This window comes from Xenopus tropicalis, chromosome 3 (assembly GCF_000004195.4).
Source record: "Xenopus tropicalis strain Nigerian chromosome 3, UCB_Xtro_10.0, whole genome shotgun sequence".
NCBI classification, from domain to species: domain Eukaryota; kingdom Metazoa; phylum Chordata; class Amphibia; order Anura; family Pipidae; genus Xenopus; species Xenopus tropicalis.
Window position 1 is genome coordinate 89,014,958 of NC_030679.2, and position 129,976 is coordinate 89,144,933.

A 129,976-nucleotide genomic window follows, 5' to 3' on the forward strand; every position below is an offset into this window, starting at 1 on the left:
GACTGAAAAACTTGTTTTGCAGATTTCAAGTTTCTTGCAATCCAAAGATGATAAATGTCTACAGCATTTAGAACAAAGATAGTGTTTTTATTGAGGTCTCTGGACTGCTTGAAATTCCCATATACCAAACTGGGCATAGCACTGACCTTTCAGGTGGGGCAACTTTAAATCCTTTGCCAGTTCCCCCCAGATTTTCCTACTAAAGGGGCACTCATAGAGAAAGTGGCTCATTGTCTCCAGCTCCCCTGGGCACTCATCTCTGGGGCAGTTCCTTTCATTTATGCCTTTAAATTTTACATTTGGCCTGACATACAGCTTTCCATGGAAACAGAGCCAAATGACATCCCTCATCTTACCCGGGACCCTGGGGCAGTTTATATTCCTGAGAGCATTGGGTACCATAGGGGAAGGGCAGTCCCTTAAAGCCAACTCAGCAATATATAATATTTATATGAGAGAATTATACAGTTTCTTCCAATCAGACTGCAGTAATTCCTCATACAATGTCTGCCACTTAATCAGTATATGGATGCACTGCTGAGCATACCCCGCACACTGCTTATATTTACCCACCATCCTCTTGATTTTATCTCCAATTACCTAAACTGTAAAGAATTTATTGATCTGCTTTTTGAACAGAACCCCCATAAGCATTCCTCTTTTTGTAGAAAACAGAGGTTTTTTAAAAAAAAGAAAAAGATTAAAAAACAATTTGAGACACAACATTCCCGGCCCCCAGCTTTCCTAGGGAGATACGCACACACACACAGGGGAGGATGTTGAGTATGTGGTGGGGGCCCCTGGGGCGGCAGCCCCGGTAAGCCCTGTACCCCCAGTCTGACCCTGAACATAATGTTGTTTTACTTAGAATCATGTTTAAAGGAACAGTAACATGAAAATGAAGGTGTATCAAAGTAACTTTTAAATATTAAGTACTGTTGCCCAGTGCTGGGAAAAGTTGTGTGTTTGCCTGAGAAACCCTACAATAGTAGATATAAATAAGCTGCTGTGTAGCAATTGGGAGCAGCCATTCAAGGTTAAATAGGGCTAAATTGCACAGGTTATGTAGCATATAAAGAAAAAGCACCGCAGAAACCATTGTATTCTATAGAACTTATCTGCTATGAAACCTATGCCTTTTCTCCTTTTTCATCTTAAATTGGTTTCCCCACAGCTACACAACAGCTTCTTTCTATTAACTTTAGTAGTGTTGCTGAAGAAAACACACTACTTTTCAGGGCCGGAACTAGGGGTAGGCAGAAGAGGCAGCTGCCTAGGGCGCAACGATTGAGGGGGCGCCAGGCAGCTCCTGCCTACCCCTAGTGCTACTTTGTCATTGCCTCCGCCGCTTGTCATTAGCGGCGGAGGCAATGACCGATCTAATCGCCCCGCCGAGTCGGCCGACCGTGTTGCCTAGGGCAACCTAGTACAATATATTTTATTTACTTATACTTTCATTTTTTGATGTTCCTGTTCCTTTAATACCAAACTGAATATAACAATATAACTACTAACGCACACTTTTATTTGAGAGCAGGAATGCTAAAAGAAGATTGCTGTCTTCAGATGGACAGTCACATGAAAATAGGGGTTCTGAATTGTTTTGAGCAGAGGGTAAAGATTTAGCAATAGCAAATCTACAGCTGAAGCCACATTGTTCCACTAGCCAGGCCTACTGCATGAAACATGCTTTTCAATAGTGTTTTAACTCAGTAACATTTATGGTAAATCTAAATTTGCTTGGAACTTGTTACAACTTGCTTGGAACATTCAATTGCTCCAATGGGATATGTTTACCTTTGAATCTATTAATCTCTTCCATTACATGTTATATGCTACACAGTCATTTCTGATACTGCACCTGATGCTGTAATTTACCATCTTTGCATGTGTAAGAGCTTATATATAAATACAGAAGCATTAATACTGACATAGTGAATTCTTATTTTTAGCAAAGCATTGCAACAATGAGCACTTTCCCAGCAACAGAATGTCTTTAGAAAAGCCAAATATGCATATCAGCTGTGCCTGTTTTTAAATATTGTACACAAGTTAAGCAACAAGCACTATACAGCAAACATCAGCAGAAGTTGCGAGGCCTGGGTCCTGTGATAAAGGTACCCAAAGGAGGCAGGACACTCTCTGGTCCCCTGTGCAACTCTCACAATCTGTCCTCTGGGTGGAGACAGCTCCTGGAGACAGATGCACGCAGGGAGAAAGGGGGCAGGGAATCTGCAAGTGTGCAAATTCCCTAGCTATCTGGATGTTAAATACTCAGATCCTCTTTGACAGATAGAGAAACTGTACAGCTCAGAGATCCAAGCTAACTCTCTGCTGTGAATGAGTTCAGCACTGTGGGAAACCTGTTTTGCAACTTGGTAACAGCACTTTGCAAGGCGTTTGCAAGATTGATTTATTGAAAGCGTCTTAGGATGTGCAAGTGACTCCCAGTAACCTCTTCTACAGCAATTCTCATCAGTGATTGTGTTTTTGTCACTGGGTATGGATGGGTACAGGTATGAGGGAGATGCCCAGCAAGGACACTATGACTACCGCCTTATAGTAGGTGATGTGAAGGAACCCCCAATTTCACCATCTCACAATTCACATAGGCGCTCAATGATCAACGGCTGCTCCCCTATACACAGCGGCCATCTCCATGGGCATGAGACCGCAGCGCAGAGGTACAGCGCCACCCGGCTGCAGGCAGGGTATGAACCTGAGAGGTAAGAGGCAAAATTAAGTTTAACAAAGTCACAGCTCCTTCCCTGGCAGTGTCCAGTTACTGATTATATGTACTCACATGCACACACATTTCTATGACTTTTTAAGAGATTGCAATATTGTTGTGTATGGACTGCAAAACTGTCCAAAGGCTGTGACACCTGGAGCTAAGGCACTCTGGGAACTTGGTGGTTTGGATATGTCATAGTTATTGCATTAAAGTAACATGTTTAATATAGTAGACTAGTTGTATTTACATTTTTGGCAATGCACTGTGGTTTTACAGGTTACTCTTGTCAAATACTTCCTGTAGTAATAATAATAAATGCATAATAGTCAGTATGCATCTTTAATTAAAGGAATACTGATTGAAAGGGATGTTGAAAATTATATCTATGTCATCCCCAGGGTTAAAGCTTTCTCCCACGACACTTTTTTTTTTTTTACACTACTTCCAGTGGTACAGGCACCCAAAGGTCTTGGTCTTGCTCAGTATGGAGGGCTAAGGAAGTTGGGTTGCTGAGCATTTCCTTAGAGGAGACCAGGTAGCAAGTCAACTTCAAGTGCTAGCTAGTGAGTTAAATCTGGAAGAATTGGGCAACTGACCCTCTGAAAATAGATATATTTGAAAAATGAACTGCCACCCCAAATTTGGTTTCTGGACATATGGAGAATTTTTCAAAATGTCACACAATCCATTCAACAGGAGTCCAAGTAGGAAATTACACATTGCTGTTATAATATAAGTAAGTTACATTAAGCCATACACTGTCTAGCCTCACAAACACATTCATGGCTAAGGCTGCCCAATATGTATAGAGAAGGGGATCATTTAGTCCACCATTTTTTGGCTTAGCCATGTTTCTGTGTGTGTGTGTGTGTGTGTGTGTGTATATATATATATATATACACCATAAGAGAGGGAGGGCACACTCTGAAAAACAAAAAATGCCTGGGTGCTGGGTACAGAATTGTACAGTACAGAATAACCAAAAAGGCTCAGTACTGCACAGGACTTGATAAAGAATTCTTTATTGTGCAAAATCAGTGTTTCAGTCACATATTAGGACCTTTCTCTAGATGCCTCATAGTGTCCAAACCCCCAATAAATAGCCTGCGAATGCTTTTGGCGCAAAGTTACATCACTGTGATGTCACCTTCCCCCACACTTAAAGTGCAAAACAAATAATAAACTTACAGAAATGTAGAAATGTCAAAGAACAAAAAAGTAGAAGCTAAAATATAAAATAAAGGCATGGAGAAAGTCAAATGGAAAACATGTTACCAATCACAACAAAGTAGCGATTGCCAGTGTAAGAATAGTAGTTAAAAATGAAACCAATAAAGTATAAAGAGAAGGGAACAGTAGCTGTAAAGGACTGGCCATAAATACTTACAAAGGGAGAGACTTCAGTAGGAGCTATCCAGGAGGCACGCGCTCCTACCAGCCATGTCCGAATGGCAAACACAGGAGAAGGAGTGAAGCTCATTGCCATGGTAACATGTCCCTGAAAAAGCACAAATAATTTATTTCCAATACATAAGAGTTTGCCACTCTCTGATGACATCCTCCTGATTAACAGTCCTCCCAGATATAACAGACTAATATCTATATTCTTTACATACTATTACAGCAAACATTAACTGGAGCACATCAAGGGCAGATCAAGCTACTATTTCCATGGGCAGGGGGGTCATGCTCTTTCAGATAGCAGGTTCCTAGACTGAAAAAAACATATAGATAAAATATTGATTATTAAAAGTAATATGGATAATTTACTTTGCATTTGCCTCATATGTACAACACATACTGCCTCTTAGGCATAGCTGCACTCCACTTCAAGGTGCAGAGTGCAGTACTGTCGGATGTAAGGTAGCTCTGTCACCTCCGAATGACAGGAATCCTAAATTGCAGTCATTTGGAGCGTGGGGGTCTAGGGTGAGAGAGGGGGTGCCTATTTGCCCCTTCACCACCCTTACATCATGAAAACAGTTGTATTCATGGGGGATGTGCTGGGTCTAATTGCTGGGCAGGGTGGTTAAAGTGTGAAAAATATGGTACTTCTTGCACTTTTTGTCAATGACCCTTATGCTAAAATATAAGCTTTTCAGCGATCATTAGTTGTCATTTACTATGATCCTGGACACATTCTAAAAGTAATTGTGTCTTGGGTCTCGCTGCACCTATTGCTGGATTGGAAATTTAAACTTATGTGTACAGTGCAGCACCTTCAGCCCTGTCCTTACCTCTTGCCATAGGCCATTAGTACATTGCAGTCCATTGCAGTCTGCACATAGCAGTGCCCCCTGAATTGTGTATCTAAATATAGGTGACCATACATGAAAAGATCTGCTTTTTTATCAAGGTTGCCAAAAGAGCAGAATTCATATTTCACTGATATGCCTACCATGAGGTGGACAATATCCGGTTGATCTGATCTCCAAAATATGGCCACCTTAACAAGCAGGTTAGGAGAGGGGTAGGGGGATATCTACATGCTTCCCTCTGCCTGCTCCTAATAAATATAGTGCTTATTCTTGGGAATAAGTGAAGGACTCTGTACTCCAGTTAAAGTGGGCACAAATCTGCTGGAATTAAGAGAGGTGCTGGACAGGGTGCAAAGCATGTATATATTTGTTTTATTTATATACCTGTATTGCTACTTATGTATGTAGTGCTGTACAGCAGAACAATACATTAATAGAACAAATGGGTTAAAGTACAGTTAAATACATATAAGAAGCACAAGTAGATCTTACAATCTAAGTAACAAAAAACTCAATTCAATTGGCAAAACTGAACTTTTTGAAGTACTTTGCACCCCTCCATGCACTTAATAAATGATCCATAGTTCTGTAGTAATGTACCTTTATACAGTTACATAACTTTTATGATATATATCTGTTGTTGCCATATGCGTTTCTACATATTCTCAGATTTTTTGGGGGGGAGGGGTATATTATTTGTACTTTGTATTAATACAAAAGCTTTGCAATGTCACATAGCAAAAGTTAAACATTAATAATTAATTCTAACTACTGTGAGGACATCACTAAGCACCATTTAAGATATGGTATATACTGTATTTATAGAGCTATATATCAATCTCAAATTAATTATTATTTTTGTCCTTACCATACATGTGAAATGTCATTATTTATTCATTTTGCGCCAACAGTTTTGCCTCATTTAATTTGGTCAGAAGGAGATACTTTAGTCATAGTCAAAGTGAGCTATAGTGCAGGTGGTCATATTACACTATATACTGTAACTATTGAGCCAAACAAATTTGGTTGAATCTTACATATGACAGATGATTATTAGTGATGACCAAACTGTCCTGCTGCTTTGGCAAAATTCACAAAACACATTGAAGTCAATGGGTCTTGTTTTGTGGTGACTTTTTTTTATGCAATTTTTTTCTCATATTTTGCTAGAGATCCTGAAGCAAAATAACTTGTTACACTTCCCACCCTCCACAAACACCATTAATTCAGACATTTCAGTGTTAATTTAACCATAGTTATTATATGACATTGCCGGTTTGTTTATGTGGCATTGGGCACAACATTTTAGTTGTGCAGTCTGCTCCCACCCAAGGTCACAAGAAGCTTTCATGGGAATCCAACCCACACAGCATTTGACACCAGAAGTACTCTGTATCTTTTGTGCTAAGTGAGAAGACACACTGAGCAACTAGTAGCAGCTACTTGTCACTGCTACAAAAATAGACAATGCTGATCATTTACTGATAATTGCCTCTGTGTGTTATAGTAGAGAAAATTATTAGTATTGTCTATGGCAATTGTATGGTATTTTCTGACAAGTAACAGATACTAAGTAGCTCTGTGTGTCTTCAACCTAACACAACTATAAACTTGCATCTATTTCAAACTCACTGACAAATACTTAAGCTGCAAGATAATAAGTAGTGCTGTGGAGTGGAACAGCGATACCTATACAGGCATGTGATCGATTATCCAGAAACCTGTTATCCAGAAAGCTGTGATTTATGGGATGGCTATCTCCCATAGACTCAATATTAATCAAATAATCCAAAATTTTAAAACATGTTTTCTTTTTCTCTGTAATATTAAAACAGTACCTTCTACTTGATCCCAACTAATATATAAATAATCTTTATTGTAGGCAAAACAATCCCATTGGGTTTATTTAATGTTTAAATGGTTTTTAACAGACCTAAAGTATGGAGATCTGAATTATGAAATGATCCCTTATCCAGAAATCCCCAGGTCCTGAGCATTCTGGATAACCGGTCCCATACCTGTATTTGCAGAGCAAGAGCCCAACTCAAAAGCTTACAATCAAAGAGGAGAGAGAAGCACATAGTACAGTTATACAGAAGCAGTAGGGAGCATAGAGATTAGCAGAGTAGGGCAAAGTATAAATAATATTCTATATTCCTTTAATCATGATGAACTGGCAATATGATGTCTAACTAGTGAGTGTTTTGGCTGCAGTGATTTCTCTGATCACAACTATTTGCATTGTACTGGAAAATATTATGATAAGTAGATGTGTAGAGAGGGAGGGACAATTAAAACAAGTAATAACTTGCAAAGCAAATAGAATATGTCAGGATTGCTAGATTTCAGCAGAATATTTTTATGTACTATATTCAGCTGGTTGCAAGGCCATCCCATACCACCTGTGCCTGTTTTTGCTCCCTAGCTTGTGCATTTGACTGAAGTGCAAAATGCAAAATATGGGGCATGTTTACTAAGATTGGAGATAAATATCACCGGTGATGTTGCAACTCCGATGATATTTATCTCCAGTCTTTGGGGTATATTTATTTCATGCTGTGTAAAAAGTGGAGGGAAATATTACTGGTGATGTTGCCCAGGGCAACCAATCAGCAATTGGATTTCAACAGTTAGAAAACCAGGAAAAAAAACAAGGAAAGCATCTACAGTAATTGGCTGCTTGGAACAACATCACTGGTAATGTTTTACTACACTTTTTACACCGCATGATAAATATACCCCTAAGTAAATGTTACATAGGGTTGAAAAATGACCAGAGTCCATCAAGTTCAAAAATTAAAAATTGTAGGTGAACTTTGTATAAAATAATAATAATAATAAATAAAGCTTTAGCTCCTAGTTGTTGCTCTGTGCTGCAACCAAATACAATTGTAGAAATCCAAAAATAGGAAAAGAGCTTCAGCAGGTTTGCTGCAAAGCATTTATTATGGGTAGTGGTAGTGTTACCACTACCCATAAAAAATGTTTAGCAGCAAACCTGCTGAAGCTTTTTTCCTATTTTTGGATTTCCATCAGGTTCAACCCTTCCAAGTAAATCCATCACACACAACCTATACTTACCAATCTATACTATCACATACATAAACTATATATACAACCATTAATACTAACTGTAGATAAAGGCATTAATAGAATCTGCCATCACAACATCACTAGGAAGGGCATTCCACAACCTCACTGCCCTCGCCGTGAAAAACCACCTACGCTGCTTCAAATGGAAGCTCCATTCCTCTAATCTAAAGGGGTGGCCTCTGGTTGATCGGTTTTATGAGAAAAAATAATACCCCCCTATCTGTCTATAATCCCCTCTAATGTATTTGTACAGAATAATCATATCCCCTCGCCAGCGCCTCTTTTCCAGAGAAAACAACCACAACCTCCACAGTCTAGCATAAATATTCCAATATTACCAGTTTAGTTACACGTCTCTGCACTCTCTCCAGCTCATTAATATCCTTCTTAAGGACTGGAGCCCAAAACTGCACCACATACTCAAGGTAAGGCCTTACAGCACTTTATTTGCTTTAGTAGCCACAGAATGACACCGCCTGTGTCCTAGGGGACTCAAATATATAACAACCCCCCCCCCCCCCCCACCAGTGATTTTTATCAGTAAGCCTACATTATGGCAGACAAAGGATGTACCTATGGATCTAAGTGGAAGGCAGGGTGCAAAGTACAAACAACTTGGCCGGCGGTGGCACCTTGGGGGGTGCAGGGCCCCTGGGGTGGTAGCTCCGGTGGGCCCTGCACCTCCCAGTCCAACCCTGTTAAAGATCTTTTATAAACCATAAAATATGCTGTATCTGTATTAAGGTATTGCCATCATATAGCACAAAAGTATTGCCAATTATAAGACCCCCATGCCTGCTCTTCTGTAGTTCACAATTAACAACTTTTAGTATGTTATAAAATGCCCTACTCTTGGCAAATTTCCAATTATCTTCATTTTTCTGCTGCATCAAATGTATATTTCAATTGGTTTTACCAAATATTTACAGTAATGCTTTCTTTAAAATGTGAAGGCAAACTACCATTCCTCCAATTTATAACTAATACATAGAATAAATAGGATTGGGTTTAGTTTGTGTATATATACAAAATATGCTTTGTCGGTTACATAGATCTGAATTAGACTATGTCTATAGATTATGGGTATATGGTACCTCAAAGGCGTCCTCATATCAAAATCTGCAAAATTATCACAAGAGCCCATGGGCTATTGTTATGTAAATGGATTTAGAAAACATTTAACCCAAAGAACAGGGAGCAAAATGCAAAAACATGGCTACTTGGCCTGCCCTACCTAGCCATATGCAAGCATGTCCTTCCTTTCAACATGAGTTTCTAAAAAACATATATGTATAAATATTCATATAATAATTTATATCTTTACTTATTTTAAACACTATGCAAAACACACAACTAACAAGTGCTCCAAGCAGCATATGATGTGTTTATTGGTGAAGGGTTACAATAAATGCATATTTTTGGGCCCCCACCTTTATTTATCCCCGGAATACAGAGAAACATCCTCCTAATATATAAATATTTGTTAAAACACGGTACATAAATCAATATTTGGGTTGCAAAGCTAAGCTTAAGAATGTTTCTAAGTATTGCTGTGCTCCAAGGAAGATGCAAAACACAGCTTTACTTGTAAACAAGTACTGCCTTGTGATTACCAAGAGTATGTTTTACTAAAGGTAAGGCTACATAAAGGAACTGTCATAACAGAAAGGATTGTTTCTTTATTAATATATATGCATTAATCTTTTAATATCCATAATGGTTACAGACCATTTCTGTAGCACTTAAATGTGCCCGCTATATGCATTAAGAGATTATTGTACAGTCTCAACAATACCCCCTCTAGTAGCAAAATACAGCAATGTCCAAGGCCCAGAACAGTGTAGCACCAACTAGCCTGCTTGTACAGTGTGAATGCAGAGAAGAAAAACATCTAGAAGTTTTTGGGTTCTGTCAGTGTCAGGAATAGGGTTACCATCTCACTCCATTTAAAAAGGACACTTATTGAATCCTTGATCTATGCATCCAACTTGCATCATGTGGGTTTAATAGGTGTCCTCAAACCTTAAAGGTAATGCTAACCCTAGTCAGGGATAAATATATACTGTGCAATGGAGATGCAGTGCACCCTGTGTTTTTATTTATTTAGCCACAAACAAGTGTCCTTGTCCATGTATGCCAGAAGGAATGTTAATTTATCAGTAGTAATGCATTACCCGCTGCAGCACAAAGTCTGATGGTAAAGATAGGGCTCTTGTGGCTCCCCAAATGTACCCATTAACCTACCAGCAGAAAATCCTTCTTACTTCTCAGCACTCCATTTGGAAATTAAAAATAAAATACTGAAATATTTTGTGTTGACTAATATATTTGTGTAGTTACTACATCAAAACGCGCAACATTTTTAACCATTTCTAGTTCTCCATCTACCAGCAATGTATGTTTCACTGAGTGCCCCCTGAGTGAATCGTTGGCTAAAATTAGCCTGAACACAACAAGCTTGGATTAATAGATGTCATGTCCCTATCTGTCCTAAGTTAAGCAAAAAGTAATCCCTGTCACTGCACTGTATGAGCTTCAGCCAGAAGCCGATTTAGACAAACAGGGAGGTGGTTTAACCCTTGCGTATCAGTGTGCAAAAAGCCCTGAGAATTCAATAATGGAAGAATTTGTAAATTCCATTTTACAGTTGTGTGTGATAAAAATGCCTCTGCAAAAAGGGCACATAAGGTCAAGTCCTTTGACGTACTAAACTTCTCTATCAGTCATTTGCATCTGGCTTGTTGTTAATTTGCCTCTATCTCAAGGGTCTTGTCTTTGCTAATTAGGAACATCTTATCACAAAAGCTAACAAATTGTCTGGGAGATAGGAATAAATAATGCATAATCACTTGAACCTACAGTAATATACCTAAAACATTTTGTGAGAGGCTTTGTACCCATGTAGAACACACCTTGGATGCACTCAACATTGTGTTAAAACACTTGCGTGATTTGCTATATTTGCTATATTTGCATGAATTGTTTTCTTTATTCTGTGAACATGGAGTCTCCTCATTTACTGCTTAGCAACCTAGCCTGTCTCACTTCTGCAGCTTACTAACTAAGAGCTTTAACTTCAGCCCTATAACCTTTATAGTTACATATATGTAAGCCAACTGTCAGGTTTGGGATGGGAAGCATTGCAGAAGCTGAGTCTGACCCAAGTGCCAAGTTTTGGAGGGTTGTGCTTTAGAATGCATGAAATAAAGCAGAACTATGAACACTAAAATATTTGTAAGTTGGGCACAACACAAAATATTATATATGTATATATGTTAAAGGAATACTGTATTTTCTATAGTGAATTTACTGCCCCAGCCTCAAATTTCAGAATCTCTATAACAGTAATGAATCAGGCCTTTAGAGTTGTGTTCAGGGGATCACCACCTTGGATTTTGTTAAAAGTGTCAGTGACACTCACGTGCACAGTATGGTCTGGGCAGCTGTCAAGAAGCTAAACTTAGGGGCTGTCAGAAGCTTGTCAGAAAATGTCACAGATGCTGATGCTACAGGGATGAATTAAATTAAATTCTAATGTAAATTACACTGGTTAATGAATATGTATAAATTACTAATCAGCCTTGTATTGTGAGATTTATATTCTAAATATTCAGGATATTGTGAGTCAGTCCCTAAACTTAGGTAACTGAAAGCAGCACAGAGCATGTGCAGTAAAATCTGCAGAAAACAAGATGGAGAGCTTTGGAGGAAAAGATCTTTACTGCTAAAGGGCTATGGTTGCTTTGGGCTGGTACAGAATCTTAAAACATGATATACAGCATTTCTAGCCCATCTTTTTCTTAAGTTACAGTTCTCCTTTAAACGGAAGGTGAATTATGATAAAAAAAAAATTACAGCCAGTATGTATACATGGATTTGCTGTGCAAAGCAAGTATGTTGTTGGTCTTGAGCTTAAGGAGAAATTAAAGTTCAATGACAAAACAATGTACAAAATGATACAGCTGAAACTCCCCCAAGACTGCTGACAACAGCATATGCTGAATCATTTATCTGAATGTACCAATCAACTTATGCACATTTTACATCCAATGTACACGTGCACATGCCTCACGTTGCATATATAAGATCTATATAAGATCACTCCTCAGTCCTTTATAAAGAAACTTGTAGTTTACTGCTGGCTTCCTTATTAACTACTCATTAAAGAGAAACAAGTCATTTCCCCCTCCATTCTTTAAGGCTTTATGCTACATAAGAAAGACAGTGGAATATAATTTTCTAGCTAGAACTTCTATATGTGTTTCTCAGAATGCAAAATGCTTCTTCCTGCATATATAGGGTGTTAAAGTGAGTAAATGCCATAAATATGAATGAATCCATTCCAGTGCATCTGGTACATTAGTTAGTCTGAGGTAAGAGAATGTTTTCCTCGTTTTGGAATATTGCAGTAGGTACATTATAGTTAAAAGATATATATATTAAGATAACTATCTGGTGATAAAATTGAAAGCAAAAAAGTAAACTTGACCTGAACTTAATGTGCGCAGGCGTTAAGTAGAGAGTTCCTCTATGCCTGACAGTGAACGCTCTACACCTAGCAGCAGATTCTTAACCTAGGACAATGGTAAATAATCCTCTCTTGTGAGAGGTCAAATTTATAGAGGTATATTCATTTGTTAAACAGTGAAGGTGATGACTTCTAATGGAGAAATTTTCAGAATACAGGTATAGGACCTGTTATCCACAATGCTCGGGACCAAGGGTATTCCGGATAAGGGGTCTTTCCGTAATTTGGATCTCCATACCTTAAGTCTACTAAAAAATAAATAAAACATTAATTAAACCCAATAGGATTGTTTTGCATCCAAGGATTAATTATATCTTAGTTGGGATCAATTACAAGGTACTGTTTTATTAGTACAGAGAAAAAGGAAATCAGTTTTAAAATTCTGAATTATTTGATTAAAATGGAGTCTATGGGAGGCGGGCTTTCTGTAATTCGGAGCTTTCTGGATAACAGGTTTCCGGATAAGGGATCCCTTTCCTGTATTACATTTACATTTAAGACATGTTGGGCCCGATTCACTAAAGGGCGCTTTTAACGCTTTTTCGCGTTAAAAAACGCAAAATAACTTGCGCGCGATTCACCATAGTATTATCGCGTGCGAAAAATCGCCATTTTCGCATGGGATATTTCTCGCACTAGTCTTACCATTTTGCGTTAATTTCCGCGCTGAAAAGAATACGATCGCATGATTCACTATAACTTTTGCGCGCTAAATATCGCATTCGGCTATACGAAAATTAACACCTACTACAGGCAGGCGAAAAATTATACAAAAGTACAGTAAATGATTTTTTGCAATAAAATATGGACTTACAGTGTTATTTATTCAAGGCATGGATTCGCAGCGAATTTTTGGACGTGCGTTGAATTTTTTCGCAGCGGATTTTTTCATGCGTTTCGCAAACCAATCCGCCAATGGCAAAACGCATGAAAAAATTCGCCACGCAAAAATTCACCGCACATCCAAAAATTGATACAAGTGTCAAAAAATAATAGTCACGGGCAACAATTTTTTTGCCCGCACAACATTTTTGCCGTTTCGGGGATCTTTCGAAAGATTTGCTAATTTTTCACTAAAGAAACCAGAACACATTTGCTCATCACTAGTGGCTACTATTTATAAGCATCTACTATTTATATGTGGCTAATATTTATATACACCATTTATATGCTTTGACAATTTTTATACACTATTTCTATGCTACCATTCATATTCGGCGATTATTTGCATAATTTAGCACATGTACCGGCAAATACCGCATTGAAATAGTCTTTCGCGAGTTAAATAACGCATGCAATATCGCACGTAAAAAAGCGCGAATATGCTTATAGTGAATCGTGCGAAAAATCGCCAAAATTAAGCGGCGGTAAAAATTTTAGCGCACAATAAGAATAGCGCACGTTTTATCGCCCTTTAGTGAATCAGGCCCCTTGTCTAAATATATTTTCAATCTTCAGTCTTAATGAAACTGTTGGTGGGAAAAAAACAAAAGTAAAATTACAAAAAAATATAATGTTTTGCAACAGTGGAGCATTACTAGCTTTTGTTGAACCATCAGCTAAATAATGGGCATTCTTGATTTATTTATGCCTGGTTTAGATGGGCTGTCCTGCTCAAAGCATAAAACATTTTGAAGTAGGCAGTTAAATTAAATAGGGGGTGACAAATGTATTGCATGCATGGTCTTCCCTGAAGATGGCACTAGAGCACAAAACAAAGGCTCTTTTATGTTTATTTTATAATAGAATTACTAATATTTTTCACATAATATTTTCTGGTGGAAAATTAAATTTTTCCTTCAAATATCTCAAGCACCCATTCATATTTTAATGGTTCTCTCACAAGTTCTTATTTGGTTATTAGCTTATTTTCAGTTTTAGAAAGTCTCTTTCTCTCCTCCCTCAATACTCCTACTCTAAAAAAGATTAAAACATTGAATTACCCAGAATTACTGAATCCAAGTAACCCTGTAACATAACTATTCTCATATCATTCTAGCCTCCAGTGGTGATGGCAGCTAGAATGAGAATGGTGATGGAAGTGTCATTAAGCTGTCCTAAGTGATTAAAAATTCTATCTTATAAGTAGGATTTCTTTTCCCCTCCAGTTTTATAACTATTAACTGCCATTTGCAGCCAGGGAAAATTTAGATTGAGAAATTTACAGATTTATTACACACTACTACAGATTGAGATTTATTATTGTAGTTGTAACATCTTCCCTATAAATACTGTAATTTACTAATGTGTTAAAAAAGACCATGTTAAGTTCAATATATCTGAAAATGTGCTTTCTAAGTATTTTTCTACTAGGCTCACTTGAAACTGTTGAGGTTTGGGGCTCTGGGTAAATCACACATTTTTGTAATCATACATGTATGTGTTACAAGTAATTTGTATACAGTTTGGAAAAGAAAGGTGGCATGCTGAAGCCCATAAGTGTACTAGAGCATTGTAAATAGAATATTAAGGTTCTGCATTACACCACATGCTCATAGAGAATGATCATATTGCTGCACTTAAAGGCACAGTACACCTTATATTTTGCTTTTAGTTTAAACTATATTTCCATAAATTTGTCTTAATTTTTGTTATTTTTAAAGTATTTTTTAACTCTTGACCTTATAGTTAGATTTGTATTGTTATTAATCATATGAAGCACTAATTTTTCTGCACACATATGCCCATATTCATCACCTTGTCTATAGTACCCTAGAAACCAGATCATAGTTTAAGGCTAGTGCCACACTGGCAAATTCTTAACCTGTGGATAGGACCTCTTTCCCTATTATTATATTTTTGAATAGTTATTTCAGAATGTTCTTTTGGATGCAGTTCAACATGTATGGGTGGCGTTATATTAAAATTTCCAAACACATGCCACTATTGAAAGACCTGAGATGACACTATGCCTGGTTGTTTTTACATGCTAAGGACTGATAAGTTATCACCAAAGAATGCTTCAGAAACTTAAAAATACACCAATATCAAAATATAATATCATGCATAATTCTCTGACAGCATCTGTCAGCATTTATGGCTAATATATTCCAGAATCGGATCCAACCCACAGCAAAGAAAAAGTATTTATAAGGGGTGTTGGAAGGTTGGTAAAAACAATAGACTCCACTTTTCCAGCATCTACTGAGTGAACTACAAGAGCTATTGATAAAACATTTAAACTTAAACTTTAAATATAAGCTGGCATTTATTTTAACAATAGGCATGGAATAGTATACTAGCATGGATTAGTATTCCTGCCCTGCTGTAGTGGTATGGTTTTGGATTTAGCATCTATATCATCTGTGATATGAAGCACCTGGAAGAGTGACATTTTCTCATTTATCCTGCTTCTGTTTCCTCCCACTCTTTCCAACCTGATCCCTTTTCTATTGTACTACAAATGAAAGTTCAATCAAAAGTTTAAGTTGGGGACATTACTACAAACACATTACTTAAATAGAACATCCAGATCTGGGTGCTCATGCCTTTAAGCAAAGAGGAGGTTATAGACACTAGTCTTCAGAAACAATGTGTTTTGTGCCTTGTGGGGGCACTTAAGAGTAGGTTATGTTTTGCCCCACAAGGCAATAAATGTGTAAGTCTTTTGGAATATTTTTTATTTACATAAATTTACTTTTGAATTGCATCAGTTCTAACGCGATGGCCCAGTTCTTGTGCCAGCCTTTGTTGAAGCGTAGATTATGACAAGCATCTAAAAGCGTGGATTGTGTTATTTACAGGCCAGTTTTAAGCCATTTTATTTTTCTGCTTTAATAGCAGGAGCTTGAAAGAGCCTAAGAATATCTCCTCTATTAAGCCATCCAGAATGAAACCCTGTAGGGCAATTTTATCAGATAGATTAATTCCTATTTGCTACAATTCTGATCAATCAGCTACAAAAATGAGTCCATGCTAATTTGCAAACAGTATCTATTAATATTGATATTGATCAGATTAACTTTTAGTATGTTATAGAATTGCCAGTTCTTAGCAATTTTTCAACTGGTCTTTATTTTTTATAGTTTTTGAATTATTTGCCTTTTTCTTTTGACTCTTTCTAGCTTTTAAATAGGTGTCACATATCCTGGCAGCCAAACAACTATTGCACTATAGTACTATCATTTAAATGTTACTGTTACTTTTTATTACTTCTTATTTGGACCCTAGCAACCACATAGCTGCTAAAATGCCAAACTAGAGAGCTGCCAAACAAAATAACACAAAAATCACAAATAATAAAAAATGAAGATAAATTGTAATCAGAATATCTCCCTCTACAACATACAAACAGTTATTTAAAGGTGAACAACCCCTTTAACTGGGAAAAACAATGCCTATAGACTTCAGACCACTTATTATTTTGGAGATCTGAGATAACAAATCCCTGATGTTTTAGACATTTATAAAAGAAAAGAAAGTTTTGTTTGTTCAAAAATTTGCGGTGTTACTTTTAGCAATCTTTCTCACTCATCTTTTAATTAATAAGCAAACTATTCCCCCCCCAAGCTAGGTATACCTGATTTTTGGCCAAATATTCCTTGTTAACTGTTAACATTAATTAATGCCAGGTTGGACTATCCAATCCATTTTTTGACTCATAAAGCCCCTGTGCTCTACATAAAGCTCCTGTGCTCTACAGTTGTTAATGAACTTGGCAGTTTCCAAGGGTATTGCTCAGTTTAGCTGCTAGATTGTTTTGCTCTGCTTCATGTGTAATACACCAATAATTGTTCCCCTAGTGAAACTCATTCAGAACATCCTTACAGCTCAACCTTATTCAGCAACTCACTTTTTAGGTCAGGCCACACATTTCACCTTAAAATAAACTTCTCAGCCAGCAATCTATTATAGATTATGTGCTAAGCTTTAACTGGTTGAAAAGCTGATCTATATATAGCAGCATAATCAATATGCATTAAAGCAGAAGCTAAAACCTTCCTCTCTTTAATCTGATGAAAGTAATATGGATGGAAAGCAGATTTCAACCAGCCAACTGTACCATCCTGCTGCATGGAATATGTTAGTATTTTATAAAAATAATTATTTAAATTACCATTGTTTACACTTATATGTATTAAACATGGGTCTGCTTTCCCTCAGTTGCTCCACTATATCATGGTGTCATGGTTAGAATAAGGTGAGTGGACCATATTATGAATTCTGAACACAGGATTTGGTTTGAGAATCCAAAGAATCCTAGCACTTTTTTACGATTTGGATTCAGCCAAACATTTGGAGCCATTTATGAATAATGTTACACTAAAATGAAATGTTGCATTTATTAATGCCATTCATTAGCAGTACTATCACTCAAACATTCTTCCTTCATTTCTATATAGTTATGCTAAGCTCCTTTGCATCCCTTATGCCTCTTCTCCTGAACTGTGGACAAGTGCATCAACTGACACTGAGGGACCCAGGAGCTACTGCTAGGACCACACTGAGATTTAAAGTAGGCCCTGATATTACAAATACACAGAGGCCCAAACAGTCTCACACCAGCTCACGAAATAGTGACTACTGTCTATGGCATCTTACAGCAGCCCTCTGGCATTTGCCAGAATCCACAGTTTGCCATTCAGAATTTGGTGGTAGTTTCCGGGTTCCCATAGCAGGTTGCATAAATAGGTGCAGCAGACCTGCACCACAACAATCACATGCTAATGCTATTTTAACACCAGACGTACGAGACTCTGAAAATGTTAGCCACAATATGCATCCAAATACCAACACATGTAAACTATATACAAAATGTATACTATAATTCTGTGAAAAAAATAAATGACCCTTTTTGTGTTGTGACAATCCAATAGCCACTATAAACCTTTGGACAATTTTTTGTATAAAGATTGTGGTCTTTTTTTAAGGTTTTGAAATATAGAGCACACAAATGCAATCCTGTTGCTACAGTGATGCAAAATATACAATAAGAACCCTACTTCATACAAGTTGGAATATGAGAGGGAGGGTCTGATTAATCACTGCTGCACCTACATACAAATAATACTTCTTACATCCAATCTTAATGTGAACTCCTTAGGGTTCTTAACCCATAAGGGGGTAATATACTAACTGCAAATGCAGTTGTGGTTGCTCAAAGTTTGCCGCAGTCACATGAAAACTTCCATACATTACATATACTTGCGCGACTAATCTCCCCGTTTGTCACGGCCCTTATTCATGAGAATCTGGGCTATTGGAAGAAAAGGGGCAAAGTGGGGCTCATTTGCGAACACAAAGAAACTTTGTATTAGGGTGGTTTCACCTACCAAGTAACCATTTACAGGTATGGGACCTGTTATCCAGAATGCTCGGGCCCTGGGTCTTTCTGGATAAGGGATCTTTCTGTAATTTGGATCTCCAACTAAAAAGAATTTAAACTTAATTTAAGCCCAATAGGATTATTTTGCCTCCAATAAGGATTAATTATAGCTTAGTTGTGATCTAGTACAAGTTACTGTTTTATTATTACAGAGAAAAAGGAAATCATCTTTCAAAAAATTATGTTCTTATAAAGGAGTCTATGGGAGATGGTCTTTCCATAATTTGGAACTTTCTGGATAATGGGTTTCTGGATAATGGGTCCCATACCTGTACTAGTTATGATTATTTAGTGAAAGCAAAGCTCTGGCTTTGTGTTACTGCCCCAGGGCTAATATTACCAGTGTTAAAAGAAAAGCACCAGTTAGTGACCTTGCCTTGAGTATAAATTGAGCCATCCATGTACTGAGCTGACAGCTTACAGTGGCACCTAGAGAATAGCAATAATTATGACTGTTGACTTTGTTGCTCATAGAATGTAAGCTGCAGTGAGTCAGCAAGTTGCTGTAATAAGATGCAAATCAGTAAATATTCCCATGTGAATATCATGTGTTTTCTTTAGTGCTACTTTTACTGTTATGCATTTCTGTCTTGGACATTTAAAAAAAAGTTATATAATAAATATGGAACATGTTAAATAATGGTCCTTTAGTATTATTTAATTTTATATTAGAAAAAGTGTGTTTTTTTAAAGTGTTTTTAACACCCTGTTAGCTTAAGTTTGGTTGGTAGGGTAATCAACCTCTAGTAACCAGTGTAAATTTCAAGACAGTCACAGAAAAACTGTAAATATTTTAAAAAGATAATTTTACTGCATTTAAAGACTAATACAGTGCTAAAGATACCTTTGTAACCAGCCTACTGACACTTTATTATGTCTGTACTGACAGCACCTATAGATTACCAACACATACAGTGGCTTGCGAAAGTATTCGGCCCCCTTGAACTTTTCCACATTTTGTCACATTACAGCCACAAACATGAATCAATTTTATTGGAATTCCACGTGAAAGACCAATACAAAGTGGTGTACACGTGAGAAGTGGAATGAAAATCATACATGATTCCAAACATTTTTTACAAATAAATAACTGCAAAGTGGGGTGTGCGTAATTATTCAGCCCCCTGAGTCAATACTTTGTAGAACCACCTTTTGCTGCAATTCCAGCTGCCAGTCTTTTAGGGTATGTCTCTACCAGCTTTGCACATCTAGAGACTGAAATCCTTGCCCATTCTTCTTTGCAAAACAGCTCCAGCTCAGTCAGATTAGATGGATAGCGTTTGTGAACAGCAGTTTTCAGATCTTGCCACATATTCTCCATTGGATTTAGATCTGGACTTTGACTGGGCCATTCTAACACATGGATATGTTTTGTTTTAAACCATTCCATTGTTGCCCTGGCTTTATGTTTAGGGTCGTTGTCCTGCTGGAAGGTGAACCTCCGCCCCAGTCTCAAGTCTTTTGCAGACTCCAAGAGGTTTTCTTCCAAGATTGCCCTGTATTTGGCTCCATCCATCTTCCCATCAACTCTGACCAGCTTCCCTGTCCCTGCTGAAGAGAAGCACCCCCAGAGCATGATGCTGCCACCACCACTACCATATTTGACAGTGGGGATGGTGTGTTCAGAGTGATGTGCAGTGTTAGTTTTCCGCCACACATAGCGTTTTGCATTTTTGGAAATCTTTTTGTAGCCTAAGCCTGCTTTAAATTTCTCAATAACTTTATCCCTGACCTGTCTGGTGTGTTCTTTGGACTTCATGGTGTTGTTGCTCCCAATATTCTCTTAGACAACCTCTGAGGCCATCACAGAGCAGCTGTATTTGTACTGACATTAGATTACACACAGGTGCACTCTATTTAGTCATTAGCACTCATCAGGCAATGTCTATGGGCAACTGACTGCACTCAGACCAAAGGGGGCTGAATAATTACGCACACCCCAATTTGCAGTTATTTATTAGTAAAAAATGTTTGGAATTATGTATGATTTTCGTTCCACTTCTCACGTGTACACCACTTTGTATTGGTCTTTCACGTGGAATTCCAATAAAATTGATTCATGTTTGTGGCTGTAATGTGACAAAATGTGGAAAAGTTCAAGGGGGCCGAATACTTTTGTAAGTCACTGTATAAATACTGATGCAGTAATAACATATTTACACACCTCTATCAGCCTAGAATAGATGTCTTTTTAGGGCTGTAAATCATGTAGTAAAAAGTTGAATGCTCTGCTGCAAGACAGATAGCTAGTATCTCAACCATTAGGCATGGTCTGCTGCATTTTAAAAATATTTTTTTTTCCTAATCTGTCCTTCTTTGCTAAACACTACATATGTTGGGCACAAATACAAACTTTATTTTCTATTGACAATGTCAATTTACATGCCTTGCTTTATACTGGAGTCCCTGGGTATGTAGTGGCTTTTCCTACTATATAATATACTGTATAGTTTACCCTTGTCATGTAGCCCCTCTATGTTCAGATGTGGCCTGAAAACTTGGGGAACCACCAGATAAGCTATTTTTTATGATACGCATTGTGAAGACATGATATGCACATATCTGGTTTCATTGTCCGTGTTGAACCAATCAGCAATTTATAGGACCAACATCTGCAATATGCACATTTGCATACTGCTTCTAAAAAGAACATTTTTGTGCACAAACCTATTAGGGAATGTCAGAGTGTCAGCAATGTTGCCCCATTATGGCCTCAATCCACCCTGCCCAGTGCATAAATATCAGTGTCTCCCAAAGACATATCTGGATTACAGTCTAGGATTGTGTGACTTTGACATAGGGAATAACAGTTGTATTTAAAAACAGCTGGGCATCCTTGTTTAAATCAGTAAAATTTATAGATGAGGGATGAAAGCAGGGAGCAAACAAGTAATAGGTAGTTTTTAAATATTAGTTACAGCGGCCACAGACCCCAGTTTCACTTTTTGTCCAGTTACAAGTACTTGGGCTTTCTTGAATGCTTCCCTCCCTCGCATCAAAACTAAAAGCTTACCACTTAAGCCAGGTGTGGTATGCCCAAATGTTTCAAAGGTTTCATAGAGCAATGCTGTAATTGTGCATGCCTGGTGCACTGAAGTTGTATTTTCTTTTTTTTATTTGTGTTGATTACAACTACAAGAGGATGGTTTCCCTAGGCATGAGATCTGGTTGCCTAACTGGTAATGCAACACTACATAAAACTAGTAAAGTCGTTTTGCAGTCTACTGTTGGCTACTACTTTCTGGGTGCATTGCTGAGATAAATACTTATTTGTTCACTGCAGAGATTGTATATTGTGATTGTCATTTGATTTAACAAAAACAGCATATCATAGTTTCCTAATTTCATTAAAGTTTAAAAAGCAACTAAAGCTAATCCTGGAGCACGAGGTGGATAGCACTGAACACATGTTCATCCTGTCATGTGCAGGCAGTCATTTAATCTTTAATTTACAGGCTGCTCAGAACCATAAATTAAATTAATTTAGCTTGTTGTTGACTTAAAAAGACATTTATGGCTAGAAATGCCATATTTTATACTGACTAAACTGACTGCACTAGCTTAAAGGAGAAGGAAAGGCTAATAAAGAGTTAATCTCTAGCTACAGGAATACCGTCAGTTCTCTCAACAGTGCCCTTAAGTCTCCCCATATTTCTGCCATTCAGATGATCAGAAGCCTTATAGGAAAAAAATGCTGAGCTCTGTAAAGAAAGTTCCCATAATGCCCTGCTCCTGCACCAAGACCAAGACCGGTGTACATGCTCAGTATGACAAGACTATGAGGAAGCTTCTTGCTGATTGGCTCAGATCACACATTCCTAAGGGGGGGAGGGAGTTCTTTGCATTCTTGAGGGAGGGGGGAGCAGGAGAGAGCTGTTTGTCTCTGGCACAGGAAAACAAAGAGACAACAAATTCTTTTTTACAGTGTTTATGTAAGTGCTTATGGCTGTATTTACATAGAATTTTCTGATAAAGCTTACTTAGTTTTTACCTTTCCTTCTCTTTTAAAGTTTCAGCATCTCTATGGTAGTAATAATATAGGTCTTTACAGTTGTCACAGGTGGGATTCTGTTAGAACTGTTCAGGACAGTGCACATGCTCAGTACAATCTGAGCAGCTGTTGAAAAGCTAAGCTTAGGAAATTATCAAATTATCAAGCAGAAAATGAGGCTGGCTTGTCATATAAACTGATGCTACAAGGCTAATTAGGACATTCTGATGTTAATTGCACTGCTTTCTGAGCTGCCATTTAATTTGAATCTGAATGAATTAATTAATGATACCGTAACATTTATATTTCTATATATACAGTATGTTGTGTGTCTGTCCCTACGCTCAGTAAGTTACAGCAGCACAGAGCATGTTCAGTGAATCAGCAGAGAAGAAGATGGGGAGCTACTGGGGGCATATTTGGAGGCATAGATCTTCTCTGCTAATGGTTTGTGGTTGCCTTGGGCTGGTACAGAAGATTTAGTTCTCCTTTAAAAACTAAGGGCCACCCTCTAGGATCATACAATTCACCATGCACAAAAACAAATCAAGGGCACACATATATGTTAAGTCACATCAGCCAAAAAGTTCTCTGTTTTACTCCCACACTACTTCCTGCTACAGTTAGAGCTGCATTATTTCCTGTCAGGGAGCACACAGACCATCACAAAATGGTGGTTTAAGGGAAAAGATATAAAAGGGCAGTATTTACGGATATATAGATTCCACTTTGGTAGGATTCTTTAATAGGCCACTTATATGTTGGTTAAGTATTAATTTTGGGGGTATAGGAACTTTTATCTATTTCCTTATCTCCTTAACAAGGAACTTTTCGCCTCGCAATACCTCTGAAAATAGTTAAAGCATTGGCGTATGAGGGAATATAATAAGAAATGTAAAATTTACTCCTTTTTAGTAAAAAGCAGCCAGTCAGCAGGTAGTATATACTGGTTCATTTTTAAAAAAAAAAACAACTTTTTAATGGTTGGGGAAGATTCCTAGACCAGGAGCATATATGGGGCCTGTTATTACAATAACCTAACCACATTTGTAATAAAAGGTACTAATGGGGTTATGTAATATAAAGCAATACATGTGGCCAGAAGCAGTAAAGCATAGTAACCAATCAGTAGGTCAGAATTTCTGGTCACATGTTGAAAACACCTTGTTGGTTGCTATGGATTGCTACACCTGGACAAACTTAGTGTCTTTTATTACCAATTGGAGGGTGCAGTAATCTGTAAAAACCAATAAGATGCTTGCTTTTTACAGGTTATCAGTAAATGCTACCTGCTGTTTGGTTGCGATGGGTTACTGTATCTGGGCACTCAATGTTTTATTATGTTTTATTATCCCCAATTATTTATTACCGTGCTGAAAAATTAGGAGGCAACACAGACTGTGGCCAAATTAATTTAACATTAATAAAGTTCTGCTCATAAAGTCAGTTATTATATTCTGAATATTATTATATATTTATTTTCTAAAATTGTTGTAGATACAAACTTGTTCACACAATTAGCTTCAGTCCGTACAGTACTTAACAGTTACAACAGTTCATAACAGTTAAAAGGCATTGTAAAAATGTCAAGGTCTGTCTGGACTAAATGGATCATCCTATATAGAAACAAACGGCTAGATGCAGCATGTTAAGATAAAGGGCAAGGACAAGTTAAGGAGGAGAAAGATAATAAAGAAGATGAGCAATGTGAAGAGAGCACTAAAGATGTTATGAGAGTTTCATTAGCTAACTGAAAACATAGCTACAGATGTACTGTTCCAGTCATAACAAGTGTGTTCACAGATGCACAAGTTAAACATGCCAGGAACTTACTCCTTGAAAATGATAAAAATATTAGGCTAGTGAGGTCAGACTGAAAAAAAAAATATATAAGGAAAAGATTACTGTTACTGTTTTCTGCTGCATTTACATTTTTTTTCATATTAAACTCATTTGGGGTCAGGAAATTACTAAATTTTTTGGACTGGAAAAGGTTGAAAACTTGATACATATACTGTTTAGGACAATGTGGTGATGCAAAAATAACTTGGCTGGAAAACGGACGAGTAAATAGTAATTTGATTAGCTTTCAGTCATGGCATAAGAACAAATGAGTAAAAGGTTTGTATAAGAACAATTTTATCAAGAATTCTAATCAAGCAAAAAAGGGGTGGGTGAGTGTGCATTGTTTAAACTAAAATGAGAATAGTTTTTGCCATGTCATGCCTTGTCATGTAATGGTATATATTAGCTTCATTTTCCAGTGACCTGACTTAAACTGATACTATGACTTTATAAACTGATAAAGTGGGACTGTGGCAATGGACAGAAACAATGTCTTTATATTCATAAATATCAGCTGTACAATTTAAATTCACTTTTAACAGGCAGCAGCCTTTATCGCCCAGAGCATTCCTAGAATTGACATAATGCAAGCAAGGATAGTCACTGACAGCAGTCTGAAGATACTTGCTCTGAAGATACAGGTCTTTGCTCTAGAATGCTGTTCATCGCGGATTCTGCAGGGCAAGGTAGGGTGGGTCCCAAGGATGCCGGATGCGATGCAGAGGAGGGCGTGGCCTGCGCTCGGCAGATAGAAGACATGTTCTAAGGTTTAGAACACATCTTCTATCTGCTGAGCGTAGGGGCAAGGTAGGGTGGGTCCCAAGGATGCCGGGTGCGATGAAGAGAAGGCTTCTATCCGCCGAGCGCAGGCCACGCCCCCCGTTATTTATTTTATTAAAGATTTAGCAGCAAGCCAGATGCAGCCATCAATAGAGCCACATCTGGCTCGTGAGCCATAGGTTCCCTACCCCTGATCTACACTGTATCATTTTCAGCACAGAAAACTATTGGCAATTGACATGGCTGATGAGTGTCTGTTTGCATCAAAGTTGTTGGGACTATCTCTGGTGTGTTCACAAGCTAGCTAATTGGCAGAAAAGAAAATATAAGCATATATTATAGTAATATATTGGTCTGTATATTTAAGGGTCCACAGTTCTGTCAAGGGATTCTGTGTATACAGTGTACAGAATATACAGAGTGTGCTGTATATGCATATTATATGCCAGCAAATTCTATAAACTACCAAGACATCATACAAATGACTAGTGCAAATTATTGTTTTGTTTTTAAAAGGCTATAGTTCTCCCCTACTGAGTGTGGCATGAAAACATAATAGCCACACTAATAGAATGTATGCTCTATTTCTTTACAAATAAGTGCAATCAGTTTTAGTAGGTTCCCCTGAAAGGAGTCTTTTTTTTTAATGGCTGTATCATGCCATTATGTCCTCTGTGTCCATGATTTATAGTATAAATTGATATAAGGGGATTCTACAGTACTGGCTCAAAGATAATCCAGCGCTTACAACGTTTTGGTTAAAAAACATTGAAAATACACATTGTGATTATATCATTAGAATATCACTTTATTATGAATGTGCTACATATGATTCAATAATATTTTATCTATTAAGACTTGTTGGTACTTGAATCTATCCACCCCTATAATAATAGCACAGTGGGTCTAGGAAATTAAATTAATAAGTATATATAGAGGATAGAGCATGCCTTGAAATGGTAAAATGGTTTCATCAGCAACTACTCGCTCCATGGGTTCTTTCCCTAAAGACTAATTTGTCAAGCTGCCAACAATCACAGAAGTAAAAACAGAAACACACGGAGATCATAAAAACTGTGGATTAGTTAAATGCTTTTTGAAACACTGAACACAATGTGCAGAGAACACAAGAGTACAGGAAAATTGCCTAACTATAATCAGCTGATTGTCTACAAATAAGGTATTTCCTGTAGCGAAAAATTTAATTAGACTTTGGTCTTGTGATATTCATCCTTTAAATTGATCTCATTGGTACTGGTCTCCCTACGAAATTCAAGACATGCACAGCAGGATGCAAACTGCAAAAAAACAGGGCAATGCCATTTTTTTTTTTTGAACTTTGTGTTCAACACTGTATGAACTTTTGCAGGTCTCTGAACTCTGTTTTGGAGGGCAGAAACCTACAGCCACTCCCATTAACACAGTGCTGGATCCTTTGGACACACAAACTTGGGTCCAGTGATAGATAAAGGCCAGAAATGAAAACCAGTGGCAGATTTACAAATTGTGTGCTCCTCTGCCAGCCACTTCTCCAAACCCTCAAGGCCCCCCACCGGAATGTGCATGCGCACACATTATGGGTTCCTGTTGTGCGTAAATGAGGCTCAGTTCCTACAGGCACCCACAGGGCACAGGAGATTCAAATATCCAATGCTCCAGGTGTCTGTAGGGACGAATGCTGGCATGCTGCCCTAGGCCCGGTCTTTGTGGCCTTCTCACAAATCCAGGCCTGGGGGACCTTGCCTGCTGATGTTGTGCGCTGGTGTTGTGCGCTGCAATATGCAGAGTGCAATTAGACCCTGGGTATTGGCTGTCATAAAAGGGCTGATTCACTAAAGTGCGTTCAAACAAGCGCTATTTATAGCATGTGTTAAAAATTTTATAGTTACATAGGGTTGAAAAAAGACCAGTGTCCATCAAGTTCAACCCATCCAAGTAATCCCAGCACACCTAACCCACACCTACCAATCTATACACTCACATACATAAACTATAAATACAACCACTAGTACTAACTGTAGATATTAGTATCACAATAGCCTTGGATATTCTGATTGTTCAAGAACTCATCCAGGCCCCTCTTAAAGGCATTAACAGAATCTGCCATTACCACATCTCTAGGAAGGGCATTCCACAACCTCACTGCCCTCACCGTGAAAAACCACCTACGCTGCTTCAAATGGAAGCTCCGTTCTTCTAATCTAAAGGGGTGACCTCTGGTGCGTTGATTGTTTTTATGGGAAAAAAGAACATCCCCCATCTGCCTATAATCCCTCCTAATGTACTTGTACAGAGTAATCATGTCCCTTCGCAAGCGCCTCTTTTCCAGAGAAAACAACCTCGACAGTCTCACCTCATAGTTTAAATCTTCCATCCCCTTAACCAGTTTAGTTGCTCATTAATACCCCTCTTAAGGACTGGAGCCCAAAACTGCACTGCATACTCAAGGTGAGGCCTTACCAGGGACCTATAAAGGGGCAAAATTATGTTCTCATCCCTTGAGTCAATGCTCTTTTTTATACAAGACAGCACTTTATTTGCTTTAGTAGCCACAGAATGACACTGCCTGGAATTAGACAACTTGTTATCAACAAAAACCCCTAGATCCTTCTCCATTAAGGATACCCCCAACACACTATCATTCAGTAGATAGTTGGCGTTTATATTATTTCTACCAAAGTGCATAACTTTGCACTTATCAACATTGAACCTCATTTTCCAGTGTGCTGCCCAGTTTTCTAATTTTGTCAAATCGCTCTGCAAAGCGGCAGCATCCTGCATGGAACTTAAAGTTTTGCACAATTTTGTGTCATCAGCAAAAATAGAAACAGTACTCTCTATGCCCAGCTCCAGGTCATTAATAAACAAGTTAAAAAGCAAAGGACCAAGGACTGACCCCTGCGGTACTCCACTAACCACACTGGTCCAATTAGAAAATTTTCACTCTTTGTACTTTATCCTTCAGCCAGTTCTCTATCCAATTACAAATATTATGTTCTAGGCCAATATTCCTTAATTTGATCATTAACCTTCTGTGAGGTACTGTATCAAACGCTTTAGCAAAGTCCAAGTAGATGACATCAACTGCCATTCCAGCATCGAGGTTCCTACTCACCTCCTCATAAAAGGCTAAATTAGTCTGGCAAGATCTGTTACGCATAAAACCATGCTGGCACAAACTAATAGTATTGTTATCTCGTCTAATTTTTTGCGTCTTAACGCACGATTCACTAAAAGGATACTTGCGTTAATTTAGACGCGATGCTGTTTGCGTTATTTAAGTCGCAAAGACTTTGTGTGGTATTTGACGCAACGCGCTAATTAATGCAGCGCGCACAAATTGTCACCTCATGCGAAAAAATGCACGCCATATTAGCCATACACACCATTTCTTTCGTAAAACTACTTTTCTGTAAATTACCATTTCCCTGCAAACTGGAGGATGCATCACTCTACAGCCAACACATACTTGAATAAATCACACTGTAAAGTCCATATTGTGTTGCCAAAACTCATGAACTGTACTTTTCTATAATTACCGCCTGCCCCAAGTAGGTGTTAATTTTTGCATACACTAATGCGATATTTAGCGCGTCTAAGTGTTTGTGAATCATGCGTTAGTATTATTTCTGCGCGCTAATTAAAATTAACGTATTTGGTTGCGCGCTATTTAATGCATGCGATATGCGACTTAACGCATGCAATAATACCTTAGCAAATTGCGCGTTTTTTCCACGTCAATTTTAACGCAAAAAAAAAATGCGATATCGCTTATTGACCTTTAGTGAATCAAACCTAAAGAATAAATTCTGGGTGTGCAGATTCACCCACAGGCCCTCCTGACCACATATTTGGCAAAAAGCAGCTCCTTCTTTTCTCTGCTATGAACAGATATTTCTATGCTCGAACACTGGTAATGTTTATGCTCATACATTTCTTATGACGTATGCTACTATGTCACAAAGTCTATATAAACTCTGTGCTATTTTTGTTCTGTCTCTTGGCCCTGTTCAGAACCCACGTACGTGTTAAATAAATCTTACCTATTTAACTTTCAGTGTCTGAAATTTCCATAACAGTTGCATGTGCCTGCACCTGGGCAGGTACAATACACCCCGTCTGCCCTTGCCCTAAGTGTCGCTTCTTCTTTCCCAAGTCACTTTAACTTGCAAGTTGCAAGGCAACTTCTGGTGACTTTGGAAAGCCGAAGCGACACATATGTTTTCCTACTGGCGATTTTTATTCTCACTGGTACAAAAGCATTCAGAGGAGATTAGTCGCCACTGCCAGAGGAGATTAATCACAGGCAGCTAATCTCTCATGGTCATCGGCCTTAATGACTACTGACAATGTTTGTCTCTGCTTTGGATTTAAAAACAGTGTAATTTTTCAGGACTAAATGCACTGTGCTGCTTAGAAACCACTGACACTGACTACTTGTAATGCCAAGTTTCAATAAATAATATTGATAGCATACTCAAAGTTAATGAAAATATATATCACCTCTTTACTTTAACAAAAACCAAGCCAACCAATGCTTTCTGATTTAATTGAATAGACTAATTGATAAATTAACTAGTATTTTATATTTCTGGGTCATGTTCTACATGATAATGTATATTTTTACAATATTTTCCAGATGAAGGAAGGAATTATTTTGATAATACAGTGAATTATATTTTGTCTAGGTTAAATTTTAAGAATGGAAACAAACATCCAAGATAATATAGAAGTTAGATATTAAAGACGTGACAAAAATAAAAACAAGTAATATATGATGATATGTTTTGAGCCCTTGTAGGTTTTTCTCATAGCAATGCTCTATAAATCTTTTAGATGAAGGGATTCGGTTAACCAAAATGTTATTTTATTGCAGGTTAAATATATATTTAAAATAAGGCCATCTTCAACTGGCCTTTCTCATAGAAAATAATTAAAATTACTACTTAGATTTCAAAGGCTATTAACACTTTAATCATGTGTCAATATAAGAGAACCTGGAAATGTAGAATCCACTTCTAGCACTCTGTGACTTTAGTGTCAGATTCCATGTTGCTGACAGCTAACTGGTTAAATTTTAATTATGAGGCCAATCGTAACATGAAAGGCCAGAGTATAACAAAGGAAGGAAAATACAAAGATTTCCGCTCCTCTGTATATCTATGGAAACAGTGTTGTTTCTATCTCATGCCCTTAGCTTCAGAAGGTAAGCTAGAAAAAAAAATACAGAAATGTGCCATATTAAAAGCATCCGATCAAAGAGCCCAGTAAAAATAAAACATTGTTTCTGAGTGAAAGCCTTGGAAAAATGTAAATAAAGGAAAAAATACACATGGTTAAACATGGTTTGCACTATGCATAAAGGAAATTATATTGAGTGTGCTTTCATGTAGGAACTTATGCAGATACACAATCTTTCTGTCAAAATAACTACTAGCCTTGTTTTATGGCAGGGATTTGACAAGCCTACATTTAATAGGCCAAAAACATAGGTTTACAGAGCTGTCAACTCTAAAGTGCAGGGCATCGGGGGGGAATGCAATTTGAATCGAAAATATTTTCGATATGCGGAAGTGGTAATGTACGATTCCGGAAGTGACATTGCACAGATGCGCCAAATCGCAGCTGAAGCCGAAAAATTATACCCGCACATGAGCAAATGAAGTTCCTAAACGCTTAGTGGGGACGGGAGACTGGGGGAGAGGCCCCAAAATCAGGTAACTCCCAAAGAAATGGGGGTTGACATATCTGCTTTTATCTACTGATCCTTCAGAGAAATCAGTTGAATAATATCCAGGGATTAGTGTAAAACAGCATTCTCTGGTAGACAAAGTATAATGCAAATTAACAAGATATTACATGTGACTGAAGTACCTGTCTGAGCAAAAGGCCTATAGAGTTAAACAAATTTCAGAATGTTAATGTTCTGTATAATGCCCCTGGCAGGTTTAATTGGGATCCATATTCTTAAGCTTGGCATAAATGCATGGGCATATTTATGTCTGGTGATGCCCTAGGCACCAGACCTATACACTCCCCTACATTGTGTGTGACTTTACGTGCAGCGCCATTGCAGAAGTGACATCACATGCAGCATGCCCAAGATGTCACTTCCACAAAGGCCAAAGGCCCACCACCCCCTATCCCCCTCACCCTCCAGCTCTGTCACTGGATTTCCTATGGAGATCTGCGCCAGAGGCTGGGGGCATTTTTTTTAAATAGAAAAAGGAAATATATTAAGATATAATAGTATTATCTTTACTTAGAAACCAAACCAACTCAGTGCAAACCACTTTGTAATATAAATTGAATATAATTGTCTCTATCAGCTAGTAGAAAATAAGTAGGTATCATAATGCTGTCAATTTGATTAGTATGCAGAACAGTAAGGAATAAATGAGACTTGAGACCAATGCTGCCCCAGCTCCACCTGATGCTCTCCATCAGGGTAACAATCATTAAAAAAAAAGCAAATTCATAGTTCTATATATAAATATTAAATATATATATATATATATATATATATATATATATATATATACACACTTTAGGCTGGGTTGATATTTGCTTATCCATATAAACATCAGTTCAACCCTCCACTTGTTCCTTGTTACTCCAATGTTTACACTTTCATTGCAGCCACATAACTCTGTTCTGAGATCCCAGACCTGAAGTTGTACCAAGGTCTCTCCTTTAAATTACAAGAGTGTACACACCAAAGCTACACAATTATTATATTACAGGCTGTAACTATCAGCCTGACGCAAATGAATGATGTATAATGAGTAGCCTAACACAATTGAATGCTGTAAAATGAATAACATACCAATAATCTATACCACTTAGCTATTGTGAGGCTGCATTGGCCTTTGTAGTCCAAAATTTTACAACACAGGTACAGGATTTATTATCCAGAATGTTTGGGACCTGGGTTTTTGGACCACCATACCTTGAAGGAAACTTGAGACATTATAAAATAATTCCACATTCTTTTCTACTGTGTTAGGTGGAGTTAACGTTACCTTTACTATATAAATTATATAAATCTGGTTTCCTACAGTCTTGGAATTCACAATCACACCAAGCAGACGGGAACTATTTTGTGTTTTGCATCATCCCAAAATCTTATTTATGCGCCAGAATGGGGATCTGATGCCCAAAACCAGGCTACATAATTATAAGCTGTGTGAATGAAGGGGTTCTATTTAAAAGAAATGTAAAGACGTCAATATACCAATACCACTCACAATTTTTTTGCATGCAAGAACAAAGACTCAACTTTATTAAACAGATGTCAATAAATTGGCAAAACATTGCATAATTTTCCAGTTTGGCAAAGCTTTTTAGATTTCAAAATCAGACTATTGAAATGGTTAGTAAGTTTCAACAGTCTCAGTTCATTTTTTACTGTATCTTGATGGCAATATAATACTAAGCATGACTCAATACCAATGAACAACAAAGGCCAAACATGCAAATTGTTACAGCAGTGTTTTAACTAAACAATTACTTGTCATTTTATATACATACATAATAGAGTATGAGCCTTTTTGGTTTGAGGGTCAGAATTATTTAAAACTACAATCTTTAAAAATGAGACCAACTGAATATTCTCCAATAGGTCAATTTACAACATATTACAAGCTATTTTAGGCCAGTATATAACCTGTGTCGGTTTGGCTGCTGATATATTTTAGCATAATTTGTCTACTAATATACAGGGTTTATTATTCCCTGTAATCCTGAGGGTTTATTATCAACATATTGCTAGCAGAGATTTCAGATGCATACTGTTCTCCTGATATCTGTCTGCAATCATGTTGTTTGCAACTTTGCCGTCTGTCTGAGAAATATTTGCATTTAATAGCCCGATCACTGTTATTTCAAGAACATCTTCCTGTCGTGCAGCGCTGGAAAAAATCCGTGGGCTAGTGGGTAATGGTAGGTGGAGCTAGAAATGCATGTAGTTGGAGGAAATGCATAGCTTGCCATCAGAAGCGAGAAGTGTTGGCGCAGGTAGGTTAATGGGGGGAGATGACAGACTGTATCACAATGAGCAAGCATTTGGCTGAGACACGTGTAGCAAAAATGCCGCCGCTGTCACATTGGCGCTACATTGTGCAACTATGACAAATATTTACCTAGCGGAAAGTACAGGAAACGGGCGCGCGTTAAAAGTCTTATTTTTTGAGTCGGTTTTCGATCCTTTTGCGATTTGCCTTTTCGGGTAAAAAATGTCGAAAAGGCATCGGCGATTCGGGAGGAAGGCGCGACTGTAGCATTACAAATCGCTGTAGCGGCGGCTATGGCTTGAAATGATTTGCTTAGGGCTTTTCAAGCATCTCCTACCAGGCGCTGGGATAGACGTTCTAAATAACGTTAAAATAATGTCAGTTGGTGCCGCTGGGAGCGGCTGTATGTGTCCCTAAGCGGTGCGGCCCTTCAGCTGCTGCAGTGTTTGCATACCCACGTGTTCCTACTGTTTGCTTCCGCTTCCCACGTGGCTCCGGCAATGGGACGCGTCACTGCGCATGTGCCGAGCTATAGTCAGCGGGGCGGGAGTTTTCATTGGGTTCTGCTTTGAACCGCTTATATCATTTAGGGTCCCTTTCTTTTCTTTCAAAATAAAACGAACTCATCTTTTATCTGCATGGCTACTCAGTTTAGCGTGAACTTGAAGTGTTTCGAAGGCTTTTAATAAGCGGTTGTACTTGTAGGTTCCAGACCCTGCCCGCTGTTGAGTAGTAGGTGTTGTGGTTTATTTCCGTCTGCAATGTTAAAGTACCCGCTGTGGAAATTTCTAATAGAAACGACATCCATCCTCCCACACTCCGGGTCTGGTGCGTGTATGTCAAGGGCGGGGCGCTGCTGGCTCCTCCCAGACTCGGCCCTTGCTACGTTGTTTGGTATAGCAGGCGGTGCTCTGTGCTATTTGTCAATTTATCAGAAACACCAGTCCGGACACCGATACGGCGCAAGATTTCTCCCTTTGAGGGAGAAGGGCAGTGGCTTCCGGTAGAAAATGTGCAACCACCTGCATGTTTTAGTCTCATCTACTGAGTGTCTGTAGGGTGGTAAGGCCGGGTAGCAACGATAGTCTGTGATACAGCAGGGGATTGGAACCTGCTTCTCTCCGGCTGCAGGACTAGAACTCCCAGGCTGCTCAGCAGACATTAAAATTGCGGTGGGATTATGGGAGCTGTAGTTTATTTTATTTAATATACCTTGAAGTTGCGGCGCTGTAGATTTAATTGCGTTTGGCATGTATCACTCAGTTGCCTGTGCACTACAGATGGTGGGGTCTTAAGGCGCAGCTGGCCCCCTGAGTACATACACATCCATTATTTTACTCCTTATTTTATACGCCTCTTTGTAGTTTGGCTGTAACAGCCTATCCAGAGCGCTACTCTCGATGTGTCCTTTTGCGCTTGCCGTACTCCTGTGCTCGTTGTGTATTTGCATGCCATAGTCTCTAACCCATCATGTCTGCCCTATCTTCTTTGGGAAATAACCTGACCTCATCTTAAACCAAATAGCATTTTTGTCTTGGACTCCACTGACATGTATATAGTAATAATTGTAACTGTTTTTAAACTAAACCCCTAGGCACAACATGACAGGAAAACACAACTGGCTTAAGTCTTCTGTTTATATATTTTATTATTTAAGCTTACATTTAGTAGAATTCGATCAGTGTCAGATTTAGTATGAAAGCCAGCAGTATATTCCTGGTTTGTTGCATTCGCATGGCAAAGTAGAAATAAGCTGTAGTTCAGTTAATATATTAATATCAAGATTTTCAAGAGGAAACTGCTTGTGTGCACAGAGTATTGACTTTCTCTAAACTAGTAGATTGCCATGTTGCTTTGCTCATGCACGCGCCATATAAAACAATATAAAAATAATGGTTCATATTCAGGTTTCCATTTAGTTAAGAGAGATACTTCTGCTGAGGCGAGTAATTGGAGATAATAATATGTATGCTTAGCTCTCACTAAATACTTTGCAGACTAGGCAGTATTGGGTGATTTGCCAATTTGATTCTGCTGCTCTGATTTTATTGGGCCTGACTATATCTTTAAACTTGTTTTTAAGCCAAATTTTAGGCAGTTGTCTACCCAGTCTTTAACACAAGCTGTTGTAGTGATGGTTTTTGGTTGAACAGTAAGATTTTGAACTTGATTTACAGCCTTATGAGAAAACCAGGTGTGCAGTTTTTATTCTTTCACAACAATAGCAGTCTGATTTGATTAAAGTAAACATATTGTGTAAAGAAATATATATATACTCTTTTAAATGCAGAAGAAATGTGCTGAGAAAACCCTGCTAGTCTGTTCAGTTTCCTGCTGCCTCCTTTTCCAGGCTGGGCAGGGGAGCTGGGAGCATGTAGAACACTGCATGGTAGGAGAGGAACCAATCAGTAGCTAGGCTGACCTGATGTGGAACTAAAACCTGTCTTTGCTTGTGTGACTGCAGAACTGTGATTGGCTATTCCCCTCCAAGAACACGCCCATCCCTCATGGTCATAAATGAAACCAGCACCATATAATATTCATTTATGCCTACAAAATTAGAGGAATTCTCACTTATGTTATGTGTCTTCTTAAAAGCCATAGGTATTTATTCCTGTGCTGGACCAAAAATGCGTAGAGAACTAGACCTAAATACAGACATGCATATAATGAATATGCTGTGCATGCAGTAACCTATACTAGCTGTTCATTGAAGGCACTGCTAAGTTGCACAGATTTAAAACATTCTGTATTTATCTCATGCCTAGTTTAATCAGTTATTGAAGGTTTTAGACTGTGAATGGGTTAAACAGTTAAATGCTAGAATATAAACTCTTTGCATGTATATGTAACCCTTATGTTAATTGTCCACAGAGGAAATGTGAAGTCTATTATTACTGCACAGGGAACTAGTCCACAAAAAAAATCACTCCAATTTACATATACAGGTTTCATGTATAGACTGACACGCAAAAAAATATTTTTTTATGATAAAAACAAACACCAAAGAGTATAATAGCAAAAGAATATGTGATAGTGTATAAACACATGTTAACAATCTACTCCATGAGGCACAAACCAATTGCTCTATCTCTAAAATATTAACACAATTGATGCTATTAACTTATTATACACACTTATTCCTTTCGTGTTGAATTGCCCTTCAGGTGGGTTATTATATTTGACTCTCATGTGTATATTTTGATTCTAAGTTCAACATTGCTTCTCTTATTTCAGCATGGCAGACTATCTTATAAGTGGGGGCACTGGCTATGTTCCTGAGGATGGACTCACTGCCCAGCACCTGTTTGCTAACTCAGATGGTCTCACCTACAAGTAAGAGTTTATAGTATTGCCTATTATGTGTGTTTTATCATTTTTAGATTTCTAACTCTGTATTCCAGGTTGAATTGTGGGATGGGAATTAATTTAATGAAATCTGTAGTTCAGTTCTTAGGGTGGAGACAGACAGAGCGATTAGTTGCTGCAATTGTTAAAATACTAATCAGCCACTGAAAAATGTCTTGGGTTTTAAAATATTGTGGCGACTAATCACCCCGTTTGTCTTTGCCCTTAAACCTTAAACTCGTGTCCTACTAGCAGTGGTAACTTGTGTCGTTTTTTCAGGGTAGCAGATAAAGATTAATAAGAAAGAATTGCCGTTCAGCAGAAGTATGTTGCTAATGAACAAGGATGAAACAGGGTTAGACTGTATAATGTATAAATAGTTGTTTTGTTTTATATTTGATTTAGGAAGTCATCTTAAGACTGATGTCCCATATATAGATTAGTTGGCCGCAATAGAACCCTGCTAGTACAGGCAATTAATCTCTGCCAAATACCTTTGCAACGCCAGCAGGGAAAGGAATCGCCGGTAAAAAGGCCTACACATTGCTTTGGTTTTCAGAAGTCGCTTGTAGCTTTCCCCTGCAGGAGATCTAATCTCTTTGTGGGACATCAGCTTAAGAAGCGCCTTTCTTAATATAAAGCTACTTAGTCCTAGGAAAGCCTCACTAGCCACTGTATAGCCACTGTAGTTATAATTCACAAACTGTAATGGTCATTACTTCCTTTGCTTACTGTGTTTGTTTTTGAGGCTGTGACTAGTTAAATCTAGATGTATTTCTGCAGTCGCTCTGAAACATGTTACTGGATTTTTTTATTTAGTTTAGCTCATCTGTATTATCTTCCTATAAAGACCTCTATGCAAGTGATATTGGTAAACGATTCAAAGTATTGACAAAACAAGCTTCGGTATTGTTATACACTGCAGTGAAATCTATTTCATATATTTTACGCTGCAGAAAATATGAAGATTAGTTAGGGAGTGGCATTGTCATTGTGGTGGGAAAGACCCAATACTTGAGGAAGTTTCTAATGGCACATAACTGTCTAATGAGGACATTGTTTTATGTTGCAATGTTCAGACAAATTGATTGGCCCTAAGTCCATTTTTGAGGCCTCTGAACCATTATTTGGCCATGCATATTAAATAGTCCAAAACTAGTCGTTATGCAGCTAGCTTTATATGCAGTAGAGCAAGGGTCCCCAACTTTTAACTTGTGGGCCACAAGCAGATGTAAAAAGACTTGGAGAACAACACAAGCATCTTAGAAGTTCATGGAGGTGCCAAATAAGAGCCAAGACTGGTTATTAGGAGGCTTTATTTGGTAGTAAATCTTGTTTTTACTCAACCAAAACTTGCCACCAAGTCAGGAATTCAAAAATAACTACCAGGTTAGTGGGCACTGAGAGCAACATCCAAAGGGTTGATGAGCAACATGTTGTAACCACTGCTTGTTCAGAGATTTTAGTTTAGGGAGTGTTGGACTTAAATAAACAGGTAATGGTACAAAGTAAATTATTGCTGCCTGACAGCTGTGTGGTCTTGGCTGTGAGTCTAGCCAGCATAATTTCTATGTATGTTTTCCCATTTGTGGGGGTTTCTTCTTCCCTCATCTCCCAATAATTAAAATGCATGTTATAGAGAAACTAGTTATTAAAGGAGAACTATAGCCTATCTAAAGAACTAGGGCAGAAATATTGTACATTACATTATTCTGTACCAGCCCAAGACAATCACAGCACTTTATCAGGGAAGATCTGTGCCTCCAAAGATGCCCCCAGTAGCTCCCCATCATCTTTTCTGCTGATTCACTGCACATGCTCCGGGCTGCTGTCGGTTACTGAGCTTAGGGACCAATGCGCACAGTATACTGTATGTAAAGAATATATATGTCACAATATAAATAATACAAATTATTACTACATGGCAGCTTAGCATCAGCTAACAATCAGCCCTGTAGCATCAGTTGATTTGACAGGCCAGCCTCATTTTCTGCTTAATAATTTGTGACAGTCCCTAAGCTTAGCTTCTCAGCAGCTGCTCAGAGCACACTGAGCATATGAATGTTGCAGACACTTTTTAAGATGGATAGCATTGCTGCTATTGAGATGCTGAAACGGCAGTGCAGAAGTACAGTATATAAAATATGGCATTTTTAGCCATACTTGTTTTTAGGGTTTAGTTCACCTTTAAGTACTTTATGCAGGGGGTATTTATATTTGAGTCTGTGTTCTGCCTTTGTAACCTGTTTGTATCGTGGCATCCCTATGAGATTTGTGCCCCAAATAAAAATATTTTAGCATACCCTCCACTTGTGAGGATGCTCTATTCAACATACACATATGAAAAATAAAATGTGCTTACAGCTGAGAAATCGTATATGAGGGCTAGCATTTTTGCATTTGGCTGCTGCAATTTAGTCCTTGAAAAATTACTTTTTGTACTTATGTAAGTATATGTAAAAACAGCTGTCACATGCATTGTCACATGTCCAGGTGATAGTTGCCTGACAAGTTTGCTAGTTTTTTCAGCTGATACAGGCGCCAAAGGCTTCTTGTAACATTGACTTAACTCAATGGTAAATAAACCATTTATAGCTATCTTTTAGTATGATTTAGAGAGCACTACTCTAAGACAATTTGCAGCTGGTCTTCATTTTTTATGTTTTGTTTCTTTTCTTTTTTTTCCAATTACTTTTTGCTCAACCGCTTTCCAGTTTGGAATTTTGGCAGTTATCTGGTGGCTAGGGTTTAAACTACCTTAGCAACCAGGGAGTGCTTTGAATGAGAGCCCAGTATACCAATTGGAGAGGGCCTGAATAGAAAAATTAATAAAATAAAGTAAATTTGTAGCTATTGTTGCTCATGGAGCTTATGGCTAACTGGGGTCAGTGCCCCCCATTTGTAAGGCAAATAATTAAAATAAATAAAAGATGACCAGTTGAAAAGTTGTTTAGAACTGGCCATTCTATAGCTTACTAAAAGCTAACTTAAAGGTCAAACCACCCCTTTCATTGTATATAGACCTAGAAAAGTAACATCAGAATAGTTAACTAACTACTAAGTATCACAAAATGACCCTAAGATGGCTTTTTCTGGCAGTTACGTAATTTAAGTGTTTTGCCTCCTGTGATCTACATTACCTACTATGATAAGTAATTTTGGGGCATTTTTTACCACAACAAATCACTCTGCATGACATTGCCCTTTAAGCTACAGGAACTTTTAGATAATATAGTTTGCCCTTTCACATTGACTTTTTCTAAAGTCTCAGACTGATTTCTAGAGATGGTTCTTTTGCTACTGTTTTGCAAGACAAATTATATAGAATGTCATATAAAGCAGGGCACTCACAGGCCTTAAAAGTATGGTGAAAAGGAAATAAAGTTTTTGTTATTCTGGCCAAAGGTCTCAAGGAAGAGTGGAACATTGGAATAACAAATTAACTGTATTTCTTTTTCACCATACTTTTTTTTTATTTTTTATATTTTTATATATATAATGGGATCCCTTATCCGCAAACCTGGTATCCAGGAAGTTCCGAATTAGGGAAAGGCTGTCTTCCATAGACTCCATTATAAGCAAATAATTCTAAGTTTTAAAAATGATTTCCTTTTTCTCTGAAAATATAAAACAGTACCTTATACTTGATCCAAACTAAAATATAATTAATCCTTATTGGAGGCAAAAAAAGCCTTTTGGGTTTAATATTTAAATGATTTTTAGCAGACTTACGTTATGGAGATCCAAAATACGGAAAGATCCCTTATCTGGAAGACCCCAGGTCCCAAGCATTCTGGATAACCGGTCCCACACATATATGTATAATAGAGAAACACATTATCTGATATATATAATGGACACATACACATTATCTGTGGACTCGACATAATGGTTGGTAGGATTTCACCTGGAAGGAATTAGTACCTAAAAGAGCAGGATATGTTGGTCATATATATTTTCTAAAAAATGCTTCATGATCAGTATGGAGACTTGCAAATTGATTTTTGCTGCCTAAAAGCATCATAAAATAAATCTATAGATTGCTGTAATTCGTATTGTATTTTTTTCTTTGATTTTCTTAAATTAAATTTGAAAGCTTTACTCCATTACTGTTCCATCCACGGTCTCTACAAATCTAGCTGGAGACTGTTAATATGTTTTGTTTTGTTTTTTAAAAAAAAGTCTCTATATATAGGGGCAGATTTATCAAAATGTGAGTTTAGACCTTTAAAAACTCCTTCACCTTCTATTAATTCCTATGGGATTTTTAGAAGTGTATTTATCAAATGGTGAGTTCTAACTTTCACCCATTGATAAATACACTTCTAAAAATCCCATAGGAATGAATAGAACTTGGGTGAGTTTTTATGTCTTAAGCTCTAAACTCACATTTTGATAAATCTGCCCCATAGTGTTATTACACATATTCTGTATTCTATTTTATAAAGTTATATAAGAATATCCAAGAAGCAATATCTATAAAGAAAATTTAAAAGGGGTTGTTTTCTATTCAAATACATTTTTTATTGAGTTTTGCAACGGGTGGGCGATATATGGTAACATGTAGGCGTTTTCAGTGCCCCAGGGCCAAACGATCGAATTCTAACGGCGGCAATGGGGCAGTTGGTTCGGGGATCGCATCAACGAGCCGATGCGGTCCCCAATCCGACTGAATTTTCTAACCTGGCTGAAATTGGCCAGATATCGGTCGGCCAGGCCCCTCGTTTCTGCCCCTACACGGGCCGATAAGCTGCCGAATAGGCAGCTACAATCGGCCCGTGTATGGGGAACTTATGTCTGGTCACTAACTAAACTTTAAACTACAATTTGATACATTAGTTGCAGGATTTACAAAGTATCCTATGAGGTTCAGTAACTATATATCAAAGAGTAACCGTTGCTTTACAATGTACTTCGTTCACACTTCAATTTGTGAACTATGCTCAGTAGAACTTTAAACTTCTGACTAATGCAACTAATGTATAAAATTGTGACTTATCATTATTACATTTATATGATAAAATAATAGTGTTGCCTAATGTAGAAGGTATACTGCAGATATTTAGAATTACTTTAACACATTTTTAATGTTATTTTGTTTTACTTTTGCTATTAAAAGAAGTATCTGTCCCTGTCTGTTCATTTGTCCTCCTAAGCTAAATTTGTCAAAACCAGGAGCAGTAGAAACGCTTACGCCATTCCCGACTGTATGCTTTTCTGCCCGTGTAGCCTTTGATCTCCTTCAGCTCTGTTTCTCACAATGCATTGCATATCCTGTAATTAATAGACATGATGGAGAATCATGTGTACAACGCATTGTGGGTATTGGAGTTTTTGCTGAAAGAGCAGCAGAAAGCCCCACTTAGTGAAAGCAAATAATTGTTTAAATCAAGGCATTTATCATGCCATCTTGCCCCCCCCTTTTTTTTTTTTCCATGAACTCCTGTGCAAAGCTCTTTTTACTATATCTGCAACCAAGAGAGTGTGCCTACGGGGCTTATAAAACTTCCACAGCCCACCACTGCACACTTTTTGCTAAATATGGCACTCACCAGTGGAGCTGAGAAAAGGTTAGCTGTCTCTTCCGCAGTTGGCACATACATGGTCTGTACTACCTAGGGTAGCACAGGATCCAAGTACGTATATGCCCCTGCAATTGACTCACTGACTTATTAATAGTGAGGTTTTTGCAACTTGCTGAAGCATAAAATTAACTGTCATGTCTTTAATTGCTCAAACACACATAATTGAATATTAAAGGACACCTATTGCCCTAAAATTGCTTCCCCCACCAGAGGTGCAGACTACTAGAGCCCACACTCTGATTGGGGAAAAAATAGCCTTTTTTTAAGGGTGAAGAGACACGGAGCTACTAGTAGCAGCTACTTGTCGTAATTACTAAAAAAAGACAATGCTGATCATTTACTGATAATTGTGTGTTTTAACAGAGGCAATTCTCCGTATTATCTGTGGCAGGGTATTTTCTGGCATTTAGTAACCTTGAAAAAGTAGTTGATACTAGTAGCACAGTGTGTCTTCACCCTGAAAAATAAAAACTAGCCCCCTACAGGTGTGGACAGCCTAGTGCCAGTGAGGACTTTAAGGACTTAAAAAAACAAAAAACTGTTGTCCCCCCAATAACATTATTTTAGAAGCATTTATTTAAAACTTACCGGCAGAATACTTTGCTTTTATTGTTTGTGGAGATCTCCCATATCGGCAGATAACGAATCTGTACCTTTAGTGAATACAGATTACAATTAGGGCAGTGACACACAGGGTGATTTTACACATGAAAACACAAGTTTGGGTGATTTTTACATGATTTTCACCTGAAAAAGAACTTGCATGTGTATGGTTTTTAACTACATTTCTGGTTTTTAACTGCATTTCTGAAGGGAGCCATAGAGTTTTCTGGAAGTTTTTTCACTGAATTTTTAGCAAGGATAAACAGTGCAACAGACACAACAACCAAATTCACTGTTGCTATTGTCCTTTGGGTGAAGGACATGTTTATACATGTTATGTTTATTAATCAGGAAGAATATATGGTAATAGTGATACTTCTCCTCCCATATTCCAGATACAAATAAATAAGTATAACTTTGGGTTGCCTGCATGTTGTGACGATTATGGAGCAGGAGGATAGAGCCAGCAGTGAGGTTTCGTGTTCGTCGAGAACCATTTTACAAAAGATTCCAGAATGGCAAGTGCTTCCTATTTTTTACCACTAGTTTGTCATGATATGTTTTCCAATGCAATTGTATGGAAAATTAAAGGCACAGATAGTTAAACTACTACTTTTTGTCTCTTGTTCAATAATAAAGAATAGCATTATACACTTGTAGGTTTTAAAAGGCATATTTATTTAGTTTTTTTTATGAATATGCCATAATAATTTCTGTACAAGTGAACAGAGTGCTGAAATTCCCCCCTGGTAAACTAGTTAATCATTGGTCTGTGCACTTCTTAATTTTTATCCCTGTTGCTTACATGATGATAGAAGTAGTATATATTTATGTGGCTCAGAGGAATTATTCTTAAATTTTGGTGTAGTCTATAGGATGTTGATGTAGCATGGTAAGTTTGAATATCAAGTGTCCTTATGCTGTCCTATCCATATGAAGTCAAAGACCACAGCAAAAGATCATTGTTGAAAATGGTGGCTGGTGTGGAAGTCTCTGTGGTCATCTTTTCTCCACAGTTTGTGATGTATATAATATTGTATAGCCCACATTTTGGGATGTAAATGATTACAGGCCAGAGTCTTGACCTCCAAGACTTTTTAGGAACCATTTATTGAATTATTGTGATCCAGTTGAGGCTCTTTGCTTAGCCAGTGAAACCAAAGTAAAAGCCTTATTTCGGAACTCCCCCTCCTTTTCTTCAGCTTCTACTCCAAAATTGCTGACCCCTGCAGTGACCATAAGTAAATAAATATGTACTGACCCCAATCTCTGACACTGATAATAGTTTTCATACCTTAAAATAGTTTTAACAAAAGCTAACGGGACTGTGTGCTTCAGCAAAAAACTGTACACAGCCCTACTGGCTTCTGTATGAACGTTTCTCTTTGGCACCCAATGTGGGGATGGAGTGGATCTGGATGGTGGGGTAAGACTGCATCTGGCAAAAACTGGCCTGGGCAGAAAACTGTAAAAGAAGGATTCTTCTAAAACCTTACTTCAGAGCTTCTACATAAATGTTATCCTGAACACATCCACCATATACTGAAATGGGACACAAACTCATATAGTCTGGTCATATACCCTGTGTAACAAATGTTAAGCAAATGAGGCACAGCAATTGCTTATGCAAGTTTTTGTTAGGCTTGTCTATAAAAGGGCTACTGAAATGCAGTTTGTTGAATAGATGGTGAGGTATAAATGTATAGGTATAAGCTTTGTAGAATAAAAGGCTCACTTTTCAGTGGCTCTACATGAAAGTGGGCACAAAAGCTTTAAGGGAGATAAGCTTGTGTACCCACTTTCATTCTTGCGCCACTGAAGGAGCCCATGTTATGGGCAAATGCGCATTGGGACATTGTTTTTGGGACTTTTGTTATAATGTGGTTTTGGTGAGATCTGTTGTGGGATTATGTCCTGCTTGATCAGACTTTATTCATATATCATATTACATTATACTTTGTTTTGTGTTTCCATGTAAATGCATAAATATATTTTTGGTTCGGATTTAATTTGGTAGGAACATGACCACAAAAGTGTATGATTAACTTTATTATTTATTAACTTTATTTATTTATAAATTTATAGCCGACATTTTCATGGGGGGCCATATTCTTTATATGTGGTTACAAAGAATTTATGGTTTTGATTACTTGTAATCTGGTCTATAAGCCCCGACCTGCTCTATAAGATTATTACATAAACATTGTGCTATTTTTTTAGCATACTATATGTGTAGTTTTATATTTATACTACATATTTTGGTGCAGCTTCATTTAATGTTTTGTGTTGGTTTTTTTTTTTTTTTTGCTTAAGTACAAAAGTACATTCCATATGGATCAATAAGAAAATCTATTGTGCCAGTAAACGTGCTAATATATATGGCATAACATATGGAGTGGAATAACTGAACTCTGCAGATAATAGAAGCCACATAGAGTTTCGTGATGATGTGAAATACTGTGTGTTTGTACAAAACATTAAAAACGTTGCCCTGGCCAACGCATTTTAAATAGCTGTACAAATACAAGCCCAAATGCTAATTAATCCTACAATAAATCAAACATGTAAATAAGAAGATTTCAGCTGTTTTGTGTATTATGCTGTGCTGTTGTCTGTATCCATGGGAATTTACCTTAAATAAGGCTGATATGCCTTAGCACATCTAGAAATAAATTCCTGTGTGTGGCATTGACCTTTTGTGTTTCTTAATTCCTAGATGTTGCTTAATTTTGATTCTCAACCACCTCCAACTGTAATTAATGAGTGAAGCATACTTTTGGTGGAGGACCAGCAACTGTAGTTTGCTTCCATTTCCCATTTCTACTACTATTGGTATCGGTATTAGTATTTGAAAAAACAATTGCTGGGCTCAGGCACACGAGATTACTCGCCCACGACAAATCTCCCTTTTCGCGGGCGACTAATCTCCCCGAATTGCCATCCCACCGGCGAAAATGTAAATCGCCGGTGGGATGGCATACGCAGCCTCTCAAGGCAACATCCGCGATTTCACCGAAATCGCGCTGCCGCGTATGCCATCCCACCGGCGATTTACATTTTTGCCGGTGGGATGGCAATTTGGGGAGATTAGTCGCCCACGAACAAGGAGATTTGTCGCAGGCGACAAATCTCCCCGTGTGCCAGAGCCCTTATGGTAGTAGCAATAAAGACATAATAGCCCAGGGGGTGGTGAGTGTATAAAATAAATACAGGCTGCTGATATTGATGCAGGTAATCAGAGAGTAAGCCAGATGCATAGTGTTTAGAGCTGGTAATAGTTCCACTTCACTATAAAATTAACTTTTGGTATGATTTCAACAATGATATCCTAAAACTAATTGTATCAGGTTTTATTTTGTGGCTTGAAAATGATTTCATTTTTTGTTCTGTAGTTCGTTCTCCAGCTGAAAGTCAGCAGGTTTTATTGCTAGGGTCTGACTTATCATATTAACTTGGCAGTGGAAGATTTAATTCAAGAGCGCTTTTAAAGAATGCTAAACAATAAAACCATTACAGTTTTCCTAAGAGTTGTACAGCAATTGTTAGAATGTAATGTTCTCTCTCTTTCCTACAGTGACTTCTTGATTCTTCCAGGATTCATTGACTTCACTGCAGATGAAGTGGTAAGTACAAGTTTTATTTTGATTTTCTGGTTTAGTACAGTTACCTGCCATCTTTATCCTTGAGATGAACACCGTTGCCAAAATGGAAATTAAATTACAGATTTGCTGCATCACTTTTTGTTATAATATATTGGTGACTAGGATTAAAACACCATAATACAAATCCATTAGTTCTTAGTTTGCTGCAAACCATGACTGCATGAACTGACTGATTAGTTTTTACTAGTGACATCTTGTGGCTGTTCATGGAATCAATTTGTCTCACTTTAGTAATCTAAAGTGAAAATAATGGTCTTTACAGGGACACCATGGCTTAAAAGTGCCAACACTGAATCATTTCTGGTGTATTTATTAGTGCAAAAATATTTAGCAATATTAGAAACAACATTTTAACCCTTTTATGTATGGCTGAGTAATATGTTATACAAGGTGCAGCTCTGAGCTGACGGTCATCATTGCAATAGCAATATGCGGTGCACGTGGACCAAAATATTGCTTTATACTGAAATTTTGGAATGGGGAGCCTACCCAATAAACATGAGCTGCTAAACACTAGGGTAAACCAATTTAATCACAAAACACAGAAAGAAATCGCCAGCGCTCGGTCTAACCCTCGCTGTAGTGTTGACCAGCTGCTAGAAACACACTATTGTGCCAGCGCTCGGTCTAACCCACAATCTGGAGTTGACCAGCTGCTATAAACGATAAAAAGCCATTAATTATACACAAAGAGAAAGAAAGTTTGCCAGCGCTTAGTTTGCCTTTAAAAATAATTTTTTTACAAAAAATGAGGTGTTGGTACCACACTTTGGTCAAAATATGTAAGCTCACGTGCCACGTCAAGGCCCCTCATTGTACGTGAGTCCTATGCTGTCTAATGACAGCGTAGAAACCAATTTAATATCTAATGTAAAATTATCCTTTGTAAATGTATTATTTTTTCCATATATATATAGGATAGGCTGCTCTTAACATGAATATACTTTGGCATATAACCTGTGATTATCTTGATATGGCCATTTGAACGGAGAAGCTAGTGCTGATCTCTGACATATTCCCGTTGCTGCTTTAATTTAGTATAAGTTACTGGTAAATGTGTCTTGGTACACCAGTAAGTCACTGCACTTGAACCATGTTCTATACTATGTATGTAACAAAATTACCTTCACAGTGTCAAATAATACACTGTGACACATCGTTACAGTTGTGTTTCTAACTACCCCAAGAGGGCGATCTAGTGGCAATGGAAACTCTAAGTATGTATTCGATACTTTATATAGTCCCAAGCTTGTTATAAGGGTAAGATGTAATAGGAATGCCCCGTTGGTTTATGTCCCCTAGAAGGAGGTACGAATACCACAGGTGCTGACCAGTCTCTACCCTTGGCTAGTTTGCCACAACATATGCCTTTAAGTCTATCTGACAGAAACCAGCAGATACAAACAGTCATAAGTATTTCATTTTTATTTTTATATTTTTTTACTTTGTGTTTGTTACTCTTACCACACTGGCTGAATGGATGAGTCTGATGTCATGCATATATTGCCTAAAATTATCCCAAAGGAGTTAGCGCTCACTTGAGCGCTAACTCCTTTGGGATAATTTTTGGTACACTAAGGGATTAGTTTGGAGGAAGGCAGCTATTTGTAATCACCTTAAATTAGGATTTAATGTAGGGTAATTTAAGCATTCGCGTATAAGAGTGTGTTTTTTTTTTTTTCTCTTTCTTCTCTCCTTTCTCGACAGTCCTACTGTAGACCCTAAGTACTACATACTATTTCTAACCCTTAGAGCGCAGACAAGGTTTTTCTTCATGCATATATTGCCTGACATAAAACATCTATTAGGCTTGTTCAACTGCAACTCCCCCATTGTGCTACTACAAAAATGCTCACTACCTTGGTTTGTGGTAGGCGCATAGAGGGGTCCCCCATGTTATCTGGTAGGTCCTCTTGTCCTTTTTCCCTAAGCTGACCTCCATTCAGATTATCTGTATGAGCGCTACCTCCACCCATGCCAGAAGCGCAACGGCTCCTTACACACCGTGCCAGTGCGATAGCTGCCCATCATGCGGTCCGTTTGACACCACCTGTCCTGCTAAGCCGCGTGCTGTGTAAGTAAGGGCCTCAGACCCCATGCCCCTACGATCTCATTGGTTGTCTACCTCCCTATCGCCAGAGTGCCTCTGCCATTGTACTTTACAGTCGCATCCCGTGAGCAGCCTTTACTGGTAATTATCGTGCTCCGCTAATAAGCGCCTTTCTCCAGTAATGTTTCTACACTAACTGTATGTATTCGCATGAGGTCCCTGGAACTGATTCCCCGCACTTCCTTGCACCCTTTAGGAAGCTCTTTGGTTTGTGTGGTTTGTGGTTTCTTTTTACTTTTTTCATTTACTTATACAATCAGCACTTTTCTTCTTACTAGATTTTACAGATTGTGTATATATTAATGTTATTAGCTTTTAATAACACAGTTAAAGGATGATGTTTTTATGTTATTTGTGGCTGTGTTGATTTATTACCCTTACGTGAATGGGTATTGGGATGTGTGATTGTGTGACGTCACACCTACATTGTTTTGTCTGTATTTTCCTGCCAGTGGATGTATTTATGGTGTGTATTCACTCTGTATAGCAACTTTGAGAAAGGCTGAGGTTCAGCCGAAACGTCAGTTCACCATTCAAGCAATAAAAGAATTTTTGTGTTTGTTATAAGTCCTGTGAGAGCGGCTTCTTCGCACACACAGGAATTTTCACACAGGAGTCAAAGGTTTAGAAAAAACAAAGCGAGGATTTATTTAGTCCGACGTTTCAGTTCCAACTGGAACTTTCATAAGGGACATTTAGGGGCACATTTACTAATCCACGAATCTGAATCACGAATGGGAAAAAATCGTATTGGAAACGAAAATTTCGGAAAAACCTTTCCGTTTTTTTTCGTGCAAACGTCCGAAAAAGTCATGCGCCGTACGAAAAGTCGTGCAGACGCCCGAAAAAATCGGCGAAAATACGCTCGGAGCGGTCGCATTAACGCTCGAGCGTTCGTGCTTTTGTAAATGTGCCCCTTAGTGTATTATAATTGCATGTACAACCAACGTTTGTATTCCGTGCACAGGGCCAATCTTTGGAGTGTGGTGCTGTTGTGTGGATTTTTTTATTTTTTTTCACTAAAATGTAGACATTTTTTCCTTCAGTGTGTGCAAAATTGTTGTTTAATTTTCTATTGAAGCTATATAATGGAGTGCTGGGGTAATGTGTATAGTATATAATATAAGCCACTCGCCTACGTGCACCCAATTCGTTTTGATTGATGCCAGTATCGGGGCAACGGTGGGTGCTGACAAAAATAATGCATCAAACTCAACAGTAGAAAGCACTCACAGCTATAGCATCAATCAAGTCAGTGATTTATTACAGCATATCATCTACGCGTTTCGATCACCACAGGATCGTCATCAGGATTAAATTTTAGTTGAGTTTTAAAACATGTACATTTTGGTGCTAGAGCTCTCCATTACAGAATTTAAACTCTTTAAAGAACCAAAATTGCCAGTCTCCTGCAGTGTAGTATTTCAGTTTATTCACTGTTCCTCTGAATAATAACACTAACCTGTCATAAATCTATGTTGATGGCAAAATAATAACAAAACGTTTTAGATGATTATAGGCATGGAACTCCATGTTACAATAACACCTTATCTGGAAGAGTCCAAAGCACTCTGGAAAATAGCTATTGTAATACTGCCTCTTGAAAAAAAAAAAAACTGCCCTTTTGGGTATCATAGCTATGTTTTTAGAAGCAATTACAAATAGAAACCACGCTTCTCAACAATAATTTGGTGGTCATATATAGCTATAAGATCTATAGTTTGCTGTATAATGGATCTTTATATTAATTTGGAGTTTGCTAAACTACACACAAGTCCAGTATGAGTGTTTTGCAAATGTTAATTTATGCTATACTAATGTCAGTACAAGGAAATGCAAATTAGCCGAAGAAGAATAATTTGGTTGAAATAGGACTCTATGGCAAATAGCATTCCTGAACAGCAGGTTTCCAGTTAGTTGATCCCTACCTGCATGACTTTGCATGTGTTTGGGAACGGTGTTCTACAATTTTGTATTTTCCTTACTCTTAAGTGAAATTATAACTGCAGCACAAGGGTATGCAGATAAATGCTTTTTGAGGCCTCAGTCTGTCATAATTTGTGTTTCCACTGCTCTGTTTCTGTTTTGGCAGCATTTCTTTTTTTTTTTCCTGCCCAAGATGAATATCCCATGATCAGTTCCCATGGTAATGTCTCCCATAAAGGGACCTGTTTGGGAGCATGAATATATTTTGGACATGTGTTTTATAGTTAATCAAGCTTCTGTGCCTGTGGCACAAACACTAATCCATGTTGTAATGGTTGAAGGTCAGAAGCACATACTAAAAATAGGTTAACATGTGCAAAGAAGTCTGAATAATCCCTTGTCTTCCTAATGCAATTTAGAATCAAAAATAAGATGGAGACAATATTCTATTAGTAGTTTTTTGGGGGGTTTTTTGTGTTAAATGTACTATTACTCTGCACTGGTAAGTTTTGTGTTTGCTTCAGAAAACCCACTATAGTTTATGTAAAGAAAGGTGTTGTGTATATTGAGGGGTAGCTATTCAAATTAAAAAAGAAGAGCCACAGGTTACATAAATGTATGTATGCTGTATGTAAATAAAATGTGAATTTGTGCGGCAGTAGGGTTTCTGAAGCAAACACGCAACTTTTACCAGTGCAAGGCGATAGTATATTACATTTTAATTACCCTAATCTTTGAGTTGTGTTCCTTTAACATTCTTGGCAGATAATATTGAGCCATAGTAAAGGGGCAGTCCACCTAAATCCTTATAGTATGACTCAGTCAGGGATATTCTGGGGATTTGTTCGGCTTTAAAAAATTGTAATAGTAAAATTGTAAATCACAGATCAAGATCAAGGAGAACTTTCTTACAATAATTGAGGTGTGGGGTGTGAGAGTAGGGCAGCTGATAAATGGCGGGTGATGCACCTGGCCAAAACAGCCTGTCAACACTGTATGTATAGAAATCTTTTAATGCTTCCCACAGTTGTAGGTTTTTAAGTTATAATATAAAAAGTAAAAACAGCACGGCGCAAAAATCAGCTCAAAAACTTGCAGACTTCTTTTTGTATGGTGTATTTGCGATTTTAATATAATCTGGGCCTAGAACATGTCAGAATATTAATGGCACTGATATAAAGTCAGCCAAAATCCAATTACAACTGTACAGGTGCCTTTCAATACCAGAAATGTGACAAGCTGTTTAAAATGCTTTGTTTAGTCTTATTATTTTGAACCCTTTTTTAAAAATGACAACTTTGGGGTATGTAATAATCATGTAGGCTGTTTTCTGCAACCCAAACCTCTTTCTACCAATTAATTGGTGTACCTTCTTTATTTTTTTAGGATCTAACTTCTGCTTTGACTCGCAAAATTACATTGAAAACTCCTTTGATCTCCTCTCCCATGGACACTGTTACAGAATCAGACATGGCAATTGCAATGGCGGTATGTAGTCAAAGCTTGTACACACTATTTAACAAGTAACAGAACTCTTAGTGCCAGTGATCAGTAACTAACATCTTCTGGTTTTAATGTTTAAAGACAGCATTAAATATATGCAAACAGCAGTAATACTTTGAATGCAGGTGCAAGGGCTGTATGACCAAGTTTATTTAGAATCATGTTTTTTTAGCCTATGAAGCAGATATACATCCCTTTTGACTACCTTTACTGTGTTACTCTTATTTACCTTTTTGGGAAGCAATTTTTGCAAAAAGTCAGTGTATGTTTGTATTTAGACTTCTAGGAATTAAAGAGAGGTTTAGTACTCAATGTTTCTGTCTCACACAGAGACTAAATATAATATATAGCTATAGTACAGGAAAACTAAATTATATGATGTGAATTGTTTGATGTTTTTATTTCAGTTGATGGGAGGCATTGGAATTATACATCACAACTGCACTCCAGAGTTTCAGGCTAATGAAGTTCGCAAAGTGAAGGCAAGTAGTTTAATCCTTAACAGTACAGCTCCAGTGCATTCTGGGTCATGATGTAGATCAGCCTAGGAATAAGTTAATTTTACATTTCCTCAGAAATACTATTAAATATTCTTTGCAGTTCCTCACTAATTTGTTGTCTAAAGGCGATGTTATCCCTTTTACATTTATAGGACTCTTATTATCAAAGTGCTTTAAAAAGTACTTGGAAAATACTTTGTGTTTCAATTAAATTCTTGCATTGATCATTGATTATTTTTCTCTAATGCATCAAGTTCATCTGACTTTTGCTATATATCTTTAGTTGATGACACTTTGACGATTTTCTTAAAATCGTAAAGAGATATTAAAAGCAAGTAGGTACTATAAAGGAAAGTATTATTGTACAAAAATCAAAATCAGGATGTAAAATAAGCATCAGCTAGTGATAAGTCATTTTGTCTATTTCTGCCTTCTAGTGGAAAACACCAGCGAACAAAGCTCCTGTTTCTAAGTGTTTCCTATCACTGCTTCATGTGCAGCAGCTACGCTTTCTATTTATTACACTGTAAGGGGACAGGTGAAAAGAGGCATGAACCACTATAGTCTTCCACCAGACAACAGCAGTAGTCAAAATGTCCTCTGTTTCATTAGATTTTTGGTTAACCTGAAAAATGTATAATGTGAAATAATTGTGTAAAGCCTGGAAAATAGAACATTTTCTGTGCAGCTGGCTATTCTAATTTTGTGCAGTGCTATACTATTTTGGTAAAGGGGACCATTTATTAAGCAGGTGCAATACTAAAATGTAATAATAATCTTTATATGGACTTGTATAGAACATATCTGCCGTGCTTTACTGATTGCACATATTTCACGTCAGGCCCTGCCCCCAATAAAGTTTACAGCCTAAAGTTGCTATTGCATTCACACATACTGTTGAATTTTAACAGGAACCAATAACCCTGTTGATGTGTTGGCTCTGTGGGTACTATAACAGTGTTGCTATAAACTCATGCACATGGTAAAAACACACAATCCCCAAAATTAAAGCAGATAGAGACATTTTAAGAAATCTGCTTAAAATATCTCTACCTTCCTCTATATGCTATGAAACATATTCAGCTTTTCTATGCTGACAAGATGAACTCATGGTAAATTAACTGAATTAAATAAGGACTGAACTAAAGCAATCATCCATGCAAAGATAGTGGGAGGGTGTGCTACAAGGGGTGTAAAGGTGACCTACACATAGCATCTAAGGTAAATGAGCTCATCTGTGATAAAAGGCAGAAACAATGTAGGAAAAGGCAAAAACGGGATTATGTTAGGCACCATCAGACATTTTTAACCTAAATGAGATAAGTACTTTGAATTGAAAATATTTGCACCTAGAGTTTAGCTTTGAAGGAGACTCCAAGTTGCACAGGTACAGTAAGCCCTCTGCCCCTTAAGCTCCAGATATAAATATTTCCTTCAAGCCTTCTTTGAATTTGGCATGTACTCTTCTTTAAATAGTTGAGTAAAAGCAACATGGTCATTGCCCAAAGTGAAATTTTAACAACTTTAAAATAGCAAATGTTAATATCCAAGGGTTACATTTGATTCAGTCCAGGTTTTAGAGGTCATGTTTAAGAGGTTTTCTTACCAAGCACGGGTGCAATGATCATCTTTACCCGACTTTAACCAAGGTACCTCTGCTCAAATTCGTGCGCCCTTGGCTAAATAGCATATCTTTTTATGTCTGATTTGAGTAGAAAATGTGCATATCCTAATCCTCTACAAGTCACAGATCATTATATAGACTAGAATAATAATAATTCCACAAGTATATTTTCATGTTTGGTGGATATGCACTTCTAAGGTCGTATTTATTCTGCTAATCTGCAGAAGTTCGAGCAAGGATTTATCACTGACCCAGTGGTTATGAGCCTCAATCATACTGTAGGTGATGTATTTGAAGCTAAAAATCGTCATGGCTTTTCTGGGATTCCAGTGACAGAAACAGGAAAGATGGGGAGCAAGCTGGTGGGCATTGTCACCTCACGGGATATCGACTTCTTGACAGAAAAGGACTACTCCACGTATTTGAGTGAGGTATTATGTTACTAAAGATCTAGATTTCTATAGTTTAAATAGTACTCACTAGCATAGAGATTTGCATGATCTTGCATGTCCTAATCAAAACCCTCCACCCCATGCACTCCATACCTTTATCTACCAAACCACACCCTAATCCATATTTTGTTGTTAGAGTTCTGTTATGTGCAAATAAAGGTAAAATATACTGCCTTTTTAATATGAGTTCATTAATTGAGTCGATGTAGAAAATGTGCATAAACACTGTTTTTCATAATATACAAGCATACCTGCTTTTCACAGGTTGAAAGCAAACCGTGATAGTCTGTCTGTGCTGCAGGGACAAGCACACCCCCCACCTTTAGTGATCCACCTTTTTCCATTGTGATGTGGTGGATTCTGGTCCCATTACATTCTAGAGAGTCTGTGCACTATCCTCTATGGAAAGCAGAGGGACTTCACATCCCAATCTTAATTCATTAAGGCCCTTAACAAAAATAGGACAATGTTAAAAGTGAAAAAAAAACATTGTTTTTGCATCTTGCCTCAATCTGACCTCCTTATTGTGTCCCAAGGCACAATGGTTTTCAGTGTTAAAATGTATAAAGATTTGTGCCTCATTCAACTTGTGCATGGCATTCAGCTCTGCTTGCATTTGGCAGTTAGAGCTACATACAAAAGGTGATGGGGGCCATCAGCACATGTATACCTGGTATGCCCTCCCTAGCTTGTAAATCATTAGATCATAGAAGCCAGGAAATGCCAGGACATGAAGCTGCAAGGAAGCACTGCTCTTTCCATTTGCTTATGGCAGGTATTACATACTAAGCCCCCTATGATTCTGAGCATGGGACATTCTGCACCTTGGATATTAAATCTGGCTCAGGGACCAGAGTGCAGTAACTGAACTGGAAGCAGTGGAAGGAATAGGTCTATGTGAGTTGTGCATGGGGGTTGTATTGCAGTTTTTACTTACAGTGCTCCTTTACTTGCACCTCTATGGACTTTACTATTGGGCGGGGTACCCATCTTTGCGTTTGTGGTCCTATCCCAGCGGGCCTGCATATGCACCAGATATGATGCTATTGTTGGTCCATGGGCCAAACAGCTAGATTACCAAAACGGCCCAGAATATAGGTGGCCAAATGGGGCAAAAATCCGCTCCCTTGGCAACCTCAAATCTTAATTAGTATGGCCAGCTTATCTCTTTTATAAGTTAATGCAATCTTATTTTGAGCAGTTTGTTAAAGGAAATTTTCAAATACTATAAAAAGGTCATATTTTACTTCACTGCTAATTTTAGTTCCTATTATCAATTATGCATTACTTATTTTAATTATTTATATTTTTAGTGATATTCAGTGACTCAGTAGTGACCCATAGGTAGCTGCATGATGGCAAGGTTACCTTCTCTTTATTAGGGTCATGGTGTTATAGGACTTACACAAATGGCAGATTGGATATTTATATGGGAGAGAGAAGGGTAATTTAAAAAGCATCGAACATTGAATTCAGCCTACTTACGTCTAAGCCATTTTGCATGGTGTTTGCTTTTATCTTACAGCATTTCCATTATTTGATAAGTTGATTAATCTAGTTGACTTAACTAGTTAATAGAAAACTGAATATTGCTTAAACTTTTATTCATGCTCCTTTTTACTCTGTTTTATGTAACACTTGTGATGTACGTGTTTATGTGAAGTTCACATTCTCTGGCATTCATGATTTCAATCTCCAGGTTATGACCAAACGTGATGAACTGGTTGTCGCTCCTGCAGGAGTCACACTTAAAGAAGCTAATGAGATCCTTCAGCGAAGTAAGAAAGGTATGAGCATAGTTTGTTTTTGATGGGTTTTCTTTGATCTTTGTTCTGTTTGCTCCTTACTGGAAAAAACTATGGTTTGTATGCAGATTTGGGCTGATTCTGAGTGATTTCTTTACCACTTGCCAATGTGAAAAATGCTCTGGCAACAAAACGCTAAAAATCACACCCATGTGCCATAACTTTAAAACAACATACACATGGGACATTTTGAGCAGCAATGGCCAAAATACCTGCTGTTGACCAGGGATTGTCGCCCATTGACTTGAATGGAACATGCTGTGATTCATTTTTATGTCCTAAAAAGCACAAGCCATAAACATTACCTGTGGTTCTTCCCACTCATTTTAATAGTTGCTAGAAGGGTATTTTTCTGACTTCTGCTCAAAATGGCCTTACTTATTTTCAGATCTTATTATTATTATTATGTTGTATTGTTTAGCAGCAGTTTTTTGGTTTTCAAAGATTCTGATCATGAGAAAAACGTTTTTTTTTTTTTTGTTTTTTTAGGGAAGCTTCCAATTGTAAATGACAGTGATGAGCTGGTTGCCATAATTGCAAGGACTGACCTGAAGAAAAACAGAGACTACCCATTGGCTTCAAAGGACTGTAGAAAACAGTTGCTGTGTGGGGCAGCCATTGGGACAAGAGAAGATGACAAATACCGACTAGATTTGCTCACACAAGCTGGTGTGGATGTCGTTGTTCTTGTATGTACTATAGCATTAATTATTTATATGATTTCTTTATGGTCCTGAATGCTTTATATGCACTTTCTTACGACGGATGATGCAAGCAACACAACCTAAAGTTATAGCGATATGTTTTAGGTTTAACAGGAACATGTCACTATTTTTAAATATAGCTCCCACAAATATAGCTCCCACAAATTTGTGTAAACATCAGTTAGGAAGGCAAAAATATGGAACTTGCATCCCAAGCCCTAATACCAAAAAGTTTACAGATATGGGGGATGAGAGTGTGGTTGCATTCAAAAATAGAGATATTGTAGGTATAGGGGGTTCTGAAAAGGCATATGTGATTAATCCGTTCTTTTCGTCATACAATAGAGAAGTCAGTATTGCAGGACCAACTCTGTATTCGGGTCTCAAACTAATTTTCTGTGGTTGACACAGGATATGGTACTTAAATGTATAAACAAAATCAATGTGAACAAGGGTTCTAGCCCTGATGGAATAGTCCATAATTTACTTAGAGAACTTAGTTTAGGTTTATCCAGGCCACTTTTATGGTTTTCTCAAACTCCCTTTCATTAGGTATGTTGTGCATGGATTAGAGGAAAGCTGATGTATTTAGTTATAGGCCTGTAAGTCTGACATCTATGGTTGATAAGCGATTTAAAGATTTGTTAAGGGTTCACATTTAATATTATGTTCTGAAGAATGGCATTATGAGCAGTAATCAGCATGGCTTTATAAAGGACAGGTCATGTCAGACAAAGTTGATTGCTTTTTATGACGAGGTTAGTAGAAGTTGTACAGGGATTCACAGGAAGACAGCGTCGTCCTCCCTGTATACAAAACACTAGTAAAGGCCCCATCTTAAATTTGCAATGCAGTTTTGGTCCCTAATCCTTAAACAGATTTTAACAAAATAAAAAATGTCCAAAAAAGAGCTAATAAGCTGATGAATAGAAAGGAATGTTTGTTATGAGAAGAGCTTGGCTCTGTTGGGATTGTTTTTACATAGGTGCTTAAGGGATGGATATAATTGTTTTTTATAACTCTAATAAAGGACCATATAATAAACTTTTGGATGTTTTATTTGCCAGTAAGTCCTTCCAGCAAGCACAGGTCATCTATTTAGATTAGAGGAAAGGAGGTTCCATCTTAAAGGGAAAATATACCCTCTGTTTTGACATGAACTCATTTATTTGGCTTATTAAGAAAAGAAAATGTGCAGAAACACTATTTGATTCATACCTGATTCCACAAATTGAAAATAAATCATAAAAGCCTGTCATTGTGTTTGCAAACCTCCCCTTATCTTGTTCCATTGTGAAGTTATGGACTCTGGGACTTAGTCTATTTGCTTTTCAGAGAATTTGTGCACCACTCACTATGGTAAGCAAAGAGACTTTAAAGGGACAGTAACACCAAAAAATGAAAGTGTATAAAAGTAATTACTATATAATGTAATGCTGCCCTGTACTGGTACAACTGGTGTGTTTGCCTCAGAAAGACTATTATAGTTTATATAAATAAAGCTTCTGTGTAGCCATGGGGGCAGCCATTTACAGGAGAAAAGGCACAGGTTACTTAGCAGATAACAGATAAAACCTTATTATATTCTACAAAGCTTATCTGTTATCTGCTATGTGCCTGTGCCTTTTCTCCTTTTTCCAGCTTCAATGGATGCCCCCGTGTTGACATAACAGCTCATTTATATAAACTATAGTAGCGTTTCTGTTGCAAACTTACCAGTTTAACCAGCACAGGGCAACTGTACTCTATATTTTAATTACTTTAAAACACTTTCATTTTTTGGTGTTACTGTTCCTTTAAGTCCCAGAATCCATCATTTTACAATGGAACAAACTTAGGGGAGAAATGGCATTACACTTTCAGCATAAGGGATCTTGGGAAATAGTTCTTTGGGGTTATTCATGGTGTCCTTTAATTTGTGGAATCAGGTATGTTTGTGTAAAAGGTGTTTATATTCTTTTTCTGCAGCTAAATTAGCTCATGTCAAAAATGGAGGTATGTTTTCGCTTTAAGATGAGGAGAGTCTATATGTTTTGTACAATTCTCTTCTGAGGCTGTTGTATTGGCAGATACATTAGACCAGTGATCCCCAACCAGTGGTTCGTGAGCAACACGTTGCTCCCCAACCCCTTGGATGTTGCTCCCATTTTCCTCAAAGTTGATGCTTTATTTTTTTAATTTCTGGCTTGGGGGCAAGTTTTGGCTGCATAAAACCCAGTGTAAAATCAGTAAGCTGCCAGTCCACATAGGGGCTACCAAATAGCCAATTATAGCTCTTATTTCCATCCCCAGGAACTTTTGCCATGCTTGTGTTGCTCCCCAACACCTTTTCCATTTGAATGTGGCTCATTGGTATAAAAGGTTTAGGATCCCTGCATTAGACAGTTTGAAGAAGGATTAGATGCCTTTTCAGAAAGTGAGGAAATTCCAAGTTACTGATATTAAACAGTGATTGATCATAATTGATCCAGGGACTGGTCCAGTGGCCCCTTTCAGTGTTGGGGAAAGTCCCCTTTTGAGACAAATTAAAGAGAGGGGCTTTTTTGACCTTCCTCCAAATAAACTAGCAGTTAGTAAAGTTTCACTTTAGCAAATAAGTTTTAACTTGATGGACATGTCTTTTTTTTCAACCTTATCTACTATGTTAGCTTACTCTAAAATTAATCCATAGACACCAATGCAACATGGTAATTTTCCCCAGAAGTCAATGAACCTATCAATATGTTAGGACTATGGGAAATAAAAGTTCAAAAAACTTGCACTTCTGTACATAGAAGATGCTGGCAGTGTGAGAGCTGAGAATTAGGGGCCTGTGATATAGTGCTGCCATCTAGTGTCTAAAGTCTAGTGTTAAAGTATACGTGGCTCTTTGTGTGCACAGAACATCCTTAGCCTCCATTTAGATAAAAATATTCTGACATAATGGCAATAAAACAGATGGTAAGCAATATGTCCCATCACAACTAGTTCAGAGAAGCTGGCAGCAGTGGCTGTCTCCTTTAGTGTGCAGAAGTTCTAAAAAGTGACATGCTTTCTTCTGTGTATTTTAAAAGGACAGTATACTTCCTTGTTCAGCACAAGTTCAACAAACATAACATACTTTTTGCCTGTTTTGAAAATGATCTATAGTTTGTTATTCCCTGCGCCAAACAGGGCAAATATTGATTTAAGTAGTTTACAGCTTTCTGTGCAGTACTTCCCTCATTGATAAAGGGATATAGAGACTTGTGTTGCAAAGATGGTGTTGGAAGAACATGACTTTGTGATAAATTGCAGTGCCTGACTGCCCAACATCAGTGCCTAAAGTTGTAGCTGATACAAGCAAATCGCACAATTTCTAGTAAAAATAGCAGAGGCAGCAAAGGAAGAACCTACTATATATTAATACCCTTGGTTTATGAGTGCGATGTTAGAAGGCATACGTCTTGATACTTTGGTAATACTATCTCATGCCTTAGCAGCAGTTTCCATATCCATTTTATTTTAAATGTGGCTGATAGTTAACCTTACCTTCCTCTATTTTACATGGATGCCCTTGTTATATTCCACATTAAAACATGCACACTGAACCTGTGCATTCCATAATTATACTCCTCCATAAGGAGAAGTAAAGCCTAACTAAAGAAGTAGGGCAGAAATGTTGTACATTATGTTTTGGGTTTTTGTACCAGCCCAAGGTGACCACAGCCCTTTAGCAGGGAAGATCTGTGCCTCCAAAGATGCCCCAGTAGCTCCTCATCTTCTTTTCTGCTGCTTCCCTGCACATGCTCTGTGCTGCTGTCACTTACTGAGCTTAGGGACCGAGTCAAAATATACTGTAAATATACTGTATATATAGAGTATAAATGTAGCAGTAAAAGCTGATTAGTAATTGGGGCATTTGCATCAGAATATGACCGTCAACCCTAATTTTCTGCTTGATAATTTGCAAAGACCCCTAAGCTCAGCTTCACAACAGCTGTGCACTTTCCCAGACAGTTCTAACAGAATCAAAGATGGGGAGCTCCTGTAAAAACTGTAACAACCACTATATCATTACTACTATAGAGATACTGAAACTTTAAGCCAGTGCAGTCAGTTTATAATATAGAATATGGCGTTTCTAGCCATATTCATTTTTAGGGTTTAGTTCTCCTTTAAGCCAAGTCAATTGGTTAACTTTTGTTATATATGATACACTTAGATATGGTGTAATAAACCTATAAGAGCTATAACTACTGACATTCCAGGAAGCTCCAACTTTTTTATCATTTCAGTTATGTCCGTTTAACCCCGTAGCTGCTCCTTGGTTCAGCAGTATCATTTTAATTGCAAGCTGTTCATTTTTAAGGGACGTTCAGTGAAATGTATATTGGAAACTTGCTTAGAATTACATTTTTTTTGTATGACTGCAAAATAAAATATTTTGTAGATCAGCGGTTCTCAACCTGTGGGTCGGGACCCCTTTGGTGGTCGAACGACCCTTTCACAGGGGACACCTAAGACCATCGTAAAACACATATTTCCGATGGTCTTTAGGAATAATTTTATGGTTGGGGGTCACCACAACATGAGGAACTGTATTAAAGGGTCGCTGCATTAGGAAGGTTGAGAACCACTGCAGTAGATGTAGAGATGTGACTGACTGCGACAAGTGTGAGGATGTGACTGCTGCTCAAGTGTGGCTGAAAATATGATTATCAACACTTTATAGCGTGCAATAGGGTTAAAGTTGCCGTGTATTGAATGTGCATGGTCTATATCTTGTTCAATTAACCCTTCTGATTTTATTCTTGTTTTGGCAGGACTCCTCCCAGGGGAATTCTGTCTATCAGATAAATATGATCCACTACATTAAACAAAAATACCCTGAGCTGCAAGTGGTTGGTGGAAATGGTGAGCTGCCTGTTATTGGGTTTTCATAACGGATATTGTTTGCTCAGTGTGGTTTAGCTTATTCTATCCTGTAGGCAAGGCATGACACACAAGGACCTCAGTAACTTGAGAGACAATAGCACTATGTAAGAGCTTAAAAATTCTTTACCTTTATTTTATAGGTTTACTTTAATATTTGCTAAGGCTGCATGCAGCAGTTTAATTCAGTGTTTCAGCTACTAATATTTCCATGATACAAAGTGACAAGGAGTATCCAAAAATTAAAGTTTTAATGTTGTTACACTGGGTAAAGAATCATTCTTTTTAATTTCCCTGAGAAAATTGGAAATAAAACGGTTGAAAAAGAAAACCTTGAAAAGTAATTGGTGGTAAGTGCTGTGGGACCAAACCACTGTTGTTCCCAATAAACTAGAGCTCACAGGTTTGCTTAAAGGGGATCTATTAGGAAAATTAAAATTTAATATAATCTTTATCTGACTGAAATAAGCAACTTTCCAAATGTAATCAGCTAAAAATTCTCTCCCCTTCTCATCATCATTCTCTCCATGTAGTAGGCGGAGTCAGGTTTGACTGACCATTACATATAATGCATCCTTTGGGTGGGGGCTTTGCAGCATTGGTCTGGAATAGGTATTCGAGCTCACTCTTTCAATATAACCACTTTTTTAGAAATCCTGTTTCTCTACATGCAAGATTTGTGCCGGTCAGTTATTTTGTTTGTGCTGGAATCGGTTGGCTGAGTTAGCTCTAATACATCTTCTAGGAAAGGAAGCCCCCTAAAATATTTATTAGCCATACCTGTCAATCAAATCTGACCCCAGCTTCTGCATGAAGGGACAATGGAGAAAGACAGGTTGCTGAGAGGTGGATAGTGAAAAATACCTTTTATTTTTTCAGAAATTGTACAGAATTTTTAATTGATTTGTTTAGAAAATATCATATTTCCATGAGACAAATCTTATGTTACTTTTTATTTTTTGTTAGATATTTTCTCTACCTGTATAAACATCATCTGGCATGTGAACCCTGAGTTGGATCAAAAACCTTTCTTTGGCCATAGGCTCTTAAAAACGCTGTAACACCTCTCTGCGTAAGGGAGGATGTTGTACTGAATGTTACAGGAAAGAGAGGGCATTAGCTATAGCTCTTTTGATGCTTGTTTAAATTTGTGTAACTGTTAAAATTGTATCCTGTTACATAGTTGTGTGGTAAGCAAGCAGCCAGTTAGCTAGAAACTACCAGGATGTTGAACCTCTACCTACTGTCCCACCTGTACTTGTTCTATTATAAAAGGATTCTTTTAACATGGAATTATCTCTAGTATTATTGGTACTGGTCAAATAAGAGGTGAAGCTGTTTTGCGGCGTCAAAACAAAAATAATTTAATGTTACTATAAAAACTTTTTAATTTGATTGTATATTTACTTTAATTTCAAAGTGGTGACAGCAGCACAAGCTAAAAATCTGATAGATGCTGGTGTGGATGCTCTGCGTGTAGGAATGGGCTGTGGATCCATATGCATAACACAAGAAGGTAAGCTTTAATGGTGTACAGCTGGAGAACTGTTGAAAGCTGCAGGGATTTCTGCAGCAGAGAAACATGGAGACCGGTCAGGGCACAAAAAACGTGGTAAACGCTTGATTACTGTATTGCTCCTGAGACAATCTCCCCAAACCAACTTACTGTGTTCTGATTCACTACCATGGCAGTGCCATGCCAATATGGGGTTTGTAAATTATCCACATTGTTCTTAGTATTAATTATTGAAAAGTATATTTGGTAACTTTTATTGTATCATTTTCAATATGAAAACTTCAGAACCTTAAAAGAGAAGGAAAGTTTCAATCAAGGGGGGGGGGGGATAGGTACCTGGGGTAGCTGTGAGAGAGTGATCCTCTTCCTTCTTCTGGGCTGGTTTTCTTTGCAGGGGCACCAGGCTGGGGTTTCAGATAAGCAATTACAGTCACTGGGGGGTGCCTAACATTTTGGCACTCCACAGTGATTTTACCTTTTCTTCTCCTTTAAAAGAACACTATCAAAGTAAAAACAGTTTCTACTTTGCCTGCATACAGCAAATTTTCCACATATTTAACATATTTGTTATTTGCTTTCAGTTATGGCTTGTGGCAGGCCTCAAGGAACAGCAGTATACAAAGTGGCAGAGTATGCTCGACGGTTTGGTGTTCCAGTCATAGCTGATGGAGGTATCCAGACAGTGGGACATGTGGTGAAAGCTTTAGCTCTTGGTGCATCTACAGGTAATTAATAGAGACACAGCTTCCTAGTCGAACACAAATTATTTCATCATAAACCTTTCTACATCAAATACATTCTCCATAATAGCCATTAGAAGCAAATTATTAACCTATTATATTAACATATATATTATTATATTATAAACATCAGTGGAAGGTCTCTGGTTCTGCATGTCAGACCACCCTTGGCAGAAAGGTGTGAATTTAGTTAGGCAATGGACTTTAAAGCTCCTGTTTGGGCCACAATATTTTCATATATAATGACAATTTGCCTATAAACATAAGATTGTATTCAGTGTATGCATACAAACAGGCATGTGAGAAAGGGCAAATGTGTTTTTGTAACATTCCATTATTACATACTTGGTGAACGTTACCCAATCGCCTTGGCATTATAATGTCTTTGTATATATTCATTTATTGTTAAATGTGAGAGAGAGTTTTTTCAATAATGATATAATATATATGTTTCTTTCATCCTAATTCCTTGAATATTTCTTTTTAGTAATGATGGGCTCCTTATTGGCTGCCACTACAGAGGCTCCAGGTGAATATTTCTTCTCTGATGGCGTGAGACTCAAAAAGTACAGAGGCATGGGCTCACTGGATGCCATGGAAAAGAACACAAGCAGCCAGAAAAGATACTTCAGGTTTTTAGATACTACACAACATTTACAATTTCTCCTTGACTGCATCATTTTTAGTTTATTAAGGCAAATGCACGAGTAATATTTTTCATGTTAGATTTTTTTTTCATGTTTTTATGTTTATACAGCGAAGGTGATAAAGTGAAAGTGGCCCAAGGTGTTTCTGGTTCTATTCAGGATAAAGGATCCATACATAAATTTGTACCATACCTAATCGCAGGTATTCAGCACGGCTGCCAAGACATAGGGGCTAAGAGCCTTTCCATCCTCCGGTAAGTTCTCAACTGTATAGTATCTAATGTCGTAACAGTCACCGAATTAATTGACAAGAATGCCGACTTACGAACTGTTTATGCATATAACATTGACTTTCACTCCACAAAAGGTTAAAATCTGCAGACTTCCTCTGGTTAAATTTTTTTTTTTTTTTTTTTTTTTTTAAAGTCAAACTGGGCATAGTGTAAATCTGTTTCATTTACGGATTAAAATAAATTTACATTTCATTCACATTCGGTTAGGGTGTAAAGCAGTCACTTAAACTCATACAGATTTGCAGTGTGCAGATGTAGAGTATGAGCAGAGCTGCCGGCGTTATCCTTCTCCTTGTGGCACCGCTTGACCAGAAGTCACCCACTCCCCCTTGTCTTACGTGTTTTGCTGAACCAATCCGCTTCCTCAGAGGCTTACCATGAAGTTCCCCTGTATTTCTTTTTAAACCATCTAAGTATCAAATTGCTATGGCAACTGCTCCCTTCTATGTTTTAGCCATCTTTATAAACCACCATAGGAATGAGATTTAAGTAGAAGTACTGTGTCATAGCAACCGCTCTTTTTTTCTATAGTAGCTTTTCACAGTCCCCAGTTATCAAATGGTCCCAACTAAATCTCTCTTTTTATATAAACACTATGGAGGTGAATTAAATAAGCTATTATGCCAGTTGCATTACCTTTAACGTTTTAACAAACCCATATTATACAATTAAGAATACTCATAAATTACAAATCTGCATATCAAAGATGATGAAAATACATAACAAAAATCCTAAAAATGTTTTGATTATCATAAAAATGCCCTTAAGTTAATGTCAATTTTTAACCCTTTTGGCGTAAAAGTTTGCATATTGTACATCAATTTACTTTTTTCCTATAAGGTCCCCCTCTCCATCCCATGGTTACTGTGGTGAACTTTTTGGATTTATATTATGGAAAGCTTTAAAATGTCTACATACACTATGAGTCCCTATTGCTTTCTCTATTTATATAGTTACATAGGGTTGAAAAAAGACCATTGTCCATCAAGTTCAACCCATCCGAGTAAACCCAGCACACAACCTATACTAACTAACCTATACTAACCAATCTATACACTCACATACATAAACTATATATACAACCACTAGTACTAACTGTAGATATTAGTATCACAATAGCCTTGGATATTCTGCTTGTTCAAAAACTCATCCAGGCCCCTCTTAAAGGCATTAACAGAGTCTGCCATTACCACATCACTAGGAAGGGCATTCCACAGCCTCACTGCCCTCACCGTGAAAAACCACCTACGCTGCTTCAAATGGAAGCTCTGTTCCTCTAATCTATAGGGGTGACTATTGGATTAAGGTCTGGAGACTGACTAGGCCACTCCATGACCTTAATGTGCTTCTTCTTGAGCCACTCCTTTGTTGCCTTTGCTGTATGTTTTGGGTCATTGTCGTGCTGGAACACCCATCCACGACCCATTTTCAGTTTCCTGGCAGAGGGAAGGAGGTTGTCGTTCAGGATTTCACGATACATGGCTCCGTCCATTTTCCCGTTAATGCGAATAAGTTGTCCTGTGCCCTTAGCAGAAAAACACCCCCAAAGCAAAATGTTTCCACCCCCATGCTTGACGGTGGGGACAGTGTTTTGGGGGTCATAGGCAGCATTTTTCTTCCTCCAAACACAGCGAGTTGAGACCAAAATAGAGCTCTTTGGCATTATCAGACCACAGCACCTTCTCCCAGTCACTCACAGAATCATTCAGGTGTTCATTGGCAAACTTCAGACGGGCCTGCACATGTGCCTTCTTGAGCAGGGGGACTTTGCGAGCCCTGCAGGATTTTAATCCATTGCGGTGTAATGTGTTTCCAATGGTTTTCTTGGTGACTGTGGTCCCTGCTAATTTGAGGTCATTAACTAACTCCTCCCGTGCAGTTCTAGGATGCTTTTTCACCTTTCTCAGAATCATTGACACCCCACGAAGTGAGATCTTGCGTGGAGCCCCAGAGCGAGGTCGATTGATGGTCATTTTGTGCTCCTTCCATTTTCGAACAATCGCACCAACAGTTGTCACCTTCTCTCCCAGCTTCTTGCTAATGGTTTTGTAGCCCATTCCAGCCTTGTGCAGGTCTACAATTTTGTCTCTGACATCCTTGGACAGCTCTTTGGTCTTTCCCATGTTGGAGAGTTTGGAGTCTGCTTGATTGATTGATTCTGTGGACAGGTGTCTTTTATACAGGTGACTAGTTAAGACAGGTGTCCTTAATGAGGTTGACTAATTGAGTAGAAGTGTCTAACCACTCTGTGGGAGCCAGAACTCTTAATGGTTGGTAGGGGTTCAAAAACTTATTTCACTCAATGAAATGCAAATCAGTTGCTATCTTTTATTTAAAGTTATTTTTTCGATTTTCCTTTTGATGTGCTATCTGCCACTGTTAAAATAAACCTACCATTGAAATGATACTGTTCTGAGACTTTTCATTTCTTTGTCATTGGACAAACTTACAAAATCAGTGAGGGGTCAAATAATTATTTCCTCCACTGTATTTACACATTCTGCTGTAATAAAAGCTATTAAACTTTTTGTGTTTATTTTAATTGAACTTGGCAGTGTAAAGTCCAACATATTTCTGTAAATGATATTACCGTTCATAAAGGTCTAAGAATTTGTAATCTGTTTTTCTTTTCTGCAGCTCCATGATGTATTCAGGTGAACTCAAGTTAGAAAAGAGGACCATGTCTGCCCAAGTAGAAGGAGGAGTCCATGGTCTTCATTCGTAAGTGAATTCCTTCTTTATAGTCTTAGATGTTTATATTGCATATGGAAATGTAGTCATCTGCAGAAAAGAAATAGGCAAAGGTTCTCAGAGTATACACTATATTTTAGTATCTAAATGTTGACCTCCCCAGCCTTCTAGTTGTAATTTAACCAAGTGCCTGGTGGATCCAAAATGAAGATCAGTTAAATTAAAATGCAATTTTTACAATGCTAATCGAGTAACCTTAGTCTTTATTTTCAGGTAAAAATAAACTTCAAGCTTAATTTGGTGGGAAATCCCACAAGTCCCAGATCCACCAAGAATAATGATTTCCCAGTGTACTTTCTGCTGGCACACAACCCTGCCTACGTGTAACTAGACATTCTGGATTCATGTATTGTAAAATAGAAACGGTTAGATTTTTTGACAATTTAATTAATTTATGGTTTGAGATATTTGACTGTATGTAAATGTACTTGAAACTGTTTAACAGTTTCTCTAAATAATCACTGCCCTGGAACCAGCTACACAGCCAGTGCTGTACTCCTACACCAAATGCCTAAATTATTACCTTGTCTACATGGTATTCATTTGTTGTCTATACTCTAGAAACTGTAGGCATGGAATGGCACATTGACCACTGCTGATTTAATGCAGATGACAAAGACACTATAATTTGTAATGTGTGTTCAGAGCATTCTGGAGTAAACCCCCTCCTGAGAGCACTGCATTTGCTATAGGCTTAACTTTTCCCTGTTATTTAAATGAAAAGCAACTGCATGGAGTTGGGGGTTTAACCACTGTGAAGTAAACTCTTCTTGAGAGGAAAATGTGGGTGTCTGAAATAACATGCTAGAAATCCACTCTATAAAACCACTAGAAATTCTCAAACTGGTATTTTCTGGATACACAAGTGGATCTGTCAGTGTCAACAGTTCACTTAATGATCTGCCTGTGCAGCTGTGTAATATTTCACTAAGCATACCCTGCTGCTGCGGAATACCTGCTTTTACATTGTGTATCACAGCAGCTTTATTGCTCACATTGTAGACACAACCAGAATATAGCTAAGGACAAACAGAATTTAATTGTAAATTAACACCTTAAAATAAATCTTATAAATACTACTATAGTATTCACATTTTACACTGCTTTTAATTATTTTATATATTAAGATATCTGTTCTGCGTATTTTTAGCCTGCAGATGTAGGGGTTAGTGACTCCAGGAAGCAAAAATGAGTCGACTTTGGGGCTTTTGTATTTTTTTTTTTGTATTACCGTATATACTCGAGTATAAGCCGATCCGAATATAAGCCGAGGTACCTAAGAAAACTGGAAAAACTTATTGACTCGAGTATAAGCCTAGGGTGGGAAATGCAGCCGCTACTGCTAAGTTTTAATGATCAAATAAATAACAGATAAATAATATATAGCTTTAGGGAAAGAAAAATGCTACAGCTGCAGACAAAAGCTGTGCTGTGTGCGCTCCCCTGTGTACATTCCCCAAGCTGCCTAGCAACCACTATGAGTGTTGTGCCCATAAATGCCCACAAAATGCCCCAAGATAGCCATAGCTTCATATAGGAACATGACAGAGCTTAACAGTGGACCCCAGTGTCCCACCACAGTAGTACAATACTAGTTACTAGGGCAAAATAATTCTTGATGCTCATAAATGGCTTATCTCCTAAAGCAATTGTGCAATGCAAATGCACTCGCGCCCATTCACGGGGGGGGGGGGTACGCGCACATTCATCTGTACAATGAGCCAGAGTCCGCCGTGGACATCCATATACTCGAGTATAAGCCGAGGGTTACTTTTTCAGCACATTTTTAGTGCTGAAAAACTCTGCTTATACTCGAGTATATACGGTATTCATTGTCTTTCTATTCAGACCATTTACCTGTTTGTATTACATTCTGACTTTCTAATAGCTGCCTGGTTATTATAATAAGTAAGCCTTAGCAACCAAATAGCAATTAATTTTCCAAGTCTAAAGCAGGGGTGTGTTAATAAATGGCCAAAAAAGAGTCCACTAGGGTAGGGTGCCCTGCTGTAACTTTTGATTAAAGCATCCACCAAAAATGTATCTCCTTGTATTTATATAGCACATGTTCCACAGCACTTTACAGACACTATATGTCATTCACATCGGTAGCGCCAGATTTATCAGAAGCCAGTTAACCTGTCTGTATGAGAGTACTGGGAAGGGACTGGAGGAAAGCAACACATGGGGAGAACATACAAACTTCTTGGGGGATAGTGCCCTGGCTGGGAATAGAACTCAGGATCCCAGTGCTGTAACAGAGCAGTTCTAAATACTGTGAAATGGCAGAGCCCTCCTTTAATCACAAAGCCGCTGTAGTTTAGATTCTTTTCTTTCTTTTACGCTTTTCTTTTTAAATAAACACTCAAAAGGAATCTCTTACAGTTAATAGGGTTCCCCGGCTGTTCACACTTACTTTGTTTAGCACAGACTACAGAGGTCATTTACAACTGGCCTTGCTGCAAGCATAGCATTACTAAGAGAGTGCGGCTTTTAGCGCTCACTCAGGTTGGACTTAAGGCGGCAGGGGCAGTGTTCCGCTATGCACCTTGGATGGAAAATCTGTGGCCCAGGGGACATGACATATATAAAAATTAAGAATGTGCCAGTGAATACTCCTAGATATAGAAGGATTGTGCTTAAAGTGTGTTGTGTTTTGAACTGATTTATTGAGAAATTCCACCAAAACTCTTCTAGTTCATCCCATCTGTTCAACTTACTGCTGGTTGAATTCTCTGGAAATGCAGGGGAGCCGGTGGCAGTCAGTACACTGCACTGTAGGATAGGAACCAATCAGCAGCTAGGCTGACCTGATAGGGCACTGAAGCCTGTCTTTGCTTGTGTGACTGCAGGGCTGTGATTGGCTATCCCTCTCCTACTGTGCTTCTGGCAGGGACTATTAGGACACGCCCACCCTTCATTTGAAACACGACAGAGAACTGATAGGATCTGTAGGGATCTACGGTAAAGAGGCCATTTTTACAGATAGGATTATTTTTTAGCCCAAAGTGACACCAGCATCATATATTATTCATTATCACCTAGAAAATTAGGGATTTTTCCATTTATCCTATATGTCTCCTTTAAGTACACAGAGCCTCAAACAGCCCTCACATGGCCAATAAATAGTGACTGTCCATAGTATCTTACAGCAGCCCCTCTGGCATTTGCTAGAATTCAGATTGCTATACTGGGGCAGGGTGGCCCTCATGAATTTAGCTCTCAGCTGCAGCAATACATTTAGGGGTATAGTTATCATGCTGATAAAACGTTACTGGTGATGTTTCTAATAGCAGCCAAGCTTTGTTTTGGTTTCTAACTGTTGAAATCCAGTTGCTGATTGGTTGCCCTGGGCAACATCACCGGTAGTGCTTCACTACACTTTTACACAGCATGATAAATATACCCCTTTGTGTGTAGAGTGCAAAAACATTGATGATTGTACCCTGCGTTGCATGAAGTAAATAACGCCTAATTTCTTTTATTGCCTGGCTTATTTTATTCAAGTACAACTGATTGAGGGTTGTACTGCCCCAAATTCTTGGTGGCGTTAGGCCGGACCAATTAGATCATTACTGTGGACCCACTGATAACTTAAAGTGGCCCTGAACAAAAGCAATTGGGAAACCACAAAAGAATAAAACTAATTACAGATTCCCCTAAGGGCTCTGGCACATGAGGGAGTTTAGTCGCCCGCGACAAATCTCCCTTGTTGCGGGCAACTAAACTCCCCGATATGACATCCCACCGGCGAAAATGTAAATCACCGGTGGGATGGCATATACGGCACGGCAATTTGATGAAATCAACTTCAGAGATCCTGCCGCCGCGTATGCCATCCCACCGGCTATTTACATTACAAGTTCCCACCACCTTCTTACTGTATTGAATGTACAGCAAAACATGGAGTTTCTTTACAGTTCAGGTAGCTGTCTCCTTCAGGTGAAGCTGTTACGTTCAGGCTGATAAAGCCCAAAAAACAAAGGAAACAGCTTTTTAGTGATATTAGTTAGAAATCTTACCCTTAGTGGCTTAGGCAGCCAATTGGAATTTTACATTGGAAATGCAGGCTGGCACTCCAGATCACCAAAAAAGTGTTCAATTTAGAGCTCAATTAGAGTAAAAACATTTTTAGTTTATTATGTCCATACTCCGTGCCACACTTCGTCATAGGCTGGTCAGTGACGTTCAGGCTGTCCTCATAGACATTTAATAAAATAAGACTGTGCAGGGTACAGATATAGTTGAGGGACTCCAGAGCAGGAAGCTCCAAAAGGCCTCAAAGTACAGGTATGAGATTTTTTGAAATGCTCTTGAAAAGGGGTTTTTCTAAAGGACTTTCCCTTAAATAAATGAAACACTAAACCCAAAAAGATTATTATGCCATCATTACCTGTTTATGCATATTAGTTACCATCAAGTACAAGCTTCTGTTTTGGTAATACAGAGAAAGCAGAAAAAAAAAAGAAATTGTTTAAAACAGAAACTATATGAGAAATGGTATTGCTGAATTTCTGAGATTTCTGGAAAACAGATTTTTCAGATCATAGATCCTGTACCTGTACTATGTGTGCCACTTTAGCTCAATACTTAACTTCCAGATAAGTAACTACTGAATCACTTTCGTGAGTTATGTTGAGCCCTTTATTTAATAGTAAGTCCGTGCTCTTGCCATCTTTAGTATGTTTTCTGCATAATGACATTGCCATACTGGGGAGTACATGTTTCTATCTTTTAAGTTAATTGTTTGTTAGTGGCAGTTTCCTGTGACAATATTTTTTTTTTTTTGTGGTGTACTAAAATTAGTTTTACATGTGTTTTGTTGTTGTAGCCTACTACCCAAACACACCTATAAGAAGGACCAGCACACCAGGTCAAATCAATATCCCAAGTGGGACCGAAGGTTGGATTGCACAGCAAATTTAAAAAAAAAAAAAACCTGGTGCACTGGTCATTCCTATAGGTATTTACATGTTTTGACCTAGCACCCAATTCTACTGGTTTGGAGTGCGGACACACAATGTGACTTACATTATATTATATATATATATATTTCCAAGGATATATATACCACTGTTATCAGTATCTAAAGGGGAACTTAACAAAGGTAGGCTAGAAATACTGCACATTGTAGGTACTTGCATCTAAAGCCACTTCTTGCACTTCTACATAGTGTTGCTTAGAACCTCTAGTTCTGTCCCACCTCCTTTTGCAAAGGTCCGCAGTGCATCTATTGACGCCACCCTCGTAGGTGGAGGTAACTCCAGGGTTTCCACTGTGGCCTTCAGGGAAAAATCTTTGCCCTAAGCTGCCCTGAGGTGGCTCCTGCGATTCTGCCTCCAGTGCTTATCTTTTGTGTGCCAGGAGAGCAAATTTTTGACAGAGTGTCGGCAATGACACTTTAAGCTTTGTGTATGTCGGGCATATCGCCATATTGCACACACAATTACACTGGAATTGTGGAAAAAACACATTATAGGTAAACAGCAGCAAGTGATGTCCAAAACTGCACTTTGTGTCATGCACTTGCACCAGTAAATGATTCTCTCACAATTAGGGTGACCACAGCCCATTAGTGGTGAAGATCCGTGTATCATTGGATACCCTCAGTATCTCACCATCTTTGTTTCTGCTGATTTTGCTTCTGTGCAACTTGTTTGAGCTTAGGGGCCGACTCACAAGAGTGACTCACAAGTGTATTTATAGAATATAAAAATGTATATGTCTGATAATTATTTCATATTGACGTTACATTTCAGTTCAGAAACCAATGCAATTTGCATCTAAATAATAAACCCAGGTGAGGCTTACTTTCTCATGAGAATTTGACAGCCCCCAAGCTTAGCTTCTCAACAGCTGCCCAGAGTCCACTGAGCATGTTCGTTGCTACCAACAGTTGTACATAACAAGAAGGCAAGCTCCTGTGGACAAATTTAAAGGCCTGGAACATTACTGTAATAGTATATAAAATACAGCATTTCTAGCTATATTTATTTTTAGCAGTTAGTTCTCCTTTAATTTTATTTGTGTGTTTGTACCTATTGGTGAATATTTAACCTTCATTCACACTACAAACCTTGTATGTGTTATCAGCAAGCCCTAAATTATATATATTTATCTAAATCTAGGTGACTTTGTCTTTTTTTTTTCCTTTTGCTCATGCATTCATCATAGCTATACATTTCTGCCATGTAAGTAATCTATAGTGTTTTTTTGGGGGGGCGGGGGGATTCTGGGAAAGGCTCTGCTAAACTAAATAATGGTGCAGGAAAAATGTTACACTGTACACATAAAATGACTTAAAGTATCTTTCTGGCATTCTGTTTAACTGGCAGTGGGTTATTGGGCACTATGTTAGACGGATTGCTGGAATTATTATAGTATGTCTCATTGGAATGGTCACAATCACCCTTCCAAAGAAATGGCCCCTGACAGAATACTTGCAGAGGGAGGGAGCCCTTGGTGCAGGCAGCCATGTTGGGGCACACATGATTTACATTCACAGCTCCTTTGTATAGTAAGAGAGCATGGAGATCACGTACTATGCCCATGCACACCAACCAACTTGGCTGCCAACACTAGGAGCTCCATCCTGGTGCAGGTAGCCAAGCGCTGGTGGGGGGAGTTTTTCTTAAAAAAAAAAAACTGTTTTCCCCCAACTGGAGTGATAGGTGCTCTTTAAAAGGCAGATTTTAACAATGTATCCTGCAATGCCAGAAATGGCTGTGCTGGTAGAGGATTCGAGGATTTAAGTTGTGCACTTAAAGGGTCGGTTAACCTTTAGTATGTTATAAAATGGCCATTTCTAAGCAACTTTTCAGTTGGTCTTCATTATTTATTTGCTATAGTTTTTGAATTATTTGCCGCCGCCTTCCAGCTCTTTGCAGTTTTTAAATGGGGGTCACTGACCCCAGCAGCCAATAACTATTGCTCTGTGAGGCTACAGTTTTATTGTTATTGTTTCTTTTTATAACTTCCTTTTCTATTCAGTCTCTTCTTTTCATATAGCAGTCTTTCATCCAAACCACTCCCTGGTTGCTAAGGTAACTTGGACCCTAGCAAGCATATAGCTACTGAACTCAAATTGGAGAGCTCCTGAACTGAAAATAAAATAACTAAAAAATTATAAAAAATGAAGACCAATTGCAAATGATCTCAGAATATCACTCTCTACATCATACTAAAATTAAACTCAGAGGTGGACAACCCCTTTAATTGTGACACAATTCTGGAAGGTGGAATGAACTGCTGGGCAGTATATCTGCTTGTGCCTCAAGATGCATTAGCGCAGCAGAAGGAGAATTTAAAGAATGTGTTACATGCTTTTTATGGTTTCTTTTTTTATGTGAAGAGTTTTTTATTAATTAGATGAAGGAGGTTAACACTACAAGACATCCAGTGGGCATACAATTCTATTCTTTCCATTTGGGAGGAAATGAATAGGAGCTGTCTCTGATCTCCCTAATGGATTGGGCATGATATTTTTAAACTGGTCTATGAAGCGTAGTCAAAATGTTTTATTACTTTCAAAAATGACCCAGTAACTAATATATTTGTCTAAAACCTTGTTACAGTCACTTGGATTGGCATGTGTATGGCCAGCTTTGCCTCCTAGACTTTCTTGTCCTGGATTCAGTTCTTATTTGGCCAAAATGTTTTTTTAGTTTCTGGTTTAGGTAAATCCTAAAACTGTAAATTCTGTGCATTCCAGCTTGCAAGCTTGGGGTGCTTGCTCCTCATACAATATCACAATTGGGGGGGGGGGGGGGGGGGGGGGTAGTAAAGGTAAAAATGTTTCCAGAATTGCTCATCTGCCACCTTGGTTATCCATGATTTCCCCTAATCCTAAGCAACTTTCCAATATATATTTATTATCAATGATTTTTTTATATATTTTAAATGTAATTGCTATTGAAGGCAGAAACTAAAAAAATGTTTTGGCCAAATAAGAACTGAATCCAGTGTCTGTACTTTTGCTATTTCCATCACTGCTTGCTTGACAAACAATGTAGAACAGAACCTTCTCCAGCCAATACTTCATTTCCTACAATGCCTTGCACGGTCGTTTTTCTTTCTTCACAACTGTCAGTCACAGAGAATGGGCATTGTGGGTATTATAGTCTTGGCTGAAGGGAAGATGGTTATTGTTTTGTTGGTAGTGGGCAGGGCTGCCATTGAGGGGGAAGGGGTGTAGTTTTGTGCCAGGCCTGTGAAATCTTCTTAGGCAAGGGAGCCCAGTAGTGTTGCAAAAGCTACGCAAATCGTATGCAATTTTTGTAACAAAAACTGAAACTTGCCACGTAAGTAAGAAACTTAAGTAACTGCATATCAAGCAAAAGAAAGTGCAGAGAAGCTTTGCAGGGACAAACTTCACTGATCACCAATGAATTATTAAACTTATGGTGAATTCCACTGCCCCCAAAAACTGATTATTATATATATATATATATATATATAAGAGCAAAAAAGAGAAGAAGCAGGCACTCACGTTACAATAAGGTCACTGGTGCCTGGGTGCAGTATGTAAAACAGTATAGTACAAAAGATAGATGGATGCCACACTCACAGGTCTTAGTGAAAAATAAAGAGAAATTTATTGTGTCAAACTAACGTCAAACTATAATAATAATATATATATATATATATATATATATATATACTGCTTATTATAGAGTAACATCGGCTGTTTATATCGGGATCTATTTACTGGATTATATCAGCATCTTCTATGTCAACTGTCCAGCAGTGGGAATGACTGATTATGGGGCCCCTGCACTTACACAATTTACATAACTTGTGCAAAAACCTGTTACTGCTTCAATACAGACCAATAAACATCCATGTGTGTGATTAGCCTAACGGTGTGCTGAGTGTAGGGCTGTGGGCTTGCCCCTTGTTAGGCTAATGCCACATGAGGCGTAGGGCGGATATTTTCGGCAAGCGTAAAAGCGCCTGCTGAAAATTCCCACCTACGCCTCTTACATGTGCCTGCACCCGAATGAATGAGATACGCTTGGGTGCAGGCACATGTAAGAGGCGTAGGTGGGAATTTTCAGCAATCGCTTTTACGCTTGCCGAAAATATCCACCCTACGCCTCGTGTGGCATCAGCCTAATGTCTGGGATAGCATTCCTGCTGCACTGTAGCATGGAGATTCTTAACTATGCACACATTCATACCTGGTTATGAGCGGTTTAATTTCCTGATTTCAGTGTGCTACCAAATGTTTACTTGTTTTGAGTTTTTTCTCTTATCTTTTTTGGCAAATAATATGAGCAACCTATTCTTGGCCTTTGTAGATTACTGTAACTTCTGGCTTATTGGCCTGCTTGTATATAATTTTGGATAATTAGCATTGTAGAAAGTATAATGTAATATTGTTGTGGTATATTTTAAATTCATTTGCCAAAACCATTTTTCATTCCTCAGTTGTATCTCATAGTTTCATGTAAAGTAGTTTATTATTGTACACAATCGCACTGTAAAATGTGTATAACCTTAAAATGTAGGAACATGCATTTTTCATTTAATTCAGTGTGCGACTTGTGACAGGAGGGGAGTATTGGCAATAATTTACATGAGCCACCATCTATATTTCTATATTGATTCTTTGTACTATCTCTGGCTAATAAGCTCCACTATGCTTTACCACGTAGCATCAGCATGTGCATGGCATTCTTATACCTTTCAGTAAAATTACTGCATGAGTTCCCCTGCACTTGGAACTGAGGCTGCCTTATGGTGCAGCGCTTATACTCCCCTAATACTGGATATGGAATTACATCAGCCAGTTTTACCAAAGTGAATATAATATTACTTATAAATACTATAATTAGGGTTGTTCTTTTAAGCAATAACACTTCTAATTATAGAATAGGGCAGCTATCACACAGCAGCATTTTAGGCCCATCATGGCCTTTTATCAATCTACCATAGCCTTGAACTATAACCTGTTTATAGTGTGCTACATATTACCAAAATATGGTAAAAAAGTAATACTATGTTATATTACAAAAGATATAGAGAATCTCAGGGATTAATTTGCATAATAAAATAGAAACTTGCCGCAAAAAAGGAGGGGGTATTAGACCTCATAAAAGTAGGGCTTAATCTGTATTCTTGACTAAGGCTTAAGGGTCTGAATGTTTTTAAAATTCTAGTCCAACAGGCCTCCTTATATACCAGTTTGTTTATATCATCAACCCCCCACCATTTAATGCTTAATAAGCCCAATCATCTTTGCAACCCACCTTCCGTCCAAAATGCTTGATATACATATACATTTAACGAACCAAACTAAATGTACTTATTCATGTTAACTGTTGAATTTACACTTACACTTTGAATGGTAAAACTTTTGTGAAAATATTTATAAATGTTAACCTTTTAATTCTATATCTGTTGGTTTTTGTCTACAGATATGAGAAGCGTCTGTACTGAGCCCAGCAGGCGTAACCATCGACAGTCAACTCCCAACATTCCCAGTCTGGTGCAAGCCAAATCTCCTAAGCATTGAAGAACCCACTTATGTACTGAGCAATTGGCTCCACCTCCTCCCTGTCCCAAATAATGCAGGAAATTCAGCTCGGCAATGTTTACTGACTCACCACATGGCATGTATTTGCACTACAGAAACTTTTCCATGGGGTGTGTGAAAGACTTCAAGGGTTGAGAACACTGTTACTACTAGCATCCAAGCAATGTTATTTGTGATTGTGATAAACAAGCTTGATTAAACATATTTATTGAAACAGAGCTTTTTGTTGACCTTGGTTATGCCTACAGCCCATTTGCAGGCACATGGCTTTACCAACAAACAAAGGGTTACACAGTGGATTGCAATAATGTATTTTCATTCTCTCGCGCCACATCCTTTAAAATACATAAAGATGGACAGTAAACAGTCTTTTTGATAAATGTGCTATTTGTGAATAATCCGTAACATTCTCCTGGTATAGAAATCAATCAAATTTGACGTATTCTTTTATTTGCTCTAATGAACAGAATATCGGCCAAGCTGAGCAGCAATACACCAAATGAACTAGTTTTACTGTGCTGTCAGACCTGTGTTTATTTGTCTTGGTTAAAGATTACTTCTTTTACTTGGACTTTTCCTCCATCATAATGCCTTCTCAGTGTCTGAAGTACTTACTGTAGTATCTTGTACCTTGTAGGATTGCTCCATATTATATTCAGACTTGGGCTTGATGTGATCCAATACAGTTATCAGTAGCTTTGTAAAATTGCTTCTCAGTATGCTGGCTGTTGGGTAAAGATAGCTGCTGTCCTAATGAGCACTAGCTAGCCCATTTACACAATAAGCCACAGAGATCGTTTATTTTATTCATTGGTACCTATGTGTACTGATTTATGCTTCTTTTTCACTAGTATGCAAAAGCCACTTCTGCTTGAACACACCAAAGCTGAGCCTAAATGTAGTAGTATATCTAATGTTTACAAAGATTTGCTGATGTCTGTTCTGGAAACACACTTTCCATGCTGTTTTTTTTTTCTCTCATTAGGCCTAAGACATTTCAAAGTTATTATAATCTCTTGTGTTTGAGCCTCTCAAACACCACAGTCGCAAATCTGATTCATTGTAAGTGGTCAGTGATCATTCATTGAAAGTGTCAGTTTGGATCTTGTACAGAGGTTAATAAAGTTTTGATGTTTACCCAAAGTGCTGCAGGTAGCCTGTGATTGCTTTGCTAGTCCTGAGTTTTTTTTTGTTTTTTTTTAAGTTGTGAACATATGTTTTTGTTTTGGGACAGATAGGGGCATTTATATTATAGTGTGTAATTCAACATCACTGGTAATGTTGCAATTGTGAACACAGCAACACACTCTCCCCCATTCTATGTATAGTTCTTATGTTTGGCCCATGTTTAAGATATGCTCACTTAAGTGCACATAATGCATGTACCCTGAAAGTTAATTTCAATGTGAACAGCTCTTCTTGTATTATTGTACTGCCTTTGAGCCTTGTCTTTGCTGCTCCTCAGGGCTCCTTTTACAGCACTTTTCATTAACATTATTTATACCCAGTTTTAAGGGGTATTGGTGGTAATTATTTAACCACAATGTACCTGACAGAAATTTGTGAGACTGTGCATGTACAGAAAAAAATGGTATCACATTTTGATGGATACAATACAACTCTGGTAAAATATGGAGCAGCAACTTGGGAACGTTTTGTTCTTTTGCAAATAACTTCCACCTTAGGCAGCTACTTTCCCACCATGTGAGATAATTGTGTTTTTGATAAGCCTAATTAGCAGAAAATGTTCAGTTGGTCTGTTAGAAGTATTTTTTTTTTGTTGTTGTACGACTCTTAAGGTGGCCATACACGGGCCGACTATAGCTGCCGATATCGGTCCCTTGGACCGATTCGGCAGCTAATCGGCCCGTGTATGGGGAGAGCAGATCGGCCTGGCCGACCGATATCTGGCCTGAAATTGGCCAGATCTCGATCGGCCAGGTTAGAAAATCTGGTCGGATCGGGGACCGCATCTGCTCGTTGATGCGGTCCCCGATCCGACTGCCCCATTGCCGCCCACATAATCCGATTGTCTGGCCCCAGGGCCAAACGATCGGATTATTATTTTTTTTACCTAAATGCTCCCCGATATCGCCCACCCGTAGGTGGGGATATCGGGGGAAGATCCGCTCGCTTGGCGACATCGCCAAGCGAGCGGATCTGCTCGTGTATGGCCACCTTTAGCCTTTTCATTTCAACTGCTATTTGTTTAATTACCTGTGCAAAATAAATAAGGAAGACTAACTGAAAAGTTTCTTAGAAAAAGGTAAATGCCATCTTTAAAAGTTAAAGAAAACCATGTGCCGGTTACTAATCAAGGGTTGCCCACAAAAAAAGAAAGACAGTGTGTATATATAAACTAGTTTATCTGACTAAAGTGTCAGGTCACCTCCCAGAATAGACCGCCCCTGCCTTTGGGTTTAAACATACAAAAAGGTATGAAAAATTTCTCTGCAGACCAACAGTGTAATGTGAGGGCGCCAGGCACCGCTGCAATAAGGTCTTCCAGGGGGTCCAGTGCGCTCTTCAACCCAACCCACCTCCCCATTCTCTTGTGTGTGCACGCACAGGCAGTAAGCAAGTGGATTTTCAGTGTGGCTATAGAGGGAAGCTGACCATGCAGTCCATGCCCCCCCCCCCCCCGTGACTGTAGAGTCTTCTTCCTCTATAGTTACGCCACAGCTGCAGACTGAGATTCTACACTGTTATTTTGTGCAGCAGGGAAAATGTTTAATGTACATTTCAGTCTCATGTCTTATTTGGTGAGGTAGTCCATGCTTTCAATTTAAGGGAGAAATACAAGTCTGTGTTTTGACTTGTGTTCACTGCAGCAAAACACATAAAAGATCCAGCTCAGGTTGATGCAAGCAAATGGGGGTGCCAAATAAGAGCTGGCTATTTGATAGCCCCTCTGTGGACTGGCAGCCTACAGAAGGATCTTTTTGGCATTAAATTGGGTTTTTATGCAACTTAAACTTGCCTTCAAGCCATAAATTCACACACACACAGTAGTTTCGGATTTAGCTACACGCTATGCCAAAATGAGGTTGTCTTTATATAGTGCCAACATATTACATAGCTCATTACAGAGGTTATACATCATTCATATCTAGTCCCTGTCTCACACACACACACACGTCCGTTTTATCAGGAGCCAGTTAACCTGCTTATACGTCTTTGGAGTGTGAGAGGAAACCAACGCAAACAATGAGAAAACATCCAGACCCCTTGCAAATAGTGCCCTGACTGGAATGAAACATATGACCCAGTGCTGCAAGGAAGCAGTGCCAACCATTGTGACCCTGTTTGTTATAGTGGTGCTGCCAACTTTCTGAACTTTCCTGACTTTATCAACACAAGTAGAATAAAGTTAATAGTATTAAAAACCTAAAACTAAGTTATCTATTTTATTTCAGATTTATATATGACACACTTGTAATATCATTGAACTCTAAAACACACACAAACCTTGGTATCCTGGTAGAGCTTATATACTGTACTTGTTTGTATTATATTCAGTAAAAGTTCTATGTTAGAAAGTAATTGTGTGCTTAATGCATATACAATATGTTACCATGTTATGAGACACACATTACAGTACTCACACTAGTCTCCACCCCACAGTAATTGTCCAGACCTGGCTCTCTGGTATACATGAAATAAATAGAAAGATGATTGGCTTTTGATGTCCTTTGAAGCAATTTAATCCATCAATTATTTAATAGAAGTAACTAGACTTTTGGCAATGAAGATTACAGCCGTGAGGTATGTTACAATAAGGACTTCTAGATGCACGACTGCACGCTAGCTATGACAATCTAGTTATCCTGCTGCCTGTATAATCTTGAGAACCTTTTTAAACCCAGGTTCTCACTTGACTTGTACATAATTTTAAGTGGTTTTCAATGATCTACTATAAAATGACAAGTTATCTGAAATATTTATAATCGTTGCAGCCAAAACATCTACCATATGTTATATATATTGCATTTGTTGACAATTGTTAATTTTTTTTAATTAAGGAATTGTTTTGCTCTGTTAAGATTTGTTCTTATGTAACAGTGTTTATGTTGTATTCAGAAACAAAACCATTCAGAGACCCCCCCCCCTATACTTTTTGATAGTTGTTGGGAATAACTACCCATTAAATAACTTATAACATATAAAATCAGTGTGACAACATTCTTTAAAGGGATCCTGTCATGATTTTTATGGTATACTAATTATTTTTAAATTACACTATTTTACATAGGAAATAATTCACTCTACCATTTAAAATTGTATTCTTGAACCAACAAATATATTTTTTTAGCTGTAATATTGGTGTGTAGGCAGCCATCTCAGTGCATTGTGCCTGAGTCTGAGCTTTCAGAAGGAGTCAGTGCTATAGGTAACCTATTGTCTCTCCTACTCCCAAGTAACTGGAGGAGTCCCAAGCCGGACTTGGATTTCTTACTATTGAGTGCTATTCTGATATCTACTGGGAGCTGCTATCTTGCTCCCTTCCCATTGTTCTGCTGATTGGCTGCTGGGAGGGGGGTGATATCACTCCAACTTGCAGCTCAGCAGTAAAGTGTGACTGAAGTTTATTAGAGCACAGGTCACATGGCTGTGGCACCCTGGGAAATGAAGAACTTGGCTAGCCCCGTGTGAAATTTCAAAATATATATGTATATATATAAAAAAAAATCTATTTGCACTTTAAAAAAACAGATTTCAGTGCAGGATTCTGCTGGAGAAGCTCTATTAATTGATGTGTTTTTTAAAAAAAAAAAAAAAAAACATGTTTTCCCATGACAGTATTCCTTTAAGCTTTGAAAATTACATGGTTTGCCGCTTATTTGTATCATAACTGAACCAAAATATAATATAAATCTTTAAGAAAAACATTTTTATCAGCAATATTTTTATTACCTGGAATAGTTCTTGCATAAGATAATGTGTAATTATATAAATGTCATGTCTGCATTAAAAATAAAGCTTGGTGTATCAATATGGCTTCAAACAATTCTCTGAATTTGAATCTACATGACCATACACCTAGCTTAGATATTAAGCATCTTCAGCCTTCCTCAGAGTTTACTTTATACCTATAGGAGAGCTATGGAGAAAGAGAAGGTAAGTAGTGGCCCACCAGCTTAAAGGAAAACAATATCCCTGAACAATATAGGTCTTTATAATAATATGTTGCATTAAGCAATTTATTTGAATAAAACCCTGCTTCATCTAAATAAAACATTTTCCTACTAAATATTTAGTAGTATGTGCCATTGGTATATCTTAATTAGAAAATTGCCATTCACAGTGCACACATACATGTTAGGTCACATCAGCCAGTGAATGGAGATCAGCCAAGTTCTCTCTTTTCCTCCCACATTTCTTTTCTGCTGCATTATTTCTGCTCATGTGATTTCTGGGGGAGCAACTAGCCCATCACTAAATGGTGGATCAAGGGAAAAGTAAAAAAAAAATAAAAAAAATATATATATATATATATATATATATATATATATTTACCAACATATATTCCAGTTTGGTAAGATTCTAGGCTACTTCATATCATATAAACTATCTGTTGGTTAAGTATTCATTCTGTGGGTATACACTCGTCCATCAAGTTCAACCATAATGCCTATATATAACCTGCCTAACTGCTAGTTGATCCAGAGGAAGGCAAAAAAAAACCCCATTTGAAGCCTTTTTTTTGCTTTAGAGGGGAAAAAAAAAAGTTCCTTCCTGACTCCAAGATGGCAATCGGACCATTCCCTGGATCAACTTGTTCTAAGAGCATCTCCCATAACCCTGTATTCCCTCACTTGTACTAAGAGCTATCTCCCATAACCCTGTATTCCCTCACTTGTACTGAGAGCTATCCCCCCTACCCCTGTATTCCCTCACTTGTACTGAGAGCTATCCCCCCTACCCCTGTATTCCCTCACTTGTACTGAGAGCTATCTCCCATAACCCTGTATTCCCTCACTTGTACTGAGAGCTATCCCCCCTACCCATGTATTCCCTCACTTGTACTGAGAGCTATCTCCCATAACCCTGTATTCCCTCACTTGTACTGAGAGTTATCTCCCATAACCCTGTATTCCCTCACTTGTACTGAGAGCTATCTCCCATAACCCTGTATTCCCTCACTTGTACTGAGAGCTATCTCCCATAACCCTGTATTCCCTCACTTGTACTGAGAGCTATCTCCCATAACCCTGTATTCCCTCACTTGTACTGAGAGCTATCTCCCATAACCCTGTATTCCCTCACTTGTACTGAGAGCTATCTCCCATAACCCTGTATTCCCTCACTTGTACTGAGAGCTATCTCCCATAACCCTGTATTCCCTCACTTGTACTGAGAGCTATCCCCCCTACCCCTGTATTCCCTCACTTGTACTGAGAGCTATCTCCCATAACCCTGTATTCCCTCACTTGTACTGAGAGTTATCTCCCCTACCCCTGTATTCCCTCACTTGTACTGAGAGCTATCCCCCCTACCCCTGTATTCCCTCACTTGTACTGAGAGCTATCTCCCATAACCCTGTATTCCCTCACTTGTACTGAGAGCTATCTCCCCTACCCCTGTATTCCCTCACTTGTACTGAGAGTTATCTCCCCTACCCCTGTATTCCCTCACTTGTACTGAGAGCTATCCCCCCTACCCCTGTATTCCCTCACTTGTACTGAGAGCTATCTCCCATAACCCTGTATTCCCTCACTTGTACTGAGAGCTATCTCCCCTACCCCTGTATTCCCTCACTTGTACTGAGAGCTATCTCCCATAACCCTGTATTCCCTCACTTGTACTGAGAGCTATCTCCCCTACCCCTGTATTCCCTCACTTGTACTGAGAGCTATCTCCCATAACCCTGTATTCCCTCACTTGTACTGAGAGCTATCCCCCCTACCCCTGTATTCCCTCACTTGTACTGAGAGCTATCTCCCATAACCCTGTATTCCCTCACTTGTACTGAGAGCTATCCCCCCTACCCCTGTATTCCCTCACTTGTACTGAGAGCTATCTTCCATAACCCTGTATTCCCTCACTTGTACTGAGAGCTATCCCCCCTACCCCTGTATTCCCTCACTTGTACTTGAGCTATCTCCCATAACCCTGTATTCCCTCACTTGCTAAAAAGCCATCCAGCCCCTTCTTAAATCTATATAATGTATCAGCCAGTACAACTGATTCGGGGAGGGAATTCCACAACTTCACAGCTCACAGTAAAAAATCTTTTCCGAATATTTAGACAGATCCTCCCTTCTTCTAAACGGAGTGGGTGCTCTTGTGTCTGTTGGAAGACCTACTGGTAAATAAATCATTAGAGAGTTTATTATAGGATTCCCTTTTATATTTATAAATAATCATATCACCTCTTAAGTGCCTCTTCTCCAATGTAAACAACCCTTACTTGGCTATAACTAAGACTCTCCATACCCTTTACCAGTTTAGTTGGCCTTCTTTGGACCCTCTCTAACTCAATAATGTCCTGTTTAAACACTGGAGACCAAAACTACATGGCATATTCTAGATGGGGCCTTACCAGCGTTTTGTAAAGTAGAGGAATAACCCTGTCTTCCTGCAAATCTATGCCCTTTTAATACAGCTCAAAACCTTGTTTGCTTCTTCCAGCTGCTGCCTGGCATTGCTGCTATAGCCAAGTTTGTTATCTATAATATCCTTCTCCATTATGGACTTGCCAAGTGCAGTCCCATTAAGGGTATAAGTGGCTTGCGTACTTTTGCATTCCAGGTGCATGACCTTACATTTATCCACATTAAATCTCATCTGCCACTTAGCCCCCAGGTTGCCAGGTTGTCAAGATCCTGCTGCAAGGATGCCACATTCTGGATAGAATTTATAGGGCAGCAGACTTTTGTGTCATCTGCAAACACTGATACATTACATAAAATACCCTCCTCTAAGTCATTTATGAACAAGTTAAACAAAAGTGGACCCTGAGGGACCCCACTAAAAACCTTACTCCAAGTAGAGAATGTACCATTAACAACCACCCTCTGTACCCGATACTGTAGCCAGTTTCCTATCCATGTGCAAATGACTGCACTAAGGCCAATAGACCTTAGTTTAAAAAGCACTGTATTAAATGCTTTGGCAAAATCCAAGTAGATCACTACTGCACCCCCACGGTCCAGCTTCTTACTAACCTCATCATAGAAAGCGATCAAATTGGTCTGACATGACCTGTCCTTCATAAAGCCATGCTGATTACTGCTCATAATGCCACATTCTCCACAACATAATCTTCTATGTAATCTCTTAACAAGTCTTCTAATAACTTGCCCACCACAGATGTCATATTTACTGGCCTATAATTGACAGGCTGAGATCACAATCCCTTATTAAATATAGGAATGACATTAGCTTTCCTTCTATCCTCCAATCCATACCAGATGAGAGTGAGTCTGAAAATATAAGAAACAAAGGCCATTGTAAAACTGAACTAAGCTCTCTCAGTACCCAAAGGTGTATTCCATCTGGCCCTGGTGCCTTGTTCACATTAATTTTAAGTTACCATTTATGTACCATATCCTGTGTCAACCACTGACTAGATTGAGCTGAGCCAACATTGCAGCTATTGGGTGGGTCTTGGCACTCTGTCTCCTCTATTGTATATACTGAAGAAAAAAACTGATTTAACATATTTGCCTTTTCTGTATCAGTTATAATCATATTGTTACCATAATCCAATGGAGCCACACCCTCAACCTGCATCTTTTTACTATTAATATACTTAAAAAACTTTTTGGGGTTAGTCTGCCACAATTCACTCCTCATTTTCCTTCATCTTTGCCTTCTGGATTGCTATTTTACAACACTTATTATAGTGTTCATATTCAATAAATGCAGTTTCTGTCACTCTCATTTGTATTTCTTAAATGCTTTCCTTTTTTTCTATTAACTTCTTTACCTCCAAATTAAGCCACATAGGGTGGTTCTTAACACTTCCACATTTACTTCTTAAGAGAATAAATTGAGAACAGTAATGATTTAGTATTTAAATGACAAACATAATGGCCTAATCTATGTCTGAAGCACTGCCCTTAAGGAATTGAAATTTGATTTTCTAAAATGCTTTGTTGCCCCAGTGTATATTTGTTTTTTGCACCAAGCATCAAATGAAATAACATTACCCAGGGGTTAAATGACTAGATCCAATATAGCATGGTACCTGGTTGGCTTCTCAACAACCTGTGACATAAAGTTGTCATGCAACAAGTTTCTAAACTTGTTCCCATTTACTGTCCTGGCAGTACTATTGATTCAGTCAGTATCAGGGTAATAAAAATCCCCCATTAATTTCACTTGCCCCAAACTAGCAGCTTTTTCTATTTGCAACAGGAGCTGAGCCTCTTCTTTTTCACTTACACTAGGGGTCTATAGCATACCCTCTTTACTAAGAGCCTCAACTTATAAGGCTTCAGTTCCCTCATTTACCATCTTCACTTTCTCCTGTATATTTGCTTGTAATTCCTGCTTAACGAACAGACACACCCATCCTTCATTTTATTGCCTCTGTCCCTCTTGTCCAGTCATGTGACTCATTCAATCATGTTTCAGCAACATCAATCACATTATATTTCCTCTCCAGCGCCAGTACCTCCAGCTCTCCCATTTTACCAGTCAGACTCCTTGCATTAGTACACATACATTTAGTACTGGTACCAGTGTGAGAATTTTGCAAATACAGCTTATGGTCTTCCCTGCCATTACCATTACCCCAAGCAAGTTGCCTTTCTCATTTTTTATTACTATACCCACTACCTGATCTAACCTGTCTACCACAGAATTACTCACTGCACCCTCCCCCCCTGCCTAATTTAAAAAATCTCCACTAACCCTTTAGCCATCTTCCCCCCCAAAGCAGCTGCACCGTCACCATTGAGGTGCAGCTCATCCCTGGCAAAGAGCCTGTAGCCCCTGCCAGTGGTTGCTCCATAAGCCTCCTGTCCTCCCCCAAGTTTGCAGCCTCCCTCAGTGCTGCCAGCTTCCCCCTTAGAGTCTGCACTTCAGATTCCAAGAGGAAAACCCACCTGCATCTCTCACAAGTTCCAGCAGTTGCATAGAACTGCTGCTCCAGGATCACACACTGAGTAAAACCAGCAATCCCACTGGAACTCATATTGTCACTGGGTACTTACAGTCTCCCTTGTACAATTCCTTGTATAACACCTTTTTAGTTTTAAACGCCTTTAGATTTTTAATGCCTGCTAAACACTTAATTGACATGCAACACCTGAACCTCTATAGTGAGCATTTAGGGGCCAGTACCATTGGTGACAAGTATTTTCCAGTTGAATGAAAGGTGAGAAGCAGTAGATTAGACTGGCTGAAATACAAGAGAAGAGAATCCACTCCATGTGCCATCAGCCTTAATAATGTACATTCAAAATACAATATTTATATATACAATATTTTTATTAAAGGCTTAATAATGCCTCTCAGCTAGCCGTCATGTAAAGACATTCAGCTGTTTTTAAGATATGTTATAAGACAAGGATAAGACCCTTTAATGAGGCATAATGAGATAAGCATAAAGCATGGGATCATCCTCTTTTGCAGAGTAGGATTAACAGACCCAAACTACTCAGTAAGTCTCTTATGCATTCCCAAATCTCCATTACCTTAGATAAGTAGACTGAGACAAGCATAAACATTGCTTCATGCCTCTGCCCTCTCACCTCATGCAGGTCGTACTACATAGTGAGAGAACTAAAAGCTCACTGTGCATTCTTAGATGATAAACAGAGTGTTTATAAATCATAACTACCATGTACCATGACTTTTAAAAATGAACTAATTGTTAATTACCCTTCTACCACCACCCCCAAAACACACTGTTTTTGATGGTACAGGTATGGGATGCCTTATCTGCAAACCCATTATCCATAAAGCTCCAGATGATGAGCAGCCATCTCCCATATAATGCATTATAAGCAAATGAAAGTGGGCATCTAAATCCCACCTCCTCCAGTCGAGTGATATAATATACCCTTCAGAGGTTGTGGCAATGGCCTGCTAATGATTAGCTGAGAACCTGCCAGTTTGCATAGGACTCTTTTGACTTTACCTCCATTAACCTTGCAAAAAGTGAATAAGGTAAAAAGGGGTTTATGAGGATAAAGTAAAGGACAAGGAAAGTTGAGTTTAGTTGGAGGGGTGCCAATATGTTAGACACCCCCAGTGAATTCAGTCACTAAGATTTTTCCCTAAAGCTTAGGGAAAAAAATGCACCAGTCCAGGAGAAAAAGTAGCCGGTACCACCATTATAGTGTTGTATCAAGCCAGACCGGTGTCCACTTCCTCCCCACTGGGCACCAGCCACATGCCTCTGCCTACCTCTAGTTTGGCTGTTATCTTAGTAGGATGTTATGTCTGCCATTCTGTCTGGCATTCATTGTAAGTTGTGCTGCTGTGTATCTGGATTAGGAATATGTAGAATACCAAATGCAATATTCCTGTTGGGTTGCTTACAATGTCCTAAGATCTAAAGAATTAAAAGCTAGTAGCCCTGTGTTTTTATATAGGCCATGCGCTTTGCATCTGTTGCATTATGTGTGCTTAGATGTGCAGCCTCAGCTAATCAACTCGGCCAAAAGACTCAGTGAGCAGTCTTACACATGGGTGCAGAATTCTGCAACAACAAACAATAAAGTAGTGAATTTAAAAACAACTACAAATCTATGCAAAAATTAAGAAAAATAACCCATTGTTTATACATTAATTTTAATGCCACAGCCCTATTTAAGTACAATTCTCACAGCCCAAGATGGTAGGCAAATGGGTTCATTTTCTAACAAACTAATAGACTGTTATGAGGCTGATTTGATCTGACTAGATCAGTGTCAGTCATAAGAGAGTAAAAATCTTATTGGCTGTAAACTGAAAACCTCCCGTATGCTGATATCAGACCACATTTTACTTATGAGGTAATGAGTAATCCAAATGTTGAGAAGTAAGACAAACTAATTTTATCAGCACAATTAGACCTTCCTTGTGTTGGTCCCAGCAGCATTTGATTCCTCTTGTTACTCTGGGTTGCTAGCTTAATTAAGCCATTTATCAATTTGCTATACATTGACTATACATAATTTGCAAAATGATTTGTACAAAGCTTTTTCCTCAACACCAACGTTCTTGTACCTTGTAATATTTATCACAGAAATCACCTGGTACAGTGTCAAATGAAGAAAACAGCCATAAAAATTAGGGTAAGCTAGTCACACTGAGATAAATCCTTGATAGACTGAATTCCACAAAAAGTAACAGTACTTAGCAGCATCTACTTGTCAGCATTGTCTATTTTAGTAGCTGTGACAAATAGCTTCTACTAGTAGCTCCGTGTGTCTTCACCCTAACACATATTCTCCTTCAATACTTTTGTAATTGGATTTTATTAACAACCCATGGTGTTTAAAATACATTTAAGATACCAAGTATTACTGGAGATTAACCTTGAACTTACTGACGCTTTGTGTCACAGCTGCTTTTTATATTGGAACAAACCCACCATCACCTCTATTCAACCTGAATTATATGAAAGAAATGAGGACAAGTGAGGCCTAACTGGCAGGGGTCAGCACAAAACAGCATGCACTCGTCGGACTCCAGGACAGCGGATAAAAATTCAAAAAAGCTTTATTAAGGATAAAAACCTAACATGTTTCATGTGACTGCACACGTATTCATAGGTGCAGTCACACGAAACATGTTGGGTTTTTATCCTTAATAAAGCTTTTTTGAATTTTTATCCGCTTTTCTGGAGTCCGACGAGTGCATGCTGTTTTGTGCTGGCTATTGAAGTTGAAATCTCCCCATGCTGGGGCATGGCATCCGGGCCACCAAAAGGAAGCGGTGAGGGAACATCCTGCATTTTGAACTTACATATGAGCATAAATTCCCCAGAACGAAGAGAGAAAAAAGTGATAAGCGAAAGGTTTGGGGCATAAGTACCCGAACCTACTATTTAACTGGGTGAGCGCAAGTGCTAATTGAAATATAAATCATTTTTTTTTTATCTGTAGTGGGAAGGACTGTGAGCCCTCGAACAAACAAATAGTACAGGGACTAACTGGCGGGGGTGCCAATATGTTAGATACCACTAATTCAATCAATACATTTTTTTCCCCAGGCTAAGGCTCTAAAAAATGCACCAGCCTGGGAAAAAAAGTAGCTCAGTGTTGCACCACCATCTTATTTATCTTCTCCAGGTATCTCTTTCCAGACTTAGCCTTGTGCCTGCACAAAACATGGGTCTAAGCTTGCTGAGGGAAGCCTGGGAAAGGTAAGAAGATGGACCAATACAATCTTTTCCTAAAAGTATTGTTGGCCCAGGGAGAATAAATTTCAGCCGGCCATAATATTATATGAAATAAAGTGCCCCACTAAGCCTCACTGATATCTATCACAGCTGTGAGGCAGAAGCCATAAGGTTGCACTTTACAGTATCGATTGTTTATAAAATTAAGCAACTTAGAAAATGTAATTTGCCAGTGCACCAAATCAGTCAGTTCATAGTGTATCAGAAGATTAAAAAAGTGAAGAGGAAGTCAAAGAATCATTTTCAGAGCGCATGAATGATCGGACAATACCATGCTATTGTTTCCTGTGCAAATCTTTTGTTGTAGGTTCCTGACTAATTATTCCCATTGTAAAAGTTTATTAGCATGTATGTAAAAACTCATCAGCTGCAGAATTTCTACAAATTGCCCCTTATGCATTCCTGCTTTCAGAGCAGTTACTACTACTGTATTTTACCTTAATGCCCCCCAGTTATGGAATCACTGCCTTAGATACTTTAGATGTTTGCGGACCCATACATGAAAAAAGCTTCCCTCTAGGATTTTATTTTTATAAAAAGTACAGTATTATATGGTTATTCTTTCCACTCATCCATTAATCTCCCTCCACTGCCTTTGTTTCTCTGCACTCCCATCTCCATTTTCTTGCCCACGCCTTGTTTGTTTCTCTACACTTCTTTGTCTCCATTTTCTTCCCCTCCCTTCTTTTATCCCCGTTTCACTGACCTTCAGTCAGTGCTTATTGTTTTAGTTTTCCTCCCCTTCCATTTCCTGTGGAAGGTAAGGGTGCGGTGGGCACCAGCTTGAGGATGGTTGGATGGGCGATTAATTAGGAAGCAATGCCAGCTGGGGGCAGCAGACAGGACAAGTAGCGGTCTGGATTACAGGGAAGTAGCGGTCTGGATTACAGGGAAGAACAGAGCTAGATGGATTTTTTTTTTGGTCATGTAACTTTGAGGTGACTACTAAAGCTTAATAAATTTTAGTAGGGGGTACAATATTCATTCAAATATACAGCTGTTTGGTTGCATTGAATATTAAGGGTGGGGATGGCAGACAATGCAGATTCTGGTGTATGGGAGAGGGCAGTGCTGGCAGCTGGGTGGTCTTTAATTAACACCAGAAAATTAAATATGCCAAAGTAATTAAAAAATAATGTATTGTTGCCCTGCACCGGTAAAGGTTGTGTGTTTGCTTCAGCTAAACTACTGTAGTTTATATAAAAAAGCTGCTGTGTCACCATGGGGCCAGCCATTCAAGCTATAAAAAAAGGAGAAAAGGCACATGTTACATAGCAGATAACAGATAAACTCTGTAGAATAAAATAGTATTTTATCTGTTATTTGCTATACTCTGTGCCTTTCCTCTGTTTTTTCAGCTTGAATGGCTGCCCCATGGCTACACAGCTGGGTGTTGTATAAACTATAGCAGAGTTTTTAAAGCAAAAACAAAACTTTAACCAAAACAGGGCAACAGTACATTATCTTTTAATTACTTTGATAAAATTGCTTTTTTTGGTGTTACTGTTCCTTTAACATTTATAGTTATACTTTATATGCATGGTGGTTTAGCCTGGGAGCCTTTTTATTCAAAAATGTGCTTCTGGAATTCTAGAACAACTGTGTTCTACTGTGTAGTGTTAAAATGATAAATCTTACTGCTATTACATGCTATATTTTTTTAAAGGATTTTCTCTTATAGCACAAGATTTTTCACTCCATAAGGTTGATTTAGGATTACTAGTTGCATTACACTTAAGTATTTCCTTTTTACAGGATGTCAACGAAGATTAAACAAAGAAGGTCATAGTTTACTTTTAAAAGCTTGCTTAATTAGTGAACCATTTTTGTAGATGCTACATGGAGAATGTCTGCAGTGGAAAACAACTGGGGCAAGGAAGTTGAATTCATAAAAGAACAGATTAATTCACAGAACTTTTATAAAAAAGATTAAAATTAAGGAATGCAGACAGATAGCAAATTAATTACCTGGCCCATCTGTCATACTCCCTATATTCCAGCCAAGGTATGTTAGTCCAAAACCCAAAAAATGAAATAATAGCTAAATTGTCTTAAATGGTCTCATAACTGTATAGTTTTAAACAAGCAATTCTATCAATATATTCTGCAGTACCATACAACACAGTGAACACGGAGATTGCAAAAAAAAACAAGTGACAAGTGATAACTGCTAACAGAGAGGTAGAGAGGGCCCTGCTCAAAAGAGCTTATGGTCCCCATACACTGTAAGATCTGCTCGCTTGGCGATGTCGCCAAGCGAGCGGATCTTCACCCGATACCCCCACCTACGGGTGGGCGATATCGGGTAGCAAGTGGCTTAAAAAAAAAATAATCTGATCATTTGGCCCTGGGGCCAAACGATCGGATTACATTTGCGGCCATGGGGCAGTCGGTTCGGGGACCGCATCAACGAGCCGATGCAGTCCCCGATCCGACTGGATTTTCTAACCTGGCAGATCGAGATCTGGGCAATTTCAGGCCAGATATCGGTCGGCCAGGCCGCTCGTTTCTGCCCATACACGGGCCGATTAGCTGCCGAATCGGTCCAAGGGACCGATATCGGCAGCTACTATCGGCCCGTGTATGTATGTATGTATGTATGTATGTATAACTTTATTTATAAAGCGCCACAAGGGTACGCAGCGCTGTACAATCTTACAGAGTACAAAATTACACACAGGGAGGACAAGTGATATAATAAATAAATACAATAAATACATATATATGTATATATATATAAGTGCCATGTGGTATGAGACACAGTAGGAAGGAGGTCCCTGCCCCGTAGAGCTTACAATCTGAGTGGTTGGGTAACATACAGGCACAAACTGGAAGGTAAGAGTGCATCAGGTATGGGCATTTGTCCTTAAGCGCAGGACTGGGCAAAATAATGTTTTAGTGCTCCAGAAGGTAACAGCTGAGCTTTTTCTTAAAGAGAGTGGGTGAGTTTTCCCTACGGAGGGATTCAGGGATAGAGTTCCAGAGGTAAGGAGCAGCGAGATAGAAAGGTTTAAGACGAGAGAGCGCAGTGGGTGTGTATGGTGTAAAAAGACGGAGGCTCTGAGAGGAGCAGAGGAGACGACCAGGAACATGTAGGGAGACCAGTGAAGAAATGTAGTGAGGAGCAGAGGAGTGAAGGGCTTTGAATGTCAGCAGAAGGATTTTGTAAGCTATCCTTTGCTTAACAGGCAGCCATGCTAGAGCGCTTAATTGAGGCTGAGCAGGTTCCCTCTTCGGAGAGAGCAGGAGGATCCTGGCAGCAGAGTTTAAAATTGATTGCAGGGGAGAGAGGTGGGAGTCTGGGAGGCCAGTTAACAGGAGATTGCAGTAATCTAAGCGGGAAAGGATAAGGGCATGGATTAGTGTTTTAGCTGTCACTTGTGAAAGTAAGGGGCGTATCTTGGCAATATTGCGGAGGAAAAAGCAGCAGGTTTTGGCAGTGTTATTAATATGGTTAGAGAAGGAGAGTGACTGGTCAAAGATAACCCCAAGGCAGCGTGCAGAATTTACAGGGTTGATGGTCATGCCATCAATAGTAATGGTGAAAGGAGGAGGAGGGCCAGGTTTGGGTGGGAAGACCATGAGCTCTGTTTTAGCTAGGTTAAGTTTGAGCTGGCGTCGGTTCATCCAGGAGGAGATAGCCAGGAGGCAGTTACCAATCTGGGTTTGAACATCAGCAGTAAGTTCAGGGGTGTCTAAATATATCTGGATGTCATCTGCATATAAGTGATATTTAAGACCAAAAGAAGAAATAAGGTCTCCTAGAGAGAGAGAGTGTACAGGGAGAACAGCAGGGGACCAAGCACAGAGCCCTGAGGCACCCCCACACTAAGCTGAACTGGGGTAGAGGATTTGTTAGCAAGAGCGACAGAGAAGGAGCGGTTAGAGAGATAGGAAGAGAACCAGGATGCTGCCTGATCCCGGATACCCAGAGAATAGAGAATTTGCATAAGAATAGAATGGTCGACAGTATCAAAAGCAGAGGAAAGGTCTAGGAGAATGAGGACCGAGTAGCGTCCTTTGGCCTTGGCAGTCTGGAGATCATTTGCCACTCTACATAAGGCCGTCTCAGTGGAGTGCGCAGGCCGAAAACCAGACTGCATAGGGTCCAGCAGATTATGGGTGCAGAGGAAGTTAGTGACACGAGAAAAGACAAGACGTTCCAGGAGTTTAGAGGCTAGGGGTAGGAGAGAGACGGGACGGTACTTAGAAAGGCAGGACGGGTCCAGTGTAGCCTTTTTAAGAATGGGTTTGACACATGCTTGTTTAAAGAGAGAGGGAAAAGTACCAGAAGCCAGAGAGGAATTGAATATGTGGGTAAGAGCTGGAGTAAGGACAGGGGCACACTGTTTTAGTAGGGATGAGGGCATAGGATCCAGCGAGCAGGTAGTAGGCGGAGAGGATCGCAGAAGCTGAGAAACTTCAGACTCTGTTACGAGATTGAAGGAGGTGAATACGGAGAGAGGAGATTTAGAAAGGTTGAGATTACTGGTATCTGAGGGTTGGGAAAATTGTTTGCGGATAGAATCGACTTTGCTTTTAAAGAAGTCAGCAAAGTCCTGGGGGGTGTGTTCAGATATGATTGATTCATTAGGTGAAGGATGAAGTAGCGCGTTAAATATGGAGAATAATCGCTGCGGGTTTGATTTATTATTATTTATAAGTGTGTTATAGTATGCTTGCTTGGCCTGTGATAGGGCAGTATTGAGGCATACCATAAGAAATTTATAGTGGAGGAAATCCGCTTTAACGCGTGATTTCCTCCAAATGCGCTCAGCAGATCGTGCACAGGAGCGCAGAAATCGCATCTGAGGGTTAAGCCAGGGACGGGGATTGTCGGAGATCAAAGGAGGAGGTTAGATAGAGAAATCGAGAGGGCCAGGGCTGAGAGGGGTCATCTATATGGCAATTGAAGTCGCCTAAAATGATTGCAGGGGTGTCAGAGCATAGAAAAAAAGAGAACCAGGATTCAAAGTCAGAGAGAAACGTAGCCAAGGATTTTGAAGAAGGAGGTCTGTAAACAACTGCCACCCGCACAGAGAGAGGGTGGAACAGCTGAACCTCATGCACCTCAAAAGAAGGAAACCTGAAAGTAGGGGGTATAGGGATTAGTTTAAACCGGCAATGAGGGGAGAGCAGAACCCCTACCCCTCCCCCACGGCCAGTAATGCGGGGAGTGTGAGAGAATGAAAGGCCCCCATAAGAGAGAGCTGCCCCAATAGCATTATCATTCTGAGAGAGCCAGGTCTCTGTTATGGCAAAAAGGTGAAAAGACTTGGAGCAAAACAGATCATGAATAAAAGCGGCTTTGTTAGTTACAGAGCGGGTATTGAGAAGAGCACAAGAGAAGGGGAGATAGGAAGAGGAGAGAGTGGGAATTTGAATAATGTTAGACAGGTTAGCGGTTTGTGAGGGTTTTACCAGAAGAGGAGCATTGCGTGGGCGATAGGAAATGGGTATACGGCAGGGACCAGGATTAGGAGAGATATCGCCTGCGGCAAGTAGGAGCAGTAAGGAAAGGGAGAGGAGGTGAGAGAGTGATTTAAAATTGTTGTGCTTTTGCGGGGTATTGGTTGGAGGTGCTAGATTTTTCAAAAATGTATAAAGATTATAAGAGCAGCAGTGTGTAGAATGGAGCAGAGAGGAAGATATTGTTATGGAGTAGTGTATGGGGACCTTTACAGTCAAAGATGTGGGATGCCAACAAGGATATCATCAGGTATTTAGAAGGAAAAAGCGGATTTACAGTACCAGATAACAATGGATAATTTGTCCGTCAGTTCTGGTGCATTTAGGGGAAATGATTATTGTCCAGTCATTAGCAGTTTCTCCTGCTGCCCTTATGTCCCTTCCATATAGTTTTTCTCAAAGTTGTTAATAAAAGTTGTGATTTTAATTGTACAGTACTGCAGGTTACATTAACATTATACTAATACTTTCTTGGCTTCCCTAATTTATTGACGTGCTGCTGCTGTAATGCTGTATTATACAGTCATTCCAGACTCCAGCAATAACCTCTTCACTTATAGGTCATCTGGGCATTTCACTGTAAAAGTCAAAAGAAACAAACCATTACTTCAATGTATGCCATCTGTCACTGTAGTTTTAGCTACTGTAGCCAGAGCTTTTTCTGCTCTGTTGATTATTTTCATCAAAACTTTTACTCCTAAAAAAATTTTCTTTTAGTGCTACTAATTCACGATTCTTAGCTCTGTATCTAAAGCTTAATTAGTGTCAGCTACAACTGTTAAAAAGAGCGCAGAGCACAGCCTCTTCAGTCAGTGGAAAAACAACAGCTCCAGTAAGTAAGTATAAGGGTAATGCTGATCCTTCACGCATTTTTCTACTTGCCGAGAATCAGCTCCTCCCCTCTAAAAATCTTTAAGTTGTGCCTGCTCCCAGAAGCATTGAATCCACCTGAATGCAGGCACACGCAGGGTATTTCTGCCCAAAACTGTATACTCAAGCAGTTTCAGGCAGAAATACACTGTGTGCCTGCACCTGGGCAAATTCAATGCTTCCAGGCACAAATTAAAGATTTTTAGAGGGGAGGAGCTGTGTCTTGGCAAGCGGAAAAATTATCCCTGTTTGGCATTACACTAAAGCTGGCCATACACGTTACAATTATGATCTTCCGTACCCTCCATTGACAGTCAGGGCTGAATTGTCAGATATGGAGGTAGAAACAAAATGAATTCTACCCCTATCTGATGAATCAGCCCTAAACGCAGCTTTTGCTCAGGCGCCCAATCGACGAGAGGACCTATATCCAAGGCTTTTGCCAATATTGGTCGCACTGATTATTGTACGAAACCTTGTTTCGTATGATAATATCAGTGCGTCTGTGGGCAACTTTAGAGCTAATTCTCTCAGGTTCATTAAGGGGATTCTTCTTTAAAGTAGAAATAAAGTTATAATTGCTGGTCTGGTGTTTCTGTGTGCTGATATTTGCACCAGCCCAGGGGACTTCCTTAGGAGTCTCACAAAGCAATTGCCTTCTTCCACTACTTCATTCTTTGATGGCCCCAGGCCAGCACACGTGCAGTGGTGTGGAAAAGCTGGTCTTTACTTTAAGTTTAGCTTTTCACGTTACTGCAAATACACACCCAATGAGAAAAAGTGGAAAGTGGAAGATCGCTCCATGGTGTTCCTACTTTTGTACCTCAGCCAGTGCAGTTTTTAGCAAACAGGAACAATGGTATCAGGTATCAAGGTAGGCACTATGTAAATGTATGTATATTAATATTCCACAAGCAGATTTCCCTTGGGTGAAAAATAGGGGGAGGATATGGTGATAAAGGATTATATAACTGAACATTTTATTTATAGCGGAGCCAGGGAAGGAATTAGTACCAACTACAAAGTTGGGTGTACATTAAAGAGGATCTAAACACAAATGAATTGATGTAAATGTACTCATGATTGTTTCTCTGAGCACTATTATAATTTAAATTCATTTTCTATTTTTAGCAATTTTTGAGATATTTGCAGCTTAGACTTCTATTAGAGACTTGGTGCAACTGAGAATCAATCAGCAACTATAGAGTTAACCAAAACAAGGAAGTACATAGACAATATATAGACAGTTAGGTTGGTCTTTAAAGAAAGCTGTTGAGCTGAAGCCTGACTAGTAGCATAAAACTGTCTAAAACTGCCTAAACCGTTAAAAATAGGAATTGAAAAAAAAACAATTTGCAAATTTGCTCCGAGAAGTATGTTTATATCAATTGATGTTTTTTGACTTTAGATCACCTTGAACAGTGATTTAAGATAATTAGGCACCAATCTTAAGGCTAGGACCTCCCAGGCAATAATATCTGTGATGGGAGTTCAGGGAGATTAACTTGTCACTTAAGAATCAGTGTAGGATGAGGGATTTACGTCTTTTCAGAGAAGTTGTCAGGCTTTTCTACAAGCTCTTTTGCAGGAATAGGGTGCAACAAAGAGAGCAATGCTGGGGTATATTGGGAAACTATGTATCACAGTACAGTGTAGAAATGCAGACAGGGAGAATAATTTGTTTAGCCCACGTAAAACTGAGGAACAGAACACAAAGCCTATGGCTGTGTGATTTGCATCTATTTTATAGAACCAGTTAAGAATCTTAAACATATTTTTTACTTATGATAAAGGCTTGACTTGTAATATGGGAGAGCTTAATATAACAGCATTGGATGAGTAATATGATATTATTAGCATTGCTGAAGCACGGTCAGATGATTGACATATCTGGGCTGAAAATGTTGACTGTTTTGGACTATTTCCATTAAAAGATCTTTTCCTTTCCTGCAGCAAGTAGAGAAAATGTACACTTCTTCTCGGTCAACAAAAGCCAGTATGAATTACTTCAGAAAAAGCTGAACATTTTGCTTTTTAGCCTCAGCTGCTATATGTTTCACAGGAACCAGGCACTGTGTAATCGAATATGCAGTGAGTGTGTAGATGTACAATTTGGACTCTGACGGATGTGTTACATATCTGTAATACAAGACAGTTGTACTATATATAAAAGGGAACATCATGCAAGTTTTTAGTGGAATCATGTACTACATAAATAAAGGGATGGGCAGTAGTGGGAATGCTTAAATATTGACTCAAAACCGGGCTCGTCCGGGATTTGAACCCGGGACCTCTCGCACCCAAAGCGAGAATCATACCCCTAGACCAACGAGCCAGAACTGGACAATTTTGCAGTACTCTATCAAGTTAAACACAAATGTTGTCTATAAATCTATATACAATTAAACATAAAAATATAAAAGGCTTTTTCTAAGATAGATCTATTTTAAGGACAGAAAAGTAAGCATGCACAGTTAATGAATTTTATAGAATTCTCTGCTAAGACTCAGTTTCCTTGACACTAATGATCAGCAAATTGGTACATTTCACTTAAAAAAAACAATTTTCAAAACAGTGAAATGTTCCTAAAATGTATAAAAAAATACACTGTCCTGCAATAGCATATACATTGCCCCTACCTTTTTAAAAAAAACCTTTTCTACTATAATACAACTCTTCTTCTTAGAATAAAATGCTCCCATGTTGCCAGTTGCTTCTGAATTATGTGTCTGGGCAGTGCCTTCAATAAACAATGTGAGTTCCAGTCCCATTGATTAATTTAGTGTATGTCTATATTAAAGACAATTTGGTGGAATGACGTAAGCCACTTTTTATTGAAATTACAATCTTTGAAAATTAGGACACCCCAGCCAGTAATGAACACATCTGTTTATGTAAATATCATGCAATTGTGTACTTGTGTGCAAACAGTTTAATGTATGCAAACACAAAATTTAGGCTTTTAACATTTAGCAAAAACACTAAATAATTCATGTCACTGTTCATGTTACAGTAAAGGTTTCAAGCAAACATGATTTCGTCTAGGATCTAGAATATTCGTCTGGATGTGCATGATTCACATACAACTTACATGTTTGCTGGAAATTAGAACTAAAATTGAGAAAACAGTACAAAAAAGACACAATCTAGTTCTGAGAGTAGGTCATATAGCACTAAAACCTTTAATTCTGTGACATACAGTATATAAATAACATCTGCTGAATAAACCAGCTAAATAATATGTTCCTACAGATGCTCCATTATTGTAACAAACCAGGTCCCCTTGTTGTGTCCTGCTATATCAGCATCACATTATACTCCTTCACCTAGTATTGAAGCACTCTCAAATGCCGCTGGAACAGAAAAGATTTATCAGCATATACTGTCCATATGTAGTTCATGTTAATTAAATTTCCGGTCTGAGTGTTCATCTCTTTAGTTGACAAGCTTGCTACAGTAGCATTACAATCTTATGGAAATAAATGTGTCCATTCTAAGGCTCTCTAGTAAACTGATTAATTAGCAAAGCAGAGCAGTTCAACAAAGCAGATTTGTAAAGGTCAGATCTGCTAATTCAGGTAACGGGACTCTAGAGGGATATCAAAACCACTACAAAAGAAAATGTGTATTATAGAGTAATTATATGGCTCAGTTTCTTTATTTAAAGACCACATTTTGTTTTGTTTAGCATTGACTTAATAGCACGCGCCAATGGCCAAGCATAGCTGTTTAAGTACATAACAGTTTGTTTCTTGTTAAAAACTTATTACAAATTGAGAAATGAGTTGGAAGCCATGGTTCATCCCTTTATGCCAAAATGTTTTTGAAATGGTTATTTAAATGAGATTTCTATTATTATTTGTATGGTTGTATATGAAAAGACAATTTGCAGATATATATTTCATTCCTGTTTTGGGTCAGTTGTTTGTGTTGTACTACATATTCCATGGCTTTTCTACAAACACAGGACTAAATACTCCCACATATGAAATTATTTGCATTTCAACTGAATTAATGGCAGTTATGGTCTATGTATTTGGCAAGTAGCCCTCACTTGCCTTTTCTTCTTTTATCACAAAAGTCATTTTAGGTGTTGTATGGTTTTCTCTTCCTCTCTAGTACAAGAACAAAATGAGTGAGATGGAATGATACATTAATCCAGTTTGGTGAGTAGGATTAGTGGTTAATTCCGATGGCATTTAAAGGGATTTCCACAAGCCCCAGAACTATATAATGGCGTTGCAAAGAAAGTCAGCACTCACATTTGGAACATTCAGAAGTTGCTAGAATGAGAATGTTGGAAGAGGAAGATTTCTACCTCTTTAAAAATGTGTCTAGTGTGAGCCCCTGGGATGGGCCACAATACCACATTGCCCCTAAATGGGCATTCACCCTGCAAGCACTCTTTATGGGTGCGGTGTTTCTCTTTGGAGCACCCCTAAACCTCATTGTACTGGTGGTTACAATGAAATACAAGAAGCTTCGCCAGCCTCTCAACTACATCCTGGTGAACATTGCAGTAGGTGGATTCCTCATGTGCATTTTCTCAATTTTTCCTGTCTTCATCTCTAGTTCCAAAGGTTACTTTTTCTTGGGGAAGGTAGCCTGCAACATTGATGCATTTATCGGCACAGTTTCAGGTGAGGAAAAAGAAAAACCGTTATATTGCCTTACAACTTAAAGTATGTAACTGCTCTCCTATGGCAACCAATGTATTTTTCACACTATATTTGTTAGCATTTTAATTTAGCCAAGTATTAGTGTTGTGGAAATCAGTCATTAGCAGGTTTTATTTTGCATGTTGTTATATTCTATATCTATGCCAATGACCTTTATGACTTGTAATCTTTAGAAGATTGATCTCTCTCTTTCCTTTCCCCAGGTTTGGTTACTGGCTGGTCCCTAGCATTCCTCGCTTTTGAAAGATATATTGTTATCTGCAAGCCAATGGGGAACTTCACCTTCAGCTCTTCACATGCAATGGCTGTTGTCATCTGCACTTGGATCATTGGTATTGGTGTGTCTGTACCGCCATTCTTTGGTTGGAGCAGGTACATTTCCCAGTTACACAGTTAAAATTATTTCCTAAGCTATTGCAGTTGACATCTCCGTTCAATGCAGATATTTTGGTACAAGGTGTTTTGGGACAGGTTTTGAATCATCAAATGTGTGCCCTCAGAGATTGTTGCCTTTGTTCTAATGAATATATAATTATTGCTTCCCATTTAGTACAACTCTTCCTTGTTCCCTCTTTGCTTGTGTGAGTTTCCTCTAGGTAATCAGGTTTTCCGAAACACTAATGACTGCTGATAAATCTGACCATAGTGTGTGTGTGTGCGTGTGTGTGTATGATCATGGTAAATGTGTGTGAATGTGTTCCTTGTGAATCTTATCAAAAACTGCAACTGCAAAAATTAATGAAAATGTATAAATCTGCCACCCTAGTGTAAAGGCCCAACAATGCATACTGTAAAACCATTTAAAGAGTATTAGAAATTATATTGAACAAGACATTAAATTAAATATTAGGATTATGTGTGCGGGGTATTGGAAGAAATAACTAACCAAAATTTTATGAACAGGTTTGATACAAAAGCACTGCCTTTTTTAAAAAGTGAAGGCACCTACTGTCTTCTGTATCTAATTTAAACATAAATCAGGAACTCAGTTTGCACTAGTGGAGTGTCCCCATTCTAATAGATGCAATTTTAACAGGGGACATCTACTGATGTGTGCATACCTAATGCAATAATTTGAATTATGGAGATAAAGTATGTAGGGAATTTCTGAGGCGGTCTCTACAACTCAGCAGAGCAGGACTCAACACCTGTAAGCTTGGGGGACTGCTTTGAGCTATCAGAAGAATATTTTTCAGGGAACTTTTAGAGTATTTAATTGCTATTTATAAGTTCTATCATTCATACATTAGACAGATATCCACAATACAGCATGTCATTTCTTCTTCCAGCTCTGCAGAACAGATTCAAATTGTACTGCTTGTGCATCAGAATAGCATACACATTTACACAGGGCCACCGAAAATGAATTAGCTCTCCCAATAGTTGTATAAATAAATGATATTTACAGGCAGGATTTTGTTGTAATATGCTACATTAACTCTCCAATTTAAATTACAGCCAGAAATAGAATTATAATCTCGATATTACCTCAGACACGCGATGTGTCATAAATCATACAGTGAAGAGGCGCTGTGGCTTAGTTGGTTAAAGCGCCTGTCTAGTAAACAGGAGATCCTGAGTTCGAATCTCAGCAGTGCCTTATCAAGCGCATTTTTCCTATACTTCGCACCTATACGCTACTATTACATGCAGGACTTCCCTGAACTCAATGCCCGACGAGTACTATAGTACGGAGTATGGCAGGGATATGTGTGGTAAGATACTGCTTTTAAAACAGTACGTTCATAAGAACATACGTTTGTCAGAAAAGTTCGGCTTTTAGCAAAGTTCAGTTTTATCCATACCGGCATTGCCCACAGGGCCTTACGCTATAATTAGGGCCAAGCACACAAGCGAAAGCGCGATACAAATTGCTAGGTTTGCCTTGTTACCGCCGTCTGCTCATCTCACAGCCTGTGCTCTTCCCCTCAGGTACATGCCGGAAGGCTTGCAGTGCTCCTGCGGTCCCGACTGGTACACAGTTGGCACAAAGTACCGAAGCGAATATTACACCTGGTTTATATTCATATTCTGTTTCGTTATGCCACTGACAATGATATGCTTCTCCTACGGCAGACTTCTCGGAGCTCTTCGGGCGGTAAGTCTCTCAGCCGTTAGTAACGGAAAACGTAATTACTCGCAACTAACGGCACAGCTACCGGGCGCCTTCTGTGATCAGCGCTCTCTTTAGATTGGTGGGACAGGCTGCAGTCGTACGGGATGCCCAGTTAGTATTGCCTTTTATATTGCAGCACAACTAATTAGTCTTGTGGTTTCAGAGCTGGAGTTAAACCATTATCCTTTCTGTAACTGCAGCTCTTACTGCAGCTCTTACTGACCCACTATTGGTGCCCCCAGGGGCTGTTGCAGCTACCTAAACACAGCTGCTTATTTTGCTTTTTGCCATTCTGTGGTGTTTGCTACCATTTCACAAAATTCACTATTGTCGGGACAATGACCTTGCTCTTTTTAATTTAGCATTAAGGTCTGCCCGTAATGTAGGTAGGGTAGGCCATATCTTAATTGTAATGTAATGTAATTGCTATGAAAATTGGTGTGAGCAAACATGTATTGTTTTCTGTAGATAGTCTGAGATGAATACATTTTAATAGGTGAGAACTGCAAAATGGATGTATTTAAGATGTGGCGTATTCTCTGCAAGCGAAAAATGTTTGCCAAGAATATGCCTCCACGCTACTGTAAATGCGTCCTACCTGTATCTGCTCCCCAATTAATGAGATACGCTGGGGTGCAGGCACATGTAGCCGAAATATGCATAAAAACGTGAGAGAATGCAAAGTCTTGCGTTTTTATGCGTATTTCAGCTACATGTGCCTGCTCCCCAGCGTATCTCATTCATTCGGGTGCAGGCACATGTAGGAGGCAGAGTGCGTATTCTCGGCAAGCATTTTTTGGCTTGCCGAGAATACGCCACGTCTGACATCAGCCTTACTGATACTTTCTGCACAATAAGCACACCTGGTCTAACAACCAGCCAGTCTGCAGAATTCTTGACCACCACAATGTTGTCACACATGCCTTTGACTGAGGAAAGATGAAATAAGTATACTTTAAGGCATTACTTTTTGCTTCCACCTAAATTGGAAATGTGCAGCCTATGGTAGATGCTGACAGTGTCAGGTATGGAACTCCTCATGCCATTGTAGGTGGCTATACATGGACACATTTAAGCTGCTGATTCTAGTCCTTCAGACCAATTCAGCAGCTTATCTGCCTGTGTATGGGGACCCTCCACAGGCCTCCCCAATTGATATCTGGCCATAAATTGGTCAGGTTTCGATCAGGCAGGTTTGGTCCTAGGGCCAAACGATCAAATTAGGCCGATATTGCCCACCTTAGGCAATATCAAGAGAAAATTCCACTTGTTTGGTGACCTTATCAAACAAGAAGATCTTAATGTGTATGGCCACCTTTAGGCAGCCGATTTCCTATTCACTTAAAGGGGATCTGTTGTGAAAATGAAAATTTAATATAAGCTTCATCTCACTGAAATAAGAAACTTCCTAAATATAATCAATCAAATATTCTGTACTGTTTATAAAATAATTAAGTTATTCTTCATACTGCCCATCTGGTAAGTTAGAGTTGTTGACCACAGTGGTTCTCCCTGAGCATCGTAGCATCTTTGTATCCATGATCTTGGGACTTATTGTTGAATAGCATTACATTTAAAAGCTTACTGCATTACCTATGCTTATTACTGCTTTGTTCAGCTGATACAGTATATTGAGGGTCATGCTACCAAATAAAACTGCTCAAAACCAGTTCAGCGGAAAAAAAACAAAACACATTAGGCATTAGATTTCAGTTGCAGTACAGGACTTGTCTGAATCCTTAAAGAAAGACCACAGTCACTGTTTAGCCAGGGTTGGTGGGGAAATGGATTTCCAAGTGCAGGAAAGTATTTTAGGGTTAGCTGACCACACTGAATTGCACATAACCTCACCAATAGGAAGGTAAAGGACACACTCTTTCTTAGCTGCTCATGTTACCTTTGCTCATAGCTAGTTTGACTCTGTATTTAATTTTGCTGATTATCTTTGTGCTCTATTTACTTATTTTGGCAATCAATTGCCAATGTGTTTTAAAATGATTTTATGATATATGAGCATTTCCTATCACCCTGGTTCTATTTTTTAATATATGAAATAAAAGTTACATATATTTAAATCATTTTGCATATGAATACCTGGGTACCAAGTGAGGAGTTGTAAGGCCTAGACTGGCAATCTGTGGATTCTGGCAAATGCCAGAGGGGCTGCTGTAAGATGCCATAGACAGTCACTATTTAGTGGGATTGTGAGGGGGCTGTTTGGGTCTCTGTGTACTTGAAATGCTAGGGCCTAGTTTAAATCCCAGTCCAGATCTGATCTATCATGCCTACCACTTTTTTTTTTTATTCACAGAGCTGGAAGGTGTGTTGCATTCTGTGTACTTCTATTGTAGCTTACAGTATGTTGTGAATTAAGAGCTCCTTGCGGTGGGGAGGGCAAGGGTTTGAGTAGCTGTCCCCTTTGCAAGTCAATTCAATACAGGGTTTGTTTTGTGTTTTTTTTTTTTCCTACCTTCAGGCAGTTTTTACTTGTACATTTCTAAGTGTATAGGTAAGCATTTACATGGTGGACCTAAGGGAAGAGTATCAGAAAGACTGATTAGTTTTGAATTTCTTTCCTTCGTTTTAAAAAAAGTGGCTCGTTGGTCTAGGGGTATGATTCTCGCTTAGGGTGCGAGAGGTCCCGGGTTCAAATCCCGGACGAGCCCAATTTTATTTCATTGGTGTTCAAGTATAAAAAAAATGAAATTATTGGGATTGGTATGTATAATCATCTGCTAAAGAATCACTACTTCTATGACTCAAGATGTCCCTTGTTTAATAGCAAATTAATTTATTTTTTAATGAAGATTATTACAATCATTTATTACTTTCCTACAATCATAGGTAGCAGCACAGCAGCAGGAATCTGCTAGCACACAGAAGGCAGAGCGCGAGGTATCCCGTATGGTGGTCGTCATGGTAGGGTCCTTCTGTCTGTGTTATGTCCCTTATGCAGCAATGGCCATGTATATGGTGACAAATCGGGACCACGGGTTAGATCTTCGCCTTGTCACCATCCCTGCCTTCTTCTCCAAGAGCGCCTGTGTCTATAACCCCATTATATATTCCTTCATGAACAAACAGGTAAAACCAACAACAAAGCTGTAATTATGTAACAGACTGATTTGTGGTGTAGAGAATATGCTTTGGGGGTATTGTTTGATCTGCTTTTATAAGGGTGAAACAAGTTGACAATGGAAATGCAATAATGAAGCAAGAACATTTACATGAGCAGAGCAGTAACTTAGGAACACAGGATAATATCATACTAGCCAATTTCTTAGCCATGTGAGAAAACAGAAGTACTGTCACATTCTGGCCCATATCCTTAATAAGCAACATCTATAGTATCCAAGTCTCATTCAGAACAGGGGATGGAATATGGGCAGAAATTGTAGAGTATTTTTTCTTAAGTCCATGGAAAGGTGGACAAAATGATTATAATTTACTTATGTACATACTTTCAACATACATAAGCAATCTATTAAACTAGATGCAGTTAGTACAAAAGCAATTCATAATGAAACTTTACAAGCTTTGCAAACATTGCAAGCCATGACAAAGAAAGGTGGGCAGGCCAGCAAACTCCAACATGTGTCCCCTAGGTTCATTGTGATTGGCATTGTCTTCCAGATGCAATTTTAAATGTAGCATTAGTTCAGCCACTAGATGTTTACAAACTGGAAAGTATTGACAACCCTAGCAATTAGCTCTATGGGATGGATATGTATTGGATAAGCTTAATACACAATGCTAATTGATCTCTACAAATGTTTCCTTTACTTCAACAGTTCAGAGGGTGCATTATGGAAACAGTCTGTGGAAGACCTATGACCGATGACTCTTCAGTGTCTTCCACAAGCCAAAAGACTGAAGTATCAACAGTGTCTTCCAGCCAAGTCAGCCCTGCCTGAACTTAAGCTATGCTGCATCATCATTGCTTGACCACCCTGCTGTGTGTTATGGATAAAGATTGATTATTTTATAAACATCCTCTACAGACATTACTTTCTAGCTACTTACAGTCAGTGCATTCTAAATGCAGATAGTTTATCGGTGCAATGAGGTAAAACTAGCACTGCCTTGTCAGTAATTTAATTCTTCCATGATTATCTTGTGCACACAGGAATATCACACAATACAGGCAAGCTGGGTTTGGTTAGAAGTTACTCATTTAGTAATTTGACAGTACAAGCCAACGGGTAAAAAATTAATATCTAACCTGTGATTCCAGTAACCAAATCTGGTGGTAGAAATATTTATGTCATGCAAAAATGGTTAATGTGCTGAAAGAAAAAAAAAAACAGTTTTCTTTTATGCGTGCCTTTAACAGTTTTTGTTGTAATTTACCCATATGAGAAGAAAATCAATAATTGCGAAGTAGCACACATGTAGATTCTGAAGAACTTATTTACACCTGCATTTTTCTTAGTTGGTTTTGTCGAATGGCAAAACTTAGTGTGATTTTATTTCCAGGAAAGTAACTTAGTAACATTCCACCAATTCTCTGCTCAGTTCATTCTGCAGCTCTGTGGCGCTGTACATATTATGTTTACACAAACAATTTGGCTGTTTAGAAAGGTCAAATGAAATGTCACCCCACCCAAAAGTTTGCATAAATGTCCTAGACAGCAAAACTATATGGCAAAAACAATAAAACCCAAAGCATATTAATCCACAATACCTTTTATTGTGGCCTAATTTTCCTAGGAGACTGAGTGGCTCAGATTTTGTGCCAAAAAGACAAAATTTGAGCAAATTGAAATACAAATTAATTTTAAAAAATTGTTTCATTGTTATGCATTTTAGGTCTTCACTTCGATCCATTTTACAGCTCAAATGCAGACAATTTCACTTGTTTTTTTAGCTACGGTCTGAACAGAACATACATATTAACAGAATTCAGTTATGGTAAATGAAGATTTTGCAAAGCTACAAGTGACATAAGAACACATGGTCAATTGGCAAGTGGGGTTAATGAATGTTTAATTTTACCTCAACATGAAAAAACATTGTAATAAATACAGTTATGCTGTTAAAATGGCTCTTTGTGCTGAATTTGAAAGTTGAGTTTGAGTTTAGAGCATTATTTTCAACTTTCTGCTTTAAACTGGCAATTGCAAATTGAAAATACAATCACTGGCAATTCTCAACTGATTGACTTTAAAAATGTGTACCAAAAATGATTTCAGTCAAATATTGCCTTTCTGCATTGGCAACAATGGGAGCCAGGGTGATTGGGTAGAGGAAAATCTGGGCCAAAGTATTAAAATATCTATAAAAGAGTAATATGAATGCTATTATTGGTTTGACGAAAAGGACAAACACAAATGTTTCTTAAACCTTTCCCCTTTCATAGTTGAAAGTGTGTGGTATATACTTTAAGCAACATCTTGAAAATTAAATTGTTTTTTTAAAGTGCAACAAAAGGCAACATACCTTCAAGAACCACAAAACAGTTGTAAAACAAAAATGTTTTATGGCTAACGTTAAATCTTATAGGAAGTGTATCTACCCATTGCTCAAGATCTTGTTACCCCTTGAATTTAGCCAGGGGCATGATTCAAGTTATCAGCCAGATTTGACAAAGCAAGCCCAAATAATAGTTCAGCAGTCACATAAACAAATGGAGCATGTGGTTTTCCGAGTATTCCAGCATTGCAATGACTGAATATACAAACCAAAATGATAACTGGGTAAGTGGATTTATGAATATATCCAACATAAATCTGAAAAACCTGAATAAAATTGTATTAGAATTAAGGTAATTAATACCCATAAACATGGACAAATATAAGGCATGTCGAATACTAAGCAAAATAATCTGCCAATGGATATCCAGTTTAAATAGGGCAATATAAACTTTGCCAGTAGAGTTTGTGCGTTAAGTGCAATGAGCATAAATTACACATTAAAGCCACCTCAGGCATATGCATGAGGTCCAGAACAACAGGCTTCAGCTATACTTGACTGGCAAACAATGTATTAGGATCCAGTAGCAGTAGCTGAGTAGGATTTAAAAATTCTATGAAGAGTTGCAGTCAAAATAAAGAGAGTAGGATCACAATGGCTGCCAACGCTTTGGCTTTCTTTGTCCTTTAAGTTAAATTAATAAAGTTATGGTTGGGCAGGGTCATCTCCACCCCTTGTATCAGTTATTGGCTGTTCAAAAATGTGTTGGTGCTTTATATATGTGTGATATTAAATTATGAAGGTTTGTAAAGTGCAGAAAATACACCATACTGTGCTTATATAAAATGAAACTTGACCGCACTTATAAATAAACAAGCACTGGTAATTCTTACATAGGAATAATAAAGGATGGCTCCAGATAAATGTTAGAAATAATTGTCTGTAATGTATAAATACTTACTGACATCAAGCATATAAACAAAAGTGAGGAGCAATGGATTTTTAACTGTTTTACCAAAGAACTGTTGAAAACAGATCTTGAACATACAATAAACAGAAAATAAAAATGAATTAAAAAAAAAAATGAGTTCACTGTCCAAGCAATACATATTCCCATCAACAGAATCAGATATAGGAAGACAACTGTTATTTGAAAAGAACTCAAATTTTTGTGTTAAAAAAAAATCACTTCCAGAACTACTAAAAGTGTAACTCTTTGACAATGAGCAGACATACATCATATCAAAAAAAATACTGAGTTTATGGGATACTAACTTAATTTGTAAAGGGCAATCTAAAGAATATGACAGTATATATACTACTTAACACACACAAAAGTAGAAATAGGCAGCAAAAAGACTTCTCTGAAAGCTTCTTTTTCACTCTAATTTGAAGACAAGTAAAAACCATTATCTTTGCCAAATTGGCAGTCATTGTTATAGTTCAAATTCCCAAACCCCATAGCCTAAAATGCCAATGCATTACTCATAAGGGAATTCACTCATTTGCACTAAAGAGACAAAAGGGGAACATACTTTACAGATACACAAATATTCTGCTTTCTGGAAATTGTTCTGAGTTGGTATAAATGCTTTTAGGGCATGTCTACTTCCTAGTGTTACTGGTTTGGGGGGGGGAGTTGTTAAGCAGCTTAATGATAGTGACCCCCCCCCCTAAAAATAAAGGGCATAAACATGGACAAAATCAGAAATATTTGCTCCTACCATTCTTTGGTGCAAATAAGTAAACACCCTTTCCTACTAAAATTTGCAAGAGACTATAAAATGTTTTCTTCCTTAAAATGTGAAAAACTACTTACATGGCACCAATATCATAAAATTACTGGAAGACAGATTTTCAGAATATCAGTCAATAGGTGCCAACTTTCTGCATATGGTCATATATGTATGAGGAAATGGGAACAAGCTCTCTGTAGCAGCTTATACAAGGACTAAACACTTAATACATTTCAGAGCCAAAAGTGTTAACATAGTAAGAACACAAATGGGCAATAATAATCAGCTGGTCAAGACTCAAAAAACTGCATTGGCATGGCACCACACTGCAAGAATTGCAGCAATCAGCGAAAGATCTGGAAACGCACTCCAACTCTTGTCTTCTTGATCAGGATGTTGGTTTACAATAAATAACTTTTGTTTTCAGTTAAGTAATTCTTCCCTCCATTCTCTGTGTGCGTATGAAGGGTCTAGTAGGTCTCTTGATGGTGGGATGATTTGAGTACACTCAAAATTCATCATGTCTGACCAGTGCTTCCCCGAAGTCTGTAGCTTGACTGCCCACAAATAAGTCATATTTATCAACTATTTCTTCTCGTGTCAGTTTGCTATCCTGTAGGAAGTGAAAATAGATGTTAGATGCAGTCTTTATTCTCTGTTTGAAGTGAAAAGGTTTAATTCTCCAAATACAAACTTCAAATATTTAAAAAATCAAATATTTACTCAGGGAGGTAAGACAAATGTCTCATAGTTATTAGTCTGAATTTACAAATCTTGTGAGCTTTCACTACACACAGATGGCTAACAGCAAAACAGCAGCCATTTTTTTGGGCCACTGGCCTGAATAAGCATATCAGCGGGAGCTTCCACATAAACCAATTCTCCATTCACCTGCTGAGAAGGAGCATTAGCAGATAAGATGTTATTTTTGGGAATCGGCCAAACCCTAATTTGCATATGCAAGGATTCAAGAGCCGCACACATGGCGCAAAGTAAAGAATTCTTAACCTCTGTGTTTATGTGTTGTTTAAAGAAATGCCAAGTGGATCTGTGGTTTAAAAGGGCAACTGTTGAAAGCAATGTTCAACACCAGTAGCACAGGAAAAAACAAAATGTTTGTTTAATTATTCTACAAGAGAAATTCAACTTAATGCAGGATACCCAAAGAATAACCAAGACAAATTATGTACTAACTTCTCTTTAACTTATCCATACAGTATTTAAGCGCTATAATCTTGGTAGCATACCTTGTTTTGATCGGACTCATAAACAAGATGGCGGGATTCAGCTTCAGCATGGTCATAATCAGAGGGAAGAATCCAGTCTTTTGTCTCTTCTTTGTCCATTTTTCCATCATGGTTCTTGTCTCTGAACTCCACAAACTGTTCTCGCTCAGTCTTCACCCACTCGGGTTCGTTAGCATCTCCATCATGGTTGTACATATCACCTTTGCAAAAAATAAAAATTATAGCTTAAATTCAGTCCATTTCAATTGGTATTTTAGACTGTCCTGTTTTGACATTCTAATCCATGATGTTATACACAATAATATTAATGAACATAGAATTCAATTTCATTCATGTGGAATTTATGACCAAATAAATAAATACATTTATTGTTCCAATGCTTAAATAGCAAGATATGTACTGGGCTACATTTTGCCTCTCAAGTTAACACAAATCTATGTTGACAAAAAAAAAATGTAATATCAAATTATCTTTTGAATGTAGAGCAACAAAATATTTGTATGTGTATTACAGTTCATCTGTAGTGTTTTATCAAACTGCTACAAAATCAAACCAGGCCAATAAATATTGCTTCCTTTAAAAGGTCACATACACCCTTCCATATAACTTCATGTAAAATTGTGCAGAGTGCGCTCATGAGCATTTTTTTTTCTAAAGAGTTCATGATATTAGCTGTTTTTACACTACAGATATCATGAAGTGTTGGCGAGTGCAAGACTGTAGTGCTGTGCGGGTTTACTATTTGTCGACCTGTGGCCAACCCTAACACGCCCCTTCTCCACCCGCCCCGCCTTTCCCTCTATTTATGACATCACTGAAGGGGCGGGGTGGGGCAGGGCAGGCACACACCTATAAATAGTCACTGCCAGACCTGTAAGTGGGGTTCAGGTCTCAGGCGGGAGGGAGGCAGAAGGGCTCAACCTTGAACCCCTTTTGATGTTGCGTTGTCAGCCCCAACCCACCCATCACTACAAGACTGCCCTGTCCTTACTGATTGCAGTAAGACAGATGGTAAACTCATAACCCCCATGCAGCAAGCACCTGCTGGAACTCCCTAACTTGGTCATCTGGGCTACAAGCAAGTAAAGCGATACTTACATGCCGACTTACACCCACCCCTTATGAATACAACACTGCCAATGATAGACCTATATTTACAGGGCAAATGTACGTCTCTGCGCTCTGCAGGTAGTAAATGAACACAAGGACCAGTTAAACTGAATACCAACCTATATACTCTTCTAGGTCTATGAGGCCATCGCCATTTTTATCAATGTCTTCCATGGTTTCCTGCAAAAGTATTAAAAATGAGAAACTATCAGATTTTTATATTTTGCCTCTTGTTTTACAAGCAAAGAGATATTTTTTAATCAGCCAATTTACAGGAGCACTAGCAAAATTCCTAGAGGCCTCCTTGTGAAATCCATTGCTGCCTCTATTGTAAAGGTTCTCAGACTCTGAGTTAAAATTTTATACCGCAAAGGTGCTTTGTTCAGGCTCATCTTAGCTCATAATAACATTACAAAGATATAAAACCAAGAACCCCACTAAAGTGTTATGTACAAGTAAATAAGAAATCCCATCAACTGGCATTTAGTCTTTGCCCACCCACAATATCTGCTTTGAGCTCCCCTTGAAAGCTAGGCTTGAAGTATTGAAACCAGAGCCCAGGGGCTGCCCTCAGGGCCAAAACCGGCCTTCCACATCATAAGAAAAGGTCAGGATAGGTGTTACATACCAAAACCACAATGTCCTTCATATAATCAAATTCCTCTGGGTGAAGAAATGCTGTGAACTCTTCTTTTGTTGCAATGAGATCACCATCTTGGTCAGCCATTTTAAATCGCCTCTCATCTCTTACCATCATTTGTTTGTAATTAAAGCTATTGTCTGGATCTGGATCATCTGAAACAAACAATTGGAATAATTGTCTTTGTGCACTTAAAATATAAACAATTCAGAGGCCCATAGCACCACACAAAAACCTTCAGTTGGGCATCAGTAAACTACTATTTGCTGATAGTATGATAATTAATTTACAAGTTGCTCAGACAACTGACTTTGGTCCAAACAAATTATGCACTGTGTATATGCTGCATTATAGTTCAGTCACACAGCATTTCAGTTTAATGGAGACACTGGATTGGAGTGTCACCATGGGCTTCATAAGAGGGCCTGTAAAGTTAACCATTAATGGTTTAGGCTCATCTGTGTGATCACATAAGGGCCAGGCGCTGATCCACTGGAAGGCAGCTCACGTGTCCAGATTTGTATCCTTCTTGACCAATATCTGACCATTTGATCACATTAGATATTTATTAGGGACAGTGTCTTTTTGGGACCATGCATTAGCTAATAAACTACAGATATAAGACAGATTAGGAAGTATCATGTAACAACTTTTTTGCAGCCATGTTTTGAGGTTGTAAGTATTCCAACAGGTGATTGAAAAAAAATATTAAAGGGGATGTTAAAAAAAGAAAATGTAATTCCAATATACATGAATCAAGGTTTTCTTAGCAGTTTCAAATAAATATGTAAATACCTCTTCAATCGTAAGTAAAACTTATAAAACAATGTAGCTGTTTCAAAGGTCAGAACCTCCAGGGCACAGAATAGCAAGAGATGGTGCAATCAATAACAATCACATATACAAAACTTAAAAGCCAGTGAAATTTTTTGTAAATGTATACTGATTGGATAGTTGTTTAGAATTACATTTTCTTTCATTAAAGCAGAACTTTAACAAGGAAGTCAGCATTTTCAACCTACTGCCCATGCCCCGGGATTCAAAAGAATGAAGAGAGACTGAAGAGGATTGCTCCCTCAAAGCTACCCTGGGCTGGTGCAGTTTTCACCTAACAGGAGCACCAGTCTGGGGTAAAAGGTAAGCAATAAAAAATTTTATCCTTCCTTCTCAAAAATAAATTTTTTGAGCAGAAACACTTTCTGCAATTAAAAAGGGTGACAAAATAGTAATAACAAAATTTCTTGTAATAATTTCTTTAAACTGATTCATATACTTTTTATATTGACAGTGAAAATCATTTGGAGCAATATTATAGACAAGAGGACAAAACTAAACATAACTGCCAAGTCAGTTATTTCCCATACCTTGTCAACCCAGGCACTATACCCATAATATTTGTGAAAAAAAGGACCCGCCCCTTACCCAGGTAAGTGCCATAGGTGACATTTCTGTACTCATCCCACGATACGAGTCCATCCTGGTTTAGGTCAAACTCCTGCCACTGCCGCTCAACGTTGTCGTACACATACTTCTTTTGGGCTTTCTTGATCCATGCAGTCAGCTCCCCCTCCGTCACATACCCATCATTATCCAAGTCTATCTTACTTACAATCATTCTATAAAAACAAAATGGAAGGAATGATGGTGGGCCACAGAGGTAAGGCACCTACCGAGAATGTAACCATAGGTGGCATTTTTATATTCTTCCCAGGAGACCATGCTGTCCCCATTGAGATCGTGGCCTTTCCATTGTCGCTCTACGTCTTCATATATCCATCGTTTCTGGGCAAATATTATCCAGTCCCTTAGCTCGTTCACTGTTACATACCCATCCTTGTCTGCATCTATCTTACCAACAATTCTTCTGTAGGGTCAGCAAAAGCATTCATTAGAGGCAAAGGGAAAGGGGGTTGGTTAGGAAATATTTCCAGGACAAGGGACTGAGGAGTTAGCTACAAGGTTATTTAATTAGATGTGTAAACAGACTCAGTATCTCCCAGCTACTCTTTACTTTCTTCAGGTTGGAGGCAGCAATAACTAGAGTTGACCGGAACAGGATGCCAACATTTTACAACAAAATCACTGAGTGTCTCTGTGATACAGCAAGCAGTGAATGGCAGATGTTCTTGTCTGCTACTTTGACTCTTGTCAAAATAACCAAGAATATGATCATTACGAAAACAAACTGTTAGTAGCCATGGCCATTTTGATGACCAAAATTCCCTTTGGGGGAAGCGGTGGTGATCTGGCAATCAAAATTTCAAGTGTGTCATGGATATAGTTTTATATACAACTACAGATAGGATAGCTTGATAACAAATCACTATATAATTTCATAATATTCTCTTTAGTTTTCCAAACATTAACAGATCATTGTTTTGTTTTTATCCTTACTACCTCCCCCTAACCCACCTAATGAGGGACGTTAGTTTAAAGAGATAATAAGCTCTGAACTGCAAGGCTCTCCTATTTCTCAACTGCATCTAGTGTTAAGCTTAAGCATAAAAACATGACATAACCCATAAGGCGAGCAGTGCATTTAAAGTGGCTGATTAGTATTCAAAGACTTCACAAACATATAGCTGGGCTTATATCACAAAAGATAAGTGCTGTTAAACTATGAAAACAAGAATAGCGGATATAATAAGCCATGCATGGGTAGATGCCACACCCAAAGAATCTACCCAAAGAGAAATCCATGCATCTTACCCCAGTCTCTCCTTGCTCTCTTCGGGTGTTAGCTGATCAAAAGTTTTGGCTTCCTCAGCACCCAGAAAGGCATCATGGTCATAATCAAAATTCTGTGCATCATCGTGAACTTTTTCACTAAGCTGAGGGTCATGATGAACACGATCCTTCTTCTCTGTAGGTTTGCTTACCACGCAGGCTACCCATAAGCAAAGGCACAAAAGAAGCCGACGTGTGTCCATGACTTAACCCAATTGAAGCTGCAAAATGATAGCAGCCTCAGTATTTGGGAAAATGTTATCCTAGAAGCAATACTGATACTTTCACTTTGAAAAGAGGTTGAATTTCCTGCAAAATATTTTATAATCACTGACCTTGTCTTTAGTAAAACCCCTTTTCACTGTCAATCTATTAGCTCACAAGAAAGTATACAAAAATGTTCTGCTCTCTGTCCTTACTGTGTTGTTCAGTGCTGGAGATTCTCTTTTGTATACCATCTGCTGAAAGTGCAGAGCTCTAACAGGTCGTAAGCTATTATAGCTAGAAATAAAGGGGATATACATTCCAAGTCAGAGATGAACCTAATATCAGCCAATGGAATTGACCGAGGGCTTTTTTGTTGAAACCCCAGTATGCATGCTGAGGCTGTAGGACCAAAATCAGCTAAACTGCTTAGCTATATAGGGCAGAGGTTTTATATGTACACAGTGAAATAAAGATCCACTTAATTAGGAAATAACTGAAGCATGCGTGCTGCAACACTGATGGCAAGATGCTGCAACTCTGAGCAACAACTTTAGTGACATTTGATTTCTGCAAGTGAATGCAAATGATGTGCCAGCATTTAAATCAGACTACTAGAAAGAAGAGCATGTGAGTGTCTAGCACTTTTCAAGTTGAATTTCCAGACATGAGAAGGAACACCTGTACCACAAGCAGTACCTTTGTGCTATGAATCCCTCAGAATGTTGTATTAAGCATTCTTTTTTTTTTGTCAGTATGACTAAAACAACATGAAATCAATAATGTTTAACTACTAGCAGTATCCTAGTACCTAGGGTCGCCATCATCTTACGGGGGCACCGCTATGCTGCCCTTACTGGGATTACCGGGCCCCCCACTCATTACTGAGCAGCAGACTTCTGGAGGGAGGGAGAATGCTAGGGCGCCTGAATGTTCTTTCCCTACACAGCTTTCAGAGTGCCCCATAGCCCTGCTTTGCCTAACAAAGTTCAAACACTGCAGATTAGCCTAATAGTGCCTGAATAGTCCCGGTTACTTAACATATCCCGCAGTCCCAGACCGCTACTTACGCCTCCTGCGAAACTGTTAACTGCAGGCTCTCTGCCTCCGGTCTCACAGAAACTCCCAACGCCACGTAGGCGCAGTGACGTATCACGTAACCGCCCTGTGGGGATGACGAGCCGGCGTAACGCAACGTTATACAGTAGAAATATGCCAGTAAATCGCGGGGGCTCTCATCACAATCCTGTGCTCGCACCTCCTACTTCTGTTGGTCGACAAAAAAAGAGTTTTCTTTCCTGTTTGTCTCCCGCCAAGCCCTCTGCCACCTCAGCTCAGAGTTCCGACTCTGCCAGGGAACTGAGAAAATTCTTTTTTTGCTGGTTGCCGACAGTACCTTTGGCCTTCAGAGCCTCTTGTGCAATATATAGATAAGCAATCCCTTTTTTCTTTAAAGGGGAGGGCATTTCTGTGTAGCTTAGCGCACATAGCGTTTTAATGTTCTACGTGTATATATGTTGGTGATGGGTAAGTGCAGAGGATCGCTTGATTTTGTGTTTTTGAATGTTGTGGCCACAGCCTCATTGCACTTCCACCTAATGGTTTAAAATTTAGTGGCGCCATTTTCCTTTTGTTGCAATCGTAAAACGCTTTTTGGCGTTTCGAAATGATTTGGTCCAGTTTTTCTGCAAAGAGTAAGCTCTATTTAAAAAGTTAAATAACACAGATGATGTTTTGATTGGTGATCAGCATTCCGGTTTTTAAACCATAGAACTCTGCAGCAACTGAGTTCCAGTTTGATTTCATCTAAAGCTTAAGCAAAAAGTCATTGGGCGATTAAAGCTGGCCATACACGCACCGATAATATCGTACGAAACCTCGTTTCGTACGATATTCGGTGTGTGTATGGCATGTCGGCAAGTCGACCGATATCGCAGGAAGCTGCTGAAATCGATTGACTCGCCGATCGGCCAGGTTAGAAAATTTTGATCAGGCACCATAGAAGGCGCCTGACCAAAATCTGCCGTCAGGGCTGAATCGGCAGAAGGAGGTAGAAATCCTATTGTTTCTACCTCCTTACCTGCTGTTTCAGCCCTGAACGGTGTGTGGCGGATCTGACGATGTTTCGTGTCACCGACGTGTGTGGCCAGCTTTAAGGTCTTGAATCATGTCCAGGATTGTGTTTCTTATAACCATAGATTTCAGACTGTATGCAATCTCTTGGATCCACACTTTGTTTGCTTTAGTCAAGAATGTGACAGCGTCACAAAGTGAAATGCCCTTGTCTATGGGTAGAGTAGTACTTCTCGCCGCTCTGGTGATTAAGCATCTACTTTTGGGCCCACATCTTGGAGTCAGCTTTATCAAATGGGTATCTCTTCCTAAGCCTTTTGGGGGAAGACACAGAGCTGCTAGTAGCAGGTCCTTGTCACAGCTACTAAATATAAATGTAGGGACCCATAGGGTTAAGCTCCCTATGGTGTTATCCCCTATCTTTTCCTTATCTGTGCTGTTATAGGGCAGAGCCCTCTACACTCAGATTACAGTTATTAGGCTACCCCCTATAGGTTTAGCCAGGTTGACCACTCCCCTTGGCAGACTATATAGTGTCTTGCACAAGGAAGTGGCTTCCTCTTTGGCTGCTGTTGTCTAAAGGCTTCACGTCACTGAGCCTGAGGCAGTTAGGCCCCAGTAAAGAGAACCAGCCATTTGTAAGTCGGGGACAGGGCCCCGTGAATGAGAACAAGCCAGCACAGTCAGTTATATATAATAGCACCCTCTAGGAGTGGTGAGCATAGTCAGCTTATTTAGTAAGGGCAGCACTAGCCCCATCAAAGGAGACTGTAAGGGTTTAGTCTAACCCAGGCTTTGTATGCCTTGCTGTAGGGACCACAGTTAAGACGCAGGATTCAGGCAGTACCTTACCCTGAACCATAGTTGGCTGGAGGGGATCCGTTCCAGTAAAGGGCATCCATTCCTGGTATACAGCTAATACTCTGCATAATCCTTCAAGTGGGTTGTACTGTGCCTTAAGGGTCACATCTGCTGTTCTCTCTGTGACCATCCAATCTGCTGTGTCTGTGAGTATAATCCCTGCTGCACTATCACATTGTGCCTTTGTTCAATAAACTTGTACTATAGTTGATCAGCAAGAATCCTCTGGCGTCCATCCTTTACTACTTACACCACACACCTCAGATAGTTGTAGTTCAATTACACCCTCGCTCCATCCTGATTCTCCCATATAGCGGAGGCTCTCCCCTTTGTATTAAGTGTCGCAATGTAACCCATGCTCTCTATCTCACTACTAGTCTGGGTCTGTTCCTAACGGGTCAGAAAAGCGTTACATTACCTTTATGACAAAATGTTTCTACTACTTGTTTTGTAATTCAAAATAGTAAACCCAATAAAAATTTTAAACAAATATATATATATATATTTTTTAATCTTTTTTTCACTATTAATGCCTGTGTGTGCCCTATGCTGACAGTATGTGCCATACTTTGCCTGGCCTATGCTGCCTGCATGTGCCATACAAACAGGCAGTACATACAGTGACACAACGAGGGCACTGCTCCTACAGTCTGTCTGAGGTGTGAACAGGTGAACAATGTGGGCTCTTACAGTCTAAGCCTAAAGTGTGAACAATGCAGGGGATTACATGTTCAAACAATGCAGGGATATTACAGCCTGAATTTGAGGTGTGAAAATGCAGGGGGTTCAGTTAATCTCAGAATTGATACCATTTAATTCTTACACAAAGGTAAGTAGCAGACCGGATGTGGACAGCACTGCACTAAATGATAACATGAAATAAGGTCTCAAAAAGGCCTGAAGTGGATTATCTCCCTTATAAAATGGGGTTGGTTGACAGCTCTAAAAGTGGTACACTGTACCCAGCCTAGATTATGAGTTAACAAAGATCATTCTTGGGTTTAAGTTGCAGATTACATGAGGAGTTCTTAGCCCCCCATTACCCAGAACAAAGCAGCAACCAAGAATCTGTTACCACTTTTCTTCTGTTGGAAAATACTGCACGATTACTGCAATTTCTCACCTCAGCATTCAAATGGAAGGGTCACTTGATCTAAAAGAATGTTAGGAACTAGCCACTACCCTGTTGAAACACCCTAATACTGTTAATACATCTAACAGTGGAGAGGCATTTTATACCAATAGTGACCAGTAAATTATTATTTTTTTTTTTTTGTTTCAATATTTCAATATTTTTTATTGAATTATTAAGTTTTGTTTTAAACCAATAAAAAAAACTACAAATATTCATCTGAATATATTACATGATTTAAGTGAAACAGTGAGCTCATGTAAAAGAAAGCAAATAAAACAGAAAAAGGAAAACCGTAAGATAGGGTCTACACTGAATACAATATAATACTGTATTCTGAGAAATTGGACAGACGCTGTTTGTCCCCCCAGCATTTTATGACAAACATTGATTGCCCCCCCCCCCCCAGCATTTCATGACAGACATTACTTGCCCCCCAGCATGTTTTAACACATAATGCTTGCCCCACCCCCTAGTATTTCATGACAGGCACTGCTTGGCCCACCAACATGTTTTGACAGACAATGCTTGCCCCCCCTCAGCATTTCATGACACGCTCTACTTGTCCCTTCAGCATTTCATGACAGACAATGCTTGCCCCCTCCCAGAATTTAATGACACTGCTTGCCCCCCCTCAGCATTTCATGACACGCTCTACTTGCCCCTTCAGCATTTCATGACAGACACTGCTTGCCCCCCCAGTATTTCATGACACTGTTTGCCCCCTTCAGCATTTCATGGCAGACTCTGCTTGCCCCCCCCCCCCTTGGCATTGTATGGCAGCCACTGCTTGCCCCCTCCCCCAGCATTTCATGACATTGGTTTCCCCCTTCAGCATTTCATGACAGACACTGCTTGCCCCCCCAGCATTTCATGCCAGACACCGCTTGCCCCAGCCTCACATTTCATGACAGGCACTGCTTCCCCCCCAGCATTTCATGACACTGGTTGCCCCCTTCAGCATTTCAAGACAGACACTGCTTGCCCCCCTCAAGCATTTCATGATACTAGTTGCCCCCTCAGCATTTCATGACAGACACTGCTTGCACCCCCTCCCCAGAATTCTTGACGGACATTGCTTGCCACCCCAGCTAGGACCACCATCTGAAACATTGGGGCTCCACACAAGTTATTTAAATGGGGGCCCTCCATGAACACAAGCTTGCAGTAACAAAATTTTAGCCTTGCCCCTTGTGTGTGCAATCTTACCAGTTGATGTTACTCTATAATAAGCAGGTTATATAATGAGTTCCATTAATTAATATGCTAATAGTCATTCAGTTTATTGGGGTCGGTGAAGTCTGCCCCAAGTTTAACAACACTTAACACCTACCTGCCCCTGCTCTGTGCTGTCTTTGCTTGATATGGAAGTAATCATCTTTTTTCCAGAGAAAACAACCCAACCGTGAAAGTCTAACCTCATAGTTTAAATCTCCCATCCCCTTTACCAGTTTAGTTGCACGTCTCTGCACTCTCTCCAGCTCATTAATATCCTTCTTAAGGACTGGAGCCCAAAAGTGCACTGCATACTCAAGGTGAGGCCTTACCAGGGACCTATAAAGGGGCAAAATTATGTTTTCATCCCTTGTGTCAATGCCCTTTTTTTATACAAGACAGAACTTTATTTGCTTTTGTAGCCACAGAATGACACTGCCTGGAGTTAGACAACTTGTTATCTACAAAACCCCCCAGATCCTTCTTAATTAAGAATACCTCCAACATACTACCATTTAGTGTATAACTTACATTTATATTATTTCTACCAAAGTGTATAACTTTGCACTTGTCAACATTGAACCTCATTTTCCATTTTGCTGCCCAGTTTTCCAATTTTGTCAAATCGCTCTGCAAAGTGGCAGCATCCTGCAAGGAACTTATAGTTTTGCACAATTTAGTATTGCCAGCAAAAATAGAAACAGTGCTTTCTATGCCCACCTCCAGATCATTAATAAACAATATATACAAAAAAGAAAAAAAAAGATCACAACTAGTGTAACTTTAACAAAACTCCAGATATCTGCACCATTCAAACATCAAATAGGTAAATAAGATACCGGATATAAATTAAGACTTAACTTTTAATTATAAAATTAAAATCACCGTATGTAATCCCATATAAATTAAAATTTGCGTAAGGTAGAGAATATTAATCTATTAGGGAAAATCAAAGGAGGTCAAGAAGTGAGAAAATAATTATATCCCTGCCTATGATTTACCACCACTCTTTGTAATCTATCCTTCAGCCAATTTTGCGCAAGTACATATATTATGTTCTAGGTCAATATTCCTCAATTTTTTTATTAACTTTCTGTGAGGTACTGTATCAAATGCTTTAGCAAAGTCTAAGTAGATGACATCCACAGCCATTCTAGCATTGAGGTTCCCTTGCACACAAAACTCTGCAGACCAGTCAATTCTATCCAGTATATGGCATCCTTGCAACAAGATCTTGACAAACTGGCAATCTGGGCGGCTAAGTGGCAGATGAGAATTAATGTAGATAAATGTAAGGTCTTGCATCTGGGGTGTAAAAATATGCAAGCCACTTATACCCTTAATGGGACTGCACTAGGCAAATCCATAATGGAGAAGGACCTTGGAGTCCTTGTAGATAATAAACTTGGCTGTAGCAAGCAATGCAAGGCAGCAGCTGCAAGGGCAAACAAGGTTTTGAGCTGTATTAAAAGGGGCATAGATTCACGGGAGCAGGGTGTAATTCTCCCCCTTTACAGAGTGCTGGTAAGGCCCCATCTAGAATATGCTTGTCACAATCGGTATCCCAAAACTCAGAACAGGCGCCAAGGGTCCAGTCACGGCCCACGCTCAGCTTCATCGCTACTCGGATGCCGTCAGGACTTATTGTGAGAGACCCAAGGGGAGAGTTCTGAGCAGGCAAGGGAACCAATCGTGTGGCAGGAAGATGGGGAACACTACGGAGTTGTCTGGGACAGGCCGGGGTCAGCAACGGTCACGCAGCGCAGTACGGAATCGGAATCCAGGAGAAAAGTCAAACAGGCAAAGGTCGGTTCAGGCAGCAAACAAGAAAGGTCAGGAACAGGCAAAGGTCGATTCAGGCAGCAAACAAGAATGGTCAGGAACAGGCGAGAGTCGATTCAAGCAGCAAACAAGAATGGTCAGGAACAGGCAAGAGTCGATTCAGGCAGCAAACAAGAATGGTCAGGAACAGGCAAGAGTCAATACACGGCAAAACACTAAACAGATCACACCCAGGAACTCACAAGAATTAAAGCTACGTTGGGCAGTTAATGCAGGCAGTAAGCGCTTTAACTATTTGAATTTTGGCGCCAAAATGACGTCACGCGCGTGCCAAGCGACAGAGGAAGGCGCGCCTAGAGGAAGATCGCGGGCGTCCCCGCCGCTCCACTAGACCACCAGGTATCGTTACAATGCTGCGCAGTTTTGGTCTCCAGTGCTCAAACAGGACATTATTGAATTAGAGAGGGTCCACTGACACGAGGGCACCTACTCCGTTTAGGGAGGTTCCGTTTAAATATTCGGAAAGGATTTTTTACTGTGAGGGCTGTGAAGTTCTGGAATTCCCTCCCCAAATTAAATGTACTGGCTGATAAATTATATAGCTTTAAGAAGGGGCTGGATGGCTTTTTAGCAAGTGAGGGAATACAGGGTTATGGGAGATAGCTCTTAGTACAAGTTGATCCAGGGACTGGTCCGATTTCCATCTGCAACAAATTAGAGAGGCTTCAGATGGGGTTTTTTCCCTTCCTCTGGATCGACTAGAAGTTAGGCTGGTTATATATAGGCATTATGGTTGAACGTGATGGACGTACGCCTTTTTTCAACCTAACTTACTATGTTACTATGTAAAACGTATAGTATTGTGATTTGCAATGTATTCAAGTACCCTATCCCTTTATACCCCTTCCAAAAGCTTTCCTACTAATGATGTCAGATTAACATGCCTATAATTTTCAGGCTGAGAACTGGATCCCTTTTTAAATAATGTCACCATATGAACAATTTGCCAGTCTTTTGGCACCATGGCAGACCTTAATGAATCCTGAAAAATTAAGAGAGGTTTGGCAATCACAGAGCTAAGCTTGTTTAATACCATGGGATGAATACCATCTGGTTTGGACCTTTGTTTACCTTTACATGTTCAAGTCTCTTTTGAATTTCCTCCTGAGTGACCCATGCATCAGTAGTTATATTATTGGAATAACCAGTCATTTCCACTGCTGGACTGTTCATGTAGGAGATGCTGATATAATTCAGTAAATTTATTTCAATATAAACAGCTGATGTTACTTTAAAATAAGCAGTTCACATAAATAGTTAGAATGGATAATTAACCCTTTCACTGCCAGCCGTTTTGGTCAAAGCGGAACTTGTATTGCCAGACAGTTTTTGAACATTTTGCACTGTTTCACTTTAGGGGCCTTTCCTCTGGGGTACTTTTAGTTTACCCAGGAAAACAATATATTGTTTTTTTCAGGACAAACTAAGCTTTCAAAATATGGTAGAATTTTGGTGTAATTCCAATTCTGTAACAAGATATAGGCTTCTAAATGTCTAATTTTTTTTTAAAAAATCATATTTTCCATAATATAAACACATATACCAGAAACAAAAATTATTTTATGCACAAAAATACAACTGATTTGGAATGTCCCATGTCTCCTGAACGTGCCAATACCAAATATATATAGTTTTATGGAGATTTCTCACTTGTATAGGTCACAAACTCCCAGCAGTACACTACCAAATTTCCAAAGCACTGCTTCACATAGCTGCATACTTTAGATTTCAAGGCCAAAACTTCCACTCACAGAAGGTTTATCCCAGAAAATTACACATTTCTGGAAAGAACAGATTCTGGGGAATCCAGAATAGGCACAATTGTATGTCTACTCCAAACTACCAAGTCACAATGCTTTCCTAAAGTTATAGGTTTTTATCAAAATTTTTGAAGTTTTTAAAAAATCGCTTCAAAGCTTCGAGTCTATAGTATCTTATCTCCTACAGGTCATAAAGTAACCAAATAAAACACCCTAAATATGTACGCCAGGGGTCCACTGAACAGTTTGATGCCCAATATGTATAGGTTTACATAAGTATGTGGCATGTAGGGGCCCCAATGGGAACATACCCCCATATGATCTATCATTTCTGTCATTTCAGCTCCTGCAAAATCAACACATTTACATCATTATATGTGGGATAAAGCTAGTAAAAAGTATGCTCACCCCAGAAAGTCATATATTTTTGGAAAGTACACATTCCCCCGAATCTAAAATGGGTACCCGTGTCTTTCTACTCCAAAGTACCAAGCCGCAAAGCATTTCTAAAGTTTGCAATTTTGATGAAATTTCCAAAAATCCCTTCAAAGCTTCCAGTTTCCAGCACCTTATCTCCCACATAGCATTAGGTACCAAGATAAAACACCCTAAATTTGAATGCCAGGGGTCCACTGAACAGTTTGATGCCAAATATGTATAGGTTTACCTAAGTATGTGGCATGTAGGGGCCCCAATGGGAACATACCCCATAATGATCTATCATTTCAGCTCCTGCAAAATCAACACATTTACATACTTTATGTGGGATAATGCTACAAAAAAGTACGCTCACCCCAGAAAGCCATATATTTTTGGAAAGTACACATTCCCCCGAATCTAAAATGGGTACCCATGTCTTTCCACTCCGAAGTACCAAACCGCAAAGCATTTCTAAAGTTAGCAATTTTGATGACATTTCCAAAAATCCGCTCAAAGCTTCCACTTTGCAGCATCTTATCTCCCACATAGCATTAGGTACCAAGATAAAACACCCTGAATTTGAATGCCAGGGGTCCACTGAACAGTTTGATGACCAATATGTATAGGTTTACCTAAGTATGTGGCATGTAGGGGCCCCAATGTGAACATACCCCATAATGATCTATCATTTCTGTCATTTCAGCTCCTGCAAAATCAACACATTTACATACTTTATGTGGGATAATGCTACAAAAAAGTACGCTCACCCCAGAAAGCCATATATTTTTGGAAAGTACACATTCCCCCGAATCTAAAATGGATACCCGTGTCTTTCCACTCCAAAGTACCAAAACGCAAAGCATTTCTAAAGTTAGCAATTTTGATGACATTTCCAAAAATCCGCTCAAAGCTTCCACTTTGCAGCATCTTATCTCCCACATAGCATTAGGTACCAAGATAAAACACCCTGAATTTGAATGCCAGTGGTCCACTGAACAGTTTGATAACCAATATGTATAGGTTTACCTAAGAATGTGGCATGTAGGGGCCCCAATGTTAACATACCCCATAATGATCTATCATTTCTGCTCCTGTAAAATCAACACATTTACATCCTTTATGTGGGATAATGCTACAAAAAAGTACGCTCACCCCAGAAAGCCATATATTTTTGGAAAGTGCACATTCCCCCGAATCTAAAATGGGTACCCATGTCTTTCTACACCAAAGTACCAAGCCGCAAAGCATTTCTAAAGTTAGTGGTTTTTATGATATTTCAGAAAATCGCCTAAAAATGTTGCAGTTTGCCGCATTTATCTCACACAATATCTTGCGTACAATGGCAAATCACCCCCAATAGGAACACCAGAGGTCTACTGAACAGTTTGATGCCCAATATGCATAGATATACCAAAGTCTGTGGTAAGTACTGACCCCAAAATGAAAATAGAGTATATGGATTTCTCGCCTGCCAGCTCAGCTTTTGCACACAGAGCCCCCTGTCAGTGTATTATGTGCAGTAACACCCCCAAACTATACAGAAAAACCCAGAAAACCATATATTTTTGGAAATTACACATTCTGACAAATCCAACATGGGTAAAGAGTCCTTTCTACACCAAAGTACCAAGCCGCAAAGCTTTTCTAAAGTTAGTGGTTTTTATGATATTTCAGAAAATCGCCTAAAAATGTTGCAGTTTGCCGCATTTATCTCACACAATATCTTGCGTACAATGGCAAATCACCCCCAATAGGAACACCAGAGGTCTACTGAACAGTTTGATGCCCAATATGCATAGATATACCAAAGTCTGTGGTATGTACTGACCCAAAAATGAAAATAGCGTATATGGATTTCTCGCCTGCCAACCCAGCTTTTGCACACAGAGCCCCCTGTCAGTGTATTATGTGCGTAACACCCCCAAACTATACAGAAAAACCCAGAAAACCATATATTTTTGGAAATTACACATTCTGACAAATCCAACATGGATAAAGAGTCCTTTCTACACCAAAGTACCAAGCCACAAAGCTTTTCTAAAGTTAGTGGTTTTTATGATATTTCAGAAAATCGCCTAAAAATGTTGCAGTTTGCCACATTTATCTCACACAATATCTTGAGTACAATGGCAAATCACCCCCAATAGAAACACCAGAGGTCTACTGAACAGTTTGATGCCCAATATGCATAGATATACCAAAGTCTGTGGTGTGTACTGACCCCAAAATGAAAATAGCGCATATGGATTTCTTGCCTGCCAACTCAGCTTTTGCATAAGAGCCCCCTGTCAGTGTATTATGTGCGTAACACCCCCAAACTATACAGAGACCCCCAGGAAACCATATAGTTTTGGAA

General features: G+C 38.7%; 3 protein-coding genes and 3 non-coding genes across 18 annotated transcripts; 4 read left to right on the forward strand and 2 right to left on the reverse strand.

The window, feature by feature from the left end:
* The first annotated feature begins 2,427 nt into the window (after positions 1-2,427).
* Positions 2,428-79,928, forward strand: impdh1 (IMP (inosine 5'-monophosphate) dehydrogenase 1). 12 transcript variants are annotated; one of them, XM_012959105.3, is made up of 16 exons: positions 32,810-33,570; positions 36,804-36,902; positions 43,498-43,620; positions 46,677-46,725; positions 52,187-52,288; positions 52,711-52,785; positions 54,652-54,858; positions 56,579-56,666; positions 57,174-57,373; positions 62,173-62,263; positions 63,702-63,797; positions 64,379-64,522; positions 65,025-65,169; positions 65,295-65,438; positions 68,115-68,198; positions 78,647-79,908. In XM_012959105.3, the coding sequence occupies exons 3-16, from the start codon at positions 43,547-43,549 to the stop codon at positions 78,666-78,668; spliced, it is 1,521 nt and encodes a 506-aa protein (XP_012814559.2). In that variant the 5' UTR covers positions 32,810-33,570; positions 36,804-36,902; positions 43,498-43,546; the 3' UTR covers positions 78,669-79,908. The 12 variants fall into 12 exon arrangements, with proteins under 12 accessions (XP_031753821.1, XP_031753820.1, XP_012814559.2 ...); XM_031897963.1 differs by lacking the exon at positions 32,810-33,570 and adding an exon at positions 34,456-34,578; XM_012959104.2 differs by lacking the exon at positions 32,810-33,570 and adding an exon at positions 34,488-34,738.
* A 20,781-nt stretch (positions 79,929-100,709) lies between these two features.
* On the reverse strand, positions 100,710-100,781 carry trnap-ugg. Its single transcript has one exon. It is a non-coding gene; the product is annotated as a tRNA-Pro (tRNA).
* Positions 100,782-102,727: 1,946 nt separating this feature from the next.
* opn1sw (opsin 1 (cone pigments), short-wave-sensitive) lies at positions 102,728-110,282 on the forward strand. Its single transcript, NM_001126076.1, is given in 5 exon segments — positions 102,728-103,086; positions 103,329-103,497; positions 105,058-105,223; positions 108,086-108,325; positions 109,033-110,282. Coding segments are annotated over 5 exon segments (1,050 nt in total). The 5' UTR covers positions 102,728-102,734; the 3' UTR covers positions 109,156-110,282.
* Positions 104,652-104,725, forward strand: trnat-agu. The gene has a single exon. It is a non-coding gene; the product is annotated as a tRNA-Thr (tRNA).
* Positions 107,836-107,907, forward strand: trnap-agg. Its single transcript has one exon. It is a non-coding gene; the product is annotated as a tRNA-Pro (tRNA).
* A 1,297-nt stretch (positions 110,283-111,579) lies between the features above and the next one.
* On the reverse strand, positions 111,580-119,496 carry calu (calumenin). Of its 2 annotated transcripts, none has more exons than XM_012958790.3 (7): positions 119,388-119,496; positions 118,096-118,334; positions 116,809-117,002; positions 115,375-115,541; positions 114,866-114,926; positions 113,637-113,836; positions 111,580-113,002 (listed from the first exon to the last, which is right to left on the reverse strand). In XM_012958790.3, the coding sequence occupies exons 2-7, from the start codon at positions 118,314-118,316 to the stop codon at positions 112,898-112,900; spliced, it is 948 nt and encodes a 315-aa protein (XP_012814244.1). In that variant the 5' UTR covers positions 118,317-118,334; positions 119,388-119,496; the 3' UTR covers positions 111,580-112,897.
* Positions 119,497-129,976: the final 10,480 nt, after the last annotated feature.

What these genes read in the sequence shown, in the direction of transcription:
- impdh1 (XM_031897960.1), top strand. Translation starts at nt 2,503, where the DNA reads ATGGATGGGTACAGGTATGAGGGAGATGCCCAGCAAGGACACTATGAC. An exon ending in CATATGCATAACACAAGAAG is followed by an intron (nt 63,798 to 64,378) that starts GTAAGCTTTAAT and finishes ATTTGCTTTCAG; the next exon opens with TTATGGCTTGTGGCAGGCCT. An exon ending in GGAGTCCATGGTCTTCATTC is followed by an intron (nt 68,199 to 78,646) that starts GTAAGTGAATTC and finishes TTTTGTCTACAG; the next exon opens with ATATGAGAAGCGTCTGTACT.
- calu (XM_012958790.3), bottom strand. Translation starts at nt 118,316, where the DNA reads ATGGACACACGTCGGCTTCTTTTGTGCCTTTGCTTATGGGTAGCCTGC. An exon ending in TGAAGGACATTGTGGTTTTG is followed by an intron (nt 114,927 to 115,374) that starts GTATGTAACACC and finishes ATACTTTTGCAG; the next exon opens with GAAACCATGGAAGACATTGA. An exon ending in AGACCTAGAAGAGTATATAG is followed by an intron (nt 113,837 to 114,865) that starts GTTGGTATTCAG and finishes TTTTTTGCAAAG; the next exon opens with GTGATATGTACAACCATGAT.